A 144179-nucleotide genomic window follows, 5' to 3' on the forward strand; every position below is an offset into this window, starting at 1 on the left:
GAGATGTTTTGGCCTTGTAGTCTTCTGAGTATGCAATTTGATCCTCCATAGGAACAAAGTAATTGTTTATGGTCTGATTTTTTCTTTTATTGTTTGAACATTTTCCCCAGCCTATGACCTGATTTTAGATATTTGTTAAGGTGTTGTTCTACTCCCAGGATGGAGGATGCCATTTTCCAAGCTTTTGAAGATTTTTGCAGCTGTTTTCAGGGAGACCCAACAGGGATCTCAATTCTTTCAAGATCTTATCAGAGACTCTGACCACTGTCCTGGCCTGTGGTCTTGTCTTGACCATAAGCACTCCCCTTTGCCCTGGAACTGTAAGGAGAATCCCTTTCCACCATGACAGTAAAACTCCTTTTCCTAAGCCTGGGGCCCCAGACTATGACCTGGTTCTGAGGATGGGCAAAGCAACAGAGCCCTGCCTCAGAGAAAAAAAAAAGAGTCCTCTACAATCTCCCCCAACCTCTTTACCATCCGTGGAATGAGCATTCTGGAAGCACCTACAAGGTAGTTCCTTGCCAGGTGGCTCCCAAACATGCTCTTGGTTGACAGGGGTCAGGTCTGTGCTGAGGTCGTTGCTGTACAGGGCTCCATTCTTATTTTGGTGCACCAGATTTTTCCTGCTGAGCTTCCCAATTGTCCCTGACAAATCCTGGACTAAGAAATCTGTAAATCACCCTCACTGCCACAGGCCCAGGTGCTCCCAGGGACTCCTGGATGGCTGTAGTTGGTTTGCTTCAGTGTAGCCCAGGCTACACTGCAGGCCTTTTTATCCCTGGTTTGACAGACCCTTCCCATGAATTTTCTCATTTGTCTTGGGATGGAAAATTGTTTCACTGAGACTTTTTGTGGGTTCTGTCACTCTAGAATTTGGTTAAAGTATTTGAAGTGGTCTGGGGGAGAGCTTGTTGTAATTCCTGTATTTACTATGCCATCTTCACTTTCCCCTTTAGTTGAGTTCGAGTAATATCAATATTAAATATTTAAATGCATCAAGAGGTATGATGTCGAAATTCTTAGAGAAAAAGCTAAAGGGGTGGGGTTAGGAAATCAAAGGCAGCAAAACTATATTAGTGGGAGACCTCAAGAATTAAGTAATTATAACCTTAAAATAAATAAGAATGAAGCTAAGAAGATGAATAGAATTTTAGAAAAATTATAGATGATAAACTTCTGGAAAAAATTGAATGTGGATATAAAGGAATATAGCTTTTTCTCTGTGGTACATGGCACCTACACAAAAATTGACCATGTTTTAAAGCATAAAAACCCTCATAATAATATACACAAAATCATAAATAGCAAATACTTCATTTTCTGATGATGAAATTAAAATTATATATAATAAAGCGCCATGGAAGGTTAAGCTAAAAAGTAATTGCAAATTAAATAACTTAATATTAAAGAATGAGTAACTCAAACATAAAATCATAGAAATAATCAACACCTTCAGCCAAGACAATGACAAAAATGAGACATCATCCCCAAACTTGTGGGTTGCAGTCAAAACAGTTTTCAGGGGAAATTTTTGTCTCTACTTATATGAAATGGATATGCAACTTAAAAAACTAGAAAAAGAACAAATTAAACATCCCTACTTAAATACCAAGTTAAAAAATGCTGAAACTCAAAGAAGAGATTAATAAAACTGAAAAGTAAAAATACTATTGAACTAAAAAATAAAACTAAGAGATGGTTGTGTGAAAAGAACAATAAAATAGATAAACTTTTGGCCAATCTGATTTTTAAAAAAAGGAAGAAAATCAAATTACCAGTATCAAAAAATGAAAAAGGGGAAATCACTACCAGTGAGGACAAAATTAAATATTCATTCAGAGCTATTTTGCCAAACTGTATGTCGATAAATTTGACAATCTAAGTGAAATGGATGAATATTTATAAAAATATAAGTTGCCTAGGTTGACAAAAGACAAAATAAAATACTTAATCACATTTCAGAAAAAATTGCACACGTCATTAATGAACTCCCTAAGAAAAATGTCTCCATGGCCAGATGGACTTACAGATGAGTTTTACCAAGCATCTAAAAAACAACTAACTTCAATTCAATATAAATGATTTTTAAAAATAGATGAAGAAGGAAACCTGACAATTTCCTTTTACGATACCAACATGGTGCTAATCTCTATACTAGGAAAAGTCAAAACAGACAAAGAAAATTATAGACACATTGATGAAAAGATTTTAAATAAAATTTTAGTGAAGAGATTATAGCAAATTATCACTAGGATACTATACTGGGCAGATAAGATTTATGCCAGGTATTAAGTGTTGATTCAATATTAGGAAAATAATCACCTAATTCATCACATAAATTAAAAAAACAGAGAAATCATGATTATCTCAGAAGATGCTGAAAAAAACCTTTGAGAAAATACAATCCATTCATATTAAAAAAAAAGCTAAAGAAAAATAAATGAAGTTTTCCTTAAAATGATAAGCAGTATCTATCTAAAGCCATCAACAAGCATTATACGTAATGGCAGCAAACTAGAGACTTTCCAAATACAATCAAGTGTGAAACAAGGATGCCCATTATCGCCACTACATTTAATTCTGTAATAGAAATGTTAGTTTTAGCAATAAGAGAAGAAAAAGAAAAAAAGAATTAAAATAGGTAATGAGGAATCAAAACTTTCACTCTTTACAGATGATATGATTGTATACTTAGTGAATACTAGAAAAATCAACTGAAGAACTATTTTAAACAATTAGCAACTTTAGTAAACTTGGAGGATATAACATAAACCCATGTAAATCATTAGCAGTTCTTTATATTACCAAGAAAGTTCAACAGGAAGAGATAGAAAGAAATTACATTTTAAATAACTACAGACAACTTAAACTATTTGGAAATCTCCCTTCCAGGATAAACAGAGAATTTATATAAACAAAATTACAAAACTTTTAACACAAATCAGAGCTAAACAATTGGAAAAATGGCAATTGCTCATAGTCAAACCAAGATAATATAATAAAAATGACAATTCTACCCAAATTAAATAACTTAAAAACAGTAAAATTCATCTGGAGGAACAAAAAGTTAAAAATCATAAGAGAATTAATGAAAAAAATGCTAAAGAAGATGGCCTAGCCACCAGAACTAAAGCTATATAATAAAGTGGCAGTCATCAAAACTTTCTAGTACTGGCAAAAAACAGAAATGCCTCAGTAGAATAGATTCGTATGAAAGGATCAGTAGTAAATGACTATGGTATTGTATTGTTCGTTAAACTCAGACTCTAGCTTCTGGAATAAGGACTCAGTGGAAAACTGGAAAATTGCAAATGACAAAAGATAAAAATGAAAAATGGTGAAAACTAGGCATAGACATCTCACACCTATACCAAGAACAATTCAAAATAACTACAGAATTTACACAAAAAGAATCATACCATAAGCCAATTAGGAGAACAATAAATAGTCTATCTGTCAGGGCAGATAGAAAGGGCAAGAGTTTAGGAGAAAACAATAGATATAGAACATTAAAAATTGCCAAATAGATCTTTTAAACTACATTAAACTAAAAATGTCTAGCACAGATAAAACCAATGCAACCAAAATTAGCAGGAATGCAGAAAGATATAGATATAGGCTAATGTTTCGGATGAAGGAATCATTTCTAAATATAGAGAACTGAGTCATATTTATAAGAATATAAGTCATTCTCCAATTGATAAATAGTAAACGATTTGAACAGACATTTGTTAACTGAAGAAATTCAAACTACAGTCAAATGAAAAGTGCTCCAAGTCATTACTGATTGGAAAAAATGCACATTTAATTTACTCTGAGTTACCACTTCACACCTATCAGACTTGCTAAAGTGACAGAAAAGAAAAATGATAAATTTTGGAAAGGATATGGGAAACCTGGGACAGTAATGCAATGTTTATGGAGTTGTGAAATTATCCAATCATTCTGACAGCAATTTGTATCTCTGCCCAAAGTGAAATAAAACTATGGCCATTTTGGGGGATTTCAGCAATACGATTATTAGGTCTATATTCCAAAGGGATCATAAAACAAGGGGAATTGACCCACATGTTCAAAAATATTTATAGAAGCTCTTTTTTTGTTATTTTTTGTGACTTTCCCAAGATCACACATCTAGGTAATTATTAAATGTTTGAGGTCAGATTTGAAGGCAGATGTTCCTGACTCCAGGTTCAGAGCTCTATCCACTTCGCCACCCCCTATAGCAGCTATTTTTGTAAAGAAAAGCAATTGGAAATTGAGGGGATACCCATCAAATGGAAAATGGCTGACCAAGTTATAGTATAAGAATTGTCCTTTTATAAATCATAAGGATCCTGACTTCAGAAAAATCTGAAAAGACTTGCATGAACTGAAGTTGAGTAAAATGATCAGGTTCAGGAGAACATTATACAAACAAACAGCAACAATGTGAAATAATCAACTATGATCAACACAACTCCTCTCAACAGTTCGGTAATCAAGGACAATCCAGAAAGACCCATTAAGGAAAATGTCATTCACATCCACTGGGGAAAAAAAAAAACCCAATAGATTCTGAATGCAGAACAAACATTCTATGTTAACTTTTTTTTTAATTTTTTTAAAATTTTTATTAAAGATATTATTTGAGTTATACAGTTTTCCCCCCAATCTTGCTTCCCTCCCCCCCCAGCCCCACCCCACAGATAACACTCCTTCAGTCTTTACTTTGTTTCCATGTTGTACCTTGATCCAAATTGGGTGTGATGAGAGAGAAATCATATCCTTAAAGAGAAAAAAATTCTCAGAGGCAACCAGATCAAACCATAAGACATCTGGGTTTTTTTTTTTCCTGAATTAAAGGGAATAGTCCTTGTACTTTGTTCATACTCCACAGCTCCTTATCTGGATACAGATGGTACTCTCCTTTGCAGACAGCCAAAAATTGTTCCCAATTGTTGCGCTGATGGAATGAGCAAGTCCTTCAAGGTTGAACATCACTCCCATGTTGCTGTTAGGGTGTACAGTGTTTTTCTGGTTCTGCTCATCTCACTCAGCATCAGTTCATGCAAATCCCTCCAGGTTTCCCTGAAATCCTGCACTCCTGGTTTCTAATAGAACAATAGTGTTCCATGACATACATATACCACAGTTTGCTAAACCATTCCCCAATTGAAGGACATTTACTGGATTTCCAATTCTTTGCCACCACAAACAGGGCTTCTATAAATATTTTTGTACAAGTAATGTTTTTACCCTTTCTCCTCATCTCTTCAGGGTATAGACCCAGTAGTGGTATTGCTGGGTCAAAGGATATGCACATTTTTGTTGCCCTTTGGGCATAGTTCCAAATAGCTCTCCAGAAGTGTTGGATGAGTTCACAGCTCTACCAACAGTGTAATAGTGTCCCAGATTTCCCACATCCCTTCCAACAATGATCATTATCCTTCCTGGTCATACTGGCCAATCTGAGAGGTGTGAGGTGGTACCTCAGTGAAGTTTTAATTTGCATTTCTCTAATAATTAATGATTTAGAGCATTTTTTCATATGGCTATGAATTGCTTTGATCTCCTCATCTGTAAATTGCCTTTGCATATCCTTTGACCATTTGTCAATTGGGGAATGGCTTTTTGTTTTAAAAATATGACTCAGTTCTCTGTATATTTTAGAAATGAGTCCTTTGTCAGAATCATTAGTTGTAAAGATTGTTTCCCAATTTACTACTTTTCATTTGATCTTGATTACATTGGTTTTATCTGTGCAAAAACTTTTTAATTAAATGTAATCGAAATCATCTAATTGGTTTTTAGTGATGTTCTCCAACTCTTCCTTAGTCATAAATTGTTCCCCTTTCCATAGATCTGACAGGTAGACTAGTCCTTCATCTTCTAATTTACTTATAGTATTGTTTTTTATGTCTATGTCCTGTAACTATTTGGATCTTATCTTGGTAAAGGGTGTGAGGTGTTGGTCTAATCTAAGTTTCTTCCATACTAACTTCCAATTATCCCAATTACATGCAAGGATAGTTTATGACATTCATTCTGTTGTAAAATTTGAGTTTTTATCCCAGTGGCCTGACTCTGGGTTTATCAAACAGCAGATTACTATAATCCTCTCCTGCTTTTACACCTAGTCTATTCCGCTGGTCCACCACTCTATTTCTTAGCCAATACCAAACAGTTTTGATGACTGATGCTTTATAATATAATTTTAGATTGGGTAGTGCTAAGCCACCTTTGTTTGCATTTTTTTTCATTAAGCTCCTGGCAATTCTTGACTTTTTTATTTCTCCATATGAATTTACTTACAATTTTTTCTAGCTCATTAAACTAATTTTTTGGAATTTTGATTGGTAGGGCACTAAACAGATAGTTTAGTTTTGGTAGAATTGTCATTTTTATTATATTAGCTCTACCTATCCATGAGCAGTTGATATTTGCCCAGTTATTTAAATCTGATTTAATTTGTGTGAGAAGTGTTTTATAATCATTTTCAAAAAGATTCTGAGTCTGTCTTGGCAAATAGACTCCCAAGTATTTTACACTGTTTGAGGTTACTTTGAATGGAATTTCTCTTTTTAGCTCTTCCTGCTGTTTCTTGCTAGTCATATATAGGAAAGTTGAGGATTTATGGGGGTTTATTTTATAACCTGCAACTTTGCTAAAATTGCTAATTGTTTCCAATAGTTTTTTAGATGATTTTTTGGAATTCTCTAGGTAGACCATCATGTCATCTGCAAATAGTGAGAGTTTTGTCTCTTCCTTCCCAATTCTAATTCCTTTAATTTATTTTTCTTCTCTAATTGCTGATGCTAACATTTCTAATACAATATTGAATAGTAGTGGTGATAATGGGCACCCTTGTTTAACCCCTGATCTTATTGGGAATGCCTCTAGCCTCTCGCCATTGAGTATAATGCTTGTTGATGGTTTCAGATAGATACTGCTAATTATTTTAAGGAAAAGTCCATTTATTCCTACTCTCTCTAGTGTTTTTAATAGGAATGGATGCTGTATTTTGTCAAAAGCTTTTTCAGCATCTATTGATATGATCATATGGTTTCTGATAGGTTTGTTATTGATATAATTGAGTATACTAACAGTTTTCCTAATATTGAACCAACCCTGCATTCCTGGAATAAATCCTACTTGATCATAATGTATTATCCTAGTGATGACTTGTTGTAGTCATTTGGCTAAGATTTTATTTAGGATTTTTGCATCTATATTCATCAGGGAAATAGGTCTATAATTTTCTTTCTCTGTTTTAACTCTTCCTGGTTTAGGTAGCAGTACCATATTGGTTTCATAGAAAGAGTTAGGCAGAGTTCCATCTTTCCCTATTTTTCCAAAGAGTTTATAGAGGATTGGAACCAATTGTTCCTTAAATGTTTGGTAGAATTCACTTGTGAATCCATCAGGCCCTGGAGATTTTTTTTTAGGGAGTTCACTAATGGCTTCTTGAATTTCTTTTTTCTGAGATAGGGTTGTTCCTATGTTAACTTTTTTAAAACTTCCTTTGTTTTTGCTTTCTTTTTTTATATTTTCCCCTTTATTCTAGTTTTATCACAGCTTAACAATTGGTTATGTTAAATATGATGAGGAGGGTTGTGGAAAACGACAGTGGTGGAAATATGTGAAACTCAAATTTTACAACAGAATGAATGTCATAAACTATCCTTGCATGTAATTGGAAAATAAATAAAAAGGAAAAGAAGAATAACTGAAATAGAATCACATCTCTATTTCTCCCTGATAAATGCAAACGTAGAACAGAGTTCCTTAGTCCCTTTGAAAGTCTATCTATCTCTTATTGGAAGTTTTTTTAAACATTAAAATCATAAGATTACAAAGAAAATCAATCATATTGAAACTTAAGTACCAAAATATTTAATATAAACTTGTAAGTTCATTTGACCTCAGGTTAAAATCTACTGATTTAAGGAAATCTAAAAACTGAATTACCCTCCTCCATGTTGTCATTTTTATTTTGCCTGAAATCACATATTTATATCACAAAGAGACAAACAAGAGTTCAGTTTAGGATTGATTGGATGAATCATTCTCACTTAAAAAGCAAAACAAATCCCCCCAACACCCCCACCCCAACCCGCAAAAAACAAACAAAAAAACCTCTTCTTGACTTGAATCTTGTTAGAGGGATAGTCCTATAAAACGAATGAAGCAAACAAACAAAATCTAGTTATTGTCTCCATCCTTCTGGAGAAAAGGCACATAAAGTGTGTAAATAGCCTCCTTCCAACTTCCTTGTAGAATGCCTTCAGAGGAAATGGAACAATACCGATTTTCATTTACTTCAATAATAGATGTTTTTGAATTACTTTCACAAAATTTATTAATTAAAATACAAATTTATTGAACCTTAATGTATTGATTAGCCTATTTATTTTTATGTGGAAAGAGAATCTCCTGAATCGGAATGCTATATTATTTTTTTAATTTATTTTTTATTCTCATTTTGTACAAATGTTTTTCTTTACATTAATAAAATATACTTGTTTACAAGTAAACAAAATACCCCTCCCCCCATGAATATAGATAGACTTGCTTGGCCAGAAAAGTAAAGGGGGGAGAAAAAAATTAAAATTAAAAAAATAATAGTAATATTTGTAGCTATGGTCAGGTGGCACAATGGACAAAGCACCAGCCCTGGAGCCACTAGCACCCGAGTCCATATTCAGCCTCGTAAACCCAATAATCACCCAGCCATGTGACATGCAAGCCACCCGATCCCCACTGCCCTGCAAAAACCAAAAAGAAGAAAAAAAAAGACCCAAAATAAAATAAAATAGTAATAATAGTAGGGGTGGCTGGGTGGCAGACAGAGCATTGGCCCTTGAGCCAGGAGCACCTGGGTCCGAATCTGGCCCCAGACACCCAATGATCACCCTGCTATGTGGCCCCAAGAAGGCCACCCACCCCCACTTGCCCTGCACCCTCCCCCAAATAATAATAACAAAATATGCGTTTCAGTCTTTGTTCCAACACCATCAACTCTGTCATGAGTGGATCACATTCTTTATAATAAGTCCATCACTAAAGTTACTTCCATATTTTTCCAATGTTGCCATTGCTGATCGCAACTCCCTCCTTTCTTATTTCTCCACTACCATGTACTCTATTTTCTCTCTCCTTTCACTCTGACTCTGCTGTAGGGTTGCTGAGTGGCACAGCAGACAGATCCCTGGTCCTGGGGCCAAGAAGCCCTGAGCCCCCATACCACCCCTTAGGCCCAGAATCCACCTGACCCTATGGTCTTGGGCAGGCCTTCCAATCCCAGCCCCTTGCAAGAAGTAAAAGAAGAAAATGTGTTATATCTGACCACTATCACCCCATGGTCCATCCTCTCCTCCTTTATTCACATTCCCACCCCTTCCCCCTGCTTCCCCCTCCTTCTTATTCCAGTTGTCTATACCCCATTGAGTATATTTGCTATTTCCTCTCCTAGGAATCTCTGATGAGAGCAAAGGTTCCCTCATTCCCCTTTGCCTCCCCCCTTCCATATCATTGCAATAGCTCATTGTAATAAAAAAAAAATCTTCTTATGTGAAATAGCTTGGACTATTCTGCCTCTCCTTTTTCTTTTTCCCATTCCATTTCCCTTTTTTTCTTATTGACTCCATTTGTACACCATATTTTATCTTCAAATTCAGCTTTCTCCTGTGCTTCAACTATAAAAGCTCCCTCTACCTGCTCTATTAACTGAGATGGTTCATATGAATATTATCAGTATCATTTTTCTATACATGCAGTTCATCCTCATTAAGTCCCTCATATTTCCCCCCTCTCCTCCAATCTCCATGCTTCATCTGAGTCCTGTATCTGAAGATCAAACCTTCTGTTCAACTCTGGCCATTCCAAAAGGAACCTTTGAAATTCCCCTGGTTCATTGAAAGTCCATCTTTTTCCCTGGAAGAGGACATTCAGATTTGCTGGGTAGTTCATTCTTGGCTGCATTCTAATCTGTTTTGCCTTCCAGTATATTGTATTCCAAGCCCTACAAGCTTCCAATGTAGCTGCTGCTAAGTCCTATGTGATCTTGACTGACGCTCCACGATATTTGAACTGTGCCTTTCTGGCTGCTTGTAATATTTTCTCTTTGACTTGGGAGTTCTGGAACTTGGCTATAATATTCCTGGGGGTTGGTTTTTTGGAATCTCTTTCTCTGGGGGATCGGTGGATTCTCTCCATTTCTATTTTGCCCTCTGCTTCTAGAATATCAGGGCAATTTTCCTGTAGTAATTCTTTGAAAATGATGTCAAGGCTCTTTTCCTGATCATGACTTTCAGGTATTCCAATAATTTTTAAATTATCTTTCCTAAGTCTGTTTTCCATATCAGTTGTTTTTTCAATGAAATATTTCACATTTTCTTCTAATTTTTCATTTTTTTGGTTTTAAAGTATTGTTTCCTGATTTCTGGTAAATTCATCAATCTCCCTGAATTCTATTCTTTGTCTGAAGGATGTATTCTCCTCAGAGAGTTTTCTTATCTCTTTTTCCATCTGGCCAATTTTGCTTTTTAAAGCATTCTTCTTGCCAATAACCCTTTGAACTGTTTTATCCATTTGACCTAAGCATGCTATTTTCTTCAGCATTTTTTTGGATTTCCTTGACTAAGCTGCTGACTTCATTTTCATGTTTTTCCTGCATCTCTCTCCTTTCTTTTCCCAGTTTTTCTTCTAACTCCCTCATTTGATTTTCAAAGTCTTTTTTGAGCTCTTTCATAGCCTGAGCCCAATTTCTGTTTTTCTTGGAGTCTTTAGATGCAGGAGCTTGTGCTTCCTCATCTTCAGACTGAGTATTTTGATCCTTCTTGGGCTCATTTGCAAAATATTTCTCAATGGTCTTCCTCTTGTTTCTTTGTTCATTTTCTCAGCCTAAGCCTATTTGTTGGGGGTGCTTCCTGTGCTTTTGGGACACTCCCACAAGGGTCTCAGTGTGTGAGGTTCTGTCCTCCCTCCTGGTCTGTGAATGACTATATCCGCCCCCTCTGCCACAGGGCCGAAGTTGGAGGGGGGGCCCTGTTGTTCTATGGGGGGGGCCTAGACTGGGATCAGGATCTGAATGTGGTCAGAGCTCCAGGGTCCTGTTCCAGGGGCAGAGGACAGAGCTCTGCAGTCTCTCTCTCTTCACTCCCCTCCCTCAGCTCAATGGGCTCATTCCCTGGGGTCTCCTGCTTATGGGCTCCACCTGCTTCTGTTTCCTGGTCTAGGCTGGGGAAAGACCAGGCTGCTGGCTGTGTGCCCTGAGGGCTGGGCTCCCCTGCTGCTCCCCCACTCCATGCAGGTGCTCCCAGGGGTGCAGCCCAGGATATTCCCCCACTGCTGCGAGCTGCAGCCCCCAGCGCCCTGGGGCTGCCTCCAGGAGGCTGAAGTTCCTTGGCTCTGGCGGGCCACCCCTCCAGTGGGCCGCCCCTGCGGCCCCGGGGAGCAGAGCCTCTCTGCTCTTTTCCATGTTACCTTGAGTAGGAGAACTGCCTCACTGGGTCCCTTTGTGGGTTCTGTCTCTCAAAAGTTTAGTTAGAGTCCTTAGTTTATGAGTTTTATAAGAGAGCTCCTAAGATCTCTTCATGTCGCCATCTTGGCTCCGCCCCCCGGAATGCTATATTATTTAAAAAATAAATATTACTCAGTCTGTCTTTATTCCCAACCTCTCCTAACATGGAGCTGAAGAGGAAGAGAGTCAGGAGAAGGTAGAGAGCAATGTCATATGAACATATCCTGATTACCTAAATTTTCAGTTAGAAAATGAGGAGAAAAATATTCTTCTCAATTCTTCACTCTATTTCGAATTTTCCAACCACAGATAAAAACCAACAGGGCTATGTTTGCATGTAGCCACATTGGATATTCTAAATATGTAATTATAAAACCAATCACGACCAGATTACAGTAGTTAGATCATGTCAGAATGCTTTAAAATCATCTTTTCCAATATTCTCATTTTATAAATGAAGACACTGGGTTTCTAATGAGTGACCTTCTCCAAAGTCATAAAGGAGTAAATACACATAAATGGTGCCAGGATACCAACTCAGATCCTTTATCTTCTGACCCAGTTTGTTCTTACTTGATGGAATCTCCATGCTCCTTCTCATATGTAGGAAAACGAAAACTGATTAGGAAATTGAAGCTATGCTGTAATTTTCTTGGAACTTATGCTCTAGGTCTTAGATGCTACTGGAGTAGACTACTTAGCTCTTCTCCCCTTTAACATTTACAGATTTTTGGGATATATTTATATATATAGTGTCCAGGACTGTTTTGATGTACTCTCAGTAATTCTTTGATTCAGAAGTACCTGAGTTCAAATCTTATGTCAGACACTTCCAACTGTGTGACCCCATTCTCAGCCTGAGTGTCCTCATCTGTAAAATAGAGATAAGAATAATACCTACTTCCCAGCACTGTTTTGAGGATCAAATGAAATAAAATTTGCAAGAGTTTTGCAAACCTTAAAGCACTATATAAATGCTAGTTATTGCTTTTAGGAAATATGTTTTAAGTTAAGTTCAAATTACATTCAATGAAGCATAATCTGGTTTTACAATTTAGGACCAAATTGGAACAAATAGATGTTTTCTTCCACTTGATGCTCTTTCAAATATTTAAATATATAATATGTTGTGGATCTCAAGTCCTTTAGTACCTGGGTTGATTTCTTCTGTATGTTTTTAATATTTATATTATATATATATATATGTGTGTGTGTGTGTGTGTGTGTGTATGTATATATATATGTATATATATATATATGTAGCCATAAACAAGGTTACTTAAATTTATCTGTCACAAAATAATACTTTTTAAAACTTTGTCATACAGAAATTAACTCAATATTTCAAATGAAATCTGAAGACTGAGTACAGAGAGGATCCTCCTGATTTTTAGGAGCCTTCTGATACAGCCATAGATAACACACTTCTATTTTCAGATGATTGTGCATTCAATGCAGCCTCTGAAGCAAAAGATCAACTATGGATCAGTTCTCTGCTCCTTGTACTAATTTTGGTCTAACAATTAACACAAAGAAAATACAGGTGCTCTAACAGACAGAACCACACAATCCATATGGGGAACCATCCTTTACAGCATATGAAGAAGTTTTGAGTACTGTGGACAAGTTCACTTCCCTTGGCAATGTCATTTACAGGGAGGTATACAATGACCGTGAAGTTGACACTCACTTTGCCAGAGCTAGTTCAGGATTTATTTGGGAGGTTTCGGGAAAAAAGTGTGGAGAGAAGAGATATTAGACTGACTACCAAATTGAAGGGCTACAGAGCTGTGTGCTGACCTCATTGCTATATGCCCATGAAACCTGAACAGTCTACAAGTGCCATCTCATGAAACTGAAACATTTAAATTGTCTTAGGAAGATTCTGAAGATTACCTGACAGGAGAAGTTTCCAGACACTGAGGTCTTTTTCCTCAAGCTAAACTGCCTACCATTCCAGCATTACTATGGAGAGTTCAACTAAGATGGGCTGGACATGTAAGAAGAATGCTAGATGTATGCTTGCCAAAAGAGCTATTCTATGGAGACCTCACACAGGACAACTACTCTCAAGGGGTTCAGAAGAAGTGATACCAGGACACCCTGAAGGTCTCATTGAAGAACTTTAAAACTGATTGTATGGTATCGGAGACACTGGCACAGGACCACCCAGCATGGTGTGCCCTCATCAGTGAGGGTGCTGCCCTCTATAAACAGGGCAGAATTGAAGCAGCTCAAAGGAAACATGATGTACATAAGTTTAGAGTACCCACTCCAGGTGCTCATATGGACTATTTTTGCCCAACCTGGGGTAGAGCATTCCAAGTTCATATTGGTCTGATCAGCCAGTTGGACACACTATAATTTTTCTCAAACACAGTGATGTCATTTTTATTTTCTTTTATAATGAAACACTAGAACCAACCAGTAACACTAGCCACATCATAAGTTGATCTATTAAACTATTACACTATTAAAACCACTATTAAACTATTAAAACCATTTATTAAAATCACTAACACCCCTAGATCTTTTTCAGATAGCTGGCTATTCTTTCTATATCTTATACTAGCTACTTTCAAAAATCATATGTGAATTGTCCTAACTGAATTTCCTGTTATTAAATTTTACCTTAAGCTTTAGCTTGTCTAGATTTTTTAGATCCAGATTCAGTCATTCATTATGTGAGCTATCCCTTTCAACATTAGGTCATATGCAAATTTGATTAGGTGTCAATTGTCCCTTTTCTTACATTACTAACAAAGATTCTCAACAGCAGAGTAAATGCTATACCCACAACACCGAGATATATATATATATATATATATCATATATATATATATATGTGTGTGTGTGTGTGTTTGTGTGTATGTGTGTGTGTGTGTGTGTGTGTATATAGCCATAATATAAATATATATATAGCCATAAACAAAATTTATCTGTCACAAAATAAGAACTGTTATGAAATGTAAATTAAAGCAAGAGGGAATTCTGCTAATTAAATTCTCTGCTATTTTTAATTTGATTTACTTAATCCATGGAAGCTCCATGAATTAAGAATAAATTGCATCAGAAGTGAGAGGATATGTGCGGGAATCATGAAATCATTTATCATATTGGCTCCTTTTATGACTTTGGAGAAGTTGTTGTACCATTTAGAACCCCAGTGTCTTCATTTATAAAATGAGAATGTTGGAAAAGATGTTGTTAAGGTATTTTAACATGATCTAAATTCTGTGATCAAGTTATGACTCGTTTACAATTGAATATTTATTATGGTAAATGTAGCTACATAAACATAATCCTGTTAGTTTTTGAATGTGTAGAAAGTTGGAGATAGGGCAAAGAACTGAGAAGAAAATTTTCTTCCCCAATTTCTAATGAAAAATTAAGTTGCCAAGACGACCTTACATAGCGAAAATTGACAAAAAATAATGCATATTTATATAATATCAGAATTTAAAAACTTTTTCTTATAACAACTCAAGGAAATTGATAAATGTTATTACAACAGTTTTTCAAATGAGATTTCAGATTATAAATGTTAAGCATTGGGCAGCTAGGTGGTGCAGTGGATAGATCACTGGCCCTGGAGTCGTACCTGAGTTCAAATCCAGCCTCAGATATTTAATAATTAACCAGCTGTGTGGCCTTGGGTAAGCCACTTAATTCCATTTGCCTTGCAAAAACCTAAAAAAAATGTTAAGGATCTTGCCCTTGACCAAATAACTGATAAATGTTAGAAGTGGAATTTGAATTTAAGACTTGGGATTTCAACTTCTATGTCTTATCATGGCCCACTAACAGAAGTCTGCGGATTGTAGATTAATTTACAGACTTCAGTTTTCTACACAATCTTAGTATTTAAAAGTGTTTCTACAAAAAAAAGGCATTTTTTCTCTTTTTTTTACTTAAAGATTTAATTTATTTTGAATTTTACAATTTTTCCCCTAATATTACTCCCCCACCAACCTCCACAGAAGGCATTTTGCTAGTCTTTATATTGCTTCCATGGCATACATTGATCCAAATTGAATGTGATGAGAGAGAAATCATATTCTTAAGGAAGAAACATAAAGTATAAGATATAGCAAGATCAGACAATAAGATATCAGTTTTTTTAAAAAAACTTAAAGGCAATTGGGGTGGCTAGGTGGCACAGTGGATAGAGCACTGGTCCTGTAGTCAGGAGTACCTGAGTTCAAATTCAGCCTCAGACACTTAATAATTACCTAGCTGTGTGGCCTTGGGCAAGCCACTTTGCCTTGCAAAAACAAAATTAAAGGCAATAGTCCTTGGTCTTTCTTCAAACTCTACAATTCTTTCTCTGGATACAGATGGTATTTTCCATTGCAGACAGCCCCAAATTAACACTGATTGTGGCACTGATGGAATGAGTGAGTCCATTGAGGTTGATCATTGCCCCCATGTTACTGTTAAGGTATACAGTGTTTTTCTGGTTCTGCTCATCTCACTCCGAATGAGTATAGTGTAAATGTATGTTCTACGACATACATATACCACAGTTTGCTAAGCCATTCCCCACTTGAAGGACATTTACTTGATTTCCAATTCTTCGCCACCACAAACAGGGCTGCTATGAATATTTTTGTAAGGTGATGTTTTTACCCTTTTTTCCTCATCTCTTCATGGTATAGCCCCAGTAGGAGTATTGCTGGATCAGAGGATATGCATATTTTTGTTGCCCTTTGGGTACAGTTCCAAATTGCTCTCCAGAAAGGGTAGATGAGTTCACAGTTCTACCAACAATATAATAGTGTCCCAGATTTCCCACAACCCTTCCAACCATGATCATTATGCTTTCTAGTCATACTGGCCAGTCTGAGAGGTATGGGGTGGTACTTCAGAGCTGCTTTAATTTGCATTTCTCTAATAAGTATTGATTTAGAGCAATTTTTCATATGACCATGAATTGCTTTGATCTCCTCATCTGTAAATTGCCTTTGCATATCCTTTGACTATTTGTCAATTGGGGAATGGCTTTTTAAAAAAAATTGACTCAGTTCTTTATATATCTTAGGAATGAGTCCTTTGTCAGAAATATTAGTTGTAAAGATTGTTTCCCAGTTTAATGCATTTCTTTTGATCCTGGTTACAGTGGTTTTGCCTGTGAAAAAATTTTTTAATTTAATGTAATCAAAATCATCTAGCTTGTTTTTGGTGATGTTCTTCATCTCTTCCTTGGTCATAAACTACTTCCCTTTCCATAGATCTGACAGGTAAACTACTCCTTAATCTTCTAGTTTGCTTATAATATTGCTGTTTATGTCTTAATCCTGTATCCATTTTGATCTTATCTTGGTATAAGGTGTGAGGTGTTGGTTTAATCTAAGTTTCTTCCATACTAACTTACAATTTTCCCAACAGTTTTTATTGAAGAGAGTTTTTATCCCAATAGCTGGACTCGTTTATCAAACAACAGATTACTATAATCGTTTCCTGCAATTGCACCTAGACTATTCCACTGGTCTACCATTTTATTTCTTAGTCAATACCAGACAGTTTTGATGGCTGATGATTTATGATATAATTTTACATCTGGTAGGGCAAAGCCACCTTCTTTTGTGCTTTTTTCATTGAATCTTTGGAAATTTTTCTTCTTTTTATTTCTCCATATGAATTTACTTACAACTTTTTCTAACTCATTAAAGTAATTTTTTGGAATTTTGATTGCTAGGGCACTAAACAGGCACTTTAGTTTTGGTAGAATTGTCATTTTTATTATATTAGCTCAACCTATACATGAGCAGTTGATTTTTTCCCCATTTATTTAAATCTGATTTGTGTGAGAAGTGTTTTGTAATAGTTTTCAAAAATTTTCTGAGTCTGCATTGGCAAATAAAGTACCAGGTATTTTATATTGTCTAAGGTTACTTTGAATGGGATTTTTCTTTCTAGCTCTTCCTGCTGTATCTTGCTAGTCATATATAGAAAAGTTGAGGATTTATGAGGTTTTACTTTATATCCTGCAACTTTGCTAAAATTGTTGATCGTTTCCAGTAGTTTTTTGGATGATTCCTTGGAATTCTCTAGGTAGACCATCATGGCATCTGCAAAGAGTGGGAGTTTTGTTTCTTCCTTCCCAATTCTAATTCCTTCAATTTCTTTTTCCTTCTCTAATTGCTGAAGCTAAAATTTCCAATACAATATTGAATAGTAGTGGTGATAATGGGCATCCTTGTTTCACCCTTGATCTTATTGGGAATGTCTCTGTCCACTCCCCATTGAATATAATAATTGTTGATGGTTTTAGATAGATACTGTTTATTATTCTATGGAAAAGTCCATTTATTCCTACACTCTCTATTGTTTTTAGTAGGAGTGGGTGCTGTATTTTGTCAAAAGCTTTTTCAGCATCTATTGATATAATCATATAATTTCTTATAGTTTGTTGTTGATACAATTATTTATACTAACATTTTCCCTAATATTGAACCAGCCCTACATTCCTGGGATAAATCATACTTAGTTAAAATGCATTATCCTAGTGAAAACTTGGAAGATAGGTCTATAATTTTCTTTCTCTGTTTTAACTGTTCCTGGTTTGGGTATCAGAATCATATTGGTGTCATAGAAAGAGTTAGGCAGTTTTCTGAAGAGTTTATATAGAATTGGAACCAATTGTTCCTTAAATGCATGGTAGAATTCACTTGTGCATCCATCAGGCCCTGGATATTTTTTTGTTACGTAGTTCAATGATGGCTTGTTGAATTTCTTTTTCTGAGATAGGTTTGTTTAGGTAATCTCCTCTTCATTTAACCTGGGCAACTTATATTTTTATTAATATTCATCCATTTCACTTAGATTGTCAAATTTATTGGCATAGAGTTGGGCAAGATAATTCTGAGTTGCTACTATAATTTTCTCCTCATTGCTGGTGAGTTCACTTTTTGCATTTATGATACCAGCAATTTGTTTTTATTATTACTTTTTTTAATCACATTGACCAGAGGTTTAACAATTTTATGGGTTTTTTTTTCATAAAATCAACTCTTGGTTTTATTTATTAATACAATAGTTCTTTTGCTTTCAATGTTATTAATTTCTCCTTTAATTTTTAGAATTTCTTATTTGTTATTTATTTGGTGGTTTTAATTTGTTCTTTCTCTAAAGTTCATTGATTTCCTCTTTCTCTAATTTATTCATGTAAGCATTTAAAGATATAATATATTCCCTGACAGTCACTTTGAATGAAACCCATAGTTTTTGGTATGTTGTTTTATTATTGTCATTATCTAGGATAAAATAATTAATTCTTTTTATACTTTGTTGTTTCTTCCACTCATTCTTTAAAATGAGGTTATTCAGTTTCCAATTAGTTCTGGGTCTATATCTCCCTGGCCCAATATTGCATCTGATTTTTATTGCATTGCGATCTAAGAAAGATGTATTAACTATTTCTGCCTTTCTATGATATATTATTAGGTTATATACCCTACTATATGGTCAATTTTTGTATAAGTGCCACGTACTGCAGGAAAAAAATGTATATTCCTTTCTATCCCCATTCAGTTTCCTCCATAGGTCTATCATATCTAGATTTTCTAACAATCTAGTTATCTCCTTAACTTCTTTCTTGTTCATTTTATGATTAGATTTATCTAAGTCTGAGAGTGGGAGGTTGATGTCTCCCACTAGTAGAGTTTTGCTGTCCATGTCTTCCTGTAGTTCTTTCAGCTTCTCCTTTCAGTATTTGTATGGTATCCTATTGTCTGCATACATATTCAACATTGAAATCACTTTATTGTCTATGGTACCTTTTAGGAGGATATAGTTTCCTTCCTTAACTCTTTTAATACTATCTATTTTTGCAGCTGCTTTGTCTGAGATAAGGATTCCTACCACTGCTTTTTTCACTTCAGCAGAAGCAAAATATATTTTGCTCTAACCTTTTACCTTTACTCTACATGTATCTCTCTCCTTCAAATGGTCTGCTTGTAAGCAGCATATTGTAGAATTCTAGTTTTTAATCCACTCTGCTATTCACTGTTTTTTAAGGGAGAGTTCATCCCATTCACATTCAAAGTTATATTTACTAACTCTTTATTGCCCCCCCATGCTATCTTCCCTCTGTTTGTATTTTCCCCCTTCCCCCCTTATCCATATTCCTCAGTATTTTTGTTTCTTAATATAACCCCCTTCAGTGTGTTTGCCCTCCTATATCCCCCCCCATTCGTTCCTCTTTCCCTTTTTCCCTTTTCCCTTCCCTTTCTTCGGTTAGTTCTCCTTTTTCTCCCCATCCCTGTCTCCATCCGCCTTCCCCTTTTCCCCCTTTAATACTTGAAAGATAAGATGGTTTTTTTAAAGTTAAGTGAGTGTTTGTGTAAGTTAACTTTACGCCAAAGTGATGAGAGGTAGATTCAAATGTTTCTCATCTCCTCCCTTCTTCCCCTCTATTACAATAGGTCTTTTGTACCTCTTAATGTAATGAGATTTACCCCCATTCAATCCCCTCATTCCTCTCATCTCCTTCCTGTCCCCATTTTAAAGGAGGAGGTGTTTTTAAATCATTCATTTGAGTCATAGAAAATTCTGAATACCCATCATTTCTGGTTAGGTATATTCTAATAGAGTTACAGTTCTTGAGAATTACTAGAATCTTTCTCCCAAGTAGTGTTATAGCCAATTTCATTCGATTGGATAGCAGTCTTATGGATAAGTCATGAGTTTCCATCATTTCTGGCTAGCTATGTTCTTTCTTTTGGAGTTACAATTCTCAAGAGTTATGAGAATCTTTTTTCCCATGCTGGGATATGGCCAGTTTCATCTTATTGAATAGCAGGTTTTTTCTTTACCCCTTCCCCCTTTTCTTACCTGTTCATGTGTCTCTTGAATCTCCTTTTGATATCCAAATTTTCTATTTACCTCTGTTCTTTTCCTCAGGAATTTTTGGAATTCTTCTATTTTGTTAAATGTCCATCTTTTCCCCTGAAAAAGCTGGCTTAGCTTTGCCCGATAGTGGATTTTTAGCTGCATTTCAAGCTCCATTGCTCTTAAGAATCTCTCTTTCCAGGCCCTTCGATCCCTTACTATTGATGCAGCCAGGTCCTGGGTAATCCTTACTGTGGTTCCTTGGTATTTAAATTGTTTCTTTCTGGCTTCTTGCAGGATTTTCTCTTTTATCTGATAGTTCTGGAATTTGTTTTCATTTTAGGATCTCTTTCCAGAGGGCATTGTTGTATTCTTTCAATAACTATTTTGCTCTCTGGTTCCATGATATCAGAGCAATTTTCCATCGCTAAATGCTGTAATATTAAGTCCAGGCTTTTTTTTTCCCTCTTCAATGTTTTCAGGAAGACCCATAATTTTCAGCTTGTCCCTTCTTGATCTATTCTTGAGGTCAGTAATTTTGAGTTATTTTACATTTTCTTCTATGTTCTCTATTTTTTTGGTTTGTTTAACAGGTTCTTGCTGTCTCATGAAGTCGTTAGTTTCTGCAGACTCCATTCTTTTATTTAGAGAAGAGTTTTCTTCATTTACCTTTTGCAAATCCTTTTCCAGTTGGTGAATTCTATTTTTGAAAGAGCTTTTCATTTGACCAATTGAGCTTTTGAGAGAATAATTTTCTTTTTACATTTGCCCAATTGAGGATCTTAGAGAATTTTTCTCATTTTGTATTTGTCCAAATGAGGATCTGAGAGAATTATTCTCATTTTGTATTTATCCAGTTCTATTTTCCAATGACTTGTTTTCTTTTTGCAAGGTGTTAATTTTCTGTTGGGTTTATTTTTCCAAATTTTCCAATTGATTTTTAAACTCCTTCCTTATTTCTTCAAGGAAGTCTTTCTGTGCTGGAGACAAGATTATATTCTCCTTAGAGGTTCTAGGTCTCTCCGGCTTAGGGTCTTTTCCTTTCTAGAAATTTTCTATGGACCCTCCTTTCTACTGACTTCATTTTGCTAAGACCTTGAGTTGGGGAGGGGCTGGTTCACAGAGGTTTGGTGTTGGGATCCCCAGAGGCTTTCCTCATTGAGTTTAATATCTCCAGATGGCCAGTAGGTGTTGCTAGAGGATTTGCTCCCTGAGTATAATATCTCCAGCTGGTCAGTAAGGGGTGCTGGTTGCTTTCTCTCAAGTGACTATGACTTTGATTGAGGCCCTCTCCCTTGGCCAAGAGGGAGTTATTGAAGCTGTTAAATACTTCTGTCTTCAATCAGTGGTGGGCTCTACCCTGGGGTGAGGTCAGCACTCTCCCTATTTTCAGCTGGGGTGGTTCTGCTGCTCACCCACCTGTGCTTGAAGTTGAAGGTCTGTAATTCTGTTTGTTCTGGAAAGAAACTTCAGGTGAAATGGAGGCAAGGACTCAAAGTTCCTCCAGACTAGATTATCCCCAGGATGGTGTCTGCAGCTTATGCGCTGGAACTCTCCCCCCGGCCCTGTTGGCAAAGTCCTGATGGTCAGGACCAACACCAGTGCCTCTGCTCTCTAGTTGACCCAAGCCCAGGGGTCAACCAGGCTCTAACCCTGCTGCTGATCAAGCCAATCTGCTTCTCAGGCCCTCAGGCTCCAGCCCTGCTGCTAATCAAGCTGATCCACTGATCCATGGCTGATCCAGGCTCCCAGGCTCTCCACATTTCATGTTCCCAGCAGAGTCCACCCAGCGGAGTGTCCAGAATCACCCAAGAATGCAGAAGACAAAGGCTGAGGTAGATGTTCTCTCTCCTGGTTTTCTTTCTGCGTTTTGTTGATCGGATTTCTGTTAAGAGGTTTGTTTCATATCATATATGTAGAAAGATCAGGAAATTTTAGAACTGTGCATGTCTTCACTCTATCATCTTGGCTGGAAGTCTATAAACAGGTAATTTATAATTCAAACAATAAAGAATTAGGCAAATAACAATCTTAAGCCCACAAATGCAAAGAGCATACATTGAAATGGCAAAGCATGAGCCAAAAAAAGAGACTCTGAATACCCTGGGGGCTTAGAAGCTGAGAGACTTTGACCTCCCATTGTATCTGGGGACATCTGAAGTTTTCCTGATCTATGTTTTATCACAAGACCCAGATGATTCTGGAAAAGAAAGTGAAAATTGTGAATTTACATAACTCTGACTCTCTTCAATCCAATTACATGCATATCACATCACCTTTATCATTCATTGGTTCTTTTTGAAAACAAAGGATAAATAATAACAATAACACAAACTGACCCTAACATCCATTTCCAACAACTGTTCAATGATCTTCATAATTTAGCAACCACTCCCCCCACCAAAAAAAAGACCTGTTTTCAATTTTCTTGCACTTTACACTCCCTCCACACCCCTACTCTTCTTTGTTTCATTAACACTAATGACTTTACTGTTATGGACAAAAGCAATCTGTCTCTCAGCTCAGGGATGTCACTGGCTCTTCTTTATGCCTGGAATTCTCTCCCACCTCCTCTGTCCCTCCTGGTGGCCATCTTCCTTCAAACACAAATCTCACCTCTCTGAGAAGTTTTCTCTTATTTCTCTTAATTGTAGTGCATTCCCTTAGTTTATTATGTCCTATATTTCTTAAATATAACTTGTTTGTATTTTTATTTATTTATTTGACTATTGCCTCCTTAATGAGTTCTTTTAAATTCCTTTTGTCTTTTTTATATATTGAGCACTTTCAACCAATAATTTTTTTCTTAAGTGTTAGTAGTTTGTCCAACATCTCAAGTATAACTTGTTTAGTTATGAAGATTTGAATCATAAGATTGCTTTTTAATTTTGTGTTTTGGGGGTTATGGAAAAAAAGCACAAAGTTACATTTTGAGAAAAGCCATATAAAGGTTCTGTATTTTGATGTGTGACAAAATATCATTGCAATGAAAACCCTGAATTTTCTGTAATGACTGGTAATCTTTTTCCTTTTTTGGCAAAGTTCCTATTTTTAATTTAATTTTGTTTTTCTAAATTACATACAAAAAGTCAATCTTTTTTCAAATTTTCAGTTCTAAATTATCTCTCCCTCCCCCTCACAGAGAAAGCAAACAATTTGACATACCATATTTCCCTATGTATAAAATACACCTGAATTTTGGGGCCTGAAATTTGAAAAAAAAATATATTATACAAAGTTATTGAACTCATTTTATTTCTCATAAAATTCATACAACTCCTCATCATTGTCAAAGCTCACATTCATTAGCTCATCTTCATCTGTGTTTGATATTGCATCATTGTCTTAGGAGAGGCTCTGACTGCTCTCCTGCATGTGCCCTGGTCTGGATTGACCACAAGCTCTCCCTGGGCAAGTCTGGTGCATGTGCACATGCTTAGTCCATTCTGTTTCATGAAGCACCAATTGTGTCCTCCTTTGAAAGAAGTCACTTCTTTTTCATCAGCATTTCTTCTGGTCTCATGCTGAACTGTATTTGTGGACACAGGAATTACACTTGCCCTTTGATCTTCAGTCCATCTCTTCAACTCTGTCTCTAACTCAGGCCATTTGTCTGACTCACCTCTCATGGCCTTCTGCCAGGATGTTTTCAGAAGGGTTTCTTCTTCCTATAGCCAGTCTCAGATTGTTTTCTCAGATGGAGGAGGACCCACCTGTATGATTTCCATTCATTTTTTTTTTAGGATTTTGGAAGGCAAATGGAGTTAAGTGGCTTGCCCAAGGCCACACAGCTAGGTAATTATTAAGTGTCTGAGCCTGGATTTGAATGCAGGTACTCCTGACTCCAGGGTCTGACTCCACTGCACCACCTAGCCGCCCCGATTTCCATTCATTTTTTGCAAACTGCATCACTTTGAACTTGAATTCAGCTTTGTATGAAAATCTTTTCCCAGTCATTTGTGGATAAAACATGGCAAAACATAATCTAATATACTGGTAACAAATGGAAAACAATGAGCCCAAAGGCAATAAGTGTGAAAAAGCAGGAAATGCATGTAAAAAAATCTACAACTACTTTATAAGATGCTCCTAGTTTTTAGACACCAAATTTTTCAAAAAAGATTTTATCTTGTATATGATAAATATGGTAAGTTATCCCTATATAGTCTTGAAAAAACACATTTTCATTTAAGTCATGCTGTGAAAGAAAACATAAACCAAAGACCTCCAAGAAAATTAAGAAAGTAAAAAAAAATTTCTGCATTCAGATTCTATCAGTTCTCAGTTCTTTCTCTGGAAATAGTCTGAATCTTTCAACATAGATTCTTAAAAAAAAAACAAAATCTAAGTTTATTTTACTTAAGTCCAGGTTCAGAGATCAGAAAAATACCTCTGAGCCCTAAATAAGATTCAGATGAAGCTCACATATTTTAAAATTATAGCAGAGAGAGAAAAATATTTTTAATGATACAGTAAGTTCATTAATTCTCTTAAGTCATATAAGCTTTTTCTTTTTTAAAAAATATTTTTAAAATATTTAGTTTTTTTTCAAAGTTCCTACAATGGTAGTTTCTACCAATCCTTTTTTTACAATTTTTCTTGCTCCTTCCTTTCCCTTCCCTCTCCCCCTGACAGAAAGTAATCTGAAATTAAGTTCACATTTGTAATCATACTAAACACAGATCAAACCTGAACCTGTTATGAGAGAAGAATCAGATTCAAAAAGAAGAAAGTAAACATTAGAGATAGCAGAATTACATAATACATATGACCACTTTTAACAATTGAAGATGATAAGATTTTCTCTTCATTTAAACTCCACAGTTGCTGCTCTGGATATGGATGGAATTTTCAATAACAAGTTCTCTAAAATTGTCCCTTATTATTGCACTGCTGAAATGAACAAGTACATCATGGTTTATCACAATGCAAATTGTGAAAATGTTCTTCTGGATCTGCTCATTTCATTCAGCATCAATTCATGCAAGTCTTTCCAGGCTTTTCTGAAATTCCTTACCTTGTGATTTCTTATAGAATAATAATGTTCTATCACACACATATGCCACAGTTTGTTCAGTCATTCCCCAATTGATGTGCATCCCTTCAATTTTCAATTCTTTGCTACCATGAAAAGAACTGCTATGAATATTTTTAAACATGTGGGATTTTTACCCTCTTCAGAATCTCTTTAGGATACAAGCCCTGTAGTGGTATTGCTGACTCAAAAAGTATGTACATTTTTATTTCCCTTTGGACTTAATTGCAAATTGCTCTCCAGAAAAGTAGGATCAGTTCAAAACTCCAAAATCGATTCATTAGTGTCCAAGATTTCCCACATCCTTTCCAACATTCATTAGTCTTTCTGGTCATGGTCATATTGGCCAATCAGAGAAGTGTGAGGTAGTACCTCAGAGATGTTTAATTTGCTTTTCTGTAAACAGTAATGATTTAGAGCAATTTTTCATATGGCTATAAATAGTTTTTATTTCTTTGTCTGAGAATTACCTATGCATATCCTTTGGCTTTTAATCAACTTGGGAATGACTGTTGTTTTTTAATTAATTTGACGTAGTTCTCTATATATTTTAGAAATGAGTCCTTTGTCAGAAACAACAGTTGGAAAAATTGTTTTCCAATTCAATATATATCTTGATTGCAGTGGTTTTATTTGTGCAAAACTTTTCAATTTAATGTAATCAAAATTATTCAACTTGATTTTTATAATGTTCTCTTTCTCTTCTTGGATCATAAACTACTCCCCTTTCCATAGATTTGACAGGAAAACTACTCCTTATTCTCCTAATTGGTTTATATATTATCATTTATTTTAAAATCCTGCAGCTATTTTGACATCATCTTGGTATAGGGTGCAAGTTGTACATCTATTCCTAGTTTCCCATTAGTATATATTGAAAAATGAATTCTTATTGCAGAAGCTGGGTTTAGCAGGCATTAGTATAGGCATTTCCTGCTGTCTCTTTTGCACCCAAGATATTGCCCTAATCCACCACTCTACTTCTTTTTTAAAAAAATTTTATTTGTTTATTTTTTGAAATTTACAATGTTCCCCCTAGTCTCACTCCCCCTCTCCACACACCCCACAGAAGGCAGTCTGTTAGTCTTTACAATTTTGCCATGCTATACATTGATCTAAGTTAAATGAATTGAGAGAGAAATCATATCCTTAAGGAAAAAGAAATATAAGGATAGCAAATTTACATAATAAGATATTTTTTTTAAATTAAAGGTAATAGACTTTGGTCTTTGTTCAAGCTCCACAATTCTTTCTCAGGATACATTTGGTATTCATCATAGATACCCCAAAATGTTCCCTGATTATTGCACTGATGGAATGAGAAAGTCCATTAAGATTGATAATCAACTCCATGATGCTGTTATGATTTATAATGTGCTTCTGGTTCTTCTCATCATATATATATATATATATATATATATATATATATATATATATATATATATATATATATATATATGTCTCCATACTTTGTTCAGCCATTCCCCAGTTGATAGATATTCATTCAATTCCCAATACTTTGCCACTACAAAGAGAGATGCTATGAATATTTTAGCACAAGTGATATTTTTACCCTTTTTCATGTCCTCTTCAGGGTATAGACCCAGTAGTGGTATGATCAAAGGGTATGCACATTTTAGTGCCCTTTGGGTGTAATTCGAAATTGCTCTCCAGAAAGTTTGGGTGAGTTCATATCTCTATCAACGATGCATTGGTGTCCCACATCCCTTCAAACTTTGATTATTGTCCTTTCTGGTCATATTGACCAGTCTAAGAGGTGTGAGGTGGTACCTCAGAGATGCTTTAACTTGCATTTCTCTAATAAGTAATTATTTAGAACAATTTTTCATATGACTATGGATTGCTTTGATTTCCTCATCTGAAAATTGCCTCCGAATATACATTGACCATTTGTCAACTGGAGAATGGCTTGTTTTTTGGGGTTTTTTGTTTTTGTTTTTTTATAAATTTGACTGTTCTATCATCTATCTATCTATCTATCTATCTATCTATCTATCTATCTATTTATTATAAATAAGTCCTTTGTCAGAAACACTATAACTGTTTCCCAGTTTACTATATTTCTTTTGATCTTGTTACAGTGGTTTTGTCTGTGCAAAAGGTTTTTTTTTTTAATTTAGTGTAACCAAAATTATCTAGTTTATTTTTAAATGATGTTCTCCATCTCATCCCTGAGCATCCATTCTCATAAAATTGTTCCCTTTTCATAGATCTGACAGGTGAACTGTTCCTTGATCTCTTAGTTTGCTTATAATATTGTCTTTTATGTCTAAGTCCTGTGTCCATTTTGGTGTTATCTTGCTATAGGGTGTGATGTATTGTTCTAATCCAAGTTTCTTCTATACTAACTTTCAATTTTCCTGATAGTTTTTATTGAAGAACAAGTTTTTATCCCAAAAGCTGGACTCGTAAGTTTATCAAACAGCAGATTATTATAATCATTTCTTGCTATGGCACCTAGTTCATTTCATTGATCCACCACTCTATTTCTTAGCCACTACCAGACAATTTTGATAACTGATGCTTTATAATGTAATTTTAGATCTAGTAGGGCTAAGTCAACTCCTTTTCCACTTTTTTCCTTAACTTTTTATTTCTCCATATGAATTTAGTTACAAGTTTTTCTTACTCATTAATTTTTGGGGGATTTTGATTGGTAGGGTACTAAATAATTAATTTAATTTAGATAGGATTGTCATTTTTATTATATTAGCTCAACCATCCATGAGCAGTTATTTGCCCAGTTATTTAAATCTGATTTTCTTTGTGTCCTTTGTAGTTGTTTTCATAAAGTTTTTGAGTCTGCTTTGTTAGGTGGACTCCCTAGTATTTTATATTTTCTGAAATTGCTTTGAATGGAATTTCTCTTTCTAGCTCTTTCTTCTGTGTCTTACTAGTTATAAATAGAAATGTTGAGGATTTATTTGGGTTTATTTTATATCCTGTGACTTTGCTAAAGTTTCTAATTGTTTCTAGTAGTTTTTTAAGATGATTTTTGGGGATTCTCTAGGTATACCATCATTTCATCTACAAAGAATGAGAGCTTTGTCTCTCCCTTCCCAATTCTAATTCCTTTAATTTCTTTTTCTTTTCTTCTCTTCTTCCTGAAGCTAACATTTCTAATATGATATAGAATAGTAATGGTGATAATGGGCATCCTTCTTTCACCCCTAATCTTATTAATAATGTCTCTAGCTTATCCTCATTGCATATAATGCTTGTTGATGGTTTCAGATAGAAACTGCTTATGATTCTAAAGAACAATCCATTTATTCCTATGCTCTTTGGTGTTTTTAGTAGGAATGGGTGCTATATTTTGTCAAACACCTTTTCAGCATCTAATGACACAATATATGATTTCTATTAGGTTTGTTATCAGCATAATTAATTATACTAACAGTTTTCCTAATATTGAACAACCCTACAATCCATAAATCCTACTTGGTCATAGTGTATTATCCCAGTGATAACTTGCTGTAATCATTTTGCTGAGATTTTATTAAATATTTTTGCATCTATATTCATCATGGAGAATAGGTCTATAGTTTTCTTTCTCTATTTTGACTCTTACTGTTTTGCGTATCAGCACCATATTGATTCATATAAAGAGTTATGCAGAGTTCCATCTTCACCTATATTTCCAAAGAGTTTATATAGAGTTGGAACCAATTGTTCCTTAAATATTTGGTAAACTTCACTTGTGAATCCATCTGGCCCTGGAAATTTTTTCTTAGGGAGTTCAGTGATGGCTTGATGACTTACTTTCTCTGATATAGGGTTGTTTAGGTATTTAATCTCCTCTTCATTTAACCTGGGCAGCTTATATTTTTTGTAAATATTCATCCATTTCTTTTAGATTATCAAATTTGTTGGCATACATTTGGGCAAAATAATTCAGAATTATATTATTACTTTAATTTCCTCCTCATTGTTTATTAGTTCACTTTTTTCATTTATGATACTAGAAATTTGGTTTTCTTTCTTTTTTTGATCAAATTCACTGAAAGTTTATGAATTTTATTGTTTTTTTCATAAAACCATCTCTTGGTTCTGTTTATTAGTTCAATGGTTTTCTTTCCATTTTATTAATTTCTACTTTCATTTTTAAGCTTTCTAATTTCATATTTAATTGGGTTTTTTTATTTTTTCTTTCTCTAATTTTTTTAAGTTCCATGTTAAGTTCATTGATTTCCTCTTTCTCTAATTTATTCATGTAAACATTTAAATATATCATATATCCCCTGACAACTGCATTGGCTATAACCCATAAGTTTTGGTATATTGTTTTGTTATTGTCATTATCTAGGATGAAATCATTAATTCTTTCTATAATTTGTTGTTTGATACATTCATTCTTTAAAATGAAGTTATTTAGTTTACAATTAGTTTTAGGTCTATCTCTCCCTATTGCCTTATTGCATGTGATTTTTATTCCATTATGATCTGATAAGGATGTATTCACTGTTTCTGCCATTCTGCATTTGATTATTAGGTTTTTATGCCCTAGTACATGGTCAATTTTGGGTAAGTGCCATGTACTGCAGAAAAAAAATATATATTTCTTTCTATCCCCATTCAATTTTCTCCAAAGGTCTATCATGCCCAGGTTTTCTAGCATTCTATTTACCTCCTTAATTTACCTTCTTGTTTATTTTATGGTTGGATTTACCTAAATTTGAGAGACGAGGTTGAAGTTTCCTACCTGTAGAGTTTTGCTGACTATTACTTCCTGTAGCTCATTCAACTTCTCCAAGAATTTGGATGCTGTACCACTTGGTGCATACATATTTAGTATTGAAATTGCTTCATTGTTTATGGTATCTTTTAGGAGATATAGTTTCCTTCCTTATCTTTTAAGGAAATATATTTTTGAAGCTGCTTTTTTCTGAGATAAGGATTACTATCCCTGCTTTTTTCACTTCAGCTGAAGCAAAATATATTTTGCTACAACCTTTTACCTTTCCCTATATATGTGTTTCTCTGCTTCAAATGAGTTTCTGGTAAGCAGCATGTTGTAGGACTCTATTTTTTAATCCATTGTGCTATTTACTTACATTTTATAGGAGAGGTCATCCCATTCTCATTCAAAGTTATAATAACTAACTCTTTATTGCCTTCCATGCTGTCTTCCCTCTCTTTGTATTTTCCCCCTTTTTTCACTTTATCCATATTTCCCAGTATTTTGTTTCTGAATACTACAACATCAGTGTGGTATTTTATCACCACACTTCTCCACTTTCTTTCCCCTTTCCCTTTGTCCCTTCTTCCTTCTCTTTCTTCTATTAGTTCCTCTTTTCATCCCCTCTTCTCCTTTCCACTTTTAATACTTGAAAGGTAAGATAAATTTCTTACTTTAACTGAGTGTGTATTTGTTAACTTTAAGCCAAATCTGAAGAGAGTAAGATTCAGACATTTCTCATCTTTTCCCTCCTTCCCCTCTATTGTAATAGGTCCTTTGTACTTCTTTATGTCATGTGACTTACCCCATTCAATCTCCTCTATCCTCCCATCTCTTTACTGTCCCTCCTTTTAAGGAGATACTGTTTTTAATTCATTCTATCAGAGTCACAGTTAAGTCATGAGTGCCCATTATTTCTGACTAAATATATTCTTTTTAATAGGTTTGCAGTTCTTGAATTATGAGGAATGGTTCAGTATTAGGAAAATTATAAGCATAATTGACTATATCAATAACAAACCCAACAGAAATCATATGATTATCTCATTAGAAGCTGAATAAGCTTTAGATAAAATATAGCATCCATTCTTACTAAAACACTAGAAAGTCGAGGAATAAATGTTCCTTAAAATTTATTTATGTGAAACAATGAACAAGCATTATATGTAATGGGGATGAGCTAGAAGTATTGAATGAAGGAATGAAACAAGGATGCCCATTGTCATCACTATTATTCAATATTGGATTAGAAATGTTAGCTCTAGCAGTAAGAGAAGAAAAGGAAATGAAAGGGGTAGAATTGGTAAAGAAGAAACATAACTTTCACTCTTTGCAGATGATATGAGGGTAGACCTAGAAAACCCTAGAAAGCCATCTAAAAACTATTGGAAACAATTAGCCACTTTATCAAAGTTTCAGGATATAAGATTAACCCACATAAATCCTCAGCATTTCTATATATTATTAAAAAGATACAGCACTAAGACATAGAAAAAGAAATTCCATTTAAATTACCTCAGAAATATAAAATACTTGTGAATCTATATGCCAAGGCACAAATTAACTAAAAGTTTATCTATTTAGTTGATTTTTCATAAAATCAACTTTTGCTTTTATTTATGAATTCAATGTTTTCTTGCTTTAGGGTTTATTAATTTCACCTTTAATTTTCAGAATTTCTAATTCCGTATTTAATTGGGGATTTTTAATTTGTTCCTTTTTCTTCTTCAGTATTTTTCTTTTATATTGCCTCCATCAATGTATTTTCCCCATTCTATCCACCCCTCCCTTTTCTTTCCCCTTCTTCCTTCCAGTCCTTTCTTTCCTCAACAATCCTCAACTGAGTGGGTGTGTTAACAATGTCTTTGAGCCAAATCTGATGAGAGTAAGATTATCACAGTTCTCCCCTTTTCCCTTCAATTGCAATAGGATCTTTGCACTGCTTCATGCAATGTAATTTACCCCCGCATTCCACCTTCCTCTTCCTCTCATCTCTTTACTGCTCCCTCTTTTTACTGAAATATTTTTTTAAATCATTTCATCCAAGTCCTGGACATAACCATGAATGTCCATACTTTCAGTCTAATTATATTCCCTTTAATAGAGCTAGAGTTCTCAAGAGTTATGAGATTCTTTCTAACCAGTGGGGATTTTAGCATGTCTTTTCTTTTCCCCTGTTTGCCTTTTCATCATAAATTCTTTAGAATTTTTTTGGAGTATTGTGCTAATGAGAATAGCTGTTGTTCACTGAGAATAGCTATTTTGTAGATCATCTTATATTATTACTTTTCTTGTGTCCTCCTTGTTCTGAACATTTCATTTTATCAGTTTATGTTAAATCATTCATTTTTATTTGTTTTTCTTTTTTTCCAACAATAGTTTTCAACTCACCCTTTTGCAAACTTTTGTATTCCACATTTTTCTCCCTGATCCCTTCCCTCCCCTCCCCCTATAAACAATGTGTTATAGCTTGAATATGTTCAAACTTTTTTTTTAAAGATGTTTCCATATTTAGCATGCTGTGAAAGAAGAATCAGAGCTATGGTGGAGAAAGGATCATGAGAAAGAAACAATATATTTTTAAAACTTTTCCTCCTTCCTCTCTTCCCCCATTTGTACCCTCCTTACCATTATTTTGCTTTTGATTGCTGCCTGGCTCACACTGTTCCATGTCCTTTTTCCTTCTACTTCTCTGTAAGATAAGATAAATTTCTAAACCCAAATGGGAATGAATATCATTCCCTTTTTCAGCCCAATTTGTTGAGAGTAAGATTTACTCAGTATTTACACTGCCCATTTTTACCCTCTGTCATAATAATATCTTTTCACCTGTTCCTGTGATGTTAGTTATCCTCTAATGCCTCCTCCATTTTTCTCAGTGTAATTCTTTTTCTCATCAGTTATTTGATTTATATCTGTCTTGTACCTGCAAAGCATTTGTCAAAGTAAGCTCCTTTCAGCTATCCATGTAGAAGGGAACAGAAACAAGAGAACAATGTATACCTTAAGAACATTGTGAGATGATCAACCCTGATCAATGCAGCTGCTCTCAGCAGTTCAGAGAGCTATTACACTGGCTATGGACAATGCAATCCCTATCAAGAGGAAAACAAAACAAAACAAAACACAAAACCTTCAGAATCTGATGAACACTACATTCACTTTTTCAAAAAAATATATCTCTTATATATTTCTTTCCCTTAATCCTCATTTCCCAAACCAAAAATGATTAATGTGTGAACATGCTTAACACAGATGTATATGTACAATATTAATCTGACTGCTTGCCTCTGAGGGGATGCCTATATACATAGGCATATTGATGAATGTTTAAAAACTTTCATAATATGTATTTGGCACCTGTACAAAAATATTCATAGCAGCTCTGTTTGCGTTGGTAAAGAACTGGAAATTGAGTGAATGTCTATCAGTTGGGGAATGGTTGAATAACCTCTGATGTATATATATGAGATAGAACACTATTTTTCCCTTAGAAACCAGGAGGATGGGAGTGAAGATCAACCTTAATGGACTTGCTCATACCAACAGGGCAGCAATCAGGCACAGTTTTGGGGTATTTGTGACAGATAATGTCATCTGTATCCTAAGAATGAATTGTTGACTTTGAACAAAGATCAAAGACTATTACCTTTAATTTTTTAAATGCTTTTTTATTATGTCATTCTGCTATATCTCATATTTTATGTTTCTCCCTTCAGGATATGATTTCTCTCTCATCACATTCAACTTAGATCAATACATACCATGGAAATAATGTAGATACTAACAGACTACCTTCTGTAGGGGGTGGGGGAGGGAAGCAAGATGGGGGGTAATTGTAAAATTCAAAATAAATAAAATATTTTAAAAAATTAAAAAATAAAACTGGAAAATAATATATATTTGGAAAAGTAAAATATTAATAAAACTATCCATGTTGAAGCAAATTCTTAAAAATTCTGTTTTATCATAATTATGATCAATTTGTACCCATATTCACTGTTCATGTATGCCACCTTCAATTTTCCTAATAGAAATATAACCCTCATAATCTAAAGTATCAACACAGAATTATCAGTTTATACCCATAGCTTCTGATTACATTCCTTTCAACTACCCTCAGAGAGATAAAATTCTCAAGAGTTACAGGTATAGCCTTCCTGTTTAGTTGTATTGAATAAATTTATGTTAGTCTTATTGATTCACATCTCTTTCCATTTACTTTTTTTTTTAGGTTTTTGCAAGGCAATGGTGTTAATTGGCTTGCCCAAGACCAAACAGCTAGGTAATTATTAAGTGTCCGAGGCCACATTTGAACTCAAGTATTCTTGACTCCAGGGCCAGTGCTCTATCTACTGCACCACCTAAGCACCCCTTTTCCACTTACTTTTATAAGAATCTCTTGAGTCTTATGTTTCTGAGTGTTTCTTATCAGTTCTGATCCTTTTATCAGGCAAGTTTGAAAGTCCTGTATTCTGCTGAAAATTCTTCTTTTCACTTAAAAGACTATGTTGAATTTTTCAGGGGAGTTGATTCTTTTTTCTTTTTTGCAAGGCAATGGGGTTAAGTGACTTGCCCAAGGTCACACAGCTGAGTAATTATTAAGTGTTTGAGAGCAGATTTGAACTCAGTACCCCTGACTCCAAGGCCAGTGTTCTACCTACTGTACTACCTAGCTAAGGGAGTTGATTCTTGATTGTATTCCAAGCTCCTTTTCCCTCTAGAATATCCTATTTCAGACTCTCTGGTCCCTTAATGTTGAAGCTGATAAGTACTGTGCAATTCTGTCTGTGGTTCCCAGGTATTTAAATTGTTTCCTTTTTGTCTGCTTGCAGTAGTTTTTCCTTTACCTGAGAATTCTGAAATTTGGCCACAATATTCCTTGAAGTTTTTATTTTGATATCTCTTTCTAGAGCTGAAAGATGGATTATTTCAAGGATTATTTTATCTTATTGCTCTAGGATATTGGGACAGTTTTCTATAATTTCTTGGTGATATTGTCTGGGCTTTTTTCCCTTATTGTGGCTTTCAGGTAGACCAATAATTCATAAATTATCTTTTTTGGTTCTATTTTCCAGATCGACAATTTTTCCTAAGAGGTAGTTTCTATTTTTTCAACTTAGCTTGATGAAATCTTAGAGTATCAAATTTATTTAATTTAATTTGTCCTATTCTAATTTTTAAGATTTTTTTTCTTCAGTTAAATTCCTGTTTCCTTGTCCAAATGATGAATTTTACTTTTAAAGAAGTTGATTTATTTTTCCATTTGGTCAAATTTACTTTTAAACTTGTCGTGTTCATAATTCTTTAACATGACTCTCATTTATTTTCTCCACTTTATTCCTCTCTTTTTTGGTTTTCAAAATCCTTTGTGAATTCTTCCAAGAGGTCATTCTGAATTCAAGACCATTTCAAAAACCCCTTTGAGGCTTCATATATAGGTATTGTCATTGCTTTCCTCTTCTGAGCTGACATTTTTATCATCCATTTCAGAATTGTAACTTTCAAAGTATAACACTTTTTTGTTTTGTTTTTGCTCATTTTTATAGTTGAGCTCTGCTCCAGGGACAAAGGGATCATAGTCCCAAGCTTTTTATGCTGTAGTCTAGGGTCTGGACACTGTCTTACACATTGCTTAAGGTGTTTCTGGTGCTAGTGGTTTATTCTTTGCATTAGGATAGACCAAACCTGCCTCTTATATTTCGAAACTCAAACCTTGTCTTCCAAGGTGGACTTGGGATGCTTAATGCTGCCCTGTTTCAGCACTGGTTTGCTAAGCCTGACCTCTGCTGAGTCTCCTGCTTATTTTCCAACTCTCTTGTCTATGCTTGATTATATTCCCCTTTTAACTATGTGGGACATACCTTTACTGATGCTCCTTCAGGATATCTAGAGTTGAAAAATTGTTTCACTCCTTTTTTTGTGGGTTCTGTCACTTTATATGAAGTCTGTTTAGAGACTTCATATAAAGTTATTTCAGTCTAAGCCCCAGCAGATTATTTTCATAAGGCCACTTTGGCTCCACCTCCAGAAGTTAGTAATCCTTTTAAAAAGCTAACTTATACTTCTTTTCCAATTAAGTTCATAGTGCCTAGGACTGGCATTTAATAAATATTTGTTAATGAACTGACTCTAAAGTCAGGCCAAATTTGTTTTCTCCTTGCTATTTTTCTCAAATAACACTGTCCTGCATTTCAACCTCTCTGGCTTTCCTACACATTTATGATGCCTTTAAATCTTATCCTGGAGTGTAAGATGTGTTCAAGGAAGATAATTCCTCTGGTGTGAGGGTTGCTGAGCCCTTTTAAGGGCTATTTACAACTTTAAAGTCCACCTGAGTAACCCAACTTTCACCTATATCTTCAAGAGGCTGTAGCATGCACAATGGCCACATACCATTTAGGCAGACAGGCTAAACCAAGCTGAGGTTAACTGAGGGACTATTGATCTCATTAGTAAACTGGGAAAGAGAAATATATCTTAACCATGTGAAGTCTTCCTCTGATGCAATAGGCTGTTTAGGACACTTCATTCCAATGGCCATGCAGGCAGCTGAAGCAGCTCTGTAAGTGCTGAGAGTTTGGTTAGACATTGAATGCCAAGGTCATCCACTGCAACTAGTGCCATTACCAGTTGTCCTGACTCTATCATGCTACTAGACCATGATGATTTTGGAAGAGAGAATGAGACCAATGTGTTTTTGCATGTAACCAGGGGGAAAATAAAATAAAGAGTGAGGCTGATGATTTCATGAAACTCTGTCTCACTTAAATCTAATTTACACACAAATCAAAAGACATCATCTATACTAGTTTACCATTCCTATTTCAAAGTACTGTGGCAAAAGAGAAGTAATAAAGCAGCAGGTGCAGATACACTGTGATCTGTAGTCATAACCCCCATACAACTGATCCAGGCTAAAGGATCATCTCACTGGAAGGAGCAATGGGGTTCAGCAGCCCCTTGGGTGTCTGAGCAGTCTTTTAAGTATCATTGCTGAACTCCTGGGCTGAGAAAGGGACTAGAAAAGATGATGCCCTAAAATTATTTGCTTACCCAACTCTTGCCTACTTATTACAGAAGACAGGAATCCCACCTTGAAGTTGAAACAAAAAAGATGCACAAAACTTTCTTCAAAGATTTCACACACTGTCAGCATATCGAATATATGCACACCCATAGACAACATAAGATACTAAAAACCTGAAAGATGAACAGTTTTTGTTGCAGGAGAATTCAACAGGAATCATATCCAATTAACAGACCTGAGTGAAGCAAGGCTGACAAATGAAGGCCAAATTAGTGAAGTCACAATTGTATCGACATTTTTTTCTGGAGTGATCACAGTGAAGGGGAGTGCCTTCCAGGTGTGAAGAATAAGTTTTGCAATCAAAATTAATGTAATCAACAAAGTTGTATCTCTCTTCAAAGCAGTGAAAGACAAGTCATGACAATGAGATTGCCACTTGCACAAAAATGCCATGCCATCATTAAAAGAGCCTATGCTTCCACCATGATGAACCCTGATGAAGTTAAAGAAAAAAAATTTATGAAGAACTTGGACCCTTCTCATCAATGTACCAGAAGAGAACAAGCTTATAATTCTGAGTGACTTAGCTCTAAAGTAGTTTCAGACTACCAGACTTGGAAGAGAGTCCTTGGGAGGTATGGAGTTGTTGGAAACAGCAAGAGCAATGGTCAATTACTACAGAGGATTTGTGCATTTCATTCCTTCTCATCACAAACACTGTCTTCCATTTACCTAAACACAATAAAACTGACAGAATGCACCTTGGCAGCAAACATCTGTATCTAATAGACTAAGTGATTGTAAAGAGAAGAGATAAAGAGGATGTAAGAGTGCTGATTTGATCAAAGACTCATCCTTTCTAAACTAAATATTCACATACTATTGAAGCAGTAGCCTAAAGGCAAAATAATTACCAGAAGAATTAATGTCAAGAGATTAGAATGCCTCACTAAGCAGGAACAATTTGTTGATAATTTGAAGTGAAAGCAGAACCAATATAGTTGACAATAGTGAAAAAGACAAAGAGTGGGGAGCTTTCAGAGATTTGATGTACAGTACTGATTTTTCTCATCTGGGTCAGAACACTCAAACATCAAGGCTCGTTTCATGAAAATGATGGGGAAATACAGAAACTGATAAATGAAAAACGAGAACTCATAAGGGTTTATCAGCAGGTTATTTCGTTCATTTCTAAGAAGGAAGCATTTAATTCCAACAAAAGTAAAGTACAAGTAAAGCTTAAAGAGATCCAGGACTCTTGTTTTAGTAAGAAGACAGATGAAATTCAGTTTTATGCAGAGAGTAAGAAATGAAATTTCTTTTATGATGCACTGAAGGCAATTTATGGTCCAAAGATATATAGTGCATCTCAACTATTCAGTGCTCAGGGAGGCACATTGGTTAGTGATAGGGACGTCCTAGACAGATGGGCTGAGCAAATCTATGATGTTCTTTGTAGGTCATTATCAATCAATGCTGAATTCATTGACCATTTACTTCACGTTGAAGTCAGTTTGTCCAAAGCTGAAGTTCCAAGTGAAGAAGAGGTTTTGAATGCTATTAGGTTCCTTTCATGGGGCAAATCACCTGGGACTGCGGATTCCATTCCATTTGAGCTTTATAAGCTTTACAAACAAAACCTGACTGAAATTTTCTGGGTTATATGAAGAGGTTATTCCCCCAGGAATTTAAAGATGCCTCTATTGTGCATTTCTATAAAGACTGTCCTGTGACAATCACAAAGGTGTTTCTCTTTTTAGTCATTGCTAGGAAGGTTTTTGCCAGAGTCCTTCTCAATAGGTTAATTCATTACCTGGAAGACAGTCACCTTCCTCAGAGCCAGTGTAGCTTCAGAAATTGTTAAGGAATAGTCAGTATGGTGTTTGATGCCCAGAAACTCCAGGAAAAATGCCAGGAACTGAATAAAAGTCTGAATACAATATTTGTAGATCTGACCAGTGTCTTTCATACTGTCAGGTATGCAGGTTTATGAAAATCACGTCATAATTTGGTTGCCCAGAGTAGTTCATCAGTATTGTACATCAATTTCATGTGACATGCATGCCCAGGTTCTGGATTATGGATGATGCTCTTGAAATTTACTGGTCTCCAATGGAGTGAAGCAAGGATGTGTCCTTGCTTTCATACTTTTTAGCATGATCAAGTTTAGCTACCACACAGATGGTAAATTCTTCAACTTTAAAAAGCTACAAGCCAAGAGCAAAGGGGAAGGCATGTTAATACATGATTTTCTCTTTGTAGATGATTGTTCACTTAACCTTTGAAGCTGAGATGCAGCAAAATATAAATCATTTCCCTACTGCTTGGCCAAACAATTAACACCAAGAAAACACAGGTGCTCCATCAGCCAGCACCACATCATTCATATGTGAAACCATCATTTACAACAAATGAAGAAGTTTTGAATACTGTGGATAAGTATACATATGTATACCTTTCAAGGAGGTATACTTTGATAATGAGGTTTGACACATAAATTTCCAGAGCTAACTCAGTATTTGGGATACTGAAAGAAAGAGGGGATTAGAAAAGTATTAAACTGACTACCAAACTGGAGGTCTACAGAGCTATTTTGCTGACATCATAGTTGTATGCCTGTGAAATCTGGACAGTCTACTAGCACCATGTCAGTAAACTGAATCACTTCCATTTAAGATGTCTAAGGAAGATTCAGAGGATCAGTGGGTAGAAGATATCAGACACTGAGGTACTCTATTGAGCTAAATTGCCAAGCATTCCAACAATACTACAGAGAGTGCAATCTCAATGAGCTAATTATGTTGTTTGAATGCCAGGCATATGTTAACCAAAAATATTCTATTATGGAGATCTCACACAAGGCAAATGCTCACAAGGAGGCCAGAAAAATTCTGAAGGTCTCTCTTAAAAATTTTAGAATTGATTATACAGTATGGGAGACACTGCCACAAGAGTGCCCAGCATGTCATGCCCTTATCACAGAGCGTTTTGTGCTCTATAAGCAAGGCAGAATTGAAGCACCTCAAAGGAAACATGAAATATACAACTTTAACTGAACAGCTCAGGTGTTCACAAGGACAAGTTGTTCTCAACCTGTGGTAGAGCATCCTGAGTTTATATTAGTCTTATCAGCCACAGGCAGACCCATTGCAATTGTTGTCTCTAGCATAATGATGCCATTTTGGTTTTCTTTGATATCAAAGGACAAGAACAAACCATATCCCCACTTCTTATAATTCAATACTTCCTTCAAAATTAGGTTAAAGTGCAATTTTTATGGGAAGCCTTTCTTGATACCCCCAGTTGCTGGTGCTTTCTCTTAAATTACATATTTGGTATGTATTTGGTATGGATATATTTGTGCAAATATTGTTTTCTCAGCAGAAAAATGTGATCTCCCTGAGAATATAATCTTTGTCTTTGTGTTTCCAGTATCCATCACAATGCCTGGCACATAGCAGATTCTTAATAAATCCATTGAAAAATTACTTGAAAATGTATGTTGTGATACAAGATTATTATTTTGGTCCAGAGGTTCAATAATAAGAAAGAATGATTAATGACAAGACAAGGCTAAGATAGCAATTGCAACTGCATGAAGACTGGTTGGGATAATAGGAACAAGAAAAATAATAGCTTATACTTCTATGGCATTTTAAGGGAAATGAGTAAAAATGATACTCAGAAGTCAGTAAATTAGTTATTTATAAATCAAATTTCTCTATAGTAACAGATCTATTTTTAACATGAGAATATTCCTAAAATCTAAATTTGTTTTAGGCTTCAAGACTAAATATCATCCCTCATGCAATTGAATACCATGATCTTTAAATTTTAGTCAATTCTAAAAGTAAAAAAAATGTGACTAGAGAAACTAAATCTGATTGCACATTGGACAAAGTCAAAGTAAAAATGGCAAGTCTAGTATGATATAAATAATTCATCTTAGTATGTATGATAGAGTAAAAAAGAAAAATAGTGTAATATGTACTATTAAGTTCATGACAAAATATTCCAAGGTGTTTAACTTTTTAAAATGATATCCCAGTGTCTATAAGTCTGTAGGAGAAAATAAATTAAGGGGGATGGAAAACTCTCTAAAAAAAGAAAAAAAAGAAGCTGGTACAATCACTATTTTCTAACCAACTTGAAAAAATCTGACAAAATATATTTTTCATCAGAATAACTGATCAGTTATTTCAAATTGATAGCATTAGCTTACTTTTTATGTGACTGAAATTTGGTTGTCTCTATTGATTTTTATGTATGATGTAGTCAGTGAATGTATGTTTATAAATTTGTTGCTGTTTCTTTTATATGCATCACTTCATATAAGTCTCAAGTTTCCCCCTGAATTCGTTATATTTTTCATAACTTTCTACTCATATATTATTCAATAAATTATTCTACTATAATTTGTTTAGCTTTCCTTCAATTACTAGGGGTATATTTATTTCTAGCCTTTACTGACACATATACTATTACATATGTGTGCATATATGAGTTTTATACTGCAGCTATTAAGGTCCTCTGTAAATAGAATTTGTGACAGAGTCTTTGGGTCAATGAACATTAAAAATTTAGAACATTTTCTTGAAGTATTCTTAACTGATAAATAAGATTGTTTCAAGGCTTCCTGAGTGGAACCAAGATGGTGGAGGGAACTTGGGAAATCTCTCTGTACTTTTCCCAGTTTCTCTCCAACATTTAATTTGTGAGTGACAGAACCAACAAAAAGACAGAGGGAAACAATTTTTCAGTTCAATAAGTCTGGGAGGGAGTTCAGAAAAGATCAGTCTCACTTGAGTAAAGGGTGCTCAGGTGAAGAACAGGGAAGGTAGTGGGTGACTCTTGTACATAGAAAATATCAATAACAAAGGCCCCTTGATTCTGACTCAAAGGGCTTGCAGTACAGCCAGCAGGTGAGGACCCCAGGATCTTTGTGGAAAGCATACTGAAAGCCCTGGTTTGGGATACACAGGGAGCAAGTCACCAGCACCTGAGGCCCCAGTGTGGAAAGTCAGTAACCAGGCTCTGGTTGCCCAGTATAAAATGCTAAGGATTGTGCCCCTTGTCTCTGAGGGACAGAGCTCAACTTTTTTAAGTTAACAAAAAAAAAACAGAAAGAGCTTAAATATAGAAAGTTACTATGTCAACAAAGGGAGATCAAATCACTAGCTCAGAAAAGGAAAAGGAATGACAAAACACCTATATCTGGTCTCAAATCTGAAAAGTCCTCTTGGAAGAGTTCAAAAAGGATTATAAAAATAAAATAAGAGAGACAGAAAAATAAATGAGGAAAGAAATGTGTATCATGCAGGAGTAGTATGAAAAACTGAAAAAGAAAGCACAAAAATTCATTGAAGAATCAATATATTTAAAAGTAAAATTGACAAAATGGAAAAAGAGATACAAAAGTTATATGGAAAATAAATCTTTAAAACTGGTCAAGTGGAAGCTGATTCTGAAATTTTAGAATAAATTATATAATTGACTCTATTCAAAAAGAATAGAATGGAAAAAAGTGAAGAAAATGTAAAATATCTAATAGGAAAAATGAATGACCTTGAAAGATACAGGAGGATTAATGTATGAATTATTGGTCTACTTGAAAGCCAGGATCAAAAAAAGAATCTGGATAAGATCTTTAGGGAAATTATCAAGGAAAACAGCCCTAATATTCTAGAACAAGAGAGAATAATAGTATTTTAAAGAAATTATTGATCACCTTCAGAAAGAGATACTAAAATTAAAAACTCCAAGGAATAGTGTAGGTAAATTTCAGAATTATTAGCAAAAGGAAAAAATCAGAATTGCACAAGAGTTAATAATTTCTACATTAAAGTATCAGAAAGCCTGTAATATGATATTTTAGAGGACAAAAATCTTGAATTACAACAAAGAATTAAATTTCCTCTTCAAAATTCAACATTCTTTCAGTGGCAAAGATTATTCAATGAAATATGGGACTTTCAAACTTTCCTGATTAAAAAAAACTAGCTTAAACTGTTTTTATACATTTACACTTACATCCCCAACTGTTGAGAATTGTATTTCTATTGGAAAGGAGTATACTTACACAGAGGGTGTGGGTATTAGTTGATTATGATGTGATGATATTAAAAACAATAATTAAGATATAAAAAGGATTATACTACAAAGGGCAAGTGGAAAAGAGTAAGTCTTATCACATGAAGTGAAAAGAAAAATAAGGGGGAATGTGAACATTGAGTGAATTTTACTCTCAGCAGATTTAGCTGACAGAGGGAATAACATATTCTTCCAATTGAATTTAGAAATTTTTCTTCCTTACAGGAAAGAGGGGAAAAGAAAAGGGATTCAAAGAGTAAGGAGGAGATGAGAGAAAGGAGGAGAGATGGAGGAAAGAAAAATGGGTAGACTGATAGAAGAGAGGACAAATTGAGAGAGGTGGTAGTAAAAAGGAAAATACTGATAAGGAGGATATAATGAAAGGAGAGACAAAAGTATAAATGGAGGAAAACAGGATGGAGAGTAACGCAGGGTTAGTAACAATAACTGTGAATGTAAATTGGATGAGCTCTCCCCTAAAATGCAAGTATACAGGGGAGGGATTAAAAACCAGAATCCCACAATTTGTTCTTTACAAGAAAAATATTTGAACCAGAAAGTTATACATAGATTAAAAGTCAAAGGCTATAGTAGAATATATTATGCTTCAGCTGAGATTAAAAAAAAGCAGGGGTAGAAATTCTGATATCAGACAAAGTAAATGCAAAAATAGACCTAATTAGAAGAGATGAGGAAAGAAACCTCACGATGCTAAAAGGCACCACATACAATGAAGTAATAACAATACTAAATCTAAATGTCAAGTGGTAGCACTCAGATTCTTAGGGGAGAAATTAAGTTAATTATAGGAAGGAATAGAGAGTAGGGCTATACAAGTAGGGACCTTAACTTCCCTTTCTGAAAATTAGATAAATCTAACCACCAAATAAACAAGAAGGAAATAAAAGGAGGTGAATAGAATCTTAAAAAAGTTAGACATGATAAATTTCTGGGGAAAATTGAATTTTCTCCAAAATACATGAGACTTCTCCAAACTGACATATGTTAGGGCATTAAAAACCTCCTAATCATATGCAGAAAGGCAGGAATATTAAATGTATCTTTATCAGATCATGATGCTATAAATATTAGATATAATAAATGGTCACAGAAAAAACAAACCTAACAAAAAAAAAACCCTAAATGACCTAACCCAAACGAATGAATGTGACAAACAATAAATCACAGAAACAAGCAAATTTTCATCTAGGAGAATGAAAATAATAAGTCAACATGCCAAAACTTATGGGATATAGATAAAGCAGTTGTTAGGGGAAGTGTTACATCTCTAAATGAATAAAATGGAGATAAAGGAGTTCAATGAATTAGGTATACAACTAAAAAAAGCTAGGAAAAAGATGAATATAAAAATCCACAATTATATGCCAAATTATAAATTCTGAAAATCAAAGGAGATATTAATATGATTGAAAGTAAGAAAACTATTGAACTAGTAAATAAAATTTAAGACTTGCCTTTATGAAAAAGCAATAAAATAGATGAAACTTTAGTGAATTTGATTAAAACAAAATAAAGAAGAAAACCAAACAACCAGGAGCAAAAATGAAAAGGGTGAACTCACTAAAATGAGCAAGAAATTATAGCAATAATTCAGAACTATTTTGTTCAACTATACACCAATAAATCTGACACTCTAAGTGAATCAGATGAATATTTACAACAATACAAATTGCCCAGATTAACCCCATTTCAGAAAAAGAAATTGAATAAGTCATCAGTGATCTCCTTAAGCAAAAATCTAGAGGATCAAATTGATTCAGAAGTGAAGTGAATTTTACCAAATAATCAAAAAAACAATTAATTCCAATATTATATAAAGTATTTGGAGAAATAGGCAAAAAGAATTCCTTTTATTATACAAATATATTGCAAATCGAAGAAAGAGAGACAAAAAAAGAAAGAAAATTATAGACCAATTTCGCTAATGAATTTTGATTCAAAAATGTTTAAATAAAATATTAATAAAGATATTTAAACAAGCTGTCACCAGGTTAATACACCATGACCAGATGGTGCAGTGCATTATATATATATATATATATAAAACAAATATAACAATAAGAAAACTATCTGAAATGATATGACTATTTCAACAGATGATGAAAAAATTTTTGACAAGAAACAGCATCTATCTCTATTTTTAAAACATTAGAGAGTATAGGAATAAATTAATTTTCCTTAAAATTAAAAATAGCATATATTTAACCCTTCAGCAATTATCATATATTACAGGAATATTCTAGAAGTATTCCCAATAAGATCAGGGGTGAAACTAGGAGGTCTGCTATCACCACTGTTCAACATGGTAATAGAAATGTTAGTTTAAGCAATATAAAAAGAATAAGAAATTAATGGAATAAGAATAGGCAATGAGCAAACAAAACTCTCACTCTTTCCAGATGATGTGATGGTATACTTAGAGAATCCTAAAAAATTTACTAAAAACAACCTGAAAACTTTACCAAACTTACAGAATATAAAATAAGCACATCATCATCATTTCTATATATAACCAGTAAACCCCAAAGGCAGGAGATGGAAAGAGATATTTCATTCAAATAACTGTAGACAACATAAAATATTTGGGAGTCTGTCAAGATAAACACACATTTTTATATAATTATAAAACACTCCAAAGAAATAAAGGAAGATCTAAGCAATTAGAAAATGTCAGTTGTGGATAAACTGAGAAAATATAATAAAAATGACAATTTTAATGAAAGTAATATCCTTATTGAGTGACAGACACACCAATAAAACTACACAAAAACATCTTTTATAGAACTAGAAAAAATAACAAAATGTATAAAAAAGATTAAGAATATCAAGGGATTTAATGGGAAAAAATGCAAGAGAAAATGACCTAGACATACCACATATAAAACTATATTATAAAGTAGTAATCAAAATTATTTGCTATTTTCTTTAAAAAAAAACAGTAGTGGATCACTTAAATAGTTAAGGGACATAAGAAAAAAATAGTTTATAACTATATTAATCTACAGTTTGATAATCCCAAAATCCTGGACATTTGAGATAAGAATTCACTATTTCACAAAAATTGCTGGAAATACTGGAAAATACTATGGAAGAAATGAACAGTAGACGAAAATCTTACAACCTATGAAAAAGGAAGGTAAAAGTGGGTTTGTAATTTAGACATAAAGGGTGATGCCATAAGCCAATTAGAACAAGGAATCATGGGGGCAACTAGGTGGCATAGTGGAAAGAATACTAGCCCTGGTGTTAGGAGGACCTGAGTTCAAATCCCACCTTGGGCATTTAGTAATTACCTAGCTGTGTGACCTTGGTCAAGTCACTTAACCCCTTTCCCTGAAATAAACAAAATTTAAAAAAAGAAAAAGGAATCATTTACCTATCAGATTTATGGAGAGACTGAGAATATATGACAAAAGAAGAGATACAGAATATTATGAAAAGTAAAATGGTTATATTTGATTACATTAAATTGAAAAGTTTTATTTTTACACAAACAATACCAATACAACCAAGATTGGAAGTAAAGCAGAAAGTTATGAAACAATTTTTAGCCCAGGATTTCTGATAAAGGGCTCATTTTTAAAATTATATGTAGAGTACTGAGTCAAATTTTTAAGAATTCAAGTCATTCTCCAGTTGATAAATAATGAAAGGATATGAATGGGAAGTTTTCAGATGAAAAAAATTAAAGCAATCTATAGTCACATAAAAAAACACCCTATCAGTATTAATTATAGAAATACAAATTAAAACCACTGAGGTACTACTTCAAACCTATCATGTTAACTAAAGTGACAGAAAAGGGAACTGATAAACATTGAAAGGAATGTGTAAAAACTGATGCACTAGCACACTGTTGGTGGAGTTGTGAACTGATACAACCATTGTGGAGAGCAATTTGGAACTATGCCCCAAAGGCAATAAAAATGAAAATTCTTTGATCCACCAATAACCAATACTATATTAGTAATTTAAAGGAATTAAGGGGGGAGTTAGATCACATGAAAAAGAGTATTCATAGTAACTTTTTTTGTGGTGGAAAAGATTGGAAAAAAGAGGGGTTGTCCATCAACTGAGGAATGGCTGACCAAGTTGTGGCATATCATTGCTCTGTCAGGCAGATTTCAGAAAAAAACAGGGAAAGACTTATATGAACTGATGTTGACTTAGTGTTGGAGAATATTGTATACCTTAACAGCAACAATGTGTGAAAATCAACTATATTAAACTTAGTTCTTCTCTCCAATATATTACTCAATGACAATTCTTAAAAACCTACAATGGAAAATGACATTCACATTCAGAGAATGAACAGTAGAATCTGAATGCATACATCAAAGCATAATATTATTACTTTTTCAAATTTTCTTTTTTCTTTTCATGGTTTTTTCCTTTTTTGTTATGATTCATCTTTCACAGCATGACTAATGTGAAAATATGTGTAACATGATTGTATATGTATATCTTATAACATTACTTTATAGTCTAAGGTGGGAGAAAAGATGGAGAAAACTTTACAAAAATGAATGTTGAAAATTATCTTTACATATAATTAGAAAAATAAGAAAGATATAAAGAAAAAATGAGTGAATGAAAGAAAGAATTCAACAAAAAAGGAAGTCTATATGATTAGGTATGCTATTTTCTCCAAAGAAAAGAAAATTGAAAAGTAAGCAAGTTGTCTGTTTAAAAATATTAATTTAGTCTTTATTTTCTTCACATGCATATCACTTGTAAAACATGAATAATTCCACACTATTTTTTGAACTATTTCTATCTACTGAAATATTTAAATTAGATTGGTTGAAATGGGTTAAAAAAGAAAAGAACATATATGACTGTGAAAGTTTACCCTTAATCCACAGTATATGTATAAAATTTCTACTCCTGTGGTGTATCACAATATGCTTTCATTGGTCTACTAGTCCTTCAGTATCAAAAAGGTCCATGCAAACTAACCAAATGATTGGTGATGTGAGTTGCACAATATATTATTATAGTGAGGATATGCTATGCAAGGCATCTTTATCACTTGCATTTACCAAAATTATTCCATCCCTTGGCCTTTATGGGAAACAGGATTATTGGAAATGATCTGGCTACTGTAGGAATCTCTTGGTCTTAAATATCTATTTCCTCCTATACCAGCAAGATATAATGGCACTTCATCAACACTAGCAATTACAAGCATGTAATATTTGGTGACACAATGTGATGAATTTATAAATCCTAACCCACGTCTCCATGGACTAATTGTCAGTATAACCTTTCCTCTCAGAGTTTCCACCTCTAAGCTACTCATTTGTCTGCTATGATTTCTACTTTTCCTTTGATATCCATGAGGACCATACCAACCAACCAAATGTTTTGAGACATGAGTTGTACAATTGTGTTTATGCTTTGATATTCATGGTCAAAATAAAAATATAAGCTTTTGGAATTTCTTGTAATTGGAAATAAAATCTCTGTGATAAAAAAGACAATAGCAAAACATCAGATCCTGATAATATTGTATAATCTTTTGTTGTTCCTATTAATTTGTTTTGGGGGTGAAGCCAAGATGGCAGCATGAAGGCAACATTTCTCAGGAACTCCTTCCCCCAAAGCTCCAAAATCCATCAAATTATGATCCTAGCCAAAATTTAGAGGAGCAGAACCCACAGAAAGACTGAATGATACATATATCCAGTCCAAGATAACTTAGAAGTTCCATGGGAAAGGTATGTTTCACCATGACCAGGAGTAAGCAAAAGCCCCAGTCACAGCAAAGACCAGGAACACCTTTAAGGGGTGGGGAAAGAATTCTGTTATACCAGAATGATTGTGGAGTGAGGATCACCAGCTGCAGAACATGCAGTAAGAAATGGGAGAAACCAGCCTGCACCTCCAGAGCACAGCCCACAGATGGTAAGGGGATCAGGGGGAAACTGCAGAAATTTCTCTGCTCTCCCTGGGAGTAGGACTCTGAAGTTTGCCTACACTCAGATCCAGGTTGTTGCAATTTGGTCTTCCATACTAAGAAAGCCAAGCAGGGCTCCTCCTTACAGCTCCAGGGCAGAGGGCAGTGATATGGTCATCTACATATCAAAGCACAAGCAAGAGAGCATAAGACCTTGAAGGAATAAAGGTCCCAGTGGGGTGTTCCCCCCAAAATCCCAAATATTTGGAAATGCTGTTAATTAGTCTTGGGCTGAGGAAATGAGTAAACAACAGAAAAAGAAGAATCTGACCATAGAGAATTAATTTAGTCCCATGGAACATCAAAACACATACTCATATGACAACAAAATTGAAGCTTCCATATCCAAAACCTCCAAGAGAAATGGAAAATGGGCTCAGACTATGGATGAACCCAAAAAAAGACATTGAAAAACAATTAAGGGAAGTGGAGGAAAAATTGTGAGGAGAAATGAAAGTGATGCAGAAAATTCATGAAAACCAAATCAGCATCTTGATGAAAGAAATACAAAAAAATACTGAAGAAAATAATATTTTAAAAAATCAGTTTAGGCCAAATAGAAAAAAAAGCAAAAGAAAAGGCAAATGAGGAGAAGAATGCCTTAAAAAGCAGAATTGGTCAGTTGGAAAAGGAGATCAAAAAGCTCTCTGAAGAAAATAACTCTTTCAAATGCAGAATAGAACTAAAAGAAGCTGATGACTTTGCAAGAAATTAGGAAGGGAAAAAACTTCAAAAAAATCAAAAAATAGAAGAAAATGTCAAATATCTCATTGGAAAAACAACTGACCTAGACAACAGATCCAGAAGGAATAATTTAAAAATTATTGGGCTACCTGAAAGTCATGACCAGGAAAAGAGCCTGGACTTTATTTTTCAAGCAATATTACAGCAAAATTGCCCTGAGATCCTAGAAGCAGAGGATAAAATAGAAATTGGGGGAATTTGCCTTTTAATTTGTTTCTGGTGATAATTAATTAAGTAATAATGGTTTGTTTTCTGTTTCTTTAGGTAGCATATCTGTTTTGGTGGCCAAGCATCTGCTTCATTTGATGTATTTTCCATTTTTCCATGTGATGCTAGAGTTAGAATTTCCTTTAAACCTGAGTATTGTCATCTTTGATGGAAGTTTCTCTTTTCATTCTATTTTATTCATTTTTCTCTATTTTCTTCTATTAAATTTGTCTAATTTTTCATCCCTTGCAACAGATATTGGTATTTACATAGCAGTAATTTTCATGGATATCTTTTTACTTAAGGTCATCATGTATATTTCAAGGTATGATGACCAATTATATCTCTTTGTGACTTGAGCAAATAAAATCAAACCTAGTGATCTATTTACTTCTTTGCCAAAGAAAATTTTTGCGTTCTTTCAAATTAGTTTCCATTTTTTGATTTCTTATTTAATTTCTAGGCATAATGCTAATAAATATATCACTGAATTCCACCAGTCATAAAATAACTTGATGGTCTTTGAACAAAAGTCACAGTGTAAATACTAATAGTTATTTTAGTTCCTGCACAACTCAAGAACTATATAAACCTTAGTACTGTCTACCTGCTTTTCTGTCTTCTGTTGAAGTCATGCAGGATAATGGACCATTTCACTGTTGCCATGGACAATCTTCTGATAAGGAAATCTTCCTATACTTAGTTACACTCCACTCAAATGACATTAAAAATATCTTGCTAAGACTACATTCAAATCCTTCCTAACCTGTCTGAACATTTCATTTCTACTCCATTGGAAGAGGCTAAGATGATGATCAATTACCACGTGTTTGACATAATGACAACCGTTCCTAGATGTATTAGTTACAGGCTTAGGAACAACTCTTACCTAGTAAAAAAAAATCAGTCAGATAAATCAGAGGTCTTTTTTGATTTTAAAGATACCTCTTGAAATTAATCATCTTCTTTTAAAATTTGGTTCAAGCTTAGCATGCTATGTCTTTCACCCTCATATGCAATCTCCTTGCTAGAATATTCTCCTCCAAAATTGTGTGCTAATTTTGAATATGTTAAATACACACACACACACACACACACACACACACACACACACACACACATATATATATATATATACTATTTTAGAAAGTAAGGTCCTTGGATAAAAATATTAAATCATTTTGGTCTTTTTATTCATAGTGCTTAGCACAGTTTCTGGCTAAGTAGACACCTTATAAATATATTATGGATAAGTAATTGACTCATTCCTACCAGAATGAGACATATAAAGAGGAAGTTATGGAATATTCATTTCTTTCTTAAAAATATTTTTCATTTTCAAGATTTTATTTATTTTGAGTTTTACAATTTTCCCCCTAATTTACTTCCCTCCCCCAACCCCACACAGAAGGCAATTTGCCAGTACACATTGTTTCCATGGTAGATATTGATCCAAATTAAATGTGATAAGAGGGAAATCATACCCTTAAGGAAGAAAACTAAAGTATGAGAGATAGTAAAATTACATAATAAGATTATCAGGATTTTTTCCCAAATTAAATGTAATAGTCTTTGGTCTTTGTTTAAACTCCACAATTCTTTCTCTGGATACAGATGATATTCTCCATCACATTGCCCCAAATTGTACCTGATTACTGCACTGATGGAATGAGGAAGTTTATCAAGGTTGATCATCAGCCCCATGTTGCTGTTAGGGTGTACAATGTTTTTCTGGTTCTGCTCATCTCATTCAGCATCAGTTCATGTAAATCTACCCAGGCTTCCCTGAATTCCCATCCATCCTGGTTTCTAATAGAACAATAGTGTTCCATGAAATAGTTTGGTAAGCCATTCCCCAATTGAAGGACATTTCCCTAATTTCCAATTTTGCCATCACAAACAGAGCTGCTATGAATATTTTTGTACAAGTGATGTTTTTATGCTTTTTCATCATCTCTTCAGGGTATAGACACAGTAGTGGTATTTCTGGATCAAAGGGTATAAACATTTTTCATGCCTTTTGGGTGTGGTTCCAAACTGCTCTCCAGAAAGGCTGGATGAGTTCACAGCTCCACCAACAATGAATTAATGTCCCAGATTTCCAAGATTGATCATTGTCCTTTCTGGTCATTTTGGCTAGTCTGAGAGATGTGAGATGATACCTCAGAGATGCTTTAATTTGCATTTCTCTAATAAGTAATGATTTACAGCAATTTTTCATATGACTATGGATTGCTTTGATCTCCTCATCTGTAAATTGCCTTTGCATATGCTTTGACCATTTGTCAATTAGTGAATGGCTTTCTTTTTTATAATTTGACTCATTTCTCTGTACATTTTAGAAATGAGTCTTTTGTCAGAAATACTAGCTGTAAGAATAATTTTCCAGTTTGCTATATTTCTTTTGATCTTGGTTACAGTGGTTTTGTTTGTGCAAAAGCTTTTTAATTTAATGTAATCAAAATCATCTTGTTTGTTTTTAGTGATGTTCTCTATCTCTTCCTTAGTCATAAACTGCTTCCCTTTCCATAGATCCGATGGGTAGACTACTCCTTGATCTTCTAGTTTTGCTTGTAATATTTTTTCATGTCTAAATCCTATATCCATTTGGATCTTATCTTGGTATAGGGTGTGAAGTGTTGGTCAAATCTAAGTTCCTTCCGTACTAACTTACAATTTTTATCAAAAACAGAGTTTTTAATCCCAATAGCTGGAATCATTGGGTGTATCAAAAAACAGATTTCTATAATTGTTTCCTGCTATTGAATCTATCTATTCCACTGATCCACCACTCTATTTCTCAGCCAATACCAGACAGTTTTGAGGACTGATGCTTTATGATATAATTTTAAGTCTGACATGGCCAAGCCACCTTCTTTTGCCATTTTTCTCATTGAATCTATGGAAATTCTTGACCTTTTTTTTCTCCGTATGAATTTATTTACAACTTTTTCTAAGTCATTAAAGTAATTTTTTGGCATTTTAATTAGTAGGGCACCAAACAGATAGTTTAGTTTTGGTAGAATTGTCATTATTATCATATTAGCTCCAGTGATAACTTATTGTAATCATTTTGCTAAGATTTTATTTAAGATTTTTACATCTATATTCATCAGGGAGATAGGTCTATAATTTTCTCTCTGTTTTAATTCTTCCTGATTTAGGCATCATCATCATATTGGTATCATAGAAAGAGTGAGGCAGAGTACTCTTCAGCTATTTTTCCAAAGAGTTTATATCAAATTGGAACCAACTGTTCCTTAAATGTTCCATAGAATTCACTTGTGAATCCATCTGGTCCTAGAGATTTTTTCTTAGGGAGTTCAATAATTGCTTGTTGACTTTCTTTTTCTGAGATAGGGCTGTTTAGGTAATTAATCTCCTCTTCATTTAACCTGGGCAACTTATATTTTTGGAAATACTCATCCATTTCACTTAGATTGTCAAATTTATTTGCATAGAGTTGGGCAAAATAATTCTGAATTGTTACTTTAATTTCCTCCTCATTGGTAGTGAGTTAATTTTTTAAATTTATGATACTAGTAATTTGGTTTGCTTCTTTCTTTTTTTAAATCAAATTGACCAGAGGTTTATCAATTTTATTGGTTTTTTTCATAAAGCCAACTCTTGGTTTAATTTATTAATTCAATAGTTTTCTTGCTTTTGATTTTAATAATTTCTCTTTTAATTTTTAGAATTTCTAATTTTTAATTCATTTTTCTCTAATTTTTAGTTGCATATTGAGTTCATTCAGTTCTTCTTTTTTCTAATTTATTCATGTAAGCATTTAAAGATATAACATATCCTCTGACAGCTGCTTTGAATGAATCTCATAGGTTTTGGTATGTTATTTCATTATTTTCATTGTCTAGGATGAAACAATAAATTCTTTCTATAATGTGTTGTTTGTTCCACTTACTTTTTAAAAAATGAGGTTTGGGTCTATATCTCTCTAGCCCCATATTGCATATGATTTTTATTGCATTGTGATCTGAGAAAGATATATTCACTATTCTGCCTTTCTGCAATTTCTTATTAGGTATTTATGCTTTAGTATATGGTCAATTTTTGTATATGTGTCATGTACTGCAGAGAAAAAGGTATATTCTTTTATATCCCCATTCAGTTTCCTCCATAAGTCTATCATATCTAGGTTTTCTAACAATCTATTTTACCTCCTTAACTTCTTTCTTCCTTATTTTATGATTCTGTTTATCTAAATCTGAGATTGGGCAGTTGACATCTCCCACTAGTTGAGTTTTGTTGTCTACTTGTAGTTCTTTCAGCTTCTCCCCCTAAGAATTTGGATGCTTTCCCATTGGGTGTATACATATTCAGTACTGAAATCACTCTATTGTCTTTGATACCTTTTAGGAGGATATAGTTTCCTTCCTGATCTCTTCTAACATTATCTATTTTTGCAGCTGCTTCATTTGAGATAAGAATTGCTACCCATGCTTTTTTCACATCAGCAGAAGCAAGATATATTTTGCTCCAATCTTTTACCTTTATTCTATCTGTATCTCTCTGGTTCAAATGAGTTTCTTTTAAGCAGCATATTGTAGGATTCTGGTTTTTAATCCACTCTGCTATGCACTTAGTTTTTGAGGGAGAGTTCATCCCATTCACATTCAAAGTTATAATTACTAACTCTTTATTTCCTTTCATGCTATCTTCCCTCTGTTTGTCTTTCCCCCCCTTTTTGTCACTTTATCCATATTCCCCAGTATTTTGTTTCTGAATACCATCAACTTCAGTGTGTTTGCTCTCCTACATCCTACCCCCTCCCCTTTCTTTCCCCTTCCTCTTTTCCTCTTTTTTTCTTCCCTTCCTTCCATTAGTTCACCTTTTTCTCCCTCACTCCCTGTCTGTCTCCCCTCCCCCTTCCCCCTTTTTAAAACTTGAAAGGTAAGATGTTTTTTAAGTTAATTAAGTGTGTGTGTGTGTGTGTGTGTGTAAATTAACTTTCAGGCAAGTCTGATGGGAGGAAGATTCAGGTATTTCTCATCTCCTCCCTTCTTCCCCTCTATTACAATAGGTATTTTGTACCTCTTAATGTAATAAGATTTACCCCCATCCAATCACCTCCATCCTCTTATCTCCTTCCTCTTCCTACTTTTAAGGAGGTAGTGTTTTTAAATCATTCTGAGTCACAGAAAATCATGAGTATCCATCATTTCTGGCTAAGTATATTCTCTCTAATAGAGTTACAATTCTTGAGAGTTATTAGAGTCTTTCTCCAATGTAGGGATTAGCAAGTTTCATCCCATTGGATGGCAGCCTCATGGATAAGTCATGAGTGTCTTTCACTTCTGGCTACATATATCATATATTCTCTCTGATAGTTACAGTTCTCAAGAGTTTTGAAAATCTTTTCCCCATGCTGGGTTATAACCAGTTTCCTCTTCTTGTATAGCAGTTTTTTTCCCTTACCTCCCTTTTATTTTACCTTTTCATGTGTCTCTTGAGTCTCCTGTTGATGTCCTAATTTTCTATTTAGCTCTGGTCTTTTCTCCAGGAATTGTTGGAAGTCTCCCATTTCATCCTTTCCCCTGGAAGAGAAGGCTCAGTTTTTTCCAGATAGTGGATTATTGGCTGCATTCCAAGCTCCCTTGCCCTTTGGAATATCTCATTCCAGAACCTTTGATCCCTTAATGTTGTTGCAGCCAGGTCCTGAGTAATCCTTACTGTGGCTACTTGGTATTTAAATTGTCTCTTTCTGGCTGCTTGCAGGATTTTCTCTTTTATCTGGTATTTCTGGAATCTGGATGCAACATTCCTTAGTGCTTTTGTTTTAGGATCTCTTTCCAGAGGGGATCCATGTATTCCTTCAATAACTGTTTTGCCTTCTGGTTTCATGACATCAATTAATCAATTGCCCAATTGTTCAGTTCTATCTTTGAAGGACCTTTCATTTAACCAATTGAAGTTTTGAGAAAATTGTTTTCTTGTTGCAAGGTGTTAATTTTCTCTCCCAAATTTTCTAATTTACTTTAAAATTCTTTCCTTATTTCTTCAAGCAAGTCTTTCTGTTATGTAGACCAGCTCATATTCTCCACAGGTTCTAAGTATCTCTGAGTTAGTTTCTTTTCCTTCCAAGAATTTTTCTATGGACCTTCCTTTGGTCCAGCCTATCTTCATTATCCTAAGACCTTGCGTTGGGCAGGGCCTGGTTCGCAGATGATTGGTGCTGGGATCCCTAGAAGCTTTACTCATTGAGTGTAATATCTCCAGTTGGCCAGTAGGTAGTGCTAGAGGTTTTGCTCACTGAGTGTAATATCTCCAGCTGTCAGTAAGGGGGGCTGGTTGCTTTCTCTGGAGTGTCTATGACCTTTATTGAGGCCCTCTTCCTTGGCCTGGAGGGAGTGGTTGAAGCTGTTGAATACTTTTATCTTTGATCAATGGTGAGCTATACCCTGGGGTGAGGTAATCACTGTCCTCATTCACAGCTAAAGTGGCTCTGCTGCTCTCTGCCTGGGGTGGAGTTGGGCTGTTATTGCGTTTGTATTGCAAAGAAGCTTCAGCTGAGGAAGGGACTCTGAGTTCCTCCTGAACAGAGGGGCCCAGGGATTGTTGTCTGCAGCTCTCCTGAACCAGAACTCTCCCTCCAGTCCTGCCGGCTATTTCCAAATGGTCAGGGCTACAGCCAATGTCTCTGTTCCCTAGTTGGCCCATGCCCCTGTAGCTGACCAGGCTCTAGCCCTTCCTCTGATCAAGCCAGTTCAGTTCTAAAGCCTTTAGTCTCCCAGCCTCCACCCCCATCACTAATAAGGCTAATCTGAGGCTAGTCCTGGCTCCCAGGCTCTCACATGGTACTGTGCTCCAGGCAGAGTCCACCCTCTGTGCTTGGACTCACCCATGATCTCGGAAGACAAATCCTGAGGTAGATGTTCTTCTTTCTGGGTTTTCTAGATTGGATTTCTGTTAAGAGGTTTGTTTCATATTATATATGGGGAAGATCAAGAGACTTTAGGACTGAGCCTGTCTTCTCTCTGTCATTTTGGCTGGAAGTCTGGAATCTTCATTTCATGTGACCCTCAGAACAAATCTATTTGGATAATGATACTGATCCCATTTTGCAGATGAGGAAACTCAGGTCTGAGAAATTAAATGGGTTGTTCAGAATCAAATAATAAGTATCTGAATTGGATTTTGATCTGAGGTTTTCAGGACTCCAAGTCCAGTGGTTACATAACTTTTAGAGCCTTGTAACTATTTTGCCATCCTCTATAAGAGCCATTCTTTTGTCCATCAGCAGTTCTTGTCATAGTTCCAGGGTGGAGATTGGTTCTGGGAAGGAACACAAGGAAACAGAAGTCCTGATCACAATTCCAAGACAAAAAGAGCAGTAATGATTGTGCCTGCAGGTTACAGGGGACTTTCCTGTGTAAAGAACAGATTTCAGATCAAGAAAACAGTCACTGGGGCGGCTAGGTGGTGTAGTAGATAGAGCACCAGCCTTGGAGTCAGGAGTACCTGTTCAGATCTGACCTCAGACACTTAATAATTAACTAGCTGTGTGGCATTGGGCAAGCCACTTAACCCCATTGCCTTAAAAAAATCTAAAAAAAAAAGGAGTAACCACACCTTTCCTAGTTCTACATCTAGGATGCACAAAAAATATCCTTGCAAACCCTCTGAACTAGTGAAAACAGCAAGTCAAAAACATTTGTGGTCAAGTTTGTCACAGTGTCTCACTGTCCCAAGATGAGCAGAGTCCAATTTTAGGATAGAATTCAACACCACAAATGACTAAACTGCCTGAGGGGAAAAAAGCAAATAAAAAAAACTGAAAATATACTTTTTGAGTGGCATTTAAGACTGAGATATGAACTTTGGAAAAAATAATATAAAAGCAGCTTTAGCAACCTTCAAAGAATACCATTTGCATGCAAATCTGAGAAGAATTCCCAGAAGATTTAAAGAAAGTCATAGAGGGAAAAACTGAGGAAAAATGAAAATTAAGCAAGAAGAGTATGAAAAGAGAACATTTTGACAAAAGAGGCTAAAACAGTACCAATACATGAAGAAAAAAATTCCTTAAAAACAGACTTGGATACTTTTGTGGTAGAAAAGAATTGGAATTTGAGGGGATTCCTATCAATTAAGAAATGGCTGAACAAGCTGTGGTATATAAATGGAATAGAATATTATTTTTTATAAGAAATGGTGAAAAGAAAGATGTGAGAAAAACCTGGAAACACTTACCTGCTGAGTAAAGTGAGCAGAACCAGGAGAACATTATACACAGTTAACAATATTTTGTAATACTCATCTATTGTAGACATATTTATTCTCAACAATAGAGCAATAAATACAATTCTAAAATAATTGTGATGGCAAATGCCATTCACATTCAAAGAAATAACATTAGGAATCTGAATGCAGACCAAAGTCAACTATTTTCACTTTTTTAAAATTTGTTGCTATTTTCTTTCTTGTGTTTTTCCCTCTTGTTCTGATTGTTTATTCAAATCATGACTAGTTGGAAATATGTGTAACATCATAGTGCATATATAATCTATATGAGATTATTTACTATCTTAGAGCAAGGAGAGGAAAGGCTGGAAGAAAACTTTACAAAAATAAATGTTGAAGACTGTCTTTATATGTAATTGGAAAATTAATTAATTAATTTTTAAAAACAGACTTTATCAAATAGTAAAAGAAGTACAAAAATTCATTAAAGGAAAAAGAATACCATAAAAAGCAGATAAGTCAAATGTAAAAGAAGGAACAAAATTTCATTAAAGAAAAAGAACTCTTTAAAAAGCAGGATTGTCCTAATGGAAAAGAGGGACAAAAACTCACTGAAGAAAATGGTTCCTTAAAAATTTGAATTGGGCAAGTGGAAATTAATGGTTCCCTGGGACATCAAGAAACAATGAAACAGAGGCAAAAGAAGAAACTGTGAAATACCAGGGGAAAAAAAAACAACCAACATGGACAAAAGATCAAGGAGAGATAATTTAAAAATCATTGGTCAATCTAATAACCAAGATCAAAAAAGATCCTATGTATCATATTTCTTTTTTTTGGGGGGGGGGTGTTACAAGGCAGTAGGGTTAAGTGACTTGCCCAATGTCACACAGCTAGCCAATTATTTAGTGTCTGATATTGGATTTAAACGCAGGTCCTCCTGACTCCAGAACCAGTAATCTATCCACTGCTGCCTGGTTGCCTCTATGTAGCATATTTTTAAAATTATGACTTGATATTTTAGATCCAGACAGTAAAGTAGAAATGAAAAGAATCCACTGATCCTAAAGAGATCTCAAAATGAAAACAAATTCCAGATCTCCCTGGTCAGAGTGAAAATACTTCTAGAAACAAGAAAGAAACCATTTAAATATCATGGAAGTACAGTCAAGATTATAACAGATTTACCAGCTTTCAAATTACATAAGTGAAGCTCTGGAAATATGGTATTTCAGAAGGAAAATTAGGATTCCAATTAAGAATGACTTATTCAGTAAAACTGAACATAATCCATCAGGGAGAAAATGGAAATTTAATGAAATAGAGGACTTTCAGACATTTCTAATGAATAGAACATAGATAAATAGAAAAATTGGCATCAAAAAACAAGACTCATAAGAAGCATAAAAAGGTAAACATAAAAGATATAAGGGTCTCAATTGAGTTAAATTGTTTGTATTCCTTTGTAGAAGGATAATACATGTCCCTCCTAGGAATTTTAGCATTATTATATTAAAGCAATTAAAAGGAGCTTACATAGACAGAGGGTATGAATTTGAGTAAATTACATTGCAATGATCTTCCCAAAAATTAAAGTGTGAGAATTGGAAGAAGGGGGAAGGGAGAGGAAAATCATCTCGCATAAAAGGAAGAGATTTTACAGTGGTATGTGGGGGGGGGAGGAACTAGTGGATAATTCTTGAACCTTAATTTTATCAGAATTAACTCAAAATAGCAAAGATAGATGATAGAGGAAAATGATGATGATGATTATGATGATAGATGATAGATAGATAGATAGATAGATAGATAGATAGATAGATAGATAGATAGATAGATAGATATTCACTCAATGGGGTAAAGAAAGGAAATAGGAGGGGAAGAGCATAAAAGAAATAGATTGGTGAGGGCAGGGATGATAAAAAATAAAAAGGGAGGTAATGATTAAAGGCAAAATAAACTTTTGAGGAGGGGACAGAATGAGTGAATGAAAAGAGAGAGAAAGGGATGGAGGTAAATGAAAGAAAAAAGGATGGAGGGAAATACAAAGTTAGTAATCATAACTGGACATTAATGGGATGAGCTCAACTATAAGACAGAATGGATAACAGAATGGATTAGAAACCAGTATCAACAATCTGTTGTTTATAAGAGACATAAAGACAGTTAAAATAAAGGGCTGGAACAGAAAGTAATATGCTTCAAGTAAATTAGAAAAAGGCAGAGGTTGCAATTATGATCTCAGACAAACTAAAACCAAAAGTAAACCTAATTAAAAATATAACCAGTGATATTTTGCTAAATTTTGCTAAAAGGTATCTGATAATAAATTAATATCAAAAAATTGTCGATTCTTTGATAAAGACTTCATTTTGCAAATATATCCTGACCCATAGGACTGAAAAATTTATTAAGAAAAAAGATCTATTCCTCAAATGACAAATGTCAAACACTACAAACAGGCAGTTTTCAGTAAAAACAAAGAAAGAAAAGTTATGTATGGTCATATAAAAATTTTATATTACAGGAATGCAGGGTTGATTCAGTATTAGGAAAACAGTCAGCATAATTGACTATATCAATAACAAGCTTCATAGAAATTATATGATTATCTCAATAGATGCTGAAAAAACTTTGACAAAATACAGCACCCATTCCGACTAAAAACACTAGAAAGTGTAGTGATAAATGGATTGTTCCTTAAAATGATAAGCAGTATCTATCTGAAACCATCAACAAGCATTATATGCAATGAGGATAAGCTAGAGGCATTCCCAAAAAGATCAGGGGTGAAATAAGGATGCCTGTTATTACCACTACTATCCAGTATTGTGTTAGAAATGTTAGCTTCAGCAATAAGAGAAGAAAAAAATGAAGGAATTGGAATTGGTAAGAAACAAAACTTTCACTCTTTACAGATAATATTATGGTATACCTAGAGAAACCTAAAATGTCATATAAAAAAACTATGGAAATATTTAGTAACTTTAGCAAAGTTTCAGGATATAAAGTAAACCCACACAAATCCTCAGCATTTCTATATATTAATAACAATATATAGCAGCAAGAATTAGAAAGAGGAAACCCCTTTTAAAATAACTTCAGACAACATAAAATATTAGGGAGTCTACCTGCCAAGACAGACTCAGAAACTCTATGAAAACAACAATGAAACACTTTTCACACAAATAAAATCAGATCTAAATAAACGAGCAAATATAAACTGCTCATGGATAGGCTGAACTAATATAATAAAAATGACAATGCTATCTCAGTTAAAGTACTTAGTACCATACCAATCAAACTTCCCAAAAATTACTTTAGTGAGCTAGAAAAAAATTGTAACTAAGTTCATGTCGAGAAAGTCAAGAATATCAAGGGATTTAATAAGAAAAATGCAAAAGAAGGCAGTTTAGCCTTACCAGATCTAAAAGCATCAGTCATCAGAACTGTCTGGTACTAGCTAAAAAACAGAGTGGTGGATTAGGGTAATACATTATGTGCAAAAGAGACAGTAGGAAATGACTATAGTGATTTACTGTTTTCTAAACTAAAAGATTTCGGCTTTTGAGATAAGAACTCAACTCTTCACTAGTAACTGCTGGGAAAACTGAAAGATAGTATGATAGATACTAGGATTAGACCAACATGTCACCTACACCAAGATAAGATCAAAATGGTTGCAGAATTTGGACATAAAAGTTAGATAATATTATAACTAAATTAGAAGAACAAGGGATAGATTGCCTGTCACATCTATGAAAAGGGGTCATTTTATGAACAAGGAAGAGATAGAGAACATTACAAAAAACAAACTGAATAATTTTGATTACACTAAATTAAAAAGATTTTGCACAAACCAAACTACTCTAACAAAGATAAAAAGAAATGTAGTAAATTGGGAAACAATTTTTTATAACTAATAACTGAGTCAAATTTAAAAAAAATAACAGGTCATTCCCCAATTGATAAATGGTCAAAGAATATGCAAAGGCATTTTGAAGATGAGGAAATAAAAGTTATCTATAGACTTTATGTAAAATTGCTCTAAATCATAACTAATTAGATAAATGCAAATTAAAGCATCTCTGAGGTAGCAACTCACATCTCTCAGATTGCCCAATATGATCAGGAAGGATAATGATTAATTTTGGAAGAGATGTGGGAAATCTGGAACACTAATATATTGTTGGTGGAGCTGTGAAATGATCCATCCTTTCTGGAGAACAATTTGGAATTACACCCAAAGGGCAATAAAATGTGCAGATTCTTCGATCAAGCAATACCACTATTGGGTCTATATCTTGAAGAGATCATGAAAAAGAGTTAAAAACTCCAAACATAAAAAATATTCATAGCAGATCTGTTTGTAGTAGCAAAGAATTGGAAATCAATGGGATGCCCATCAACTGGGAAATGACTGAACAAATTGTGATATATGTATGTCATGGAACACTATTGTTCAATTAGAAATCAAGTCAGATGAGATTTCAGAGAAGCCTGGAAAAACTTACTTGAATTGATACTGAGTGAGATCAGCAGAACCAGAAGAATATTGTCCACCTTAATAGCAAAATGGAGTGATGATCAACCCTGATGGACATGCTCACTCCATCAGTGCAATGATCAGGGACAATTGTGGGGGATCCATGACAAAGACATCTATAACCCAGAGAAGGAACTAAGGAGTTTAAATGAAAACCAAAGATTATCATCTTCAATTTTTAAAAAGTTGTCTTATGTATTACATAATTTGGCTATCTCTTACATTTTCTTTCTTCCGTGAGGATACATATTATTTTTTCTCTCAATACATTTCAATTTCAAATCATGAATATCATGGAAACAAATGTAAAGACTATATCAAATTGCCTTCTGTTAGGAGGAGGGAGGAGGGAAGGGAGGGAGGGATGAAAATGAAAAATTCAAAACCTTGTAAAACATGTTTGGTAGAAACTATTTTTGAATATAATTGGAAAACAAAACATTGAAAGTTTTTTTAAAAATGAAAATTGTATAAATCATAATTTATTAGGTAAAGGTAAATTAAAATAACTTTGAGTACCTCCTCACACCTATTAGAAATGACAGATGCTGGACGGGATGAGAAGATAATAGGCAGCCCAACGAATTGATGTTGGAATCAAGAACTGGTCCAAACTCTCTGGAGAACAATTTGAAACTATGCCCAAAAAAGTGTTACAAAAACTGTATAACCTTTAAGTCAGCAATACCACTATTAAATTTGTATCCCAAAGCAATCAAAGAAAAAGAAAAGGAATCTATATGTACAAAAACATATAGGAGCTCTTTTGAAGTGTCAAATAATTGGAAATTGAGGGCAGGGAATGGTAATAAGTTGGGGAATAGTATATATATATATATATATGTGTGTGTGTGTGTGTGTGTGTGTGTGTGTGTGTGTGTGTGTGTATGTGTGTGTATGTATATATGTAGATAGATATAGATATATATATAGGTGTTATATCCATTTGATTATGGATAATGCTATTATAATATTTCAGTGGTACTGTAGTTTATTTGTTGAATTCTCTTAAAATCTGTTTGTAATATGAGTTTGTAATCTGTTTGCTTCTAAAGAGTATACCTGCACATCTAATTTAGTCTTTTTAGGTATTCAAAAGGTACTAATCCTTTGCAACCAGTAGTGATATTCATTCACAGTTTCTTCCAATTCTTCCATAATTTACATCATTTAATAAATCTGAACTCCTTAAGTATAACATTCATATAATATGTTGTCAATGAGGTATTTAATTATTATTTTATTGTTATTGCTATTACATAGCATATAATTTATTTATGCAGTCTAGTATTATAGGACAGTTGTAGAAAGGAGGACATAATGAAAATCTCTGTATATCCCTTGGGTTAAATTATAAGAAGAAAAAAAAACATAGTTTTATTGAACTGTGCTAGGTACTGTGCTAAGCAATTTGCAAACATCATCTCTGATTATGAGATATTTATTGATCTCTTAAGATATTCAGTCTAAAATCAGAGATTTCATAATATACAGAAGCAAATTTATAGCAAAATTCCAAGATTGAATTTCATAGTTAGGCAGGTAACTAAAATAAAATCAATGAGAGATTAAAAGAAATTTTTTTAAATAGAATTAAAAAATGAAAAAGTGTTAGAGATATCATTATGTTCTTAGAAACAGTTTTCAGGCATTCTATTGTACTACCCTTCCATATTTCAGGATAGTCACTACATAAACTAACATTGCAAATAAAGGAATTTTACTAATCATTGATTTTTAATGCAAATTTAGCTATTTTGTCCATATTGCATATTTATTTTTAATGTTTTCAATTGAGAATTTAATATTTATTGAATATATTGAGTTAGTTTACTTTAAAATGTATTTATATAATTGATCCAACTTTCTATCAAAATACTATTGCATTTACTGTATTTCAAGTATTTTTTTACTTCAAAGTAAAATGTTACCTAAGCCATCCTGGAGAGCAGGATAATCTGATTTAGAATTTAGAGTCACTCCTTCACTCCCCCCAACCCTTTTTTTTAAGTGGAAGAGATTCAGGAATTGTGTGGGATCATTAGTAAATATGACAGATTGAATGTCACTAACCAATCAAAAGAAGACAGGAATGGATTATCTTTGTGAAAACAGCACAAACTGGGGGTTTTAGTGGCCTTTTGACAAGAATGCCAAAGGAAGCTTCTGGCCACTTACAATAGAATGTTAATAGCTTATGTCACTTTTACACTGACAGCTCTGAAGTGAGAGGCCACTAATCTCTGTTTGTAATATCCACAGCTGAAGAAAAAAAAATTTCTTTCTACTTAAGCTTGGGATCAGCATTAACAGTCTAAAAATTTAGGGAATGCCATACAACATGTCTGGAAGTCAGAGGGAATAAAAGAAGGTGTTGGAATGGGTTCTTTTTATTGTTATTTTCTCGTGCACAGATATACATGATTAAATGGAATGCAGTTTTCAAGACCGATCAGTTCACAATTCAACCTTTTTTTGGTACTCTGTATACATTTAGCACACACTTTAGATTTAAATCATCACACAGATTTATCAAAGAGATGAAGGCCACTGTGCATTCATAGTCTGGGGTTTGACTGAGATTAACCTGGGATTTATAAAAGTAAATTAAATCAAAAGGAAATATTCTTTGTTAGGGAGTGAATGCCCCAAATCTAAAATGGAATCTGTTCATCAGCTCAACATTATTCAGGCACATAAAAAGGAGACATTTTAACAACCTCTGGCTCAATTAGGCATCAAATGTGATTCTGGCAGAAACCTGGCATAGTTCTTCATTCTCAGGAGGCTTGGATGGCATTATTTATAATTTCTTCCCCAATGAATGCCCTTAAAAAACCTCTGGACATAATCATAACTTATGTCCCAGTCTCATAATTCTCAGCATGACAGTTCAGTTGGACATCCTTCATCGAATTAGGTGACAGTATACTAGTATTTGAAATGTAGTAGCTCAGAGCTCAACTTGGAAAGAAAAAGAGACAGTAAAGGATACATTTATGAAATTATTATATATCAACAGCAAAGGAATATGTTCTCTAGAAAGTTCAAAGGCCAATATAAAAAGCCAACAACTGGTAAATAATACCATGGATAGCAAAAGCATGTACCACAAAGAGTCATTCAATATGTTCAAAAGCAACACTAGCCCATTTGTGATTTTCTACATTGTTCTTTATATACTAATTATTTTGCCTGAATCCCAGAATTTTATCCTGAAGGGAAAAAATGTACTTTACATAGATGTCAACCATCCTAAGGATCTGACATCCTTTAGTTACAAAAAATATCATCTCTTAGGTAGTTGGCAAAATTGTAGTCATAATGGTTCCACCTTATCCTTAAGGACATCAATTTCCCCAACAAAGAAACTTCCCCACATCCATGAAATATGTTGGAGAAAATTGATTAGTAAAATGTTTCCATTTTTTAATTTTCTGTACCTGTTATCTATAGGGTTAAATTTGAGAAACAAGTAAAATTCTTTTTATTTGTTCAGAATATACTTATTGTTCCCTTTCCCCTTTTTAGTCTTACTTTAGTTCATTAGATGCAGTAATATCTCCCTTGTCTGTGACAATTTCCATTAATATCTCAAACAGCAGCTATTAAGTCTCATTACAAGGAAAGATTATAGAAGGATACCGCATACAATAACAGAGAAGATAAAGACAATAGATAAAGACAATTTTCATTTGTTTCTTTGTTCTTAAGATGCAAATCAAACTTGAAGCTTCTTTTAACCTGTTTTTTCTTAGTTTGGGCTTTCAAAGCTTTCCAAAAGGAAAAACCTTCATGGCCAAATAAATTCTTGTATTTGGATTATTCATTTCTGAAATTTCAACAAAAGAAATGTAGCTCCTGACAGAAATTTGCCACACTTAATACTCTCAAAAATCTCATTGTCAGAAAATACAAAAATCTCTTAGAGTTTCATCATTTGCATAAGCTATTCGAGGAAACTGAACAGTAGGTTCTAATGAAGCTAATTAGTAGTTGTTGCAAAGATACTTTATAAGGTGGTCATTATTACCAACAATATAAGTCTATCATTTCATCAAAATACTTAAATGATCAATTCTTAGATAATTATCCGAACAAGTACATGGGAAACTAGCTGTGAGTAAAACTCATTCAAAATCCCTCCAAGAAATAAACTGCTCAAAATGTGTTTTTTTTACTTTGGTAAATAGCTATTTACAATTTTGGATTTACTTCTTCAAGAAAGAATCAGAGGTCAAAGAAGAAAAGAAATATACTTTTATTTAAAGCAATTGCTATCTAAAATCATTATATAATAGGCTAAATTAAGTTATTTTTACCAATTTATTTTAATATAAATAGTTTGTTAATGAACATCACATTTAATGAGTAATCAAAAACTCCATTAGACAGTGATTCCTATTTATAACTAAGGCATAACATAGTCTTTGTTTCAGTGTGCTAAAATCGAAGCTTTAATAACATGTGCAGTTCTTCAATAGCATAGAAATAACTCAATGTAGCACCTATTTACTAAAAATGATTGCATAAAATAATAATTTGAAGCAGAAATTGAAACAATGTAAATAAACATTTCTAAGCCCAAAGGGGTTAGAAACCATCTTAGTCAGAAAATATCTGAGTTGCTTGCCAGGAGAGTATAAAGTATGCCAAAGGCAAAGCTTGGTAAAAATTTAAATTTATTTGCATAATCAGAAGTAGAAGGATGATGGATGATTATGTGAGGTGTCATCTTATAAAATCAATATGAGAGCAGGGGAAAGTAACACTAAGTTTAAAGGAAAAGGTCTGAGATATCTGACTAAGTAGCCATCCCATAAACATGTAAATGAAAAAACTGCAAACAAAAGAAAAAGTTAATATTGGAAAATATTAAAAATTGCTTTATTTTCCATCAAGGACATTTGGACTTGGACTGTAATAGCACATTGCCAGATTTGCTTATCTATGACAAATAGAAATGAAAATTAGAAAACAAAACAAAGACTGGAAGGCAGATATATTAGGCCAAGTCTATATAGAAAATTTATGTCCTGGAAAGAATTCAAATATAAAGATACTGAGAGATCAATAATAGATAAGGTAATAAAGAAGTGAGTGATATCAAATTTTTGCTAAATTTCTTGGACACTAATAATACCAAAAATGCCTAATCTGCCATGTGTATAATATAATTATAAAAGTTATCAATATGTAAATCAAGGACTTTGTTGATAATTTTATTAATGTTGTTTTTCTTCATTCATTCTCAAAGAGAACCAATGGCATCGGTTGGGTAATGTCTTGCCTTGAACATAAATTTAATTTGAATTATATAGAGTTGAGCAAAATCAAAAGCTTCATTCCTCCAGAATGAGAACTAGTAAACTTTTGTAAATATTACTAAAATAAATTGTTTGAGGTTCAAATGAGAGTGTATATAAAGTGTTTTGCCTGCCTTAAAGTGCCATAGGAATGTCAATCATCAATATAATTATTGCATTCTAAAATTATAGTGATTCTAAAGAATTCAAAACATGATAATTGGGGGTAGATTATGCTGACTGGAAAAAACCAGCTTTCAGCTCATTGATCAATTTTATATAATAGAATTTAGCCACAACAGTATTTCCGGAATGCATCATTTGGCACAATGTAGATTTTTCAGGCTCTGAAAAAGAGTTGTTAATTAAAACATTTCACTTAGAACAGTGACCAAAGAATACTTTATAAGGAAAATTTAGTGCTGTTCTTTTAAAATATTTCCTAATTATTATATAAATACATCTAGAAATTGAGTTATAAGGTGATTGATTTCTATTCAGTTTCAGAACAGCAACATAGAAAAGTATGTGTTACAAATATAGCAACCTTATTGTGTATTTGGTAAATATCAAGCATTATATTTGTATACATATATGTACATCTAAATAACAAGAGCGATTCCTTAATCAATAAGAGGGCAAAGGATACAAACAAATAATTTTCCAATGAAAAGTTGAAAACTTTAAATGATTTTCTCTTTTTCAAATCACTGATGGTAAAAGAAATGCAAGTTAAAAGAGTGCTGAGGTTTTAATTCCATGAATTGGCAAAGTTGAAAAAGATAAGAACAGATAATGTTAGAGGAACTCTAAGAAGATAAGCACTTTTATATAATAGCTCACAATTTGGATTAAATTTGGAATTACGGAATAATTGACTAAATCATTTATATCCTTCCCCTAGAATTTCCACTATTGTGCCCACAACTCAAGAAAATCAATTACAGAAACACATATCCAAGAGATAACATAATACTCATAGATGATGAATTTGTGGAAGAGAAAAAAGGTGAAAAAATTAAATGTTCCTTGCTGTCAAGACTAATGTTCTTCTTTCCCTTTATACCCTTAGTACTCAGAGAGAGAACATAATTCAACAAATAGTAGAGAATCAGTGTTGAATTGAATTTAAATTGAACTGTAGGAAGAAGGAAATGGCTGAAAAAATTTTGTTGTATTTTAATGGAGTTGAATGTCATTATACTGAAAGAAATTAGGAATACAAGGAAATGTTTTCAATTTTTAAAAATTATTTATTTATTCATTTATTTATTTGTTCATTTGTTGGGTTTAGCAAGGCAGTGGGTTTAAGTGACTTGCCCAAGGTCACACAGGTAGGTAATTATTAAGTCTGAGGGAGGATTTGAACTCAGGTCCTCCTGACTCCAGGGCCTGAGCTTTATCCATTATGCCATGTAGCTGCCTCAGAAAACAAAGAATTTAAAGAAATATAGAAAGATATATGTGAACTGATGTAGAACAAAATAAGTAAAGTCAAGATAACAATATACAATGAACCTAAAATGATTTAAGCTAAAACTTCACTAAAAGAAGTATGAACTCTGAATAATTGAGAAATCAATGATGCATAAAGAAAGAGTTTTACTAGGACAGAATATTTTATAACCCTTTCAGATTTCATAACTAAACCGGACATTTTGCTTCATTGTATTCTTTCTCAAAAGGAATGTGTCAAACTTGGAGAGAGTGATTTGAGGAAAAAAAACTGTAATAAAAGATATAAGCACAACATATTTTTAAAATGATGAATGAAGCAAAAAGGAAAGAGAAGTAACAATAAAACTCATAAATTTTCTGTAACCTTCACTCCCGTTTTTTGAATTTCTCTGTTTAAAAAGCCAAAATTCTGACAAAAACATTTTCCAATGTTATTTACATTTGTAAAAACTTAAATAGTTGCATATTGATTAACTAAAAATATGATAATCAGCCCACACAGTTTATTAGGACACTTAATGAATGCATAATTTGTACCTTAAAAGCACCATTTATTCACAAAGGTATAGCAGAATTATTGGTAAGTGCTATTTAATAACATTTTAAAATTGGAGTGATTATTAACAGCAACTTAGAAATATACAAATAAAGATAAAAGCAATAGAAACAGACTCTCAATGCATTTGGGCTCAAGGTAGTAACAGAAGGGTTCACAGTTTGCATCAAAGATGTATCATTTCTCTGAAGCTGTTTTTATAGAATTCTAGTTTTAGGGACAGAAGACAATTTAAAGGCAGTCTATTAAAATTCTCACATTTTACATATGAGGAAACTGAAGTACAATGAATTGTCTGAGGTTGAGTATGGCAGATTTGTAAACCATAACTAGCTATGGATTTCTTATTTAATTTTTCTTTCTCTATAACTTATTTCTGAAATATACATATTTGCATCCATTTTAGAAAGAATCATTCTCCCTTTTCATCAAAAGAAACTCAATTTTAAAGAGCCATACCTATCCACAGAGGAAACAAAACAATCCTCTTTTCTGGATATTTTTTCCAATTTCTTGACTAATCAGGGATTTTTGACTTATTGCTCTGGGATATTCTCTCATTCATTGACTCTGAGGAATTATTTTGGTGAGGGGACTAGAAGAATGATCCATTCCATCATCTATTCTCTTTTCTCTCCAACATCATTTGATAGTTTCTTACAATTCCTTCTCCTGCTCTCTCTTCTCTCTAATTTAATATTCTTTTGCCTTTCTTTTTGTTCTAATAAATTTCTAATACTCCAATTTAGGATTCCTTCTCTGCTTTCAAGTTTACCTCTTGTTTTTTTTTGGGGGGGGGCTCTATTTCTTCTTGATCCTATTCTGCCTCCTATTGTGTTTGCTTTGTCTTTAACAGTATTCTCAATCTCTAATAGTACACTTCTTGTTTGTATATACCTAAATATACTAAGGAGATCCTTTTATTCTCATACTATCCACTCACTTGATTTGCTTATTCCTCAAGGAAATCTATTAAACATCTATAATATCACTGCAATGGTATTGTGTTATATTCTCAAGGCAATAATAATTAATAAATAAGACTCAGAAGCTAAGGTATGTTTTCAGAGAGAGTTGTGGTACAGGAAAAATACATATATGAGACATCTGTAAGGAACATTTAAAGATCACATTTGGAAGAGATCTGGCTGGGTTGATGCATTGAGTCTTCATGTTTATGCTGATATTAGAACTGAAATTTAACCTTGGTAAGAACAGAAAAAATGATAGAGGATAGGGGATTTTGGCAACAGTAATGAAATAAACAAAGGAAAATTCAGGATAATTTACCATGAATCCAGGGGAAAAATAGGAGATTAATTTGGTTGAAGCATAGAATAGAAAAGGGAGAGGAGTGCAGAGAAAAATCAAAAAGGAATAAGATATTAGACCACCTTGAATGTCAGGTGTTAGTTCTAATACCAGTTGTTTCAGTTCAAGTTGGTAAAAATGAGGCACTCAAAGGTAGCTGAGCTGTTAATAAAAGGAAGTTGGCATCATCCTAACACAGCAAGAATATTTGAAAAGGATACAATAGCCCGGAGCTTTTCTGGTTACGTGCCCTTCATCTCCATGTGGTAACATTTACTTATTAGGGAAAGACAGTGAAGGACAAGGTGTTTCTTGGAGTCCTCAGAAATCCACCAAGATGGAGGAGTTCTGGATTTTATGCCATTAAATGATGAAGAAACTGCAAGAAATGGAGTCCAAACAGGTCTCTGGCAGAGGAATCTATCATAGAAATGAAGGAGGAAGGGTTGACCTAATCTGTATTGTGGGGAAAATGTAGGTAAATTTACTTTTATTAAGCAAAGGAAGGTATCCTATATTCAGTGATTAAAATGGATTCAGTGAAAGTTTGCTCTTTTTGGGGGGGCGTGGTCTGTGTTTTTTTAAATCTGGAGATTAATCTGACCAGTTTCATATATTAAGATACTTTCAAAAGCAATTTGAAAAATGTATTGAGAAAGATAGAGATTAGGAACAGAAAGACAAGGCAGGAGGTTCCTGCAGAAATCTAGAAGAGATGTAAGGAGTGCCTGTATGAGAATAGCTGGAATGAAAATTATAAGGAAGAAACAGATGCATAATCCACTTTCAGGAACCTAGTAAAACAGATGAGTTTCAAGAGCTGTCAGAAGTCATTTCAGCTATGTCACATGTTCAAAAGAGCTTCAAGATCTGGAGCCAGTGGAAATACTCCAGTTCCTGAGGTATTCTATTCTACTTTGGAACATTTCTAATGGTTAGGGGTTTTTTCCTAATATAATCAGAAAATCTGTTCCTTTGCAACTCCTATCCAATTATGTCTAATTCTGATGATGGGACTTATCAAAACAAGTTTCATCTTTTTTAGCCAGGTTAGAGATCTTTTAACTTTCTGACCTGAACTACCCTGTAGCAAAAGTTCTTTTTCATATAGCATTGCATTTATACACCATTACAATTCCCTAGTATAATATGAATTACTTCAGGACAGTGACTTTTGTTCTTGTCTTTATGTCATCAGGGGCAAAAACAGCACCTTGTACATAAGATAAGGCACTTAATAATTATTTGTTGAAGGAATAAATATGCATAGAATTTCAAGTGTTTTCATCATTCTGGTTGCCATCCTCTGTTTGTAGTCCAGATTTTCAATATTCTTTTCAAAATAAAGTTCTCTTGAACTGAACATATAATTCCATCTGTGTTTTAACCAAGTAACTATGTAACTGGACTTTGTCCTTTATAGTTAGACTATCTTAAAATGGCTTGAAACAATATTAAGGAGGTTTTGGGGAGGAGCCATGTTTAGCATCACAGTGTTGATATCATAGTGCACCAAAAGCTCCAGATCCTCTTCAGATAGATTGCTATACATCTAGTCACAACTCTCTCAGCTTGTGCTTACAAAGATTTTTTTTCCCAAGAAGGACTTTACTTTTGTTCACATCAAATTTTATTTATTTATTTTTTTCAAGGCAATGGGGTTATGTGACTTGACCAAGGTCACATAGCTAGGTAATTAAGTGTCTGAAGCTGAGGTCCTCCTGACTCCAGGGCTGGTGCTCTGTCCACTGTGCCACCTAGTTGTCCCCCCAAAATTTAATTTTTGTTTAGAATTTTTGTCAAGTATTTTTGTCTAGAATTTTAAGATTATTTAAATATCATTAAATGAAAATTTTCTGTAATCTGAAAATTTGATCAGACATATCTTTAACCTAATCATTGATAGCAATGTTAAGCAAAACATTAGATTATGAACTCTATGAGGATAAGGACTATTTTTGTATCTCTAGCACTTAACACAAGATCTGAAACAAATTAGGTGGAAATAAAAGTTTATTGATCAATTGATTAGTTAAATAAGCCCTAGTAGAAATCCTTGACATCCTCTACCAGATTCTTTCTTCTAAATTGGCATTAGCTAACAAGTTCCAAAACCTCCTAACAAAATTATCATTTAAAATCCATATTTCTCTATTTTACCCAAGGAATTGCATAAAAATCTGCATCAATTGCATCATTAAAATCTAGTTACCTATTTCTACAGAATTCCCCTAACTACAATTTAGCAGTATACTCACAAAAAGAAACGATGTTAATATTATTTTAAAAGAAGATAAAATGACTCTTTGCAATCACCACTTTCATTACTAAATATGCAATCATTCTCCCCTAAATAATGCATTCCAGAATTTAACAGTAGTCCAAGACAAGGATCACTAGCATATTGATTTCAAAACCCCCTTTCCTTACTTTTGAAGCAAAGTAATTTTTTTTCTTCTCTCATCTATGCCATCTCTTCTGTTTTTTGTTTTTGTTTTGTTTTGTTTTGTTTTGTTTTTTTAGTTTTTGCAAGGCAAATGGGGTTAAGTGGCTTGCTATTAAGTGTCTGAGGTCGTAATTTGAACTCAGGTCCTCCTGACTCCAGGGCTGGTGCTCTATCCACTGCGCCACCTAGCCACCCCCATCTCTTCTGTTCTTAATAAACTTTCAAAGTTTACTGATAGTAGCTCACCAAATCCATCTACTAGTTCTTTCAGAATCCTAGGTATTGTCCAATTGGTCCAAATGGCTTGAATTTATCCAAAGCAAGATAAGTGCTATTTTGCTAAATTCATACTTATTTTAGATTTCAAATGCATTATCTATTTTTGCTCTATTATTTCAATATCAAGGATCATTCTAATTGATGCAAAAAAGACAAAAAAGGGGGAAATAGTTCAGGTTTCTGTTGTTTGGCATGGTGGCATGATTATACCCACTCTGGAAAGTGGTCAGAAATGGAGTCAATAGGACTTGGTGACTGGTTAAATTGAAGATGAAAAAAAAAATATGAGCTGTTTCATAAATTTAAGTATCTTATAAATTTATGCAATTATAATTAATCCTACTAATCTTTTCATCATTATTCCAACTATAGTGTATGTGGCAAATAATATTTCATAACTTAAAGTTTTCCCTTTCAGTTATTATGAACCCAATAAGTTTGAGAAATTGAATTGTTTTGTACTCCACATTTAAGTCTGATTATAATTTACACAATTTATATTTACATAGAAAAAATTATGTTATTCTGGAGAAAAGAATTACTTCATAGAAAAAAGAGGGGGACTTGGAATAAGAAGGTCTGAGTTTATACAACTATATTTTAGTACAGGCTCTTGTGCTCCCTTCAATAAACCATTTTCTCTTTTGCCATTAAAAAAGGAATTAGACTAGTTGCTTTTCAAGGTCTTCTTTGAAAAAAATTATTTCATCTCTATTATTTGGAGGCTTACGGCTCAAGATATTGACAATCTTCTCAGTCCCTTGTACATTTAGTTACTGATAAAATTTTTAGACAACTGTTTAAAGGATCTTTTTATGGCAAACCTAAAGTTTTCATTTCTTTGAATGATTCTCTTTCATTTTGTTACCAGCTCTGCCACCATCTCAAGTATACTTTCCTACCCATCCTCAACTGGTTTCTGTTTCTTTTGTGTGCGTGGTTTGCAAGCCAATGAGGTTAAGTGACTTGTCCAAGTTCACACAGCTAAGTAAGTATTAAGTGTCTGAGGCTGGATTTGAACTCAGTTCCTCCTGACTCCACAACTGGTATTCAATCCAGTGCACCATCTAGCTGCCCCATGGTTTCCATTCATTGCTTTGGACTCAATAATTAAATTGATACAACCATGCTGATTTTTTTTTCTCTGGAAAGTATAGGTCAACTATTCACCCTGTGAATCAATTTATAATCCCTGTGATTTACCAAATGCTCAATTCTGGACAATTTTCCCATATGTGCATAGTTTTCACCACTCATATTCAACATAGTATGGGTCAGAAAGCTATCTCTGGTCTTCTATCTCCTGATACATTGTGTTGGGCATATTGTAAGTTCTGAATAAATGCTCATCTTAGGCACTAAACAGATAAAAGACAAATAATCACCATCTGTATTTAAAGAAGTGATATAGTAATTTTGGCATAGTTCACCAGACTTTTATGAACAATAAACAAAAGACATCATTAAATATTTTCCAGTATTACTGCCCATCTTTCTACTAGCACAAATATATTTAGAAAATGAAAAAGGATATAAGAAAAGACAAAGATTTGATCTCACCTCTGACATTAGCTAAATAAACCTGGGGAAAATCACTAGGAAATCTTCATGATAATTCATTCTAGAAAAGAAAAGTATCTCACTATGATCTCTAACTCCAGTGAAATCAGAAATCAGGGGAACACAAATAAAGAAATAATAAATAAACATTCACATGTGAAAATTTCAAGAAACTACCCCATCTTCTAAATTCTTTTTTTAAAACCCATTGACTACCCCTGAATTTTCATAAGAGATATTTTCTAAAAAAAAAAAAAAAGTAAAGTGGGCAGCTAGGTGGTGCAGTGGATAGAGCACCAGCCTTGGAGTCAGGAATACCTGGGTTCAAATCCAACCTCACACCTTGGCAAGCCACTTACCCCATTGCCTTGAAAAACCAAAATAAGAGTAAAGGAATTGTTTTTGAAATTAAATTTTGTTTCTTTTCCAAATAAAATATTTGTCCTGGCAATAAAGGCGTCAAAATCCTCTAAATTCCTATGGAGTTTTAGATACTTAGATAAAGATTTTGCTTTCATTGTGGAAGCCCAATCCTCATTTTTCCTTTTCAAATGATTTTCAAATGACATAATATTCATCATTAATTCATATAGAGTGAAGCCATTTTTTGTGAATTTGTAGCAATTCAGTAGGCTCAATGGATTTAACAGAATGCTGTCCTCTGTTACCAATGTTTTCATTATATTCTAAAAGACAAAACATTCACTCTCATTTTTTTGCCCTCTGGTAGAGATACTGACATAGAAGAAGCAAACACCATGACTAATTAGTATAAATGTGTATATAATTAGTTTTTGAGTGAAAAATTAATAAACACATTAGACAAATAGTTGAATATACTAAAAGCCAAGTCATATTTTCCTAAAATACTTATAGTTTATCTTGAGGCAACTTAACTTTCTTTTATTTTAAAAGATTATTTTATGACAGATTTCCTGGTCCTCAGAGAGGATAAAAATCTTCTAACTAGGGAACATGTCCCAAGATGGATTATTTTAGGAGCAAATTCTTGGAATAAAATACCCAGGGATTGGCATTTACTGTATTGCAATATGCCTATGTCAGAATTCTATTTAGTGTGACACGATTTTTTCACTGGAAGAAGGCAAGGCAATATTGTTTTATGTCAAATGAAATTTCAAAGATATAAATTACTTTATGTCTTGCCAGTGTTATTTTCTATAGAAATCTTTGATCAATGGCCAGTGACTGATGTTGTCACCAAGATATCTGATGGCAATGTTAGGGAAAAAAGTAATGATCTGTGCTTTGGAACATTTTAAAAATTGAAATTCTTACAGCATTTTGTGGATGTTAGGAGTCAAGGAAAATGAATGATTAAATGCATATAAATGATCTGTATTTTCAATAGTTTTGTTCTTCAAAGTACCAAATTAGCTTTAACATAAGTGACATGTCAAGTTTTTCTACCCTGAAAAAACTAATTCTTTCATGATGTCCCAAATAAAGAAGGCACAAAGAAAGGTGATCAATTTATTCATGACCATGAGCCCATTAAGTTGTCTGCCAAGGATACAATAAACTGAAATTTCTATCTTCATTTTCCTATGATTATAAGTTAGTATTATACAGTGAAAAGAGTAGTTGACTAGGAATCAGAGGACAAGTGTTAGAATGTTGACTCTGTTCATTGCTATTTGTGTTAGCTTGGGTAAATCATCTTATCTATCTTGTTTCCTTATCTCTACAATGGGACAGGGAGGAGTTATAAGATGAGCTCCAACATCCTTTCTAATTCCAATTCTATGATCCTATAATGTGGGAATTAATTTCAGCATCTTATTGTATATAGTATTTCATCTGTCAGGTTTAATATATTTGCAGAAATAAATTCAGAATAGCCTGATTCATTTCAAACTTTTCATAAAGCACTACATTATTTCTGGACAAAGAGGATGAAGAGAAAATTGTTTGTAGCCTATGACATATATTTAGAAAGCATCATGTTCATGTTGTTTAATCTTTTATAGATACATATGGTAGTAGAAAAAAAGATGAAGAGTGATTTCTATAAATGAAATTTTATTTAAAGAAGATACCACTATTCCATTTCAAGTTGATTCAAAAGTCAAGACTGAAGTTTCTCTACTTGAATTCTGATTAATTTGAAGGGAGATGCATCAAAAACTGCTCAGTGTTTTGAATGACTATGCAGCATGACATGCTCAAAGTATTGAAGTGTGTGAAAGATAATAAGTGATAAGTGTTATTAGGAAGAAGGCTGAGTATGGCTTTAAAAATATACTGTACAGGCAGGTAAGTATATGCTTATGTATTTTTGACCAAAAAAATGATGATGGTTTTAAAAGTAATAATTTAATGCATTAGGATTATGTTTTTTTCTCTTCCTAGCATTTTGTATGCTCTTATATCTTTCCTTTGATCTGTTACAAGATGAAGAAGAAAATAGGAACTGACAAAATGAGAAGGGAGGAATTGATTTTTCCTAAAAAAATAACTTTCAAGATATTCATGATTAGGCAGGTAATAGGAGCATTCCATGATGTAGTTTCTTAGAGCAGTATTGTAAATATTCCTTCCAATCTGACTCTATTACAAATCTCTTACTCCAGCACACACACACATACACACACACACACATACACACAGTTGCAAAATACAAATATGACCAATATATACAGCATACAAATATATGTGTATATATACATACAAACATATATATGTACATGTATACAAATGTATGAATATGAAATGATAACCTGGGTTAACATGTGGGGATAAAATCAATTGTTCTCACCTTCATTTTTTTGATTCACATTGGAAATTCCAAGAAATCAATTATTAATCTCTTTGAATAAACCTAAATTATACTACTAGAATAGTATCAAAGATTGTTCACAAAATACCCAAGTCATATTTTCCTACAGTACTTATAGTTTATAGCTATAGTTTATCTTGAGGCATCTTAGCTTTCCCTTATTTTAAATAACTTTTTAAGTTTATTGTTAGAAGTTCTTTTCTTAATAATCTGTTTTTTGACATATAGTCACATGTTGTGGATTATTAAGAATGAATTTGATTAATTATAAGTTCACATTCAAAGAATTTTTAATGGGGTCATTAAAATAGTTTATCTCTTTGAAAAATACTTGATAGAGAATATAAATTATGCATTGACTTGAGAGAGAAAGCTTGATTCCCCAAAATAAAGTAACTTACAAGGAGTGATTGATAATTGAATTAGGGTTAGATCAACTTCCTCTTCTCCTTGAGTTTTGTGTTACAAAGGCAAACTGATATTTTGGCTTTTAGGGAATTGCCAAAATATTAGCTTTACACATACTTAAATGAAAATTTGAAAAATTTCTTATAAGCAAAAATGAAAAAAAAAAGGAGAAGCTAGTACTAGCAGAAACACAAATAAATGACACAGAAATGAATGGAGACTTAATGGCACTTGAAGTAATGAGTGGTACCAAAAGTGATCATATAAAAATATGAATAAGAAAGATAATTATGATGATGAGACATATCTAAAAATTGAGCAAATATGCAGCTGAAGCAACTTACAAATGAAAAAAATCATAATAACATATTAATAAAATGAAAAAGTTTTATTAACTGAATATGAAATTTTGAAAATAAACTCAAAATATGAACAGAAGAAAATTCAAAAATTAGAAAACATAGAAATATTAGAAATAAATATTCTAAATTAAATTGCAGATTTAATATTTATAAATCAACTCTTAAAGGAATATTTTATATAACTAAATTTAAAACTTATTTGGAAGCAAGGAAAGGAAAACAATAAACAAAAATAGCAATGAAGGAGAAAATACATTTCTAGACATCAATTTATCACAAAGAAATCATAAAGTTTACAATTTTCCTGGTTTAAAAGTATAAAAAAGTAAATCAATAGAGCAAATTAAGTAAGACTGGAACAAATAAAATTGAATTCAAATCAATATCTGATAATTACAAGAAATTAAATTAATTAGGCAACAAAACCTTGTTTTTCAAGAACACTTGTAAGAATTAAAAGCACTCTGAGATAAATTAGGTTTAGATAAAATCTTTAAACATATACCACAATAAATACAAGCTGAATGCGTGATCTAAAAAAAATTAAGCATCACATCATAAACCAATTTAGAAGGGTAACATTTAATATTTTGACAATTATAGGCAGGGAGAGAAAAAATGTTTCAATCAAATGAAGGACAGAAGATTTCTCAACGCACAGAATAAGAAAAATTCAGTTATAAGATATTTAAAACCATTTGCCATAACAAAGTCAAAGTAATTAAGATAAGAACAGAAGATGAAGATTAGGAAAAATTATGTTTGTTTCTCATATCCTTAGTAAAAGTTTGACATACCAGATTTTGGGGAACTAGAGTAAATATGTATTTAAGACCAGAAGTCATTATCCAATGGATAAGCTGCTAAATTTAAAAACAAATATTTAAAATAGTTTCAAGCTATTAACAGCTATCTGAAATCACTAAAATTAGAGAAAGATAAAAGAAAACAGGTGTGAAGTTTTACCTCATACCAAGCAAATTTGCAAAGATGATAAAAAAATTAGACTAATAAAAATTGTAGGAGCTAAAGGAAAAACAGATATTCTCTTTGTGCTGTTCTGAACTGATATAGTTATTCTTGAAATTATTTTGTAAATATTCTAAAAATTAACTAAAATCCCCATGTCCTATGTCCTTCAGCAAAGATGATCCTGTTTGCCTTCATTCTTGAAAAACACCATGATATCAAGGAAGTGATATCATGACAAACACATGAATTGGATTTGAGTTGGGAGTTGTGCTGTCATCAGCCTCATTTTCTCCTCCTAAGCCATCTAGATCCAGTGGTCAGTTATAAATCAGGATGACTGGAGATGGCCCTAGGTGTGAGGCGATCAGGGTTAAGTTACTTGGCCAAGACCACATACTGAGTAAGTGGCTGGAGACTGGATTCAAATTCTCATCCTCCTGACTCTGCCACCTTGCCACCTAGCTGCCCCCACCTCCAGTAATGATCCATTTCTAGATATATACATCAAGAAATTCAAAGATAGACAGATCACACATCAATTTGTGTTTATTGTAATATATGTTTAAATATTTTATCTAAACCTAATTTCTCTCAGAGTGCTAATATATACCAAAATGTTTATAACAGTTTTTCCAGCAATTCTTTTGAGAAGCAAAGAAATAGAAATAATCTAGATCCTCATCCATTAGGAATTGGCTAAAAAAAACATGGTACATTATTGATTATTGCTATACTGCAAGAAATGCTGTTGAAAGAATTATATAGGGAGGCTTAGGAAGCCTTATATAAATTAATGCATAATTTATTAAGCTGAACCAGAATAAAAATTATAGGTAATATCATAAAAAATTTTATATAATAAAATTATAACAACATAAATGAATTTTTAAAAAATATTGAAACTGATTGTTAATAATTATAATGACTATACTGAACTCTGAGAAAGTAAAAGACCATATGCCTTCCTTCATTTCTTTGCAGAGATGGAAGAATATGGTTATGAGTGTATAATCCTATTTATAAACAAAAGTTTCATCTTTCTCACATCTTAAAAACAAAACAAAAACATAAAAATCAGAGAACTTTAGTTCAGTAGAATCCAGTAATCCTCATTTTTAATATAGATTTGTGAATTTACAAGTAAACAGTACAATATGGATGTATATAATTCTCCTAGACAGGATAGAAAGTCAGAGAACTCATTTATTCGATCTCTTCTCATTTAGGATTTGTTTTAAATCCGAACATTGTTGAAATTGTTCTTTGTAAATTAGAAAGTAGAATGTTTTGTGACAGAAGTTAGTAGGATAAACAAGATTACATATAGTGAGTTTAATTTAACCCTTTTAAAGATGAAACTAAACAAATAGGAAGATATTTTTGTAAAATGTCAAGAGTTAGAGGAACTAAGAAAATCATAAAAAGTATCATGGAATTATAAATAAAGGATTTGTAATATTAATATTATAATTATAATAACTAAAATATCTCAAAGACATCATAATCAGGAAGCAAATATTGACATAACATTTTAATGTCTGTAAAAGTCTTTACCCACATTACCGTATTAATAAGTATTGTTGCTAAATACTATTATTTCCAGTTTGTAGAGACAAAAAGAGGTAAAGAAATTTTCTCAGGATCATAATCTAGTAACTTTATTATGGAAGGTTAAAATGCAGGTGTTTCTGACACCAAGTACAGTATTCTATCCATCATACGACCTAGCTGCATTTCAACTCTAATCTCCCCTTCTGCCATTTTACAAAAGAAGAAACTGATCTTCGGTAAGGTTAATCATTTGTTAATTAACATAGGTTCCATTAGTGTCAAATCTTGCGCTCAAAACTTCTGATTCTAAAGAGGTGGAAGGAAACCATCCAACCCTGTAAAGATGGGTGTCCTGAAGGTCAGAGAGGTTAATTTTCTTGTCTAAGATCCCACAGCTAGCAATGTTTTGGAACTTAATTCTTTTTTCCCACTGTCTAGTGCCTTTGTCTTGAATGTTATTCTTCCTTTGAACAAAAAGAGGTGAAAAGGGAAGAAGAAAAAAACAGGGAGGAAGATGGGAAAGAGGAGGAGAGGAAGGGTAGGAGAAGGAAAGGTATTAGAATTGAGAGGAGGAGGAAAGGGAGAGAATCAAAAATCTCTGCTTAGTATCACATACACCCAAATCCCTACAATCATTTCTCAGAGTTTTTCATTTTTCCCTTGATTGTATGTACACCCTGCAGTCTCAGTCTGAAAATGACTTTTGAAATCATTTTCACAAGTAGCTCTGAAAGGTTTTCTATACTATTATTTTGCTTTTTTCCTAAGAAAGCAGGAAAGTGAGCTGAGGAACCAAGATGGGAGGGAGAAAATTCTATGGGGAAAGAATTCAGCATCCATTTTTGTCTATAAATAGGAAATTTCAGGGTGGTCCAGAAGAGACATATGGCCATATTTCATAGCTAATGCTCTACTCTATTGCCTTAAACATGCTCAGAACTGGAAATGCTATACCTCGATCATTCTTGGAAATCTGAATGTTTTATCCACATGAGTAATTTATACTTCAGATAATATTGAGAAATAAAAGAGACCAAATACCTATCCAGGGTAAGTAGTACAGTGAAAAGCAAAGCAGGCCTGAGTTGGTCATCTTCCTGAGTTCAAAACTAACAGCAAACATTTACTGGCTATGTGACACTGGCCAAGTAATTTAGTCCTGTTTGTCTAAGTTTCTTCATCTGTACGATTAATGGCAAAACATTGCTATATCTTAAGAAAATCCCAAACGGAGTCTTATAGAATTAGACATTACTGAAATGACTGAAAAACAGGAAGTACCTTCCCAGACACTGATACAAAGTATAAGAAAATGTTGGCAAATAAATGAATGGTTTATCAGTTTTAACTACATTTCTGTAAAGAAAATGTTATTTTCTGAGACTTTTCCCATTTACAATTGCTTTAGAAAAATAAAAAAAAATAACATGTAGCTTTTACTTAATAGACCAGAATCATTTACATGAACTGTTTCAATGTTTTGTTTCACTTTCTTATCACCCCACATAAAATCTTTTTGTGAACTAGTGTTGTCTTTAGCCATGTTAGGAAAGACTGATTAAGAATGCATCGTGATGAAGACATGCCACAAATGATAACTGTAAATCTAGCCAGATTTCCATTTGAAATTTTAGCTCAGAAGGACTACCAAAGATCTACACCAACATTTTCAGTACTTGGTCACCACCAAGGGAAAATATGCCCTAATTCTGCAACAGGATATTGACAATTCTGTTAAATCTGAGGACACATAGCTGAACCTATAACTCTTAAGTGCCCAAGAGTATATTAATTTGGTCTGAAATGCTCAAGAACTTTCCAGTAATAATAAAAGAGAGGAAAGAATTCATCTGTGAAAATCATTGTTTAAGAAGAAGAAAGGATATTATGATAAAAACAATATATAATTCATCAAAACACCTTGCTCTTCAACAAGAAATTGTAGACTATTCTCCCCAAATTTTTCCTATCATGTTTTGTTTTATATGTATGTATAACACATACACACATACACATACACATACACACACACACAAACACACACACACACACACACACACATATATATATATATATATATATATGAAGCAAATTAGTTAGATTTTCTTCCATCAAATTGAATTAACAGTGAATTAATTAATGATAAAATATGGAGCAGAAATTCATTCTAGAGAGAAAATTTTTTAAATAAGGTTTTACACTCTATTATTAAATTACACTTTGAAAATAAGAAATCATGCACAGAAACCAACCCAAGATGATGAAGTAAATGGTAAATAATTATGGCTGAAGATGATGGTAATATCTAGGCAGAATGTGATTCAATGAATTTCATCTTTCTTTATGTCTAAGTTATTATTTAATGATACAATTATTTTCATGGAGAAAGGTGGGTCTCTGGGAGATTATATTCTATAAGCATAAAACAGGAGACGAAAAATAGATTTGAAAACATTGAAAGCAATCAGAGTATTACAGAATAGCAGGAATTGAAAGTTGGAAGATTCCTAAGCAATGCCTGAATAGTGTTTGCTGACTTTCAAAGAAGAGAAACTCACCAAGTTCCGAACTGGTCCATTACACTTTAATTTAAGTGCTTCATTAGAAACTAATTGATGCACATCAAGTGTTTTTAGGGCCACAGAGTATATATGCTGCTATAATTTGTATTAATGATTTTTTACCTAAATTGTGATCTCATTGGTATAAGAAAAAAATCCATGAGGAACTTCCTTTACCAGTGAAGATTAGTATCTGCTCTGTAACTTATGTTTTTTAAGTAGTTATTTTAAATTTTTTTTCAATTACATGCAGAGAGAGTTTTCAGCATTCATCTTCTTTGCAAGTTTTTGAGCTCCATTTTTAAGCACCCTTCCTTCCCTTCCCCCTCCCTATGGAAATATACACATATATACCACATCAGATAGTGAGAATTTAGAGTAAAGAAATGTAAGGGGAGATTACTCATTTTATTATGAATAGAATCTCAAAGATTTGGACCAATTCATACAGAATTCTCCCACCAATGCATCAGTGTACTTATCTTTACATAGTCATTGAAACACTGACCATTCTCATTTTTTTATCTTTGATAATTTACATGGAATGAAATGATATCTCATAATTGTAATTCACTTAGTATTGGATATATAGATCTTTGTAATTTTATAAGACAAAAAAGGAAAGTAAACAAAAATAAGGTTTTTGTTTGTTTATTTTTTGCTAGGCAATAGGGTTAAGTGACTCGCCCAAGGTCACACAGCTAGGTGATTATTAAGTGTCTGAGGTCAGATTTGAACACAGGTCTCTCAGACTTGAGGGCTAGTGCTCTATCTACTGTGCCTTCTAGCTGCCCCCAAAAAAGAAGTTTTAAAAAGTGGCCCTAGTATGCTTTGCTCTATATTCAGACTTCATATTTTTTTCTCTGGATGCGGATGGCATTTTCCATAATGGATCTTTCAAGACAGATCTTGATCACTGGAGTTTCATCATTAATAGTTGGTGTTGATGTAGTAACATCACATTCTTACATGATCTTGTAACAATAACATTATTACACAATTTGATGTGTACAATGTTCTCCTGGTTCTGATCATTTCATTTAGAATATGTTTCTGAAAGTCTTTCCAGACTTTTCTAAATTCTGACCATTTACAATTTCTTACAAAACTATCAATTGATGGGCATCCCCTCATATATATATATACACATATATGTATATATATATATGTATATATATATACATATATGTGTATATATATATATATGTATATATATATATATATATATATACATGAACATATGGATCTTTTCTTTTTTATGATCTCTTTGGGATATTAGCTTAGTAGAATTATTGCTGGATCAAAGTGTATGCCCAGTGCAACTTATACTTTCTAGAATTGCTTGGAAACCTGATAGGTAAAGTGATTTACACAAGGTAGTAGATGGTCTATGTATCTTGCCTTCATCTGTGGCAGGATATGGAATTCCACTCATTTTTTCTGTCCTCTGAACTAAGTTTATCATCATGACAATTCCCAGTAAGATTAGTGGAAAACCTTATGCCATATCATCTGTTTCTTAAGTATATAGGAGCAGTTTCATCACAGTGCCTAAGCTAAAAATTTGGACAGACATATTGCCAGAATCCAGTTATCCACATTTTATGGTTCCTTTCAGACATCCATTACTACTGCAGTGATAGTTACCAAAATTTGCTATTATACATCACTCTGGCTATCATTCCATTATAGTATTGTTATTCATACCTCAACATTTAGGGGATGAATTGTTGGATAACAATTTGAGTTTTGAGAACATCATCAATCACCATCACCATTAATTATATCATATATTAGTTGTTACTGAATTTTATGAATTCCCACATCACAGAATTATTGCAGCAACAAAATATTCATTTTTATAATATACGTTTTCTTGATACCTTTTCTAAAGACAAATGTGATCCTCCAGATTGAACCTTCTCTGTAACAAGAGATAACATCTGACTAAACAAAAATTTTCTCTTCTAGCTGTCTCCCATCATTGTGCTCATATTTTCCCACTGATCAGAATTCAAGTTCTTTTTGTTATTTATATTATAGTACTCATTTTTGAATATTGATTTCTGGTTTCTATTTACTTTATACACATCAGTTCATATGCATCTTCCTGTGTTTCTCTGAAGTATTCATATTCATCATGGCTTGCAATTCAATAATGTTCTTTCAAATTTATATACCAGAATTTTTTCTTGATCACTATCTAATTGATAGTTCCCACTTTATTTCTAGTGTATCACTACTAAACAGATTAGTAATATGAATATTTTGTTTCTTAATAGAATTTTTCTTCTGTCATATGATTATTTGAAATATATTCATAGTAATATATATATATATATATATATATATATATATATATATATATATTTACATATATAAGCACAGATACACACATTATACCACATTGGATAGTGGGAATTTAGAGTAAAGAAAGGTAAGGGGAGATTAATCATTTTATTGTATAGTTATGAAGAGAATCTCAAAGATTTGGACCAATTCATACAGAGTTCTCCCACCAATGCATCAATCAGTATACTTATCTTTACATGGTCCCTGAAACACTGGCCATTCTCATTTTTTATCTTTGATAATTTACATAGAAAGAATTGATATCTCAGAAGTGTACTTCACTTAGTATTGGATATATAGAACTTGGTAATTTGCAATTTGTATATCCTCAGTCAATCATTTTAAATCAAGCATTTATTAAGTGTTAGTCACTGTGTTCATCATTTAAAAACTCTTTAGATTTACTTTTCTAACAGCTTGAATTCTATGCAGAATTGTCAATGTCAACAATTTATGAAAAATACAAATTCATATTTCCAGTTAGATAATTCATTTTTCATTTCTTGAAATTCATATAAAATAGTTAACCTAGCTAAAACTTAGCTTTCTTTCTCTAGTGCAAATTTTGTTTTGCACAGTCTAAAAGACTGGATACTTTTAAACCCATCTCATTAATTTTTTGAAGAATAAACAACTTTTTTCTTCTTCTACTGGTTTTGTCACTCTTTATATAATTATTCGTTTTATTTGGCCATTTCTATGACTGGAGATGAATTTTTTTATCCTCTTAGAACACCAGTGACAAAATGGCACAGTGCATGGTCTGTTTGGGTTGGGTTCAGGAAGATCCATTTTAAAACCTGATATCACACACACATTAGATGAGTGACTTTAAGCAAGTCATTTAGTCTTTCTGTGTCCCCCAAACTTCCCTAGCATTCATCTACAAAGTCTCGACATTACTTGATGAAGGGAATTCTCCATCCTGGTAAAATAGACAATAAAATGGCTTTTATTAAAAACATTTACTGGCAGAGCCTCTTATAAGACCTCGAAGGAGCTGAGATCCGTGCAGGGGTGTTCCAATAACATTCACAAGTTTGGGAAGTACCCCCAAATCAGGGCAAAAGCTGGGAAAATGAATAAACCAAAAGTAAGAAACCTGATAATAGGCAGTTTCTTTGGTCCCATGGAAGATCAAAATGCATACTAAGAAGATGACAAAGTCCAAGATTCTGTATCCAAAGCCTACAAGAAAAAAAAGTAGTTGGGCTCAGGCTATGATAGAGTTCAAAAAAGAATTTGAAAATCAAGTAAGGGAGGTTGACGAAAAGTTGGGAAGATAAATGAGAGAGATGCAAGAAAAACATGAAAACCAAGTCAGCAGCTTGGTCAAGAAGATCCAAAAAATGCTGAAGAAAATGACATGTAAACCAGTTTAGGACAAGTGGAAAAAGCAGTACAAAAAGTTAATGAGGAGAAAAATGCCTTAAAAAGCAGAATTGGCCAGATGGAAAAGAAGATAAGAAAGCTCTGTGAAGAAAACAACTCCTTCAAAATGTAGAATGGAGCTAAAGGAAGCTGAGGACTTTCTGAGAAATCAAGAAACAATAAAAATACCAAAAGAATGAAAAACTACAAGAAAAAGTGAAATATCTCATTGAAAAAAACTGACCTGGAAAATAGACCCAATGAGACAATTTAAAAATTATTGGGCTACCTGAAAGTCATGCTCAGAAAAAGAACCTTGACTTCCTTTTTAAAGAATTTCTACAGGAAAATTGCCCTAATAGTCGAGAAGCAGAGGGAAAAATAGAAATTTAGAGAATCCTCCAATCTTCTCTTTAAAGAGATCCAAAAAATAACCCCCTGGAATATTATAACCCAATTCCAGAATTCCCAAGTCAAGGAGAAAGTCTCACAAGCACTAGAAGAAAACAATTCAAATATTGTGGAGCTGCAGTCAAGATTAAACAGAACGTAGCAGAATCCACATTAAGAGCTCATAAGGCTTGGAATATAATATTCCAGAAGTCAAACGAGCTTGGAATGCAATCAAGAATTACCTACCGAGCAAAACTGAACATCCTCTTCCAAGGGAAAAGATGGATATTCAATGAAACTGGAAAATTTTGAATGTTCCTGTTGAAACAGCCAAAATTGAACAGAAAATTTGATTTTCCAATACAGGACTCAGGTGAAGCATAGAGAAGATGGATATGAAGAACAAATTGTGAGGGATTTAATGATGTTGAACTGCATATATTCCTGTATGGGAAGATGATACTGATAATACTCATATGAACCTCTCCATTTATTAGAGTAGTTAGAAAGAACATATACATAGAAGGCACAGGAGAGAGTTGAATTTGAAGGTATAATATATTGTAAAAATGTAGTCAATGGGTGAAAAGGAAATGTACCAGGAGAAAGAGAAAGGAGAGTTAGAATAGACTAAGATATTTCATGTAAAAGACTCAATAAAAAACTTTTGCCAAGGTGTAGAAGAGAGGAAGATGAGGGGCCAATGAGTGAACCTATATTATCATCAGAAATGGCTCAGAGAGGAAACAACATACATACTTAATAGGGTATAGAAATCTAGAGGAAAAAGGAAAGAAAGGGTATGGGAGAAAAGGGACAGGGGGAGAGGAGGGGAGTTGTAGGTGATAGAGGAAAGGGTAGATCCTGGGAGAGGATATCGAAGTACAACACATATTTTTTAACTTTTTACAAAGTAGTTGGATTGGGTGACCTGTCCAGGACCATGTGACTGGGTTGTTGCTAGATCTCTGGATGGGATGAAGGTTTAGAGCCTCTTGGTCCCAGGGCCAGTGCTCTGTGTACTGCACAACTAAGCTGCCTCAGAGCACACTTTTGAAGAGGGACAAAGTAAAAGGGAGAGAAAATATTATAAATGGGAGTGGAGAGGAATGGGTGGAGAGAATTACAAGCAGCAACAGCAACTGTGGAAAAATATGGAAGTAAATTCTCTGATGGAATTATGATAAAGAAGGCAATCCATCCCAGAGACAGAGCTTATGTTATCTGAACAAAGACTGAAGCACATTTTTTTCTCTTTCTTTCACTTTATGTCTTGTGAGATTATTTTTGTTTTTGTGGTTGGGGAGGGAGGTTATGTTTACTCTTAGAACAAGATTATTTTAATAATGTGTAAATAAATAAAAATGAAAATAAAACAATTGCTAAAGTTAGGTACTGTAGTTAAACACTGAAATTAAGAAATTTTAGATAAATATAAGCATTCATCTTTCCTAGAGATCATGGAATGGTCTTCTCCAAAAGAATAATGATGCCCTAAAAACCTTTAAAACTTTTCATTTTTAAAGTCTGGAGAAGTGGGGCGGCTAGGTGGTGTAGTGGATAAAGCACCGGCCTTGGAGTCAGGAGTACCTGGGTTCAAATCTGGTCTCAGACACTTAATAATTACCTAGCTGTGTGGCCTTGGGCAAGCCACTTAACCCCATCTGCCTTGCAAAAAGAACCCCTAAAACCCTAAAGTTTAGAGAAGTAAAATTGAACTTATGATATAGCAAATATTATAAATAAACCATTTCATTTTGTTTGTAAATTCATCTCTTGCTACCAATACAATATTTGTCCTTTGAATTCCTCATATTTTTACCAAAATGACCTTAGAAGTTCACATAACTAAAAGTTAAAATCAGAATCAAGTAGCCCTTGAAGAGCCCTCTTCACTCAAGTACTTGCTTTTTATTTTTATCAGGTAAAGATGAGGGTTTTATGAGCAGGGTAAACTAATCTGACTGTAAGGGGAGAAGAGAATATTGAAAGTATTCATTTTCTCTTGGTGGCCTCTCAACTCAGCAAATTCAAGCAGTATGTCCTCTGGCACATAGCAGCTTTTATATTTCTACTTATGTATCAAGGGTGACATATGTAGCATCACTCAGAAACACTATACTATAGGTCATATCCTGAGTTTTTCCCAAATGAGAACAAAAAAAGAGTCAAAAACATATGGGTATATATGTCAATGGGAAGGTTCCCAGGCAGAGAAGAAAACCTCATTGACCTAACAGATGGTGAATTCTATTCTAATAATTAGTTTTCCAATTTCTGAGTCACAAATAATAGAGTCAGATGTTGGTAACAAATTTTACCTTTATAGTAAGATTATTCTAAATGTAGGTCAATATTGCCTTTTTTTCTTAGAAAACCAAATATTCTGAGAATACAAGAGTCAAGAGTCAGAATCAAGAAGATTTGAGTTAAATTACTACCTTAATATTTGCTGAATATGTGGTCATGAAAAAGGTCAGCTGTTCAGTTAAATGTCTAGCACAGTGTATAGAATGAGATGACTGGCTGATTGATTAATAAATATGTGCCAGAGACTGTGTTAAGTTCATATACTGATTTTGATTTGTATGTTTACTTTTGTCTTGAACAATGAAGGAGGAGGCAATACAGGTAGAGATCAATCTGAAATTAGAAGAGGTAAGCATCTGTTTTGCCTCCAACATTTACTAGCTTTGAGATCACATGTAGGTCACAACATGTCAGAACCTCATTTTCTCATCTTAAAAAGAATAAAAAGATCAAATGAAGTAATATATATTTAAATAATTTATGAAGATTAGAACTATGTAAATGTGGAATAATAGTATTTATCTCGTATTCAGAAAAGAATAAGGGAACTTATAGAATATACGTCAAAGGGTTTTGTAAGGAAAGAATTTTGTAACTTTTTTTTGTTTTTTGTAAAGCAGTGAGGTCAAATGACTTGCCCGAGGTCATAGAGCCAGATAATTATTAAGTGTCTGAACCTGGATTTGAACTAAGGTCCTCCTGACTCCAAGGAGACTCTATCCACTATACCGCCTAGCTGCTCCACTTTAAAACTATTAAATCACTATGTATGATTGATTAGTAGGAGTAGTTATCATAAAAAATGGTCACCACATCTGATGTTACAAATAATAGTATCATTTACTACAGTGTGGATGTTGACTTTGCATAAGTTTTTTCCAATTTCTGTTCAAATGTGACTACCTAATAAGTTCATAATGTGAACTGAAAAGAACTCTAGGCTTGACAAAAGATGTAATTTTCAATTCCACCAAATACTAGCTGTATAACCTTGGTCAATCATCTAACTGCTCTGAGTGTATTTTATAATCACTAAATTGGTGATAAGAACTATAGTATCTATGCAAAGCTTAGTTTTGGGGTACTGATTTATATAATTTAATTGGAAATGCTTGGTAAAGCATAAAACATTGACAAACATGTCCAAAATGAAAATAGTCAGTGTTGGAAGTGTTGAAACAGGCTATTGATGGAGATCTGAAGTAGTTCAATCATTCTTGGAAGCAAGTTGGGACTATACTAAGTTTCCAATATAGTTGTACTCTGTGACCTAGAGATTCCACTTCTCCCAAGAATGTCAATAACAAAAAGAAATGATAAAAAATGAAATTCAAGAAATAAACATTGACAAAATAGAACCAACATTATCACTTTTTGAAGCTGATATAATGATATACTTAGAACCTAAAAGCACAACTAAGAAATTATCACAGTTAATAGCTTCAAAAAATGAAAGATATAAAATAAATTCACAGAAATCATCACAACTCCTAATACTAATGAATGAAGAAGGAAGAGGAAAAGAGGGTATTTCCACTTAAAATAATTACAAATTATATAAGCTTCTTGGCAGTCTACTAAAATATATATAAAATCTACACAAATAAAAATTAATTTTAATATAAATTAAAAACATTCCAGTGCTCTTACTCTTATGATCAATGACTAGATTTTTTTCTGGTTATTTGGATATTTTAGATCCAGTCTCATTCATTGATGTCAGTACCTGAAGAATAGATACAACAGTCAAATAGATAGGACAGTCAAATACTCAGGAAACTATATTGTGACCAATATAGATTGGTTATCTACACAGTCTTTATTTAACAAACAATCTCATTTCCATTTAATTTTATTTTTTCTCCTAAACTTCTAAAAGTTTAGAAAATTTAAAGGATAAGGTGATAGTAATGATCATGGTGTTTACATAAAATCATGAGATTGGATTTATGATTTTGTTTCTCTAAAATGAAGCTATTGCCAATTGGGAAGCATATGTGTAAATATGTTTTTAAATCTATATGCTTACTTGAAAATATGTGATTGTTCTCAGAAAGTTCATGTGTACTAGGATATCTTAAGATTCTGACATACTACAAGTTAAATGTAGACTCAAGTTGCTAATTGAAAGGCAAAATGCTTATACAATATAGTACTTTTTTTCTATGTCAGCAGACAAAATGGGCATCTATTTGTATTATTATGTCATTTGAGTTAATACAGAGTGATTCATTATGAAGAAAATCAACAACAGGTAATAGAAGCTTCTAGTGAAAAAATTATCCTAACTTTGGTAGAGAATAAGATAGGGACTCCTCACAAATTCAACTACCTTCTACTGTAATTTATATTTTGTAAAGAGAAAAAAAAGACATACTCCCTACACCCAAAAAATGCTAAAGGAGATGGGGGCAGTGCTCTTTAGTCTTTGGACAAAATGTACAAAACTTCCTGAAGTTTTGGAAAAGAATGAATAATCATTAACATTTCCTCTCCCATCTCCTGTACATGTAGTATTAAGAGTAATGTTTAAAACATAAAATTCTTAGTCCTTTATTGTGGAAATGTACAAAGCCATTTGATCGGAAAAAACATTTTTCTTCCTTAGCAAAGGCATTCCAATTATTGTCCTAAATGAAAATTCTGAATAGTAGCAAAGAAAATAAATACCACGCAATATTTGTATCTAGCATAATTATAAAGATACAGAAATAAATCTATAAATGAGAGAAATAGACATTAAGATATTGATAACTGTACTATTTTGTCATGATTATTTCTTAAATGTTTGTGAATTAACTTTTTTGTTTTCCAATTCCTTACAAATACCTTATTTTAAAAAAATCTTTAAACTAACTAGAAATATATATATATATATATATATATATATATATATATATATATATATTCCACAGAAATTTACTACAAACTATCAATATTGTTTCATTTTATAGGTAGTAAATCAAATGGTTCTATAGTTGAGTGTTCCACAGATGATTATTTTCTACCTTATAAAGAGTATTTTTCTCTTATTAACAACTGACAGCCTTGTAATAATCTGTTTTGACAGTATTTACACAGAAATATTGTGTTAAATATTTTTAGACATGAGAGAGTATGGACATATGGATACAGTTGTGTATGCCTCATCTAATTATATGCATTATACAATTTGTCATTGTTGGGGACCATCTTCCATTCATTTAATAATGTTTTTGCAAATTGGCAGATAGCATTTGGGCTAAAATACACACAGGATTTTTGCAATAAAAAAAAAAAGAAAAACTCCTCTGCCTTTTCTCTAGTGTGGAGCAATTTGTCAAGTAATTAGTCAACCTAATTAAATTTTTGTAGCACTAATCAAACGAATATGCTAAAATAGTCTTTGCACAGCCAGTTTGCTGTCTGTCTGCATTTAACTTGATGGTTTGAAAGGGGCCCTACTCTGTCTGCCACTCCACTTAATCACCTAATTTGCATTTTATATTGGTAAATCAAATTAAGCACCAGTGGCTTTTAGTATGATTGACTGTGGTCAGGGCTGCTCAGATGGGACTTTTTCACAGAAAATTAGGCACATTTTAATATGAGTAAGGCTGTGCTTTCTGTGTTCAGCAAACTACATTCACTCAGCTAATTAAAAGTGCTTGTTGCTTTTCTAGCCCCCCAGCATATGATAGATTTATCCAGTTGGTGGGTCCATTTTCTTTAGGATAATTTCTTGATGGAAGTTTTTGTCCTTAAATATAATAAAATTGTCTAAACAACCTTTGAGTTCAATTTGGTTGAATCCTATGTATGTTTTTTTCCCAAGAAACTAATTACCATGAGAGTAATATCCATGTTTATTCAGTTTAAGGAAAACACAAGAATTTGCAGGGCTTATTTTATCTGATCTAGGAAATGTGAAACTGCAATGTTCTTCCAAAAAATTCCATGTTTACAACATTATTAATAATGATCAATATTGATAAATCAAGATAGGTATAAAAATGAAGGTTTTCAGTTTTGCTTTGGTTTGTTTTCTTTAAAAAGAGTAAAACTTTCTCCAAGTTTAAAAAATTATGATAAAGGCAGTTAATGCAAAAAATTCAAAAATTTTCTAGTAATTATTGAAAGAATATACCCTGCTTGCATAAAATCATATTAACTCATACATTTCTATAATATAGATATAGATATAGATGATAGATAGAGATAGAGATAAATGATATAGATATAGATTATAGATAGATAGATAGATAGATAGATAGATAGATAGATAGATAGATAGATACTCTTCAGAAAAAAATATTGGTCATAAAATTTTAGTACTTACTAGAAAAGACATTTATGTTATGCAAAATAGCATATAATAAAAAACAAGATGGTTTCCTTTTCTTATTCCTTTTTATATAATGTGTATACAGTGACAATAAAACATTTTATAAAAACATTTAGCAAAATTGATGTTCATTAAATCAGAGATGCAAAAACAACAAACATAACCCAGAGCCACATACAAAATTTTAAAAATTTATTTTGAAATTATTTTAAAAGTAAGGTTATCCCTCTACTTGCTCAAAGTTAAGATTTTTATTTGTTTCTCTCTACAATTGAGACCTTAGACTTATTTAATAAAGTAGAATTTTGAAAGTCTGAAGAGGCATGAAAGATCTTGGTGTACAAAGAAGGATTTTGCAGATATTTAATATAACTATCATCTAAAACAAGATAACAAACAACAACAAAACTTTGCTAATTTTACTTGACATATTAATGCACCTCACTTTTCCACAATAAAGATTCAAAATAAATATATTCACTAATACTCTCAAGACATCTTGAGGGAAATATATAAAGGCTGAAATTAAATCTTGCAATCAACAGAGGCAGCCTTTGATTTTCTGTTTTATTTTAATTAAAGTAATGGTGTAATAGACCTGAAGCTTAGGCTCAGACTAGAAATAAAGAGCTGAAATAAACTCAAAAGATTACCTGTTTAGTTTTCTTGTTGAAGTACAATCCACTACAAAGAGTTATCCAGCCTGTTCTTAATGATTCAAAATACAAAATTTAAAAATTTATTTCATGTTGCCATTGCTGTTTAATTTTATGCTTAAAAATGTTTTAATTCTAAAAACAAAAAGCTTCTTGCTATAGGTTAATCATAATTTCATTTAAGTTGTTTTTATGGAATTAAGGAACAACTGGTCTATTATGTTCATTATAAAAAATAGTGATTTTAAGCTTTTAATAAATGGTTTTTAATCCATTCATTTAATTATCACCTTAAGATTGGCAAAAGTTGTTTCTTGACTGTTTAATACTTTTAATTTTATTATTTACTCTACATACAACACAATTTGATTTATTGGATTCAATGAATCTGTGATCTCACAGATATAAGTATTCTCCCCAACACTATATATTACAACTATCCAAGCTTACCCATGTTGGGCAACTCTTTTGCATAGGCTTATATAAATTCACTACATAGGATCTAAAGTATAAGCAGTCTTCCTTTAATTCTCTTGATATTGTATAATTATAATGAACCATGAGTGTAATTTAATTAAGTTTCAAGTTATTTTGAATGTATAAAGTTATTTTAATATTGTATTTCCATATTTGAGACCCTTGGTGGCAGAGATCATGTTTTATTTTGTTTTGCCTTTCTTTTTATCTTCAGCATAGCATGGCATCTTGCACATAATTAGCACTAAATTAACATTTTTAATTGACCCACTTGTTTGTACATTGATTATCTTTTACTCTTCCTACATGACCAGTCATATATTTTTTTCTGATTGCATCTTTTACATAACTTATCTTATGTAATTTCAGGTAAATAACACATTATATGCAGATCACTCCTATTATTTTCTTTTCTATTTCTACCCTTTGGTTGATTCTTACCTACAAATTTCAAAAACTATAGTATCACATTAATTTATGCCATAAAATATTACCAAAAGAGTGGGCGGCTAGGTGGCATTGGGAGCAGCTAGATGGCGTAGTGGATAAAGCATCGGCCTTGGAGTCAGGAGTACCTGAGTTCCAATCTGGTCTCAGACACTTAATAATTACCTATCTGTGTGGCCTTGGGCAAGCCACTTAACCCCATTTGCCTTGCAAAAAAAAAAAAAACCTAAAAAAAATTACCAAAAGAATATTGCTGTTTAAAGCTCCTTTATAGCAGAAAAAAAGTTGGAAATCATAAAAGGGAATTGTACCATTTCACAGCAACAATATAGGTTAGTTTCTTCTGCCTTTTCAATTTAAGAACCAGTTCAGTGTCCATTAGTAAGATCAATCAGAACTGATGGAAAAGTTCACCAGGCTGTATATCCCAGTGGTTTCAAAACTTATTGTGAACATACATTGCATCACTAATTTTTTTTTTCATTGATTTGTTATGTTGAGAGGAGCAGTGAGCCAGGCTGATTTCACAGCAATACTTGAAGAACTGTTGTTGTGATTGTCCTGTCCAAAGAAAGTGAAAACTAACCTCAAAGGCCTATTTTGCATGGTGCATATTGTTGAGAATTTGTCTGATGGTCAGGAAATTGTAATGGCTGTTGGACTATTGGTTGAAATGACTATTGATATTGGATTGTAATGGCAGTTGATAGATTGAAAATCATCAACATGTATATAACATGTTACATATGTTTTAACATTTATTAGAGTTTACCAATTCTCATTTTATTCTCAAGACAACCACATAAGGTAGATAAATTACTATACCCATTTTTTGCAAATGAAATACCTGAGAAAAACCCTCAGAGAGACTGAGTGATACAATTTCCCAGTCCAAGACAACTTAGAAGTTACACAGGAAAGGTCTGTTCCACCAGAACTGGGGGTTGGAAAAAGCTGCAGCACAGCCTCAGCCACAGTGCAGAATAGCTGGGCTGGGTGCCTGGGTCTATGGCAGAGGGTGTGGTTTCTAGACTTTTTTGGCCCAAGGATCATGGGGACAGCCAGAAGTGGTAGGGAGAGAAATCTGCCACACCAGAGTGAGTGCAGAGTGGAGCTCTGACCTCAGAGCAGCCCTGTGGTGAGAACCTGCAGCAGATATTGGCAGAGCCACCTAGCAAATCCAGAACTCTCAGACAATATACTCAACTATTTGCCCACAATCAGGTTTCAGTTTGGACACCATCATAGCTAAGCAGGGAACTTCCTTAAAGCTCCAGGGCAGAGGAGAGGGCCTGAAAACAGGCAATCAGAGCCTCTCATAAGACCTTGGAAGAATTAAAGTCTCTGTAGGTTGTCCCCAAACCCTCCCAAAGCCTTAGAAGTAAGTAAATCAGTCATAGGCTTGGGTAAATGAGAAAACAAAAGAAAAATAAGAATCTGACCATAGAGAATTATTTTGGTCCCATGGAGGATCAAAATACATACTCAGATGATGATAAAATTGAAGCTTCTGTATCCGAAATCTCTAAGAGAAATAGAAAATGGGATCAAGCTATGGATGAGCTCAAAAATGACTTTGAAAAGCAATCCAGGGAAGTAGAGGAGAAATTTGGAGGAGAAATGAGAGCAATGCATATAAATCATGAAAACTAAATCATCAACTTGGTGAAAGAAATACAAAAGAAATACTGAAAAAAATAGCATATTGAAAACCAGTTTAGGTCAAATGGAAAAAGCAACACAGAAGGCAAATGAGGAGAAAAATGACTTAAAAAGCAGAATTGACCAAGTGGAAAAGGAGATAAAAAAACTCTCAAAGAAATTACCTCCTTGAAATGCAGCATGGAACTTAAGGAAGTTAATGTCTTTGCAAGAACTCAAGAAGAAATAACATTCCAAAAATAAAAAGCAAAAATTGGAAGAAAATGTGAAATATCTCATTGGAAAAACAACTAACCTTGAAAACAGATCTAGAAGAGATAATTTTAAAATTATTGGACTACTTGAATGTCATGACCAGGAAAAAAAGCCTAGATTTCATTTTTCAAGAAATAATACAGCAAAATTTCCCTGAGATCCTAGAAGCAGAGGATAAAAAAATTAAGGGAATTCACCAATCACTTACTGAAAGAGATCTCAAAAGAGAAGTTTCAAGGAATATTATAACCAAACTTCAAAACTCCCAAGTCAAAGAGAAAATACTAAAAGTGGCCAGAAGCAAGCAATTCAACTACCATAGTTCTCTATTCAGGATTACAGAGGATCCGGCAGTATCTACATTAAGGACTCATAGGGCTTTAGAATTAAGAATAAACTACCCAGTAAAACACCCTCTTTCAGGGGGGAAAAGATGCACTTTTTTCTTTTTTTTTCTTTTTTTTAGGCTTTTGCAAGGAAAACGGGGTTAAGTGGCTTGCCCAAGGCCACACAGCTATGTAATTATTAAGTGTTTGAGACTGGATTTGAACTCAGGTACTCCCAACTCCAGGGCCGGTGCTTTATCCACTACTCCACCTAGCTGCCCTGAAAAGATGAACTTTCAATGAAACGGGGACTTTCAAACTTTCCTACTGAAACAACCAGAGCTGAACAGAAAGTTTGATCTCAAAGTACAGCATTCAGGGGAACCATAGAGGGGGTGGACAAGAAGGACTAATTATAAGGAACTTAATGATGTTGAACTGCTTGTATTCCTGCATGGGAAGAAGATATTGATAACTCATAAGAACTTTCTCATTTATAAGAGCAATTTTAAGAGCAGTTAGAAGGAGCATATATCGACAAAGCACAGGAAGGAACTGAATATAATGGTATAATATAGTAAAATATAGTAAATATAGTATGATATAGAAAAAAATTGGGGTGATAAAAGTACTGGGAGGAATAAAAAGGAGAGGAAGAAGGACTAAAATATTTCACAAGTCAAGAAAAAGCTTTTACAATGTAGTGTAAGGGGGTAAGGCAAGGGGGATGAGTGAACTTTCATTTTCATTGCAAATGGCTCAAAGAGGAAATAGCATGCACACTTAATAGGGTATATAAATCTATCTTACCCTGGAGAAAAATGAGAGGAAAGGAATGGGATAAGGGGAAATTGGGTGGGGGAGGGAAGAGGGTAATAGGTGATAGAGAGGGAAGTTTGTGGGAGAGGGTACTCAGATACAACACACTTCTAAATAGGGGTGGGATGAAAGGAGAGAGAGAATGGAATAGATGAGTGTTGGGTGGAATAGAGTTGAGGAAAATACAGCTAGTGATAACAATTATGGGAAAAATATTGAAGCAATCTCTGGTGGATATGATGGGGAAGGCAACTCATCCCAGACAGAACCATTGAAATCTGAAGACAGACTGAAGTACACTTATTCTCTCTCTCACTATTCTTGAGGTTTCTCATCTTTGGGGGGGGGGGGTTACAGCAAGATCATTGTAATAATTTAAAATAAACAAAAAATTCAATGGAATAAAGGAGCAGGAAAATAAAAAGGTACAATTTGCCAAATGGAAAAGGAGATATGAAAGCGCACTAAAGAAATTAATTTCTTAAAAATTAGGATCAGAAAAATGGACAACAAGAATCAAACAAAATCAAAGGAGTAAAAAAAGAGATGAAAATGTAAAATATTTCATTGGAAATAACAACTGACCTGGAAAACGAGAGATGATTTGAAAATTATTGAACTACTTGAAAGCCAGGATCAAAAAAGCCTGGATAGCATCTTTTAAGAAATTATAAAGAAAATCCAGTCTGGTATCCTAGATCAAGAAGGTAAAATCATTATTGAAAGATTCCAGCCTCTGAAAGGGATCAATAATATTATGACCAAATTCAAGAATTATCAGGTCAGGAACAAAATAATGCAAGCAGTTAAAATAATAATTTCAAAAACCAAACACACACACACACAAAAGAACAGAACAGAACACAGAGCCAAAGTCTGGTTGACTGGAATTTAAAAGTTTCTGCGGAAAAGAATCAACAGACTTGGGTTATGATATTTCAGAAGGCAAATTTTTAGTACAACCAAAAATCAACTTTCCAGCAAAACTGAGTATAATATAACAGGGAAAATGATGGATAGTCAATAAAATAGGGTACATTTTCCTAATGAAAAACAGAGCCAAAGAGAAAGCTTGATCTTCAAATGCAAGACACAAGAGAAATATAAAAATTTAAATTAAAAAAGAAAAAAATTAATATTCAAGAAGGGTAATCTGTTTACTTCCTTACACGGGAAGATAATACTTATGACTCTTAAGAACTCTATATCCATAAGGCAATTGGAAGGAGTATACTTAGAAGGTGTGGATATAAGTTGACTCTGATGTGATGTTAAAGAATTAACTGAGGGGCAGCTAGGTGGCATAGTGGATAAAGCACCAGCCCTGGAGTCAGGAGTACCTGGGTTCAAATCCGGTCTCAGACACTTAATAATTACCTAGCTGTGTGGCCTTGGGCAAGCCACTGAACCCCGTTTGGCTTGCAAAAAAAAAAAAAAACTAAAAAAAAATTAACTGAGGAGTGGAAAAATGAATATACTGGAAGAAGAGGAGAAAGGAGGCAGAATGAGATATTATAATATGTGAAGAAGTGTGAAAGACCTATTAATACAGAGGAAATAAAGAGAATGAGTGAATATTGTTGGAAACTTTCATCAGATTTGATTTGAAGAAGGAAAAACACACTCAATTAGCTAAAGAAATCTAGAGAAGTAGAAGGAGAAATGGTAAGGGGAGATGTGATTGAAGGAAGGGAAAATTCAAGGAGATAGTGGTCAGAAACAAAACACTGGTGAAAAGGCAGGGTAAAAGGAGAAAGAAAAGTATAAATGGGGGAAATGGGATGAAGAGAAATATAGAGTGAGTAATCAAAATTGTGAATGTGAATGACATGAAGTCTCCAATAAAATGGAAGGAGAGATAGTACACTGGATTTAAAACTAGAACCTTACAATATATCATTTCTAAGTCGCACATTTGAAGCAGAGTGACACACAAAGTAAAGGTAATAGTCTGGAGCAGAATATGTTATGCTTCAACTGAAGTAAAAAAAAAAGCAGGTATAGCAATTCTGATCAAACTAAAATAGATAAGCATCTTGCTAAAAGGTTTCCATAGACAATGAAGTAATAAAGTAAATATATGTGAACCAAGTAGTATAGTATCCAAATTCTTAGAGACATTAACTGAGTTAGAGGAAGAAATAGCAAAACTATACTAGTAATATACATCAACCTCCCACACTCAGGATGAGATAAATCTATCCACAAAATAAACAAGAAGAAAAGATTTTGAATAGGATTTTAGAAAACTTAGATATGATAAAAAAAAAAACCTCCAGAGAAAAATTGGGTAGGGATAGAAAGTAATATAACTTTTCTCTAAAGCACATTGGCCTCCTATTAAAATTCACTATGTATTAGGCCTAAAAACCTCAAAATGAAACATAGAAAGAAAAAAATATTAAATTCATCCTTTTTCAAATCATGATACCATAAAAATTACATTCACTAAAGGTCCAAGGAAATATAATTTAGGAAGTAATTAGAAACTAAGTAATGTAATTATTAAGATTGAGTGGGTCAAATATCAAAATATAAAAAACAATCAATGGTTTCATCAAAGAGAAAGACAGGGGTGGCTGGGTGGCACAGTGTATAAAGCACTGGCCCTGGAGTCAGGAGTACCTGGGTTCAAATCCGGTATCAGACACTTAATAATTGCCTAGCTGTGTGGCCTTGGGCAAGCCACTTAACCCCATTTGCCTTGCATAAACCTAAAAAAAAAAGAGAAAGATAATAATGAGATGGCATATGAAAATTTATAGGATGCAGTCAAAGCAGAATTTAGGTGAAATTTTAAGTTTCTTAAAAATGTATATCAATAAAATAGAGAAATAACAGATCAATGAATTATTCCAGTATTTTAAAAATCTAGAAAAGAAGAAATTTAAAATGCCCAATTAAACACCAAATTAGAAATTTTGAAAATCAAAAAAGAGATCAATAAAATTGAAAGTAAGGAATTTATTGAGAAATAAACTACAAAAATTTAAAGCTTCTTTTATGTGGGAGAAATAAAATACATAGGCTTTTGGTTAAACTGATTTTAAAAAGGGGGAAAACAAATCATCAGTATTAAAATTAAAAACATGAATTCCCCACCAAGAAGGAAGAAATTAAAGCAATGATTAGAAGCTATTTTGGCCAACTATCTGCCATTAAATCTGACAATCTAATTGAAATCTATGAATATTTACAAAAATATAAATTTCCCAGATTAACAGAAGAGGAAATATAATAATAAAATAATCCCATTATAAAAAAAAATTGAACAAGCTATCAATGAACTTTTATAAGAAAAAAAAAATCTCCAGAGCCAGACAGAGCTACAAGTGAATTTTGCCAAACATTTAAAGAACAATTAATTCAAATACTATGTAAATTACTTGAGGGGGCAGAGCCAAGATGTTAGAGAAAAGCCAGGAACAACTCTGAACTCTCCACAGCTTCCTTCAGAAATGTTATTCAAGCCTCTAAACAGATTTGGAAGTGACAGAATCCACAAAATGATAGTGGACATTTTCCAGCCTAGGATATCTTGGCAGAAATTCAGAAAAGAATTGCCTTGTTCTGGTAAAGGGGGTGTATGGCCCTGCAAAGGGATCAGAAACTGGAATAGGGAGTAGGGATCAATAGACAAGGTGTGGTAGAGCCCAGTGGAAGATTCCCAATCATAGCAAAGATCAATCAGCGAGGCTTTCCCTTCTTTCCCTCCACTATTCTGACTAATTAAACAAGCAGGAATTCAGGTCAATAATGAAGGCTCCAATCCTGGTGTTTAAGGCATACTGAGAGCCCTAGAATTCATGAACAGGTGATACAACTAGATTGGGTAAGGAAACCCACTAATATTGGTGTCCTCAGAAAGTATGTGAGCGGGGCGGCCAGGTGGCACAGTACATAGAGCACCAGCCCTGGAGTCAGGAGTACCTGAGTCCAAATGCAGCCTCAGATACTTAATAATCACTTAGCTGTATGGCCTTGAGCAAGCCACTAAACCCCATTGCCTTGCAAAAAAAAAAAAAAAAAAAAAAACAAACAACTTAAAAAAACTAAAAAAAAACCTAGATGAGCAAGACCCTCACCAAGCATAAGAAGCTTGTACACATGACCCCTATGGTCTAGGAGTAGAATTTAAAGTAAATAAGAAAGTCAGAGCAAAGCTCTGACCACAGAAATGATAAGGAAGATCATAACACCAACCAAGAAAAAGAGAACAAAAAAAGTGCTATATGTGAAAATTCAGAGGGAAATATGAAGCAGTGTCAAGTCCAAAAAGAATTCTTAAAAAAAAAGATCAAAAAGGATTTTAAAAATTAAAAAGAAAAAATTAGGAAAAGAAATGTAAAAGAAATTCAATATCTTGGAACAGAAGAAATCTTGGAAGAACAAAAATTATTGTAATTGGGAAGAAAGAGACAAAACTCTCACTCTTTGCAGATGACATGATAGTATACCTAGATAATTCTAAAAAAATCATCTAAAAATTACTAGAAATAATTAGCAACCTTAGCAAAGTCACAGGATATAAAATAAACCCTCATAAATCCTCGACTTTTCTATATATGACTAGCAAGATACAGCAGGAAGAGCTAGAAAGAGAAATGCCATTCAAAGTAACCTCAGACAATATAAAATACCTGAGAGTCTATCTTCCAAGGCAGACTCAAAAATTTTTTGAAAACAATTACAAAACACTTTTCACACAAATAAAATCGGATTTAAATTATTGGGCAAATAACAACTGCTCATGGATAGTCCGAGCTAATATAATAAAAATGAGAATTCTACCAAAACTAAATTAGTTAAGTGCACTACCAATCAAAAAATTTACTTTTATGAGTTACAAAAAGTTATAAGTAAATTCATATGGAGAAATAAAAAGTCAAGAATTTCCAGGGATTCAATGAAAAAAAGTGCAAAAGAAGGTGGCTTAGCCTTACCATATCTAAAATTATATTATAAAGCATCAATCATCAAAACTGTCCGGTATTGGCTTAGAAACAGAGTCATGGATCAGTGGAATAGACTAGGTGCAATAGCAGGAAATGATTATAGTAATCTGCTGTTTGATAAACCCAAAGAGTTCAGCTATTGGGATAGAAACTCTCCCTTTGATAAAAACTGTTGGGATAGGGGCGGCTAGGTGGATTTAATAATTACCTAGCCGTGTGGTCTTGTGCAAGGCACTTAACCCCATTGCCTTGCAAACCCCCCCCAAAAAAACTGTTGGGATGATTGGAAGTTAGTATGGAAGAAAGTTAGATTAGACCAACACCTCACACCCTATACCAAGATAAGATCAAAACGGATACAAGATTTAGACATAAAAAACAATATTATAAGTAAATTTGAAGATCAATGAGTAGTTTACCTGTCAGATCTATGGAAAGGGAAGCAGTTTATGACCAAGGAAGAGGTGGAGAACATCATTAAAAACAAACTACATTATTTAGATTACATTGAATTAAAAAGCTTTTGCACAGATAAAACCACTATAACCAAGATCAAAACAAATGTCGTAAATTGGGAAACAATTTTTACAATTACTATTCCTGACTAAAGAGTCATTTCTAAAATATACAGAGAACTGATTCAAATTTAAAAAAAAAACAAGCCATTCCCCAATTTACAAATGTTCAAAGGATATACAATGGCAATTTGCAGACAAGAAAATCAAAGTGATCCATAGTAATATGAAAAATTGCTCTAAATTATTACTTATTAGGGAAATGAAAATTAAAGCATCTCTGACATACCACCTCACACCTCTCAGACTAACCAATATGACCAGAAAGGACAATGATCAATGTTAGTCAGCATATGGAAAATCTGGGACACTAATGCATTGTTGGTGGAGTTGTGAATTCATCCTATCTTTTTGGAGAGAAATTTGAAATTATGCCAAAAGGGCAACAAAAATGTGCACACCTTTTGATCAAGCAATACCACTACTGGGTCTATACCCTGAAGAAATTATGAAAAATGGTAAAAGCATCACTTGAGCAAAAATATTCATAGCAGCCCTGTTTTTCATAGCAAAGAATTGGAAATTAACTAAATGTCCTTCAACTGGGGAATGGCTTAACAAATTGTGGTGCATGTATGTCATGGAATACTATTGTTCTATTAGAAACCAGGAGGGATGGGAATTCAGAGAAGCCTGGAAGGATTTGCCTGAACTGATTCTAAGCGATTTGAGCAGTACCAGAAAAACACTGTACACCCTAACAGCAAGATGGGGGTGATGTCCAACTCTGATGGACTTGCTCATTCCATCAGTGCAACAATCAGGGAAAATTTGGGGCTATCTGTAATGTAGAATACCATCTGTATCCAGAGAAAGAATCATGGTGTTTGAACAAGACCAAAGACTATTACCTTTAATTTGGAAAAAAAAAAAAAACCTGTTATCTTGCTATGCTATTCTGCTATCTCTTATACTTTATTTTTCTTCCTTAAGGATATGATTTCTCTCTTATGACATTCAACTTAGATCAATGTATGCCATGGAAACATTGTAAAGACTAACAGACACCCTTCTGGTGGGGGGAAGAAAGATTAGGGGCTATATTATAAAACTCCAAATAAATAAAATCTTAAAGAAAAAATACAATTGAAACAAAAAGAAGTAACTGTCTAAAAACAGTAGAACAAATGGGAAAAAATCCACTGAAGAAAACAACTTCTTTAAGATACAATTGGTCCTCTGAAAAATGAGATTGCAAAACTAACTTAAGAAAGTAATTCTTTAAGAACTAGAATTGGGCAAATGGAAGTAAATGACTTCTAAGAAACAACAAGAAGAACACAAGTAAAATTTTTTTAAAAAAAGGAAACAAAATGTAAAATACCTCATTGGAAAAAGCAACTGACCTCGAAAATAGTCCCAGGAGAGATAATGTGAGAATTATTGGACCATGTGAAAAATGTATTTCAAAAGCATGAATCTGAACAATATCTTTCAAGAAATCATCAAGGAAAACTGTCCTGATATCCTAGAACCAGAGGGTAAAATAGGCATTGAAAGAATCTACCAATTACGCCCTGAAAGAGATCCCAAAATAAAAATACCAAGGAATATTGTAGCCAAGTGCTAGAATGATCAAATCAAGAACAAAAATACTGAAGGCAGTACAAAGGAAGAAAACTCAAATACCAAGGAACCACAGGAACAATTATCAGAAACTTAGTAGCTTCAAAATTAAAGAATCAGAATCCTGGAATATGATATTTTTCAGGGCAAATGAGCTTGAGCTGCAATCAAGAATTTCATCAAGCATCAGGAAAAAAAGATGGACATTTAATGAAATAGGGGACTCTAATTTTTCCATTGAAAAACCAGAGCTGAACAAAAAAAATGATCTTCAAATACAGTCTTTAAAAGACATATAAAAAGGTAAAGGGAGGACAAGAAAAAATGTTGTTAACCAGAGGAAGGATGATACCTGTAACTCTTGAAAACTGTTGCTTTATTAAAAGGACTACACCAAGAAGGTGTAGGCTTAAGTTAATTTTAATAGGATAAAATTTAAAAATAATACAAAGACATTTAACAAAAAGATTGCACTGGAAAGAGGAAAGGAGGAGGCAGAATAGTGTAAATAGGGCAAATTACATGACATGAAGAGGGAGAAAAGATCTATTATAGTAGAGGGGGAAAAAGGAGAGGATAAAAATTGCTTGAATTTCCTTTCATCAAATTTGTGCCAAAGAAGGAATAGCATATACATTCAAATGGGTTTAGAAATTTCTCTTACTTAATATGAAATTTAAGATGAAAAGGGGGAAAAGGGAAGGGGGAGAAAATTGAGGGAAACAATAAATTGAAGTAGAACACTGGTGAGGATGTATAGAGTGAAAGTACAAGCATTTTCTAGAGAAAAAAAGTACAAACAGAGGGAAGACAGAGGGAACTATAGAGTTAGTAATGAAAATTATGGATGTAAATGGAATGAAGTGTTTCATAAAAAAGAAGCAGAAAGCACAGTGAACTAAAACCTAGAATCCTTCAAAATGTCATTTATAAGAAACACATTTGAAGCAGAGAAACGTGCGTAGAGAAAAAAAGGTAAAAGTTTGCAGCAGAATATATTATGCTTTGACTAAAGTAAAAAAAAGCAGGGGCAACAAATTCTGATTTTAAATGAAGTAAAAGAAAAAAATCAATCTAATTAAAAGGGATAATACATGAAATTTTATCTTCCTAAAAGGGACCAAAGACAATAGAGCTGTATCAATACTAAATATAAATGCAACAAGTGGTATAGCAACCAGATTGTTAGAGTAAAAGTTGAATGAGTTACAGGAAGATACAGATAGCAAAATTATACTAGGGGGGACCTCAATCACCCTCTCTCAGAAGAAGATAAATCTAGCTTTATAATAAAATAGAAGGAAGTTAAGGAGCTGAATAGAAGTTTTGGAAATTTAGAAATATTAATTAATTATTAATAGTTAATAATTATTATGATAACTAATAATTACTTAATACATTAAAGGAGAAAATTGAATGAGAATAAAAAGAAATATACCTCTTTTCTCAGTGGTACATGGCACTTGCAGAAAAATTGGCCATGTAGTAGGGCATAAAAACTTCATAATCAAATGCAGAAGAGAGAATAATACTAAATGCATACTTTATAGATCCTGAATCAATAAAATATAAACTAAAGAAATGAAAAAAGATTAATTGAAAACAAAATAATCTATTTTATAGAATGAGTAAATCAAACAATAAGTCATAGAAATAATCAATACTTTATCCAAGATAATGAAAACAATGAGACAATATACGTAAAACTCATGGAATATAGAAAAAGCAGCACTTGGGGGAACTTTTATATCGCTAAATGCTCATATGAATAAAATAGAAAAAGAGCAGTTCAACAAAGTGGGTATACAACTAAAAAACTAAAAAAAGATCAAATTAAAAATCCCAATTAAATACAAAATTAGAAATTCTGAAACTCAAAGGAGAGAAAAATTCAACTGAAGGTAAGAAAACTATTGAATAATAAAGAAAACTAAAAATAGTTTTATGAAAAAGCCAATAAAATAAAACTTTTGTTATTTTAGTTAAATAAAAAGAAGAAAAGCAAATTACCAGTATCAAAAAATTAAAAGGGTAAATTCTCCACAATGAGTATAAAAGTAAAATAATAATTCATAGCTATTTTGTCTACCTGTATTCCAACAAAACTGACAGTATAAGTGAAATGGATAAATTTTTACAAAAAAAATATAAATTACCCAGATTAAGAGAAGAGCAAATAAAATAATTAAATAACTCTATTTCATAAAAAGAAATTGAACAAATCATCAATGAAATGAAATCCCTAAAAAAAATCTCCAGGGCTATATGGATTATAAGTAAATTCTAATAAACTCTTAAAGAACAGTTAATTACAATTCTGTATAAATTATTTGAAAAAATAGGTATATGAGTTCTGCCAAATTCCTCTTATGATACCAATATAATGCTGATATTTAAATCAGGAGGAGATAAAAAGATAAAGAAAATTATAGATCAAACTCTCTAATGAATAATGATGCAATATTAAGAAAGAGATTACAAGACATTATGACTAGGATAAAAGTCTGTTATCATGCAGGGTTTATTTCAGGAATGGAGAATTTGTTCAAATTAGGGAAACTATCAGCAAAACTGACCATATAAATAAAAAAGTCTAATAGAAATTATATGATTATTTCAATAGTTGCTCAAAAAAGGTTTTGACAAAATACAGTATCCATTCCTGTTTTTAAAAAAAAGTGGAAATGGGGGTTGGAGAATGGAGACAAGATGGCAGAGTGAAGGCAAGGATTCCTACAAGTTCTCCCTTAAACTACTCAAAATAATTCTAGAGTGGCAGAACCCACAAAAACACTGGATTAAAAACTTCTTCAGCCTAAGACAACTTGGAAAACCAATGGGAAGAGTCTGTCACACGGGGGTTAGAAAGGGCCTGAAGTTCAACTTTGGCCTTACTAGAGTAAATCAGTTCCAACAGGAACAGACAGAGGAGTGCCTAGGACCCTGGGAGCACCAAGATTGGGACAGCAAAGGTACCTTCCAGACCACTCAGTCCAGTGATTGTCAAGGATATTTGGGAAGGTCAGTAAGAAAATTTTGTTGCATCAGAGTGAGAGTGGAGTCCAGTTCACCACTGACTTGACCCCAGGCGATCAGCTCCTTCACCTCAGGAGCAACCTGACAGAGAGTTTCTGCTTCCAGAGTGTTTAACCCATTGATAGTAGGGGGATAAGGGGATAATTGCAGAGGTCTCTTTATTGTCCCTGAGGTATGTCTCTGTTGCTTTTCCCATACTAGCATACAGATCACAGTCTATGGTCCCAATCTCATGAAAAGGAGAAGGAGCACAACAGACCTTACAGCCTGCCACACAGCAGGGACTTCCCTCACAGTTCCAGAGCAGAAAGGTGTGACTGATTATCCAGAGACCAGAGCACAGGCCAGGAGGGCAGTCATAGCCACTAATTAGACCTTGGAGGAATTAAGAGCATGGAGGTTCCTGCGGGGGGGGGGGGATATCCCTGAAAACAACTGCAAAAAACCCTTAAAAGCTGGAAGTGTGTCTTCCACTCGGGAAACAGAGATCCACCTTAACCAAGTGTTGAAATCAAATCACAGGCTGGGAAAATAAGAGAAGAAAAAATCCAACCATAGACAATTACTTTGGTCCTATGAGGGATCAAAATATAAACTCAAAAAAGGATAGCAGAGCTCCTACATTCAAAACTTCCAAGAAAAATATTAATTTGTTTCAGGTTATGGAAGAGCTCATAAAAGATTTTGAAAATCAAGTAAAGGAGGTAGAGGAAAAATCTGAAAGAGAAAAATACTGAAGAAAATAATATCTTAAAAATCAGTCCAAAACATCAATTAGGAAAAAGAATACCTTAAAAAGCAGCATTGACCAGATGTAAAAGGAGACACAAATAATTACTTAAAATATAAAATAGAGCTAAGGGAATGTAATGACTTTGTAAAAAATTAAGAAACAATGAAACAAAACCAAAAGAATGGAAAACTAGATGAAAATGTGAACTATTTCATTGGAAAAGAACTGACCTACAAAACAGATCCAGAAGAGATAATTTAAAGGCTATTGGACTACTTGAAAGACATTATTCAAAAAAACAACCAGACATCATTTTTCAAGAAATTATCCGGGATAACTGTCCTGCTATCCTAGAAGCAGAGGGTAAAATATAATTTAAAAGAATCCACTGATCACCTCCTGAAAGAGAACCCAAAATGAAAGCTCCCATGAATATCATAGCCAAATTTCAGAATTACCAGTCAAGGAGAAAATATTACAATAAATCAGTAAGAAACAATTCAAATATCATGTATAACACAAGATTTATAAGCTTCTACATTAAGGGATTGTAGGTTTGCAATATGATATTCCAGAAGGCAAAAGAGCTTGGATTACAATTGAGAATCAATAGCCAAGCAGAACTAAATATACTCTTTGAGGGGAAAGATGGATATTCAATAAGAGACTTTCAGATTTCCCTGATGCATCAACCAGAACTGAACAGAAATTTTGATCTTCAAGTACAGGAATTAGGCGAAGCAAAGTGAGGGTGGCAAATCATTAGAGATTTTAATGATATTGAAGTGCTTGTATTACTTCATGGGAAGATGCCACTGATGATTGATATGATTTTTCTCATTTATTAGAGTAAATAGAAGGAGTGTATATATATATATATATATATATATATATATATATATATATATATATATATATATACAAGGCAGCAGCTAGATGATGCAGTGGATAAAGCATTGATCTTATATACAGAAGGATAGAAGTTTGAATCTAGCCTCAGACACTTGTGACTTACTAGCTGTGTGACCTTGGGCAAGTCACTTAACCCTGATTGCCCTGCATCCAGGACCATCTCCAGTTGTCTTGGTATATATCTGACCACTGGACCCAGATGGCTCTGGAGAACAAAATGAGCCTGGTAACTCAGCACAGCCCCTCTTACTCAAATCCAATTCACATGCTTGTCATGATATCACTTTCCTGATGTCATGGTCTTCTTCAAAAATAAAGCACAAATAAAGCCCAGGAGGGAATTGAATTTGAAGTTATAATATATTAAAAAGATGGAGTTAATGGGGGGGGGAGGAATGTACTTGGAGAAAGTGAAAGGAGAGATATAATGGGCCAAGTTATTTCATATAAAGAATAGTGGAAGGGGGGAAGGTAAGAGGGAGTGAGTGGTGAGCCAAGCTCTGGTCAGAACTGGCTTAAAGAGGGAATAACATACACAGTCTTACCCTGCAGGAAAATGGGAGAGGAGATGTGAGAAAGGGGACAGGGAGAGATGTGGGTTTTGTAAGTGATATGGAAGGAGGTAGTCAAATGCAACACACTTTTGAGAAAGGATAGTATGAAAACTGAGAGATAATAGCATATCTGGATGTGGGGGAAATAAAATGGAGGGAAATACAACAATAACAATTGTGGGAAAATATTGAAACAATTTCTCTGATAAAAATCTCATCTCTCAAACAAAGAGAAATGAGTCAAATGTATAAAAACAAGAGTCATTAACCAATTGATAAATGACCAAGTGCTATGAACTGTTTTAAAATGAGGTTATCAATTCAATCTATTAAAGTATTTTTTTTTAATGTCCTATCATGGGGCGGCTAGGTGGCATAGTGGATAAAGCACCGGCCCTGGAGTCAGGAGTACCTGGGTTCAAATCCAGTCTCAGACACTTAATAATTACCTAGCTTTGTGGCCTTGGGAAAGCCACTTAACCCCGTTTGCCTTGCAAAAACCTAAAAAAGATGTCCTATCTTACTATTGATAGGAGAAATGTAGGTTGAAACAATTCTGAGGTATGACCTTATACCCATTGGACTGGGTAATAGGACAGAAGGAAAACATGGTGAATGTTGCAAGGGATGTATGGAAACTGAGACACTGAGATAGTGTTGGAGGAATTGTGAAATGATTCAAAAATTCTGTAGAACAATTTTGAACTATGCCCAAAGGATTATAACACCATGCCTACCCTTTGGCCTAGCAGTGGCCCTTTGCCACTGCTTAGTCTATATTCTAGAAGAGATAAATTGTGGAAAGAAAAGAATCTATATATAAGAATATTTTTAACATCCTCTCATCTGGTGGTGGGGAGTTTGAGTTTGAGGGGATGCTCAGTGCTTAGGGAATAGGTGAAAAATTGTTGTATATGATTGGGTCAAACTGCTGTTTTTATGGGAAATGATGAACAGGATGCTCTCAGTTAAAAAAAACTTAAAGAACTGATGCAATAGGAAATGTATCTTATACAAGGGAACAGCAATATTGCAGGATGATCAGCTGTGAATGACATATCTTTTCTCAGCAATGCTGTGACCTAAGAGAGCTCTGAAAGACTTATGCTAAAGAATGCTATCCATCCCAAAGACAGAGCTGATGGTATCTGAATACATAATGAAGTATACTTTTTTCCCCCACTTTATTTTGCTTGAGGTTTCTTTCTTTGTGGGGGGGGTACAGTTCCATATAACATTACTATTGTAGTAATGTTTTTCATGCTACGCATTTTTAACTTATACCAAATAGGTTGCTTTCTCAATGAGAGTGAGAGGAGAAAAGATGGGATTTTGGAACTCAAGGATTTGGAACTAAATGTTGAAACTGGTTTTTGCATGTAACTGGAGGTTGGAATTTAAAAATAAATAAAAAGCAAAAAGAAGGAAAAGCACTGGAGTACAAAGGACCGGATGAAGCTTTTCTTAAAAATATAAGCACTATTAGTAAGCATAATATGAAATAGGCATTAACTAGAGGTATATCCAATAAGATCAGGGGTGAAACAGGGATGCTTGTTATCACAACTATTATTGAAAATAGCAATAGAAATGCTAGCTTTAATAATAAGAAAAGAAAAAGAAACTGAAAGAATTGGAATAGGCAATGAGGAAATGACACTATCACTCCTTGCAGATTATATGATGGCATACCTAGGAAATTAGAAAACCAACTAAAACAGTTGAGACCTTTAGTAAAGTTGTAGGATATAAAATAAAAATATACATATATATATATATATATACATATATGTGTGTGTGTGCATATAATATATATATATATATATATATTACCAACAAAGCACAACAGCAAGAGATAGAAAGAGAAGTGCCACTTAATGTAACTGCAGATAATATAAAATACTTGGGAGTCTATTTTACAAGGCAAATCCAGAAACTACATGAGTACAATTACAAAATACTTTTCTTACAAATAAAGTCGGATCTAAACAATTAGAAAAATGTAAATTGCTCATGAGTAAGCCAAGCTAATGTAATAAAAAGGACAATTCCACCAAATTAAATTACTTATTTAATGCCATTACCAAACTATCGAAAAATTATTTTATAGAGTAAGAAAAATTAGTCACAAAATCCACCTATCTGAAGCAATGGTCAAAGTTATGAAGGAAATTAATGAAAAAAATGGAAAGGAAGGTAGGCTAGTTATATCAAATCTAAAACTATATTATAAAGTGCTAGACTTTAAAATTGTGTGTTCTGAATGAGAAATATAGAAGTTGACCAGTGGAATAGATCAGGTACCAAAAATAAAACAAAACAAAAACATAGTAAGTTAATATAGTGATCTACTGCTTGATGACCCAAAGACTACAGCTTCTGAGATAAGAACTCACTATTTTACCAAAACTGGTGGGAAAACTGGAAAATAGTATGGCAGAAACTAGACATAGACCAGTGTATCGTACCCTATACCAGGATGAGGTTGAAATGGGTACAGGATTTGGATATAAAGAGTGATACCATAAGTCACTGAGAAGAGCAAAAGAATAGTTTATCTGTCATTTCTATGGAGAGGGCAGGGGTTTATGAACAAAGAAGAGAGATAGAGAATATTATAAAATGCAAAATGAATAATTTTGATTATGTTAAATTTAAAAGGTTTATGGGATTAAAACCAATGAAATAAAGATTAGGAGGGAAACTGGGAAACAATTTTCAGAGCTAGTATTTCTGATAAAGAGCTGATAATGTATATAGTCAAATTTATAAGAATACAAATCATTTTCCAATTAATAAACGAAAGATATATGAACAGGCAGTTTTAAGATGGTGAAATTAGGGGGCAGCTAGGTGGCGCAGTGGATAAAGCACTGGCCCTAGAGTCAGGAGTACTTGGGTTCAAATCCGGTCTCAGACACTTAATAATTACCTAGCTGTGTGGCCTTGGGCAAACCACTTAACCCCATTTGCCTTGCAAAAAAAAGATGATGAAATTAAAACTATCTATAGTCACCTGAAAAAAATGTTCCAAATAACTAGTGATTAGCGAAATGGGAATTAAAACATTTCTGAGGACTTATTTAACATCTATCATATTGGCTAAAATGACAACAAAGAGAAATGATTAATTTTAGAGAAGCAGGAAACCTGGAACACTGGATTTATGAGCTGATCCAACAATTATGTCCAAAGGACAATAAAACTGCACATACCCTTTGATCAAGTAATTTCACTATTCGGTCTGATCAAAATGGCATCATGAAAAATAAAAAAAACTATTTATTGAAGCTCTTTTTCTAGTGGCAAAAGTAGAAATTGAAGAGGTGTCCAACAATTGGGGAATGGCTGAACAACTTAGGGTATAGGAATATAATGAAATACCATTGTTTGGTAAGAAATCATGAGCAGGTGAACTTCAGAAAACTCTGGAAAGACTTGCATAAACTGATGCTGAATGAAATGAACAGAACCAGAAGAACACTTTACACAGCAACATTGTGAGATGACCAACTATGATAAACTTAGCTATTCTCAGCAGTTCAGTGATAAAGGACAATTCTAAAAGATTTATATGGGAAATGCCATTCACATCCAGAGAAAAGACTATGGAGTCTAAATGTAGACCAAATCATACCATTTTTACAACACTTGTTTTAAATTTCTTTATTTTTCTCATGAAATTTTTCCCTTTAATTCTTATTTTTTTCACTACATGAGTAATATGAAAATACATTAAATATGAATTAAATATGTTAAATAAATGAAATTATGTATAACTTTTTTCAAATTAGAGGGAGATAAAAATATGGAATTCAAAACATTGCAAAAAGATGAATATTGAAAACTATCTTAGCATGTAATCGATAATATAAAATTAAATAATATTAAGGAAAAAACTATTTGGAAAGATAGGTAAAGTAATCCTACCAAATTCCTTTTTAGCACAAATATTGATCTGATATCTAAAACAGAATAAAGCCAAAACAAAGAAAATTATAGATCTTTTCTATTAATAAAATATTGCATCAAAAAATTAAATTTTAGCAAATTTAAATATTAGCAAAGAGATTACAGTGATTTGTCACCAGGATAATACTCTACAGCCAATTGGGAATTTTATCAGAAATGCAAGCCTTGTTCAATATTAAGAAAACTATCAGCACAATTGACCATATCAATAACAAAACTAACAGAAATCATATGATTATCCCAAAAGATACAGCTAAAAAGCTTTTGACAAAAATACAGCACCCATTGCTTTAAAAATACTACAGAGACAGGAAAGAGCCAAAATGGTGGAGTAAAGGCAGGGACTTGCCCAAGCTTTCCTCCAAATTGCTCTAAATACATGCGCGCGCACACACACACACACACACACACACACACACACACACACACACACACATCTTATAATGTCAGAACCCATGACTAAATGAAACAATTTTCCAGACAAAGATATTGTGGAAGATCCAGGGATCTGCTGCACCAGGATGAAAAAGAAGGACAGGGCAGCAAGAGCAGGAAGTGGGGTGAGTGGCTAAGTGGCTATTTCTGAACCTATCAGCCCAGGTATTGTGGGATGACTTGAAGGTCAAGGGAGGAAACTCTGCCCCATTAGAGTGAGAAGGAAGCATAGTCTAATGCAGGCCTCATCAACACTGACCTAACCCCAACAGACCAGGAGCAGTCCTTGGGAGCCACTCAATCAGCAGCAGCAGCAGCTACAGCTCACAGAGGGTAAGGAGATCAAACAAAGAATACAGGAATCTCTTTGTAATCACTGAGGAAAATTCTGTGGCTTTGCCTTTATTTAAATTTGGGTAATTGCATGTGACTCCAGTAGCAGGAAATGAGCTAGAGCAAAACTGAGCTTACTGTCATATAAAAGTAAGGACTCTTCTTACAGATCTGGGACAGAAAGAAGTTTTGGTGTTCACCTACAGACCAAAGCATAGGAAAGAATAGTCATAACATCTCAAAAGAACTTAGAAGAATTGAAAACCTGCAAGTCCCTAGAAGTATCTCTGAAAATAGCTGCAAATATGAAATATCTCATTGAAAAAAACTGACTTAGAAAATAGATTCAGAAGAGATAATTTAAAATTTATTGAACTACTTGAAAGCCACAAACAAAAAAAGAGCTAGACATCATTTTTCAAAAATAATTATCAAGGAAAAGTGCCCTGATAGTCTAGAAGCAGAGGGTAAAATAGAAATTGAAAGAATTCACTGACCACCTCCTGAAAGAGGTACCAAAATGAAAACTACCAGGAATATTATAGTCAGATTTCAGAGTTCCCAAGTCAAGGAGAAAATATTGGAAGCAGCCATAAAGAAGCAATTAAATAGTAATCTACTGTTTTACATACTCAAAGATTATCTTTTGGGATAAGAACTCACCTCTTGACAGGAACTGCTGTGAAAAATTGAAAACAGCATGACAGTAACTAGGCATAGATTAATACCTCACAAGCTATATCAAGATAAGACCAAAAGATGAATATGATTTAGATATATAACAAAAATTGAAAGCAAGAAAACAATTTAACTAATAAAACCAAGAGTTGTTTTATGAAAAAAACCAATAAAATAGATATAAATTTTGTTAATTTGATTTGTAAAAGAAAAAAGAAAGCCAAAGTACTAATATCAAAACTGAAAAAAAGGTTAATTCACCAATGAGGAGCAAATTAAAGTAATAATTTGTTATTATTTTGTCAAATGTATGCTAATAAATTGATAATCTAAGGAAAATTGATATTTATAAAAATAAAAATTACAAAAATTTAAAATATAGATTAAATAGCCCTATCTCAGAAAAAGAAATTCCATAAGCCATCAACAAATTCCTTAAGAAAAAGCCTCCAGGACTAGTTGGATGCAAAAGTGAATTTTATCAAACATTCAAGGATCAATTGGTTCCAATTCTATATAAACGATTTGAAAAATTAGGTGAAGAAGGAACTCTGCCAAATTACTCCCATGACACCAATATGGTGCTAATACCTAAACCAGGAAGAATCAAAGCATAGAAAGAAATTCTTTAGACCAATTTCCCTAATGAATATGCATGCAAAAAGTTTAAATAGGGGGCAGTAGGTGGCACAGTGGATAGAGCACCCGTTCTGGAGTAGGGAGAATTTGAAGTCAAATCTAACCTCAGACACATAATACTTACCTAGCTGTTTGACCTTAGGCAAGTCATTTAACCCCATTACTTTCTAACCTCCCACTCCCAAATTAAATAAATTATTAGCAAAGCAATTACAGCAGGGAATGCAGGGTTGGTTCAGTGCTAAGAAAACTATGAACATAATTTGCTATATCAATAACAAACATAATAGAAATCACAGGATTATCTCAACAGATGACAAAAAAGCTTTTGATAATAAACAGTACCCATGCCTACTACTAGTAAGAGAGCCTAGGGATAAATGGGATTGTTCCTTAAAATGTATCTACCTGAAATCATGAACAAGTATAATATGTAATGGGGATAAACATGAAGCATAACCAATAAGATTAAGGCTGAAAGAAAGATGCTTGTTATCACCACTTTTATTCAATATTATATTAAAAATGTTAGCTTTAGTGAAAAGAGAAGAAAAAGAAATTGAAGGAATTGATAAGAAACAAAACTCTCACGCTTTGCAGGTGGTATTATGGTATAACAGAGTACCCTAAAAATAATGTTAAGAAAACTACATGGGATGACTAGGTGCCATGGTGGATAGAGTACGGGCCTTGGAATCAGGAGTACCTCAGTTCAATTCTGGTCTCAGACTCTTTCTAATTACCTACCTGTGTGGCCTTGGGCAAGTCATTAACCCCATTGCCTTGCAAAAACTTGAAAAAAAAACTACAAAAAACTTAGCAACTTCAGCAAAGTCACATAATATAAAACAAATGGACATAAATCCTCAGCATTTCAATATAGTACTAACAAGAAAAAGCAGCAAAAGATAGAAAGAGAAATTCCATTTAAAATGACTTCCAAAAAAATAAAATACTATCAATTTTAAGGAATCTGCTTGCCCAGGTAGATTCAGAAACTCAATGAAAACTGCTATAAAACTGTTTTCACCCAAATAAAATCAGATCTAAATAACTGGACAAATGTCAATTACTTATGGTAGGCAGAGCTAATAAAATAAAAAGGACAATTCCACCTAAATTAGATCACTCATTTAGTGCCATAACAATCAAAGTTCCAAAAATTTACTTTAGTGAGTTAAAAAAAATAGTAGCTAGATTCATATGGAGGAAGAAAAGGTCCAGAATATCAAGGGAATTAATGAAAAAAAATATGCACTGGGAAGCAGTCTAGTCATACCAGATCTGAAATTATATTCTAAAGCATCAGTCATCAAAACCGCCTGGTACTGGCTAAGAAATAGAGTTGTGGATCATGGGAATATATTAGGTACAAAAGAGTCAACAGGAAAAGACTACAGTAATCTGCTCTTTGATAAATTCAAAGATTTCAGCTTCTGGAATACGAAAACTGAAAGAAAGTGTGGCAGAAACTAGGAATAGACCAATACTTTACACCCCATACCAAGTTAAAGTCAAAATGGGTGCAGAATTTAGACAAAAAAATTTAATATTATAAGCCAATTAGGAGAACATAGAATAGTTTACCTGTCAGAAGTATGAAAAGGGAAGAAGTTTATGACCAAAAGTGAGATGGAAAAAATTATGAAACAACAAACTAGATCATTTGATTACATTAAATTAAAAGGATTTTGCACAAACATAAGCACTGTAACCAAAATTAAAAAGAATGTAGTAAATTGGGAAACAATTTTTACATCTAGTGTTTCTGACAAAGGACTCATTTCTAAAATATATAGAGAACTGGATCAAATTTATAAAAAAAAATTTCCAAATGATAGTCAAAGGATATCAAAAGGCAATTCTCAGACAAAGAAATTCAGTTATCTATAGTCACAAGAAAAATTGCTCTAAGTCATTATTGATAAAAGAAATGCAAATTAAAATATCTCTGAGTTTCCACCTCACATCTCTCACATTGGCCAATATGACTAGAAATGATAATGATCAATACTGGAAGGGATGTGGGAAATGTACAACACTAAAGCATTGCTGGTGGAGTTGTGAAATGATCCATCCTTTCTGAAGAGCAATTTGGAATTATGCCCAAAGGTCAATAAAAATGCCCATACCCTTTGATCCAGTATTACCACTACAGGGTTTTGTATCCTGGAGAGATCATGAAAAGGGGTAAAAATACCAAATGGAAATGATTATTTAATCATACCAGCTGTTTTTGTAGTGTCAAAGAATTGGAAATTGAAGGGGTACCCATCAATCAGGTAATGACTGAACAAACTGCGGTATATATGTGTAATGGATGACAATTGTTCTATAAGAAATCATGAGGGGTGGAATTTCAGAAAAGCCCAGGGAGACTTGCATGAATTGATGCTGAGTGAAATGATCAGAACCAAAAAAAAAAAATCATTATTCACACTAACAACATGGGGTGATCAACCGTGATGAACTTGTTCAGTTCAGCAGTACAAGATGATGGAACGTGTAATGGAAAAGATCATCTTCATCCAGAGAAGTGTTTATCCAGGAGTTTAAATGATGCAAACATTTATTATCTTCAATTTCTGAAAGATGTCTTATGCATTATATAAATTTGAAATTTCTAATGTTTTCTTTCGTCCTTTTGTATCTGATTCTTCTCTCACAACACGTTTAATTTTGATCTATTTTTGGCATGGTTGCAAATATAAAGCCTATATCAGATTGCTTTCTGTTGGCGGGGAGAGGAGGGAAGGGAAGAAGGGAGAATAATTGTAATCAAAATCTTGCAAAAAATGATGGGTTATAAAATACCATTGTATGTAGTTTAAAAAATTAACAAAATCCTTAAAAAATAGCTCAACATATAAAACTTACAAGTCATTCGACAGTTAAGAAAAAAAGAAAGGTTTGCTTAGCCATGGTATAAGGAATTTAATCGAAAGTTATTGGTAAGGGGTGGCTAGGTGGCGTAGTGGATAAAGCACTGGCCTTGGAGTCAGGAGTCCCTGAGTTCAAATCCGGTCTCAGATACTTAATAATGACCTAGCTGTATGGCCTTGGGCAAGCCACTTAACTCCATTTGCCTTGCAAAAGCCAAAAAAAAAAGTTATTGGTAATTAGGATAATTTAAGATAATTCAACCCAGTTAAGCTTCATTTTTGAGTTATCAAGTGTGACCAACCATTCAGACTTTAAAACATCCACAGAGTTCCTATTCTCTAAGTAATCAGAAAGTGAAGACAAACAATGTAAATATTCAGTTCCTTGAGTGGGTTAAAATTTGAAAATTTTCTCAAAATATTAAAGGAATAATTAGCCTAACATATGTTGCTCCTAGAACACAATTTGTATGAATCTATAATTGTTAGTAAAATAATTCCTACACACATTAAGAATAAAAATTTTCCCACAACTTATTGTCTTGAAGAGTTTTCTGGGTTTTTGAGAGTTTAAGTTACTTGCCCAGGAAGACTTGCTCATTCACCAACTGCATGGGTCAAAAACAGGATTAGATTCCCAGTCTTCCTATGATAAGGTCAGATTTATAGAGTTAACAGGGAGAAAAGAGAGCAGCATGTTGGACCATTTGGGTTTCGTTTCTTTCTGCCTACACATAAAGCATCCAAGACTAACATTTTATGGAGCTGTCCATCTCACATACAATACAGTACTGATTATTGTAAGGCTCTAGAGAATTTGCACAACTATAGGCTTCATAAAAACCTCAAAATCGGCCCAGCAGGATCTGCCCCAGGCTTCCTAACCTTTATCTAAATTTACAAAGGGAAGAAAACATTTAAATGTTCAGAGAAACTATAGATTCCTCAGCTACTAAAATTAAATTTAGTGTGTTTTAACGTACCTTCAATGAGCTTGAGAATAGCTGTTAAAAAAACAGCATTTATACGAAGAGGTCTTATAAAAAGCAGGGGGGAAAATGAAGATTCACTTTCTCTTTTATATGGGCTCATGCAAAGCATACTGGTAACTAATGGGGCATATCATCTAGCCTGGGAATTTCCATCTGATTGTTATCTTCCTCATCACATACTATTTATTCCTCATCAAATTCCTTTTATTCTCTACTTCCCAGACAGAAGGTCACTATGTCCTTATAGTACCTCCCCCACTTCCCTCCCTTCATCCTACCAAGGTCCAAGGAAGAAAGGAGGCACTCAAATGTTACATTCCATTCTAGGTGCCTGTTTCCCAAGAACTTGGACTTGCTGCCCTAATATTTCCATGTCACAGACTACTCAGGGAAAGAATGGTCTAAGTTGAGGAAAGTAACCTTGAAAACCTCAGAAAAAGATGACCTTTCCAGATAAAAATGGGAATAATGGTATTTAACATACTCCTTTGACTAAAACCAACAGCAACCAACCTTAAGGAAGAGATATTGGGCTTTCCTTTCCTTCCTTCACAAACATCTTCAAAATTCCAATCTTTCTTTTAGAACTTACTCATTATCAAAGTCTACTCTCAAGAAAAAGATCTGATACAAATAAATTTCTTATTATTATTTTAAATCACTATGGTATCTCCTTTATGCTACAAGGATGTTTGCATTTTAAACCTTCTATTAAATTGTGGAGTGAAAAAATGATAAAGAGAAGGAAAGGCTGGGTTCCAATCTCAGCTCCCTCATTGATCACTAACTACTTCCTCTTGGTAAAGTTACTTCACCTTTTCAATCAACAGTTCTCTCAACTGTAAAGGATTAATAATAATTCCATTAGCAACATCACTTTATAAGCCATAAATAAAAATAATAACTCACTTTACAAAATATATAGCTCTAATAATGTGTTATGGTTGTGTATAATGATCGTCCTCATCTAAAATTGTCTTTATTTCTAAAGATAGCTAATTGTCACTCCCATTAGTTCTGACTCCTGGACTTACTGAACCAGCTTCCTATTATGGTCTTAGGGTATGTTCATAAAATTACTCAACTTCAGCTACCATCTATTAGGCAATCACCTTTCATCTCTTCATGGGCTATCTTCTTAAATCATCTTATCAAGACCAAGACTTCACAAAGTATTTAATCAAAATATTATAAGCACCATAGATATAGATCTGAAAATTATATCAAATAACCATATTAGTACAATCATTGCAGCTGTCAAAAGCAAGCACCAAGAATCTTGTCCAACAGTACACAGGTTATAACAAAGTATAACATTAAAGAATCAAAACACTCATCATGTATTTGAATACAGGCCTTATCTAAACCCCTTTCAAATCTCCCAAGTACCAAGGAGAGTCAAATCCAAGAAGTTCATTTCTTGAGTATTCCTAGACTATACTGAACAATGCAGAAATTTCGGGATCTCTCCTAAATGCTGCATATACTGTTGTCAACTGGAAGACCTCTATGGTTGATTTCAGTTTCTCCTACACTGCTGGGAATTCAAACTGCCCTTAGTTCACATAGAACTTAGATCTATAGTTATCTAGTCAAACTTCAGGCATCCTTATTTGTCTCTACCTCAGGGTTCCTTTCTCTGACTCTGTCTCTGATTCTTTGTCATTGTCTCTCTTTTCTGTTTCTATGTGTGTATGTGTGTGTCTCTCTCTGTTTCTCTCCATGTGTCTCTGTCTCCCTGTGTTTCTGTGTGTCTGTTTGTCTCTGTGTGTTTCTCTCTCTCTCTCTCTCTCTCTCTCTCTCTCTCTCTCTCTCTCTCTCTCTGTCTATCTTTGTGTGTTTGTCTCTATTTCTGGCTCTGTGTGTCTCTTTCTCTTCATCTCTCTCTGTCTCTGTCTTTGTCTCTGTGTGTGTGTCTCTATCTCTGTCTTGCTCTCGCTCTCTCTCTCTCCCCCTCCTCCATGTTGTATACTGCATAGGTCATTTCCCTCACTTAATATGAAGTTTGTCTATCAATTTATTAAAATTGGAATAAATTCCATTCAATAGGAAGATAGACATGACTAGTTAGCAGAGTTTCTATGACGGACAATGTCTCTACAATTGTCATAGCATCAGAACAGGTATAAAAATATATCCTTTTAGAATAAATATTCTAGCTTATGTTCAATAATCCATTGTTAAACATATTTACTATGTGGCAGGCTTTGATAAGATTAAGGTATATAAAGAAGGCAAAATATTCAGATTCTCAAGTAGCAGACATTCTATTGGGGCAGAAGATATTTAAATGTCTTGATATATATAAGATCTATACAAACTATAGTAAGGTAATCTGAAAGGAGAAGACATTAGCAATTAAAGTGGAAAGTATTTTGTTTTAGGATAATTTTCAGCTAATTCTTGAAGAATTCCAGGAAAATCAAGAGTTGAAAGTCAGGGGGATATAACATTCCAGGAATGAGAGACAGTCTGTGAAAAGGCTTGTAGTTGGGAAAAGGAAAGTTGCATTTAAGGAACAGAATGTCAGTAGGGCATGGCAGGTGTATTGTAGAGTATATAGAAGAAAACAAAGTTCCCTCGAAAAATATTGTACATTTTAGAAAAATTACATTCTCCTTCAACTAAAACTTCTTCTAAGTAGTCATTAGCATTTTAATAGCTATATCTTAAGACCTTTTCCTCAAATATCATTCTTATGACTTCTTTATAGCATTTCATATTGTGAACCATATTCTCTTCCTCAATGTATAATTGGCATAAAAATGGTCTCTCTAGCTTCCCCTCCTTTCTGAACATTCATTTTCATTTTCTTTTGTTGGATCATCACCAACCATACTCTACCCCCCTTATTATGGCTATTTTGAACCCTTTCATATATATATATATATATATATATATATATATATATATATATATATATATATATATATCTTCTCATTTGGTAACATCTCCAGTTACTAAAGGTTTAATTTCCTTCTTTGAGCATATGAGTGATAAATTTATAAATCCAGTCCCAATCTCTCTGGTGAACACTAATCTCACATCAACAACTATCTACTGGACAATTTAAAATCACGGACAAATCAGATAAATTAATTTTTTTTAGTTTTCTTTTTTTTTTTTGCAAGGCAATGGGGTTAAGTGGCTTGCACAAAGTCACACAGCTAGGTTATTATGAAGTGTCTGAGACTGCCTTTGAACTCAGTTACTCCTGACTCCAGGGCCCGTGCTCTATCCACTGCACCACCTAGCCACCCCAGATAAATTAATTTTTTTAACAAAACCATCCTTTCAGAAAAAAGGGAATATATTACTGGTAAGTTTGCCATTTTAGTCTGAATAATATCAGATAGCAAATATAGATCTTTCCCCCCTCCAAAATACATATCTTTGAAAGAAAAAAGTAGATTTATGGATAGATAGATAGAGAGAGAGAGAGATGATAGATAGATAGATATTTTTAAATGACAGTGATTATAGGACACAGCAGGGTTTTAGACAAATCAATTTTGAAGCAAAGTGATTGTATTTATAATAAAATGCTATCTATCTAGAATTTATTTTTTCATTTACTTCAAATAAAAACACATTTATTTAGCATTTACCATTAAAAAAAAGGTACTGCTATAAGAACCTGGAAATAAAAAGTCAAAAGGAAACAAGCCCTGTGTTCAAAAAACTTATATTCTACTGGGGGAAGCAAAAGTTAAAGAAAAAAATCAAAAAAAAATTTATGCAAATTAAATACAATATAATTTCCAATGGGAACAACAAGAGTCAAAGGATCAGAAAAGACCTCTTGAATGAGTTTCATTTATGCAACATCTTGAATAAATAGGGGAAGCACTAAAAATGTGAGACACAGCATGTGCAAAAACATGGAGGTGGGATTCTAAATGCAATATATAAGGGATTAAAGAGTAATCCAGTTTGTCCAGAATTTAAAATTTATGAGGGACAATAATGAAAAATAAGTCTGGAAAGATTGTTTGGAGCCAGGTTGCAAAGAATTCTAAATGGAAAATTTAAAATATCATCTACTCCCTGTAAACAACTGCCCACCAGAAAAATCTGAATCGACTCCAAGGTGATCAAGATGATCTTAAAAAGGATTATGAGCATTTTCCAGAAGAAAATATTGCTTTAGAATATTAGAACCTAGTGAAATATACCATCTTAGTGTCTGAAAGAGTCCTAAGATTTCTGGTAGTTTCTCCAGAATATTTTTTAATGAATTACAATATCCCAAATGGATCACAGCTGATGAACATATTTTGAGTCTGTGGTTTTAAGGGAAAATACAGACCAAAAACTAAGTGGAATCCCAAACTGATGACACTAAGGGAAATTTGGAGATAATCACAACAGAGAAGATTTCCAGAAGTAGTCTTTATTTATGTCAAGAGTTTATATTGCTCCTGTTTCCTTGGACCAGCCCTCTCTGGAAGCATTCAAACTTTGCCAGTCCAAATATAATCTAATAGCTAGTGACAAATACCCCCTAGCAAATAGTGAAAGACATAAGCTTTTTACTATCTCACCAGGGCCCATTTTTGGTTCTTACTTTCCTCTGCTGCAACATTTCTTCCAAACTGTGAGAAAATTTCCTTGAAGAAGTCGTTAAATTCCCATTCTCCATGATTTTTAGAAACCTGTCTAGCTCCAGATTGGAGTCCATCAGAAGGTAAAAGAAGCTTTGAACCAATTAATGAGGCCAAACTTTTGGAAGTCCTTCACTCTGGAGATACATCCTCAGAAATAGCTCCAGGATGATTTTGATTACCATAGAGATTTAAACCATGGCCGTCATCGGTCTGAAAGGAACTTTAAGATACAGAGGCAGCCCAGGCCTTCTTGCTCTTGGAGGATATTTAGTAATGGAGGCTCTTGAACAACTAAACAAGTGAATCAATTAAATGATCTAATGGAAGGAGCAGAACAAAAAGTTACTAGCATCCATGCTAAAAATCAGTTTGCCACACAGGAGCCTTGTATAAGTGACACATACCACCTTAAACTAACTACCTTCAGTGACCAGTTAGCACTTAGGATCAACCTGACCAGTCCTTGCCTACTTTAAAACCAATATTAGATTTATATAACTTAAAACCCACAGTACATTGAAGGAATAAATTAAGTGTTTGAATCTCAGGAAAGATTAGCTATTCATTTTTCCTTCCTTTCTCATTAAAATTAATGTTCTCATTCATTTCAATAGGAGGCTCATGGAAAGCATGTGGAAATACAAGAAAAGGTTTTGGTAAATGGTGAACTCTGAGAAAGTAGTTAGCTACACTTCTCAATCATAGCTTTCCCAAGTTTTCCCCTTTCCTCTTTCTAATTATTATTGGAACTTAATAGTTCTCATTTGTGATTCATTGCCATAAGACCCAGGGAATTAAATAAATACTCATCTGCCACCTTCCTTTTTCAAAACTGAGATAAAAATAATATATGCTAGATTTTTCCTACCACAAATTGGGAAAGAAAATTACTTTTTTTTTCTTTTTCTTGTTTTGTCCTAAGAAACAAAATTTCTCAGTGTTATAAAAAATGGACAAGGTTTTCATTTTCTGGCGTCAAAACAGGTCTTTTCTCAAAATGTCCTTTTTTCCCCCTCAATAGCTAAAGGAAATCACCATGCTATGAGACAAGTACTATAAATTACTTAAATATTTTTGATATTCTATACCAAGGATTTAATTGATATGAGAAATCCTAGTGTTAGATCATCCTCCACTATTATGCTTACTAATATTTATAATATTGGTAAAGTTTTGAAAAATATGAGTGTGCAATAATGAAAATATCTCATGAATTTTTAATTTCTGTCATGAAAATCAAACTGTCCTTTCATGGTAGTAAAGGCTGAAACCATGTATTTGTCAATGGGGAAATAAAGGGTAGGAAAATACCCTAAATGTCAAATTTTTATATCAATACTTTAAATGGAAAATCTCCCACAGGGTCAGTAAACTATGGTCTAATAAATGGGCCCTTTGGCCAGATGCAATCTGTCACTCATTTTTATGTGACCATTATAGGTAAGAAGCTTTTTTTAAATTAAAAAATATTTTATTGTATTAAAAATATAAAAATCATACATAGCTCATTAGCTACAAAAGCAGCCAGATTTGGGCTACTGATTTCTAATTTACCCTTCCCTCAACCTTAAATAATATCTCATCAATTTCTAAATACCAATATAAATTATGGAAGATTCTACATAGACTACTTCATGCTTAACTCAATCTTATTGGTAACACAAGGCCAAATTGAAGTGGAAAATAGAGGCAATTAATTGTGGGTATAATTCATGGCCCCAGACCCATTTTTATTTGAAATATTTAGATACTTGGAGCAAAAAGGGGATTTTCTTTGTTTGGAATTAACAAGATGATTGTATACACATTCTTTGTAGTAAGACTAAAAGTAATTATCTTGTCATAGATCATAAGATGTCCAACTTGCAGAGAGAATTATACTTAAACCACCCACAAAGTTTATCACCAATAATCCTATGTCTGTTCCCTCTGGGTATTTCTTCTGATGATGTAGATAATGACCCATCTATGCCTACACATTCTATCCCTGTTTCCCTTTAAATTCACAGTCAATATTTTGAGGATTTATTTCATATTTATAAGTATCCCAGAGGAGCAAAAGTTCTATCCATTAATTATCACTCAAACTTGCTATATATGTAACTGACAAATCTATTTCAGTCATATGTTACTGATATGTCATTTTCTATATCATATCTCCCCTAAGATTCTTCACTGGAAATAAGTAGTAGCCTATTCATGCCTATCATGTGTCCTTTCATTGACTCTTAGGTGATTTCTCTGGAATCTGTACTATTCCATGCTTTACAGCTACATAGAGTTAGACAACCAAAGGATGTTGCTGTGCTAAATAATAGGTCATTGTTTGGGAACATGTAACTTATCCATCCTTAAACAATATATTTAAACTCAAAAAGTAAAGTAAAAATATGGGGAAATTATGTGGATAGTTTTAGAAGAAAAGAAAAACATTCTTTTAAGTTATCTGCCTTACAGACATATAAATGGGCTATTTTTTATTTTTGGAAAGAAAATTCAGTTCTCCATTCTATATTACTTTTGGAAATAATCTATAGAGAAGATTTGTTTGTTTTCAAATTGTTTGGTGAAACATTTATATTGCCTTAGAAGGTATAGAAGGATAAAACCCTTCTATACAAATACATGCATGCACAAATATGTGGGTGTGCATGTATGTATTTTCTTCTATTATTTGAATAATCAGGTTATTTTCTTAAGAAGAGGCAGACTGAAAAGAAATCAATTTTTCTTCTTTTTGAGACATACTATACAGAAAGGGAACAGAAAGGAAATGGAATGAGAGCTAATAAGTATTTAAATAGTACCTACTATGTGCCAGGCATTATGCTAAGCCCTTTTACAAGTATCTCATTTCATCCTCACAACTATCTGAGGTAGATATTGTCATTATCCTTTAATCTACTAGCTACTATCTACTACCACCACTACTATCTCTACTATTACTATTACCACTACTACTACCACTATCACAATCACTACAACTACTACTACTACTACTACTACTACTACTACTACTACTACTACTACTACTTCTGCTTCTACTTCTACTTCTACTACCACTACTAACCACTATCCTTTAATACTGTTATACCTTTACCAGTCTTTTGGTTTTTATTTTTTAATATTATCTGACCAGACAATTTGTTCACCTTATTATAACTCCAGCAACAAAACTAAATGCCTGAGAGTCTTGTGTAATGATGCAGCCAGGCCCATAAGTTGCTATTTATTATATTATGGACTGTATTATGAATCTATTTCCATTCATTCAGTGACCTAAAAACCATTACACCCGAGGCTCTCTTGACATTCCTGGTTGTATCCTTTCTCTATCTGTGTTTTGAAGGTATCATGTCTACTTCCTAACCACTTTTACACATTGATTTGGGGTAGGTGGGTAGAGAAAGAAGTCACATTAATGTCTTTCTCTTGTTGTTCTGTCCACCCTCTTTGGACACCCAATCTTGTAGGTGTCTCCATTTAAGCTATCTAAACTCTCCCAAAATGCACTAAAGTCCTATTGTTTTATATTGAATGGTTGATCTAATTCTTCAGAGTCCTGTTTTAAGTCTCAGGACAATATCCTTTTTTTAATCAGAATTAAACAACAACTGAGGCAATTCTACATATTATTTGAAGAGGCAATTTTTTCCCTGAAATTCTAGATAATGAGGCAAAAGCATTTTACCCCAATTATCTTGATAATTGCTTATTTTCTATTTCACTTTGCTAGTTTAGACTTGTCCTAACTGAACAAAAGGAAAAGTAAAAAAGAAAGAATTTTGAGCTAAGAAACAAGATTTAAGAGATTTAAAAGTGTTATTAGCTGAAATACTGCAGTCCCCAAAGGCCTAAATGTTTTCAGAATCTGCACTTGTTATATTCGTTCTCACCACACAAATCTAACATCATTTTACTACTTCAGCTCCTTAATGATAATAATAATACTTCCCTTAACTTTTAAATGTCAAATATGTGTCTTAAAGATGATCATCACAAAATCAAGCAAACACCTGGCAATTAGTTATTGAATTTGTGAAAAATTAATGGTTATGGATTGGGACTGTGACTGGACCCATGATTTCATTGATAGAGCAAATTTCAAAATAAGGAATCTACCTTTAACCATGCTGTGAACACCTTCCCAGAATCATATAGTCTTAAGAGTTGCCTAGAACACTGAGACATTTAATGTTTTGCCAGTTACATTGTACATGTCAGAGGCATGACATATTGATAGTAATCTTGAATAATTCATAACAAAACAATTTATAGAATCATAAATTTTATGCTGTGAGACTTTAAAGATCATCTGATTCAGTAGTCCCTAGCATTTTTGAATATGAGGACTTTCCTTAGGGATTATAATCATTCATACATATTACATATGTATATAATCATTCTATCATTGACAAAAATCTCTGATGAATTCAGTGAAGTCTTTAAGCAAATTTTCATTTCATTAATCACAAGAACCTATCCATATGTACAACAAAGAATAGTTAGAAATTTAATACATATTTTGATGGGAACTTGGCACTTAGGCTAGGTTAACTTTTCCTAAGTCCTTAGCTCATGCAGTCTAGTATAGTTGTTTTGTTCTATTTTGCCTACAAAAATGTTGAAACCATCAAGAATTAATTGACTCAGGAAAATAAGGCTAAGGATATTCTGGTGACCAAAAGTGTGTGTGTAGGGGTAAGGGGCAGGAGGGAAATGATCATGAAAATATAGTGGATGGAAAGTATTCCTCGCAAATGAATCAATTGATATATCATTGCTGAGTATTATTTCCTTACTAAAGTAAATTTTCTTAATCAAATTACTTAAGTAAATTTCCTTTTGTTAATTGCAAGTGTCTCTTTTCATTTTAATCCTGAATCTGAACCAAAAGACCAGCCTAAGTTAAACCTGACTTACAATGCTCATGTTTTATTCAGTGGAAGGAAGATGCATTTTCTTAACTATTAATTATCCTGTCTTATTTCTTGATACTAAATAAAATTTAACATAGTACTGGTTTATATATTGATTAAGAGTTTTCCACAGTGCCACAGACCACAAATTGGAAACAATAATTTAATTTCCTTATTTCACAAATGAAGAATCTAAGGTCCAGAGAAAAACACAAATATTTTGTACTTAAACTCATACAAATACCAGGATTCAGAGCTAAAATTTAAATTCAGCCTCAGTGCTGATTCCATTAAGTCATCATACTAGGGTCATAATTTAGCAATTTCCAGAATTCACTACTGTGATAAATCTCTATTTCATTATATGGTAACTATATTATTCTAACTATACAGAAAGAATGCCTTTTGGGGGGTTTTGTAGTAGGGTGCTTTCCTTCAAATTAAAAAAAACTTATAGTATATAAATTTAATCATTTGAATTTTCAGATCATTATAGTATTGAATAGATGGTATGGTATAGTGAAGAAATCAATGGACTGGTGTCATAGGAGCTCTGTCCTAATCCTGGTCCTGTACATATCAGTTTTTTGGAACATTGGAAGAGTCACTTTCCTTTCCTGGGCCTCAGTTTTCTAACATCAAAGTTAAGGACTTAAAATAATAATTATTTCTAAGGTTTCCTTTTCCTTTTATACTATATGCTTCCATGTTTCATGCTGTGTCTTGCCAAAGTTTATTTGGTTTCTCAATGTGTTAAATCATATTTGCATAAGGTCAGTTCTAAGGGAGTTTAGCTGCTTTTAATTCACAGAAAACACATTGGATATTAAATTAATGTACAATTCAAAACACTATTGAATTCAACATTATTTATTAAGGGTCTGCTATTTGAAGGGCAGAAGGCAGAGAGACAATAGTTACCAGACAGTAACAGGAAGTTAAATACAATGATAGGAATGGAAAATAGATTGCAGAGGTATAAATAAGAAGTAGATAACCAGAAAATACAAACAGCAGGTTCAGACTTGACCAATCATGGTTAAAATCATCCCTTTGAAACAAACTGAGTTGTTTGATCTCAAGGAGCTCATAGTCTAATGGAAGACTAGATGCAAGCAATTACATTTAAAAAAAAACCTATGTAACAGGTAAATCGGAGATAACAGAGACAATACACTAAAATTAAGGGAAAAGATTTCTGCAGTTAAGTGAGGCTTTAAAACTTAAAGGAAGCAAGGGAATCAAGGAGGCAGAATTGAAAAGGAAGAGTATTCCAAGAATTAATAACAGTCAATGAAAATTATCAGTCAGGATATTTTTTGTTTGAAGAACAGTAAGAAAGTCAGTGTCATGTGAGTGAAGATATGTAGTATTTAAAGAATAAGCAGATTGGAAGTAGGTAGATTATTAAGGGCTAGTGACCAATCTCAAATGATAGAAAGAATTTCTTTACCAGAATTTCCTTATACAACTGAAAGCATAGGTCTAGAACTCCTTTCCATACTGAAAAAAAAAAAAAACAATTTCAAGGTATTATGATAAGCATTTGAGTGAATTGGTTGATAAACATTTATTAATGACTACTGTGTTTCATCTACTGGGCTGAGTATACAAAGAAAAGTAAAAGACAAGCCCTGTACTTGAGGAACTCACAATCTAATGGGGGGAGACAATGCACAAATAACTATGTACAAGCAAAATATGCACAATGTGACCTGTAGATAATTAACAGAGTAAAAGACATCAGCATTAAGAGGCTTTAAAGAACTTCTTGCTGAATTTGGGATATTTAGCTGAAACTTGAATTAAGTCAGGAAAATCAGGAGGCAGAGATGGCAGGTGCGGGGGGGGGGGGGGGACTTTTAGACATGAAACAGTCAGCAAAGTCTCCCTGATTCAAGAGATAGAGTATTCCAGAAAAAGAAAGGAAACTACAGAGTACAGGGTAGAGAGTAAGACGCAAGAATGTGGGGGGGGGGGGTAAGGCTATGAGTAATTTTGAAAGTCAAAGGATGCTGGAGGTAAGAGGAGCCATTAAAATCTTATAAAATCTTATTTTAAAAATTGAGTTTGGGAGCGGCTAGGTGGTGTAGTGGGGGCGGCTAGGTGGCGTAGTGGATAAAACACGTCCCTGGAGTCAGGAGTACCTGGGGTCAAATCCGGTCTCAGACACTTAATAATTACCTAGCTGTGTGGCCTTGGGCAAGCCACTTAACCCCATTTGCCTTGCAAAAACCTAAAAAAAAAAAGCCTTAAAAAATTGACTTTGTATCGGGGGATAGAGGGATATAATCAGACCTACACTTTATGAAAACCACTTCAACAGCTGAATGGAGGATGAACTGAAGTAGGGAAAGATTTGTCTGGATAGACCCACAAAGGGTATATTACAATAATCCAGGCATGATGTTATGAGGCCCTGTACAAGAATGGTGGCACTGTAGAGAAAAGAAAGGGAAGTGTGCAAGAGATGTTTTAAATGTAAAATAAAGATCTATTTTCAATAGTTTGGATGGGTTCTATGGGCAGTAAAAGAGAGAGTTAGTAGTTGAGGATGATATTTAGATTTCAAATCTAGTTGACTGAGATGATGGTAGGATAAGTGAGAGTAACAGAGAATTTTGGAAGTAGAGTATTTAGGAGAATGATACTGATTTCTGGTTTGAATTTGTTGAGTTTAAGATGTCTGTAGGATTTTCAGTTTGAGATATTCAAAGAGCATTTCTAGATGTATAGAGGTTAAGACTGGATAAGTAGAATTGAGAGTAATTAGGATAAAAATTATAATATAATCTGGGAGAGCTAATGCAATCACTAAAGAGAATAGGAATAGAAGAGATGAAAGGAGAGAAAGGAAAGAGAGAGAGAGAGAGAGAGAGAGAGAGAGAGAGTGATGGAGGAAGGAAGGAAAGAAGGAAGGAAGGAATGATGAAGGAAGGGAGGGAGGGAGGGAGGGAGGAAGGGAGGGAAAGAGGAAGAGGAAGGAAGAGATGGAAAGAAGAAAAGGAAGGGAGGAAAGGAGAAAGGAAAGAAGGAGGGAAGGAAGGAGGTTAGAAAATCTTGACCTGAAATCACTTCCTTTTGTTGAATATTTCATAATTTACCCTTGATATTATGGCAGCCTCACTGCTGAGCAGTGAGTGACTCCCTAGTAATTTTGGAGGGTTTCCAGTCTACTGACTTCCCAAGACAAATTTGTCCTCAATATTGACTGATTTTTCCCTGATTCAAACATGATGACAGTCAAGGAAAGTATCCCCTCAATATCAGTGGCACCACTTTGTAAACTACTCATCTAAAATGAAGAGACTGTTTAGACATAGCTCTCGAATACCTGATAGAGCAATGAATTAGTGATAATAAATACAGCTCCTTTATGATCTAACCAGTCTGCAATCTCATCTCCTGCCTTTGGGGATAGTTCATTCAAACTGGATTGATGTTATTGGAGCCACCTTGTCAAGTAAATGAATGTCAGAGTGAAGAAGGAAATGAAGCTAATAACTATGCATTAGTGTAGATGTAAGGAGAACTTTGCTTAAGGTGACATGTTTATAAAGCTATATTCTATGTATAAATCTCTGCTCCATATGTCACTTAGGATGTTGTAATTCTTTTTTAAAACAATTTTCCCAAAAGCCCTGGCATGGATTTTAGACTCCTTTCAAGCTTTGAAATCATAGCATCTTAGTCAGTCTTGTCATTCTCCAACAATATTTTTTCCACTCTTTCTGGGCAGTAAATTTTTATTGAGAGCCCTCAAAATGAAAAGTACTGAGTTACACAGCATGAATATTTTTTCTCAGTACTAAATAATTGGTAACCTTTCTCTCCTTGGAGCAAAACATTTACCTCAACTATCAAAAATAATACTTAATTTAAAAAAAATTTCTTGACTCCTGAAGGATTTTAAGGATTAAGGTTGCAGTATTTTTTTCCTTTATCCATAGAATTTGTGTTCTCTTCCTCATCAATGGCTCTTTTCCCATGTCTCTCAATTATGCACTGCTGTCCATTAGATTAATTTGTTTTTAAAGTATTTAGCTTGTACTTGCCATCAAACTATGTTCTTCTCCTCTAACCAAACTCCATTGCATGCATTTCTTCATTGCTCACCCTCTATTTTTTCTCCTCTTGTCTAATTTATAACCACAACATTCTATAACAACATTTATCAAAAGTCAGTGATGAGTTATTCTTTTCCAAATAGGGTATTTTTTGTTTTTTTCTTATTATCCTTGCATTTGACTGCTGACCATATGGCTCCTTCTTGAATCTCTCTTCTATTGACTTGAGTGATATAACACCCCCAGTTTGACTTATCTTCTATCCATCTCATAGAATTTACTTCAATGGGTCACCATCCTCCCACACCCACCAGCTTCAAATGTTTCTATAGCTTTGATTCATGTATATGAAAAATATTTATTTTTAAAGGACCTGAATTTACAGTTATTCTCTACTCAGAAAGGTAGTTATGAAATGACTCATGATTATGCCCCTAGTTAGATATGAAAACTACCCCAAAGTGTCCAAATGGTACAAAGAGAAACTTAATAACCTAAGCACAGGGTCAAACACAGGTATTTATGCAAACTAATGCTAGATTCAAAAAATGTGTTTTTAAATACCATAAATGTAAGAAAAACTAAAACAAAGATAAGCCTAGATCAAGGTGGAGCCTATCCTGGCTCCTTGGTTCTCCCAGAAGAGTTCACAAAATAATATAAGCTGTCACATATATACCACTCAGCATCTAGATATTATGTCTCATGCTCTTAAAGAAGACTTCGGATATGTTAGATGCAGCTACTGTCCCAGTAGTCCCACTATCATTGGACAATCATCTACTTGCTTCTTTTCTACACATTTTCCTCAAGTCACTGAATTTAGGGACAGAATCATGATAGCAGAGTAAAGCCTTACAACCTCTCAATTACCTTAAAAATAATAACACAAGTCAAATTCTAGAATGTCAGATACAACAAAGGTTGGGGCTGGGATATTTTTACACCTTTAAACAACTTAGGAGGTCAGAAGGAGGGATCTGTGACATTAGGACAGAATTCTGCCCAGAGTCTACATAGAAACACAACCATTCAATGAGGCTTGGAGGTAGCAATAGCAGCAACAGCAGTTTTATATGCTTTAAAATCAGAAAAGGTAAGGGAATTGGAAAATTAGTTGAAAAGAGATTATAAGGAACCCTCTTGTTAGCATAGTGTGGCGTCCTGAGCATTCTTTAGCAGCTCCATTACTAATATCCATATCTATGCAGATCCAGACCACAGTGATGCTTTCCTTACAATAGAGAAAAGACCTTAAAGAGTAGTGTTAATTTCTTCCTAGGAAAGAAAAAGATCACAGACTAGGAGAATGGTGCTAACAGTTTTCCTTGAGGAATCATTTGAAAGCACCAAAAACTTCCAAACCCTACAACAAGCACTGAAAACAAGAGCAAGAAAATATCTGAAGCTTGGAACAGTGTGCTCCTTCCAGGTCCCAGTGGAAGCTCAAAGTCAAAAAATAGACTAGAAAAAATGGACTAACAAAACCAGGAGTTGACCATAAACATAGAAGAGCTAAAAAGTGATTTTTATAATCAAATAAAAGTGGTAGAAGAATAATACTGGCTAAAAAAAGATGAGATTAATGCAAGAAAATTACAAAAAAGACAAGAGCTTGACAAAAGAAACATAAAATAACTAAATAAAATAAAACATTAAAAGGCTGAATTTTCCAAATGGAAAAATAGGTATACAGAGAAGAGAATACACTGAAAATTCATAGAAGAAAACAATTCCTTAAAAATTTGAATGGGACAAGTGGAAACTGATCACTACATAAAATATGAAGAAACAATAAAATAAATTCAAAAAAATGAAAAATAGAAAAAATGAAATATCTCATCAGAATAATAACTGCCCTGGAAATCAGGAAAAATAATTTAAGAATTATTGAACCTGGAACCCATGATCAAAGAGAGCCTAGAAATCATGTTTCAAGGAATTATGAAGGAAAATAAATGAAATCATAGAATCAGTGAGTTAAAAAATTAAAAGAATCCTCCAATTAGTTGAGTTTTTAAGTGAATTCTACCCAAAATTTAAAGAAAAATTACTTCCAATACTATATAAATTATTTGGAAAAATACACAAAGATAAAGTTTCACCAAATTTCTCTTATGATACAAATGTAGTGCTGCTTCCTAAATAAGGAAAAGGTAAAATAGAGAAAGAAAATTATAGATCAATTTTGCCAATGAATATTAACACAAAAATTTGAAATAAAATACTAGCAAGGAGATTACAGCAATATATCTTAAAGATGCATCATTTACTGAATTTAATATTAGTTTTCATAAATATCTGTGGTTGACTCTGTCCTTAAAGATACTGAACTTTTCTTTGTAGCATTTGGACACTTTGGGTGAGTTTTGATCTCTGAAATTTGAAATTTATACCAACAATGCTCTGACATTGGGGAAAATATCAGCATACTGATCCATATCAATAAGAAAAATAGCAAAATCAAAAGATTATCTCAATAAATGCAGAAAAATATTTTGATCAAATAGAAATCAAATTCTTATTAAAAATGCCAGAATGAAATGAGGGAGAGAGAGAAAAAAAATCTTTCATTCTTTGCAGATAATAGGATGCATACTTGGAGAGACCTAGAAAATTAACTATAAAAGCTAGTTGAAATATTAAGAACTTTAGCAAAGTTTCAAGCTATAAGATAAACCTATATAAATTGTAAATATTTATGTTACAAAAAAAATTCAGCAGGAAGAAATAAAAGTTCTTTGCAAAATAACCATACACAATATAAAGTAATTGAGAGTCTATCTCCCAGGACAAATTTGGTAACTATATCAACACAATCAAAAGCACTTTTCATAAAAAATAAAATCAGATCTTAAAGATAGAAGAATTATTCATTATTCATGGAAAGTCTGGACCAAGATAACAAAATAATACTATTTAAATCAATTTATTCCTTCAAGACCAAACTAATCTAACTACCAAAGAATGACATTGTGGAGTTCAGGGGTGGGGGGAGAATCATCTCAAAGAACAAAAGGTAAAGAATATGAAACAAATCAATAAAAATATGATATTAAGGAATATGGCATGGTAACACCAGATTTGAAACTATATTACAAAGCAGTAATCATCAAAAAATACCTTTGTATGGCTAAGAAATATTCTTGTGCATCAATGGGATAGAAAAATATAAAATACACTGGAGTACATGTTCTAAATAATTATTACTTGATAACCCCAAAACCCTAGCTTTTAGGACAAGAATTCACTATTTTACAAAAACTACTGGAAAAACTAGAAAACAGTTTGTTAGAAATTAGGCATAGACCAACATCTCACACCCTAAATCAAAACAGACATAAAAGGGATAACTTAAGCACATTAGGAGAGCATAGAAAATTTTCCTTGTCAGATCTATAGACCAAACAATACATAAAGAGAATCATAGGAAATAAAATTGATAGTCTTGATTACATGAAATTAAAAAGGTTTTGCACAAAAGTAATGCTACCAAAATTAAAAGATAAGCTGGAAACTGGGAAGAGGGATTACTGCAAGTTTCTCTAAGGGCTTCACTTTTCAACTGTATAGGATGGGAATTTAGCAAAATTTATAGAAATGCAAACTATTTCCCAAATAGTTTAAATGACCAAAATATATTGGACATGCAGATTTCCAAAGAATAAACTAACTATTAATAGTCATATGAAAATTTTTCTCAGTCACTAAATTGATTAGTGAAACACAAATTAAAACATTTCTGATATTCCACTTGGCATTTATCTGATTGGCTAACATGACAGAAAAGGAAAATGACAAATGCTGGGCCAGATGAAGAAAAATTTAGACACTAATCCACCGTTGACGGAACTGTGAATAAATCCAGTCATTCTGGAAAACTATTTGGTACTTTATCCAAAGTTCTATAAAAGTGTACATACTATTTAAATAATATCAACACTAGTCCTTTATCCCAAAGAGTGAAAAAAAATATTTATTTGTACAAAAGTATTAATAGCATGTTTTCTGGGGATGGCAAAGAATTCAAAATTTAAAATTGTTGTATATGACTGTAATAGAATACAATTCTGCTATTAGAAATGATAAGCAAGATGGTGTCAGAAAAACCTGGGAAGGCAAGTGAACTGATGAAATGTGAAAAACACAATAAACAGTAACAGCAATATTGTAATGATGATGAACTGTGAAAGACTTAACTACTCTAATTAGTACAATGATCCAAGACAATGCCAAAGGATCCATGATGAAAAATGTTATCCACTTCCAGAGAATGAACTGATGAATTCTGAATGGAGACTAAAGCATACTTTTCATTTTTATTTATTTTTTTTCATAATTGGCTAATATGGCTAATATGTTTTATATGACTTAATATTTCTACTTAATATCATATTTTTGACTTCTCAATGAATAAGAGAGCCTAAGAAAATTTGTTACCCAAAATTTAATAAAAATTATAAGTAAAGTATTAATTTAAAAAAAAAGAAAAGGGCATCCAGGTGGCACAGTGGATAGAGCACCTGCCCTGGAGTAAGGAGGATCTGAGGTCAAATCTAGCCACATACCCTTAATAATTACCTAATTGAGTGACCTTGGACAAGTCACTTAATCCCATTGTCTCACAAAAAAAAATATTAATTACCTGCACAAAAATATACCTCCAATGGTCACTTGCAAGATTGACATATGATGCTATCCACAAAAAAGAAAGAAAAAAGTGACTCCACCTGGAGTCACTAGGCAGTAACCTCCACCCCAACAGGGGCCAATATCTTCTAGTTTCCATTCTCACCAAGCTGAAAAAAAACTAAAAATCTCAAGTGAATCTGTGGCCAGAAAACCTTTTCCAAGGATTGTCATATTTACAAAAACTACATATTTGACCCTTTACTCCTTTACATTTAAAATTCTCCCTAAAGACATATTCTATTATCATTTCACTAAGTAAAAACATAACAAAGACCCATGACTGAATCCATCTATTTTCTTTTATGTATTGATGTTTCTAGTGTAGTTCTTTTACCTAATGCCTATTTTTGTTTTAATCTCCAACAGCTCTCAGGAAATTTCCATTTGAATGTCTCAATGTAAATTCAAACACAGCATGTCCCAAACATGACTTCTTTATCTTTTTAATGATATCATTATTTTCCCAGTAATCCACTTTCTAAATTTTGAAGTCATTCCAATGACTATTTTCATTGCAAAAGAAAATTATCTCATAAGATGAAGTATGGTTGCGATGGAAAGAGTTACTGATGTAGAGTTTCTGGAATAAATGTTCTGTCTAACTTTAAGTAAGTTATTTAATTTCCCTGAGTGGGACACAGTTTCTTTATTTGTAAAATTAGAATTTAGATTCAGTGAATTTGAATACTAGTATTCTTACTATTTATGAGAAATTGGGCAAGTTACTTGACTTCAGGTTCCTTATCAGTAAAAGGATGGTAAGGAACTAAACTGATCTCAGTACTCTATTTAATCTCTAAATTCATGATTCTGAATCAAACAAATTTATTTGAGGAATTAAACAAATCAAGATCCAAAAAAAAGGATTATTTGATCAATAGGAAGAAAGTTGTCTGATGTAGATATGCCTAGGAATTTGCCAAAAAGCACAAATTTATATATATATATATATATATATATATATATATATATATATATATATATCCACTTTCTAAATTTTGAAGTCATTCTCTACATCAGTAACTCTTTCCATCGCAACCATACTTCATCTTATGAGATAATTTTCTTTTGCAATGAAAATAGTCATTGGAATGACTTCAAAATTTAGAAAGTGGATATATTTATATATATATATATATATATATATATATATATGTGTGTGTGTGTGTGTGTGTATGTATATGTATATATATATGTGTGTGTGTGTATATGTATATATATATATATATATATATATATATATATATATATATATATATATATATATATTATGGAAATGATAGAACTGGGGAAATGGATTTTTATGGCAGTTGTAAGAAAACTTTTTTTAATACAGTTTGATACTTGTTTTAAGACAAAGTAGAAGAAGCTCCTATAGTGTGATTCCAAAAAGCCTAAGTATCCATTTGGCCCTCTGAACATCCTCTCTCCTTAAGAAACAGTCAAACTAAACACTGCCACCCAAAGTTTGCCTTAGCTATGACTAGGGAAAATTTTCCACCACCAAAATTAACTGATTTCTTTCTCACTAAAAGTTCTCATCTGGATCCTCAAACACTTTTAACATGCCTGATAGAGATTTCCCAGAGTTCTGTGTGACAGTTCAGTTAGATGAATCCAGCTACCTCCTTTGATATTGATAGACCGGGTCTTTTCCTGAAAATCTTTCCCTTTCCTTCTGCTCAGTGCTGCTGAAGGGTAAGCTCCCTCTCCACTCCAATTCTACTGTTGCTTTCACTCAGACTCCTCCAACTATCCCACTGAGTTGAATTCAATAATGAACTAGAATCACTAAAAGAACCATACTAGTCTGATGATACTCCCAAGCCATAAACCAAAGACAGTACTCAAAACATGCTAATCAGTCTCCTATGGCTTCTTGCAAAATTAGGGATTTTATTTCATATGCCTTTTGAGGTTCTTTCCAATATAAAATTATTAATCCTATGAACTTGGAAAGCAAGGAAATAAGGATTTATTAAATTCCTAATATGTACTGTACTAAGTGCTTTACCATATTATTTCATTTGAATCTCTTAACAACCCTGAAGGATAAGAACTATTATCATCCCATTTTATAGTTGAGGAAACTGAGACACAAAACATTTAATGACTTGCCCAGGAGTCACACAAATATTAAGTATCTGAGGCCACATTTGAACTCAGGTCTTCCTACTGTGTTACCTAGGTGCACTGGACCTATGAACTCTACCCCACAAGTAAAGTATAGCTGTTGAATTGTTATTTGTCCTTGATTCTTGAAGAGGATCATGACATCAGAAAGGTGTTGCCATGACATACAAAAGAATTGGATTTAAGTAAGAGAGTTCTGTGCAAAGTTACCAGTCTCACTTTCTCTTCCAGAATCATCTGGGTCCAGGCAAACTGAGGAACTGAAATGAATAATAGCCCGTGGAATCCAAAGAAGCCTCTTTCTTTTTACTTTTTTGACAAGATTGGAGATGGTATCACCTGAACAAAGGAGCCACCGATTCTAATTAGGTCATGTGGGCAGAACCTTACATGAGTAGCATTAGAGTTTTTGATTAATGAAGTACATGCTGATGGTGATAGGAAGATGATTTTCCAGAATTTTGGACAGTAATGGCAAAAAAAGGAAATCAGAAAAAGATCTGATGTTTTATGTGAAGATTGCTTTGGTTGTATTTTATTTTAGTTGTGTTATACAGTAGAACAAAATTTGGGAAGAATGGACCAGGAAAATAAGTTAAGGAAATTATTAGGGAAACAAGAGTTTGCATAAATGACAACAGCAAGAGGAAGACAATGTACAGAATTTGAAGTTTCTCATATAAAACTTTTTGTCTTTTCTTTATAATTTATAAAAGTTTTTCTGTCCTCCCAACTACTATCAAAAGCATATGCATGTGTTGTTGGTTTGGTTGGTTCTTGTCCTTCATTACTGAAGAAGACCAAAAATGACATCACTAGGTTTGAGACAAATTACAGTGTCTGACTGTGGCTGTTCAGTCCAATATGATCTTGAAATGTTTTGTCATACATCAGGCACAAATAGTCCATGTGAACACCTAGGGTAAAATTATGTATGTCATGTTTCCTTCGAGCTTCTTCAATTCTGCCCTTCTCTTAGAGCACTCACTGATGAGGGCATGCCATGATCAATGGTCCTGTGTCAGTGTCTCCCGTGCTGCACAATCAGTTCCAAAATTCTTAAGAGATACTTTCAGGGAATCCTAGTATTCCTTCTTCTGACTGCCTTGTGAGCACTTGCCCTGTGTGAGTTCTCCATAGAATAGTCTTTCTAGCAAGCATACCTCTGGCATTCTAACAACATGCCCAGCCCAGTGGAATTGCACTCTTTGTAGTAATGTTGGAATGCTAAGCAATTTAATTCAAGAAAAGACCTCAGTGTCTGGCATCTTTTCCTGCCAGGTGATCTTCACAATTTTCTTAAGACAATTTAAATGGAAGCCATTCAGTTTCCTGGCATGATACTAGCAAACTGTCCAGGTTTCATAGGCACATAGCAATGAGGTCAGCACAATGATTGTGTAGACCTTCAGTTTGGTAATCAATTTAATACATCTTCTTTCCCAGACTTTCTTTCGGAGCCTCCCAAATACTGAGCTGGCTCTGGCAATGCATGTGTCAACCTCATTGTCAATGTGTACCCCCTGGAAAGAATACTGCCAGGGTAAGTGAACTTGTTCACAGTATTCAAAACTCCTCCATTTGCTGTAATTGATAATTCCACATATATATGATGTGGTGCTGTTTAATGGAATACCTGTGTCTTCTTGGTGTTAATTGTTAGACCAAAATT

The sequence above is a fragment of the Macrotis lagotis genome, chromosome X (genome assembly GCF_037893015.1).
Source record: "Macrotis lagotis isolate mMagLag1 chromosome X, bilby.v1.9.chrom.fasta, whole genome shotgun sequence".
Classification (NCBI taxonomy): domain Eukaryota; kingdom Metazoa; phylum Chordata; class Mammalia; order Peramelemorphia; family Peramelidae; genus Macrotis; species Macrotis lagotis.